Genomic DNA, 144179 nt, shown 5'->3' with positions numbered 1-144179 from the left:
ATTTTCAACTTTTATATATAGATTGCTATCTGCTGAACCTTTTGAAAAACCTTGTTGATGAAGATATTTGTCCAACCGGTAGTACCAAGCCCTTGGGGCTTGTTTGAGACCATAGAGAGCCTTTTTCAATCGGCATACAAGATTTGGATCATTTCCAAGAATGAACCCATCTGGCTGTTCAATGTACACTTCTTCTTCCAAGTCTCCATTCAGAAAGGCTGATTTTACGTCCATTTGAAATACTTTGAAGTTCTGAAAACTTGAGAGAGCAAGGAACATTCGGATGGCCTCAAGTCTTGCAACAGGAGCAAAAGTTTCTTCAAAGTCTATTCCTTCTTGTTGTGCATACCCTTTACAAACAAGTCTGGCTTTGTTTCTAATTACTTCTCCATTTTCATTCAATTTATTTTTGAAGACCCATTTTGTTCTGATAACATTCTTATCCTTTGGTCTAGGAACCAGCTCCCAAGTGTTGTTCTTTTCGATTTGCTCAAGTTCTTCATCCATTGCTTTCACCCAACATTCATATTTGCATGCCTCTTTCACATTTTGTGGTTCAGTAGAGGAGAGTAATGCCAAATAGCTTGAAGCTTCTGCAACTGTTCTTCTAGTTTGTATACCTGCTTCTTTCTGTCCCATGATCTGAGATTCTGGATGGTTCTTCTGAACATATCTGGATGGAGTCTTTTCTTCTATTCTTGTTCGTTCTTCTGCGTCTTCGTGAGGTTCTTCTTGAGATTCTTCTTGAGGTTCTTCTTCTTCATCATTCTGTCTTTGAGGGTAGCTTTCATCTTCTTCGATGTCTTCACGATGTATTTGCCTAGGAATGTATCCCTTCTCATCAACCACTACATCAATGCTGTCAACAATTCTGCCAAGTCTTTTATTGTAGCATTTGTATGCTTTGCTATGTGGAGAATAGCCAAGAAGAATGCCTTCATCTGCTCTAGGATCAAGTTTGCCAAGCTGCTCCTCAGTATTCTTGATATAGCATTTGCTCCCAAAGATTTTGAAATGCTTTACTGAAGGAGTTTTACCACTCCAGAGCTCATGAGGAGTTTGAGTGCTGTTTACCCGAACATTTGTCTTGTTGAGAATAATAACCGCAGCATGTGCAGCTTCACCCCAGAAAGTTGCGGGAGTTCCTGATTCATCAAGCATAGCACGAGCCATTTGTTGGATTGTTCTGTTCATTCTTTCAACAACTCCATTTTGCTGAGGAGTTCTAGCTGTAGAGAATTCTCTCCTTATCCCATGTTCATCACAGAAATCGAAAAATTCATTTGAAGTAAATTCCCCACCTCTGTCGGATCTGAGGCACTTAATTTTGTGACCTGATTCATTTTCAACCAAGGCTTTGAAGGATTTGAATTTTTCGAATGCTTCATCTTTGTGCTTCATAAGTCCTAACCAAACAAACCTGGAGAAATCGTCAATAAATAATATCAAGTATTCCTCTCCTCTAGGTGTTCTTTTCCTGAATGGTCCACATACATCTGTATGTACTAGCTCAAGAGGCATGCTAGCTGATCCTTCTTTCTCTGGAAAGTTAGTCCTGGTTTGTTTTCCAAACTGACATGATCTGCATATGGTGTTGTCAGGAATTTTGATATCTAGAAGATCGCGAACTGCCTGATATTTGCATGCTTTCCTTATTTGAGAGAAGCTTAGATGTCCCAACCTTCGATGCCATAACCAGTGCTCTTCATCCTTGCTTAGATAGCATTGTTGTTGTCCTTCTTCAAATATGTATAGATTATTTGGAGTTCTTTTCCCTTTGAGAACTGTTTTACCTGTATCAAGATCACGAACAAGACATCCATTTGATCTGAATATAACCTCGGTTCTTTGATCACACATATGGCTGACACTTAGTAGATTATGCTTCAATCCATCAACAAACAAAACATTTCCAGCCTTAACATCTTCTTTTAAAGGAGCAATACCTTTTCCTTTTATAGTTGCAGGAGTATCATTTCCAAAAGAGACTTTCTTTCCCTTTTCTAAAATAGAATAAGACTCAAGTTTTTCTTTATCACCTGTCATATGCTTCGAACATCCACTGTCAATGTACCATAGATTTTCCTGTCCTTCTGCATAAAATGCTATCCCACATCTTTCTGTTTGAGGTTCCTTTATTCTCCATGTTTTGGTTCCTGAGGCTTGTTCCTTTTTCCGTTCTTGTTCCTTTCTTTCCTGAAACCTGCTTCTGCATTCAAAGTCTTCATGACCAAAATTATTGCAAATAGAACATTCAACTTCATTTTCAAGAGCCGAAAAGCTGTTATAGGTCTTTTTTGTAATCCCTGTCATACTTCTTTGTTTTTGAGCTTCCCTAGTCATGATTGTTTTATACGCAACACATTGAGCTGCTTTGTGACCAAAGTTATGACAAGAAAAGCATTGTCCATTGAAGAAGCTTCTGCGGTTATTGAATCTACCAGCCAACTGATTGTAATTTCTATTTTCATCTATTTTTGAACCAAACTGGGAAGATTTTACCTGTGGCTGGTTGTGGCTTTTGTTCACCCTTAAGCTGGATTGCCCCTGATAGTTTCTGTTTGAAGTTTGTCCCTGCTTTACCTGATGATCTTCATTGTGCTTTTGCTCATTTCTTCTTGCTGCATCAAGATAACTTTTTGAAGTGGATGCTTGAGAAGTTTCTCCATTATAGCCCAGACCTGTCTTATTTAGTGGAGACCGCTGCACACTGATAATCTCATCCAAAGTTTCAGATCCTTTGACAAACTTGAGATTAATAGCTTTTGTTTTCTCAATTTCTTTTCTAAGACCAACAATTTCACCTTCTAATTTTTCAAGATGTTTTTCCTTTTCATCAATTTGAAATTGTAGAGTATCAATGATCATGTTCTTTTCTTCTATACATCTCTTGAGTCTAGTAATTTCATCATAAAGGTTATCCACATCTACAGCATCCTCATAATCATCATCTTCAAATGCCATTAACAACCTATATTTATTACCTTGTTCATCTTCATCACTGTTTGATAAGCCATCACTATCTTCATGGGTGTAGTAGCTTTTCTTATTTGCACTTTGTTTCTTGTTCCATCTAGCTGGTTCCTTTCCTTTATCCTTATAAGGACATTTTGCAGCATAATGGCCTACTCTTCCACAAGCAAAGCATTTGAAAGGTAGCTTACCTCTGAACCTTCCAGAACCCCTTTGAAGATTTCTGACAAAATTTGATTCTTCTTCCTCTTCTTCTGGAACATGGCTTGCTTCATAGTGATCTTCTTTGCCTGATGCCTTAAAAGCAGCCTCCCTTCTGTCTGATGGACCTCCCTTTCTCATTTCATAAGCAGTTAGAATTCCATGTAGCTGAGACATAGTGAGAACACGGAGATTTTCCTTTTCTTCTATTGCAGATACTTTAGATTCAAACTTGGGGGATAATGATCTTAGAATCTTTTGAACTACTATAGACTCTTTTATTTCTTCACCCAAATTTTTCATACAATTAACAATCTCATCTACCCGAAGAAAATAATTAGCCACACTTTCATCATTATACATCTTGAGAGTCTCATATTGAATCCTGAGAGTTTGAAGTTTAGCTTGTTTTACCTGTTCATCTCCTTCATAGCTCGTGATCATTTTGTCCCATATTTCTTTTGCTGATTTGAAGTGCATTACCTTCATGAATTCTGTTTGGGATATACTTCCTAATAGAGTACTGACTGCTTTTGCATTTGTTTCATACTTCTTTTTCTCAGCTGGATCTGTAGGAGTAGCTGAAGGAAAAGCATAGCCTATTTCTACAATGTCCCAAACTTCTGTACCAAGAGATTGAAGATATGCAGTAACTCTTACCTTCCAATAATTGAAGTTTGTCCCATCAAAAACCGGTGGCCTGATTGATGCTTCTCTCTCGTAGTTGCTCATGATGAACGATCTACCTTCAAGCGATCAAGCTTTTCTGAAGGACCTGCTCTGATACCAATTGTTGGAAATAATACTGAGAGGGGGGGTGAATCAGTATTATCTAGCAATTTAACAAATCTTCCTTATTTGATCTTTTGAATTATTCTTGCAAATCAGTACCATAAAATAATGAGCATGAACAAAGAAAATAGACAGTCACACCAAAGAACACAAGATGTAAGGTGGAAACCCAATGTGGGAGAAAACCACCTGCTGCAATATGTCTCTATCTTCTTTCAATTTAGAAATTCTTTTACAATGATTTTGTACTGGTGCAGTCCTTTACCAGTACGCAGGCTGCAACCTGCAGAGAGCTACAACTCTCTCTCGTTTTCCAGTCTCTCCTGGAAGGGAGCTACAACCCCCTACTTCTTTTCATACAAGGACCACTTTTCATAAATTTTCAAACTGGATCCATAAGCATTAATTGATCATCAAGTGTAAGAGAATCACCCAATCAACTGTAGTAACCAGATCAACAATAATAGGACCAAAACCCAGAACACAACAATGAGAAACAAGGATTTTAAGAGAAGGAAGCACCCTGCTCAACTGCCAGCCTGAGTCCGGACTCACCCTGTTCAACTGCTGACCTGAGTCCCTGGACGCACCCTGCTCAACTGCTAGCCTGCGTCCCGGACGCACCCTGCTCAACTGCTAGCCTGCGTCCCGGACGCATCCTGCTCAACTGCTAGCCTGCGTCCCTCGCACTGAGTCTATTGAACTGCCTGCGTCCCGGCGCACCAGAACCCTTCCTGCACCTGCGTCCGGTGCTCCTGAAACGCTTCGCTCCTGCGTCCCGGACGCACCTGAACCCTTACTGCACCTGCGTCCCTCTGGGCAAAGATGATTTCAAGACTTTAGAAGTAACCCAGACAATCAGATCTACAGATCCGAGCAAGGGCCGAAGAGATCTCGGTCCATCAGATTCGCCTTGTTTAGATCTAGACCAGATCTTACCCTCATAAGATGTTCAACCAAAAACATGATTAATCCAAATGAACTCCTTTGCTTTATATAGGCAAGCTCCTCCCCAAAACATGGAACAATACCACGAGCCGACACCATAGAAACACAAAACCGTCGGCTAGAAACCACACAAGAAACCCCCACGTGCTTTTCTCTGTCTTGAAATGTGTGCACTGGGTGGACGCACCCCCTGAACGGCTGGCCTGCGTCCCTGGACGCGGGTTCTGCATGGTATACCTGCGGGGACGCACTTTCTGAACAGATTGCCTGCGTCCTTCTTAAAAATAGAGAGTTGATCATCAAGAATAGTGATCTATCACCTGAATGGGTTGCCATCAAGGACAACACCTGAATCATAATGCCAACACCACGATGACCTGATTAAAGACTGGTTCAGTAGAGAGAACTTGTACGAAGTTCCACATGTCACTATTTTGAACTTCGGCCCTGAAAATGATACCCAAAAACAAAATTTTGTTCTCTTTTTGTCACTTACTACGAAATTTGAATCCAATGCTCATAGAGAGAGTTATGATGATTTTCCCAAGGTCACCTGTTTGAGATGGATTTCGAGAGCCTGCAAAAACCCTAACTTCCTTGGATAATCTCCGAAAATATAGCGAACCAAGAACTGAAATTCGTACATGAGGTTCACCAATATTTTTTCTCAAATTTGTTTTAATTTCATCTTTTGAAGCTTCGAAAAAAAATAGCGAAAATGCCACGATGATCGGTTTGAAGCAGCGAAACCCTAGAAGTCAAAGCTATGATACCAAATGTTATCCAACCAACTCACAAAATAGAAGAAGATATAGATCAATGACTTCAAAATAAGCCTCTTCGAGGGGGAAACCTCCTTTAAATTGCACAAATGAACAATTCTTGGATGATACAAATGACAAGACCTCCTTTCTATATATAGGAGTCTAAGGGGTCACAATATAATCAAAGCCTGCCTAACAATAATATTGTAAGGGCACAATAATAACAATACGGGGACATCAATACAATAATGGGGTTGCACTAATAAAAATAAAGGGCTACGCTAGTAGTATAGGGACCTAACAGAATTTCGATACCATTGATGTGTGTTTTCACAATGGGACTTCCTGGATCAAGATATTTCTGAATTGTTTTTTTTCCAATCATGATATCTGCAATTTTTCCAATTAACTAGATTATTTTGACTTCTTTCCTCTTTCTTCCTAGTCTTTTAATACTTAACTTCCTAATTGTCTTTACAAATATTGGTATTTCATTTATAGCTTTTAGGAAAGGAATTTTTATGCAAACATTCTTCAGTTCATCTAGTATATCATAATCAGGCAATGTAATCTATTTTTCTACCCCTTTATCAATTTTCAATCTTTCAGAAAAAGGTGGTGTTTGAACACAAACTGAAGGTTGTTCTATGATGGGAGTTGAGTTTATTGGGATATCATCACGTGTTGTTTTTTTTTTTAATTTTCCACTTGATGAAGAAATTTCTCTTCCTCAGAGATATTTTTTTTTTCGTATTCCTGAATAACAATTGATGGTGACTTATTTTCCAATACTCTACTAGATCTAAGTTGAATATTGTTTAGATCTAACAATGTTATCATGTAGGTTTAGAAATTTTTTCCTTCTAAACAGGTTGTAGTTTTTTATTATTATTCGGATTTAAAAGTGGGTGAGTAGACAATTGATTTGGTCTTTGTGGAAATGGTAATGAAAGTTGTGGATTTCTATTCTGAGGTTGAGTTGGTTGAATGGGCATAGGAAAATATTGTGGTGGAAAAACAAGGTAGGTTTGTTGATATTGAGGATATTGAGTATACTTACCACAAGGATTTTTCCATCCTTGTGCCCAAGGTCACGGCCAAGATTTCCAAGGCATGGGTGTAGTCCAATTGCTTTGTGATGGTTGTGCAAATGTTTGAGTGTTAAAACCTTGGGTCATATTTGGTTGTGAATCTTGACATGGTCTCTTAGCAATAAAACAGAGGGGTTCTACTTGACTTGTTATTACTTCCTCTTGATAGACAGCTTTAAGACCTAGTATTGAAGGACATTCCTTTTTATCATGATTTTTGCACATATAACACAGGGTTCTACACTCTTTATGTTAAGAGGGAATTCTCTCAAAGCATGCTTCTTTCTACATTTTGGACAAAAGATAGATAATGCAACATTTTCACCCTTTTTTTAATTTAAAGGTATTTATTTGTTCACTAAGATTCCCAAAAATATATATTTTTTTAAGTTGTCAAGCAAATTGCCTAATTCAGCCCTACTTACTATCCCGACTACAGATTTATTAATCCTTGACATGACAGGGTCTCTTGAATTTTTCTCATTTCTTGCTTTACCTCTTGAAATGTGTGCATAATTCACAAATATCTCCAAATGATAACTGAGAAATATCTCCCTTATCCATTAAATTGAGAATATAAATCCACTCATATCTAATGGATTTTAGTAAGAGAGATTTCAAAGTTTCTTCATCTAGATTATGAATTTTATCCCTTTTAACACTATAAGCAAACCTTTCAATAAAATCTTCAATCTTTTCATCTTCTTTTTGCATCATTTTAAAGACTTCGTCTTTAAGATTATGGGGCATACATTAATCCTTATATTTCTCTAAGAATGTAGTTTTCATTTGTTCCCATGTTATTATAGAATGTACTCCTAAGCCCATGAACAATTTTAATGTTGCATCCTTAAGAGTTGCTGGAAACAATTTCAATTTTTGAGTGTCAAGAAAGTAATCATAGGATCTACACAATACTTCAAATTCAAAGAGAAATGTTTCAAGATCCTCACTCCTTAATCCATGAAAATTTGGAAAGATGGAGGGTGAGATATTTTTATTTGTAGTTGTTGTATCTTTATCGAGGATAGGAAATCCAAAAGGTTATGGATCTCCTATAGCTCCTCCTCTCCCTCTTCCTCCACCTCTTCCACCTCCAATCCTAGGTTGTTCACCATTCACAGTATGTACTTCTCCTTCCCCTTCTCCGGCCATTATAGATTCTTCAAAACTAATGTAAGGTTCCAAAATTGGATTTTCTAGTTCCTCTTCTACTTATTTCAGTGCTTCTATAAATGGAAGGTTAAACTAAATTTCTTCCTTTTCTTCTCCACTAAGGATTTCTAGTTCATGTCCTAGAAGTTTCTCTCGAATTGAAGATAGACAAATTACTCCATCTGTTGGGGATATGTGATCCTCTTCTTCTATTATGGCTTCAGTTGATGAAGTTGGTGAATATCTAGGTTGAATTTCAAACCTCGGTACCTCAAGAAGTTTGTGCTTGCCTACAATAGATGGAATATGAGTTTGGGTGGATGGTGTGGCACTACAAGGTCATGGTGGGGTGATTTATGATGTCGGAATCAAAATTCTCTCTCTCTCTCTCTCTCTCTCTCTCTCTCTCTCTCTATATATATCTATATATATATATATATATATATATATATAAAGGAAAAGAAAAAGACTGCTATATACACTTCCCCGACAACGGCACAAAAATGTTTGGTAATTTAATTGATGTTAAATTACTTACATAAAATTATCAACTAGGGCTAGTAAAATGATGAAATGTATGTGCAATGTATGTGCTAGAAATATTTATCACTTATTGAATGCCTAAGTCAATTTGAGTTATAAAGATGCACATATTTCTCTATGGCTATATAAGTAAACAAATTTCTTATATCAAATGAAATCAATTCTGCACTCTTTGATTAAATAACAATTTTATCCTACTTGAAAGAAACTTCAAACTTTCTTCATAAGATCACACTCATACTTTGTTATGCAACCATCTCACAAAATAGAAGAAAAGATAGATCAACAACTTCAAAATCATCCTCTTCGAGGGGGAAACCTCCTTTACATTACACAAATGAACAATTCTTGGATGATAAAAAAGACAAGACATCCTTTCTATATATAGGAGTCTAAGGGGTCACTGTATAATCAGAGCCAACGTAACAATAATAATGTAAGGGCACAACAATAATAATAGTGGGCTTCTATGGGGCACAATAATAACAATATGGGGACAATGAAAATATTAATAAGGGAATATATTAGTATTATAGGGACCTTTTTTTTCCAAATAAAAAATCGAACTTTTTATTACCAGGATAAAAAGTTACATAGTATATGCTAAAGCATTCATTTTGCTCTATAATTTGTGAATCATAGAGCTCACTGGATGAATATTCAGTCCAGCTAAAAACAAGTAGAGAAAGTCACTGAGCATATGCACGGCCTCCTCATATGAGGAAAATTTCGGGCTAGTGCCTGTCAGAGATGAGAGCAACGTCAAGAAAAGAAGGGGCAAAAAATAAAAGCAAAATTTCAAGTGAAAACGACCACAACGAGAACAGAGGAGCCAAACTTGGAGGATCAAGACTTCCTCCCCTTTTTCTTCTCCACCTTTCGCCATTCTCCTTGGGCTGGGGTTATGGGAACAATTTGAAGTGGATTTTCTTCGCCAGGTCGAGGATTTTCTTTGTCTGAATCTGAGGTATCTGATGAATGCTGCCTTTTGGTTCCACTAATTTCCATTGTATTTGGATTTTTTCCAGATTGTGATTCCATGGTCTCTTGTATAGAAGTATTTTGTGTTTCTGTTGGGATACTTTCGTTTGGACCAGGTTCTTCCTCTTCATCCTCTTCCTCCTCTTCCGAATCTGAATGGTTGAATTTCCATCCTTTTTGTTGATTGTCGGTTCTCTTCTTTCTGCAGCTGTTTTTTTTATATTCCAGACAAGCATTTTGGAGATGTCCAATTTGCCGACATATTTTGCATCTAAAAGTTGTATTTTCATAGTCTAAAGACTGCATCCAGCTGCGGTCTTTGTGTTTCAGTTTTATGCTTCCCGGTAATCCTTTACTGAGATCTACTTCCACGCATATGCATGCAAAAGTAAAAATTATTTCTTCTATTCTTTGTGTATCCATTTTGATATATCTGCCTATGGCATTTCCTATGCTTGCCAATACCTTTTGATCCCAAAAATGGATAGGAATATTGTGAAGACGAACCCATACTGGCATCTTAGACACAACAAAAGTGTTTTCGTCAAAATCTGGGAACCATGGAGTGATGAAAAGACCCAAAGATCCCCAGAACCAAGGTCCTTCCTGGATCACAAGATCTCTGACTTCTGGGGATTGAAATTTGACTATAAAAAATCCTTTTGAGCAAAGATGGATGTCACAGTCCAGAGACCATTTCGTGAGAATCCAACGAAACAAATCAAATGGTTTGGGCCAAAATCCGTTAAAACGGCAGATGATGGCTTGCTTTTCATAGTTGTTACATACCTTCTCTGCTTCTGTTGTTTCGATTGTTAGTTCTGGAGTGTGTTGTAGTTGCTCCACTATGTATGGGCTCGGTTTTGATCCAGCCTGTTTTGGATCTGTTGGAGAAACTTTCCCTCCTTGCAAAATATGCCTGTAAGATGTTATGTCACCTCTGTGCTGCGGAAGTGGATCTAGGATGTGGGTTGATTTAGATCTGCTGCCTCCTACTGTTGATTTGCCAGATGTTGTGCCTCCTTGTAGTCTCAGATTGAGGATGATTGTAGATCCTGGCTTAATATTGTAATCCTTTATGGATCGGAAGTCCTGAAGAGATCTGCCCCCTATTAATAGGTGTTGCTTGCCAGCCGGGTAGCCGATCTGATTTGCAATGTTGTATTTCAGATCTCTTACACTATCTGTAGCTGAAACCCATATCAGTGTTGAGTTCCCCTTGGGCGTTCTAATAAAAATTTGGAAGTGGTCATTTAATTCCAAATCTGCCCCGTTTGCCAGATCCGACTCGATCAGATCTGCATCAGGTCTGTGGAGCCAGACCTGGTCATGACGCCAGATTCCTTTCCACTAGAGTGTCGGCATTGGGAAGATGTCGTGCTTTCCGACTGCCCCTTTGGATCCCGCTAAGAACTGATTCCTGATCATCGAAGGCCTGATGCAGCCGATCTCTGCCTTGATCATATGAGCTAGGCTATGGAACGGCCATTCCTTGAGGATCCAAGCCGTGTCAGACCAGTGAGAAGAAAAATCCATGGCAAGAAATGTAGATCTGATTCCAGATCCAGACTCTAACGCTGCCCGTGGCTCGAGATCTGTTCTCCCAACAGCATAGAGACTTTGATCTCGTCCTGGGTATCTCCCTTCCTCCGCTTGCAGGTGTTCAGCATCAGTGATCGCCTCGGAGAAGTCGCCAGTGCTGTTCTGCAATCTCCTTGCAAGACAGTTCTTGGGTGCCTGCGCCCTCATCTTTCCCACGATGCAGCCATCTAATTCCCTGTGAGGCGATTCAAGCCAGGGACTACTGGGTTTTCCAAGAGAGTCATCAATGAAGGGTTTCCTTATTGTGGCCTGCTGCATTCTTGGTTCGCAAGGGATCAAAACTGCCAAGAGTCACAGAGCCAAATCCCCTCCAGCTCCCATGATTAGGAATTTATTCAAGTGATAAACATGTATTTATTAGTTTTTATCCAAGAACATAACTATATCAATGATCTCTTTCTTATCCCTTAAGCTATTTTAGGCATAAGATTAGGCAAGCCATTGAAATGATGAATCATCCCCTTAATCTCATAGAGATAATGGTTCAAAATAAACCTTTTTGTGCTGTAACTCAATCTACTTATGTAGTTAAGTAGATGTTGCTTTTAGTATTATAGGGACCTATCATGCCCCTCTCCTTCAAGAAATTGTTGTCCTCAATGCTTGAGTAGTTATGGATGCTTCTGTATAAAATTATCATCCTCCCATGTGGAATATTCAGCGGGTATGTTCTTCCACTTGATGAGATACTCTGAAATTGATCGATTTCGTAGTTGTCGAGTTCTTGTTTTTTTGACTACTTCTAGTTCCAATATGATTTTTCCTTCCTCGTCAAGTTCTGGCAATATTGTTTGAACTGGGAGCTTGTCACCTATAACCTTCTTTAAGCATGAAACATGGAAAACTGGGTGCACTAGTGAAGTTGTAGGAAGCTCTAATTTGTATGCCATAATACCAATTTTTTGCAACACCTTGTATGTACCATAATACTTTGGTGATAATTTATTATCCCTCTTAGCTTTCTTGAGGGACATTTGTTTGTATGGTTGTAGCCATAGAAATACCTAGTCACTTACATCAAAACTTCTTTCGCTATGATCTTAATATGCCTGTTGTTTTATTCTATTATGCGCCAAAGTGAGGTTATCCTTTAAGAGTTGGAGAACTTGTTGTTGATGCGATGTGATCTTCCACTGCTTGAACCTTAGAATTTTCTCTTAAATATGATGTGATGGATGGTGGATGACATCCATAAAGTGCCATAAATGGGGTCATTTTTGCTGCAATATGCAAGGAAGTGTTATACCACCATTCAGCCAGAGGCAATCATTTGACCCATTGTGTCTATTTATCAAATACAGAGCAACGAAGATATCCTTCCAAACATTTGTTTACTATCTCAGTTTTCCCATTAGACTGAGGATGATAAGATGAGCTATGATCTAACTAAGTACCCAGACAAGAAAATAATTCTATCCAAAAAATTCCAGTAAAAATGGGATCTTTGTCGCTTACAATAATCTTTGGGTTTCCATGTAGCTATTGAATTGTTTCCATAAATGCAGTAGAAACTATATTGACTTTAAATGGATGAGATAATGAACAAAAGTGTGCATACTTGGTAAGTCTATCAATTACCACCATGATGACACTCTTTCCTTCGGACTTGGGTAAACCTATGATAAAATCCATTGAAACCTCCTCCCAACGTTGACTTGGAATGGATAAAGGTTGTAATAGACCTAGGGTCTTACTTGTTTCAACTTTATTTTGTTGGCAAACCAAAAATTCCACCACAAACTTTTGAATGTCAGATTTAAGGCCATCCAAAAAAATTCCTTCTTAACCTTGTGGTAAGTTTTTAAAAATCCGAAGTGCCCTCCTAAGGGAAAGGTGTGCAATTCCATAAGAATATTTTGTCTGAGTTGGGAATTCTTACAAAGGTATAAGCGATCTTTGTACCATATCATTTTTCTAGCTAAATGTATCAGATGTTTTGGGATCTTGTTGTAACTTTTGAATGAGTGCCCACACTTCTTCGTCATTCTTGCATTCACCCCTTGTTTCATTTATCCAATCTGGTTGGATAATATAAATGGCGCAAAGCAATTCTTCCACATCCTCATCCTTTCTTGAGAGTGCATCTGCAACATTTTGCTTCCCTTTTTTGTAGACGGTTTCAAAGTCATAACCCAACATCTTTGTAACCCATTTTTGTTGCTCTTATGAAGATAATATTTGTTCTAAAAAGTATTTAATACTATCATGATTCATTTTTACCTTGAATTGTCTTCCCATTAGGTAATGTCACCATTTCTTAAGTGCATGTAGTATTGCCAACATTTCCTTCACATAAATAGCTTTGTGTAAATACTTTCCTTTGATTCAACGACTTTCGAAAGAAATGGGTCTTTCTTCTTGCATTAAAACAGCACCAGTTCCATTTCCTGATGCATCACATTCCACAATAAAGGTTTTTGTGAAGTCTGGTGTAGCTAAGACCGATGCTTGGAACATTGTCTCTTTAAGATGTTCAAAGGCCTTTGTTGCTTCTGGAGTCCAAGAAATGCATCTTTCTTCAATAATGTTGTTAGAGGTGCTACTATTCTCCCATTATTCTTAACAAACCTGCAATAATACCCTTTTAACCAAAGATATCATCGCACATTCTTTATGTATGTGGGGATTTTCCACTCCTTAATGGCTTTAATTTTTCTAGGGTCTACCTTAACACCTTCATGAGATAAAATATGACCCAAATATTCCACCTCTTGTACTCCAAAGAAACATTTCGAGGTTTTGAATATAATTGTTTCTCCTCCAATAGTTTGAGCACCCTGTCAACATGTTGAACATGATCCTTCCAAGACTTGTTGTAGATTAGTATATCATCAAAAAATACAAACAAAATTTTTTGAAGGGTTTGAAAATGGAATTCATCAAACCTTGAAAAGTAGAAGGCGCATTAGTAAGGCCAAAAGGCATGACCAAACATTCATAATGACCCTCATGAGTACTAAATGTTGTTTTCGGAATGTCTTCAGTCTTCATTCTGATTTGATGATATCCTAAATGAAGATCCAACTTGGTGAAGTAAATTGATCCATGCAATTCATCTGATAATTCATAAATGATGGGAATGGGAAATTTATCTTTAATAGTGAGGTTTTTGAGCTCCCCATAATCCAGACACATGTGCCATGATCCATCCTTCTTGTGCACCAATACTACTGGAGCAAAGAAAGAACTTTGACTAGGTTGACTTATACCAGCCTCTAGCATTTCTGCAACCATATGTTCAATTTCACTCTTTTAGGCATAGGTGTATCTGTAAGGCCTGATGTTGGAGGAGAACTCCCTATAATTAAATTAATAGCATGATTATGACCACGAATAGGTGGGAGGACTTTGGGAGTCTCAAATACCTTAGAATGATTGTCCAAGGCTTTTTGGAGATCTAGAGAAATAGATGATTTTGATGTGGGAACCTCTAGCGAACATAATTGTGCAATTACGCAATGTTGTTCTTTCTTTAGCAGCTTTGTCATGTTGTTAGATCTTATTATCTTTCCCAGTTTCCCTGTGATAACCCTTAATTCAACTTCATTTACTTCCGAAAAATATATATATATATATATATATATATATATATATATATATATATATATATATATATATATATATTAAAAATAATAATAATAATAATAATAATAATTAATTAATTATAAATAAATAAATAAAATAATAATTAAGAATAATAATAATAATAATTAAAATTAAAAAAATAAATAAAATAAATAAATAAAAAATAAAAATAAAAATAAATAAATAAATCTTGAAAATTAAAAGATATTGTACCCAAAGATTGTAGCCATTGGACTCCTAGTACAACATCAGCACCACCCATTGGAATGGAAAGCATCGGACTATTCAACACATATTCTCCCATGTATAACTTGATATTATGGCACTTTCCAGAGAAATTTATGGTTCCTCCATTTACAACCATCACTTGACACTTTGGTGTTGGATATAGGAAGAAATTCAATTCCTTGGCTATATCGCAATGAATAAAATTATGGGTACTGCTCATATCAATCAACACTATTACCTTTTTCTTCTTGATATGTCATATCTTGAGAGTTTAAGGAGTGGTAATTCCGGCCAATGCATTAAAAGATATGGTCAGATTCATTTCTTCTTTCTCTAGGGTTTGTTCCTAGTGTATATCCTCTTCTTTTGACGTTTCTTGTTCATTTTCTTCCTCCTCTTCACAATATATGTAAAATAACTTCTTCTCAGCACACTTATGACCTTTAGTGTATTTGCTATCACAATTGTTACAAATCCCTTTTACTCTTTTTTCTTCCAATTGTTGTGGTGTCAACCTTGTAGGTTGTGGAAGCCTAGGGGCAACAACACTTCCATCTTTATCGTTGTGAGTGGTAGGATTCCTTGTTGCCATAATTTTGCTTTCAATCAGGTTCCCAAAGGTGAACCTCATGTTGGATTTTATCCTTTAGAGTCCCTATGAACACATCAAACCTATGCTCCTCTAGAATATCTTTTACCCTTATATTCAGTTTTTGGAAGTCCTCAATGTGCTCCACCATTGAACCCTTTTGTTTGATATTTGTCAATTGGTTAAGAAAGGTGTTGCTTTTTGTATCCTCATAATGTGTTATCATTTATTCCATAAAAATTGCCCAAGTGACAATTTGTTTACAAGATCAAAGCCATCGATACCATACAAACTTATTGGGTTCCAAATATAAAGTTGCAATGCGTACCTTTTGTGTGTTTTGCACATTATGAAGATCTAAATATTACTCCATTTGTAGTCTCCATGTTACAGGATCCTTCCCATCAAACTTCCTCATATTGATCTTTGGAACATGGTGGGTCTTCAATCCAACGTTAGAGTCTATGAAATCATGATTAACATTTCTTTTGTTCTCATCATGAGTTTCCTTTACTACCCTTTCACCATTAGTAAGCATTTCTTGTAGCAAATTTGTCAAATCTATCTTCAAATCTTCCATGTTGCCTTTAATTTTTGCTTATATACCATCCATCTTAGCTTCCACACCATCCATATTAGCTTCCACACCATTCATCTTAGATTCCATGCCTTTATTTAAACCATCCATCTTAGCTTCTGTTACTTTTTGTGAGAGTGAAAATTGTTACACTTGGTCTAATAATTTTGATATATCATGTTGCATTTCTTCCTCTTCTTCATGAGTCATGGTAGATATTTCAGGTTGCTTACTAGGTGTTTCCATTTTCTTTCTTCGGGGCATCAATTAATGATAATTATGCCTCACTATTCCCTTTGAATCACTTCAAACTAATTTTTCAAACCAAACTTATGCAGATTTAAAAAACAACTACACACTTTTTTTGGCTTTGTAGGAGCTCGATATTGAATTTATTGTATCTCTTTAATTTCGGATCTCTAAGGTCTGAAGTTTTGTCCTACGGTAGACCTTTGAGTCCTCTTTCTAACCCCACTAGTGTGATCAATATTGATTTCTTTAAGAAATAATAATACCAAATATCCCATGATGGCCTTATTATAGACTGTTTCAGTAGAGCGGATTTGTACGACCTTCCACGTGTCAACGTTTCGACCTTCAGATCTGAAAACGATACACAGAAAACTATAGTCCATCCTCTTCTATAACTTCTTACGAAATTTCAATCTAATGCTCAGAGAGAAATTTATGACGATTTTCCCAAGGTCACGTGATTGGGATGTTATTCGAAAGCCTACAAAACCCTACTTTATTGGATCATATAATCGAAAATATAGTGAAAAAAGATCTGAAATTCAGAACAGAGGTTCATAATAATTTCGGCTCAAATGGGTTTTAATTTCAGCTTCTTAAACTTCTTAGAAAAAATTTATAGCTTAAATTCCACGATGACCTGTTTGGAGCAATGAAACCCTAGAATCCAAAGCTCTAATACCAAATTTTATGCTACCAGCTCACAAAATATAAGAAAATATAGATCAATGACTTCAAAATCAACCTCTTAGAGGGGGAAACCTCCTTTACATTACACAAATGAACAATTCTTGGATGATAAAAATGACAAGACCTCCTTTCTATATATAGGAGTCTAAGAGGTCACAATATTATAAGAGCCGACATAACAATAATAATGTAAGGGCACAACAATAACAATAGTGGGCTTATATGGGGCACAATAATAACAATATGGGGACAATGACAATACTAATAAGGGAATATACTAGTATTAAAGGGAGCTAACACACTTACATGAAATAAAATCACACATGTTTTAATGAAAATCAAACACACTTGCTTAAATGAAAATCATTCTTGAAAATTACATTCATTCAAATGGAAAGCATACTTGCTTGAATAAGAATCACAACCCACACTTGTTTAAATGAGAATCACACCCGTACTTAAATAAAACCACTCTTTAAATCGTAGTCATAAATGAATCTATCTCTATGAAAACTGTGATTAAAAACTACTACAATATAAAGCTTAAATTCCTACTGTTATTTTGAATTATGCTCTATCCATATGCATCTGAAATCTCTCCTTTTCTAATCAATAAAATGATTAGTAAAACAATTTCAAATCTGTATCTAAAAATCAAAACTTGAATACTTGAATGAATTGACAAAATCTAAAGGAAATCTGTGCAGAAATACTAACTATAAATAAACAAAATCCTTACTGTCTCGAGGGGGCCCTCCTACGAGAAGCAGGAAACACTATAAATATTTCAAGAAAAGACTATTAATGCATTGGAATGCACAACAAGCGATGGAGTTGAAACAGAGTTTTTATATCAAAGCATAGAACTTCACAAATATAATTCTTGTCTCGTTCAGCGATGCCGAGAGATATATTTATAAAACCCTTACGCAATAAATGTTTTCAGAGCTTTATGCCCATGTTAATCAACATCAGCTATAATTACCCTAAGAGATAAGATATCATGATCTTATTCATGATTTTCTAACAACGTAGCAAATCATGAAATGGAAAATCTGCATCTCTTTCACTTGATCTGCCTTATGCATTGTTTGATGTATCCTTTGATCGGACTGATAAGGTGCCTTTTTCATCGATCCAGATTCTATAAATAGGAATGAATTGTTGTTGTCATTATTTTCCAACTACACATGTGCCATGTTTCTTAGATGGAGCTCCGCAACATATAAAAGCTTGGATCTCGTTGTAGAAACTTTTATCAGTTGCAGAATCACTGTAATTCGGTAGCTTAGGTAGATATTAAGTTAAATGATAAATAATAAATGACACTTATGAAATATATGATGCTTATATACATATTATGCTTCAACCTTGTAAATTGATACCCAGATTGTAACATATGAAGGTCAAAAAGGAAAGATTAAGGGGTTTCAAAAAAGAAGCATTTATGGGGTTCAACAAGCTCCCACAACAAGGGAAAGGGAGCTTCCAGGGACTTTTTTCCCCAATTTTCTATTTGTGACTCCAATATTTGTGCGAAGTTTTCAAACCTAGAGCCCAGGTCATTGCCCAGAACTCAATGACAGGTTCAGAAATGAAATTTCACAGCGGAACATACTAGACTAGAACCCTACTAGCCATGATAGGCATTTCGTCAAACATGTCACAAACATGAAAGCTACAGGTCTTAACACTAGAACTGAGCATAAGGGTCTCATACTTATCTGAGATTCAATATGAGGCATTGTTCTCTTATCACATTAGCTGCAATATCATCTATTAGGCCATAGATACATTGTTCATTCATTTACAAGTAAAAACATGATGAGAGCCATACATCAATACTATCATAATACATATTCATAACCAGCATAATAACAACATAAATACCAAGGAAACAATAGCCATATAATCCACATATGAACCAATATAATACTCCTGAAATAACAAGGATAAATAACCTCATATTAATTTATGCAACGACCAACCAGATTTGGGACTTCCACGAACCACCTGACCATAGATTAGCTAAACCAAATCTTTCTTTCAGTCTTAGGGTCCTATAATTTTTTATAGGATCATTTGATTATAACTGATCATTATTATGTTTGAGATGTTGTAAATAATATTTCTTGCAAATTATTTCCAAAGCGACACTAAGTACTAAGAGTGAGGGAGATTTTTTCATATAAATGTTTGGATCAGAGGTATTTTCATTAGAAAGAGCTCAGAAGTAGCTTTCCAACAGTATATCAAGAATTCAAATCCAATTATTGTATCAAAGGCAAGAGCAAGTTGAAGTCTACACGAGAAAACAAAGAAGAAGGCATAAGTGAGAAATCATTTATTTTGAAGTATTAAAATAAATTCTAAAAATAAATGAATAATAAAATTCCAAAAAACATGAAAATTTTGTTTGTTCATTCCAAAATCCAAAAGTCAAAGCCTATGGCCCACCCTGCACTCATGTGATGTATGCATATTATTTGAAGTATTAAAATAAATTCAAAAAATAAATGAATAATCAAAATTTTGGAAAAACATGAAAAAATTGTTTATTCACTCCAAAGTCCAAAAGTCAAAGCCTATGGCCCACCCCGCACTCATGCCATGTGTGCATATTATAAATCCACGGTTATGAATATGTTTCCAATCCCCCAGCCCCTCCGACATTTAACCAAAGGGGGGTCCGAAAAGAGGTTTTCACTTTTACTGTACTTCACAGCCCCTCCGACATTTAACCAAAGGGGGTCCGAAAAGAGGTTTTCACTTTTACTGTACTTCACAGTTGTCAACCTCACGTGATTTAGGACCCCCTTCCCCTAAACCTCTTAGTGCCCACCCCCCTCTGAACTCCATTAACTATTTTGGTTTGACTTTTTAAATATGGCAGGAATCAAATTTCATGTGATTACAAAATCAATGTTTTGTGGATGGGAAGCTAAGTTAAAGACATCAAGCGAGAGGGATAGAAGGTTAAGTGGGTAAAATGAAATGACAGACAAAGGAGTAAAATAATTTTACACCAATGTTTTGTGGATGGGAGGCTAAGTTAAATAATTTTACACCAATGTTTTGTGGATGGGAGGCTAAGTTAAAGAGATCACGCAGAGGGATGAAAGGCTAAGTGGGTAAAATGAAATGATAGGCAAAGGAGTAAAATAGGGATGGAATGCTAAGTGGGTAAAATGAAATGACAAGCAAAGGAGTAAAATAATTTTACAGCTGCATGAAAATAAATTCATGAGAGATAATAAGAGGAAAATTGTAATGCGAAGGTGATAAAAATAGGGAGCTTCATGTAAACGAGTTTTACACATAAGAGGACTACGTAAAATTGAAAAGTCAAAAATAAAAATGTTTTACCAACCATGGATTTACAAAAAACAACACATGGTTTTGTAAATTCATCCAAATATTTACAAGAGTAAAAGGAAAATTACTAGGGAAGGTAAAAGGAGAAACATGACATGGTTTTTGAAAACAACACATGGGTTTCAAAATACATGGGAAGAGAAAATGACCCAAGGATTTTTGAAACAGTATATGGATTTGAAATCATTCTAAAAAATACTTGAATTCTAAATTCTGAATTTCATTTAAATATTTGGAAATATTAATTTAAATATATTATTTAAACCCAAATATTTTGTGACAAAACAAAGTCTTTAAAAGATAGTGGATAAGACTATGCTCATTACAGCAACAAGATAAACAAGGACATCACTGCATATTTAGCACAACAGTTTCAGAACAAAATGCAGCAGAAAGAGGGACATCACAAGCATGTGTTAGCAAGACAAACATCATTGCTCATTCAAAGGCCAAGTGACCACCAGAATACCCAGAAAAAACATATTTCTAGAAATCAACAAACCAATTCCATATTTGAATGCACAATACTTGCAGACAATCCTAGCTAGAAAATTAGAGATATTATCTTATCTTTAGTTTATTATATGGGATTTTTCCAAAAAAAGCCACATTCAACAACAATTCACTTTAAAGTGTAAACAAAAGATCAGAAATAATATAGACTTCCTATTACGTAGTTATATTTTGGGAAATATCTACATGTTTTTGGTATATATTGTTTGTAATAATTTTTATTTAGATTTTTCCAAAGATTATTGGAGAATATTTTGTAAAATAATTCCTTTTTTGGGATTTGATATTAGTTTAGCATAATATCTCACGATATATTTTGTAAATTAGTTATAAATACTTCAATTGTTGAAATATTAGATGTTGGTTTTTATAGAAAGAAACATTATTGTATATCTTTTTATGAAGCATCAATAGATTTTCCAAAGTAATATAGAAGCTCTTTCACAGGATTCATGTGTCAAGTTGTTGGTGAAGTACATCTATCTGTTTTATGTGTTTATATCTCTCTGTTTATAGCACATGATTGTTTTCTAAATCTAAATTATTCAATAGATAAATAAAGGGCAGAATTTGTTTAAATCTACACTCTGCACTTGGCTACGAATAATTTCTATGTTTTCTTCTGATCTTTGAATATAGAATTCAGGTAACAATGCTCTATATTTTAAAGTGAACCTTATTTTGTTCTTCTTCTCCTTTTCACATACCTTAAATAATCCATTCGATTTGGATACCTTGCCCTGTGAGATCTATTTGTAGATACTATAGTCAATATGTATTTATGAGACAGACTCCATAGCGCCCAATGGAAATCTAGTTATCAAATAACCATTCAAATACAAATCAAACCCCAAACTTCATAACTAGCCTAATATTCAATCAAACAAAGTTAAATCTTACATAGAGAGCCCTCTCTGAAGCTGGCAGGGCTAGATCCCAGCTTCCAAAGTTGGTTTGTGGTTACCTTGGTGATTTTCTTCTACAACCTCAGAAAATTACTGAGTGCTAACACAACCAATCACCCTCGTGCCATATTCCAAGCATGAATGTGAGACTTAAAACCAAACTCAACCAGGTCTTCCAAACTCTATACCACCTCACCCTCATCAATAAAACTAGTCTTTACCGAAATCCATCCCGGATCACTAAGCCATAAAACAAGCATGGATGCCACCGAATTTCTCCACCTACACCGTCAAGAATTTCCCTGACTCCTAGTCTCTAGGATTCACTGCAATCCACACCAAATCACTAGGCCCTAACTGAGACTCCACCTTCTAGGCTTTACCGTATATCCCAGCATTCACTGGCAAAGATTCCTAGGCCTAATAAAGGGAAACCACCTCTAGGATTTACCATATATCCCACCATTAACCATTCGAGGATTCCTAGGCCTACTGAGGCACACAATAATTGGCTTTACTACAACCCACAATCCGGTTGAGGGGTCACTAGGCAAGTGGATTTACCGCATTCCACAGTCTAGTTTAGGGATCACTACACCATGTGTTCTTTCTTTCAGAGATCCACCTCACTCATCTTTGAATCCATCTAGTAATCCAGGTCAACCAAAACATCAGAACCCCGTCACACCATGGTTATCCAGAAATGGAAAGGCTAGGCTGAAAACATTGTAACACAAAACCCATGCCATGACAGCAAATAACCACATGCAATACCATGCATGTCAAATATATCAAGGAAACCACACATGCAAATCGATACTTGCAAAGAATATTGTTGCAATTGCTTGATCCCTCTATTACTTGTTTTCTCCTTCCTTCCTCTTGCCTTCTTTGTCTTTCTTGATCCAATTCCAAAGTGCTCCAAGAAAACTCTATGTGTCCAAGAGTGACAGAGAGAGAGAGATTAATGAGAGAGCTCAAAAACTGAATTGATAAAAGGTTACACTAACCAAAGATACCAACTAATCCTCATAATCTTTTTTATTAATGAGGCCTCTAATTTCTTCATTTTTGCATTATTTTCCTTCATTTTCCTCCTCACGTGCAACATGTTGTTGTGAATATAAATCCCTTCTGCGGACAAAAGTGATCTATCTAGCCCTATGAGAGGATCTAGCAACAAACCAGACAAGCTAGTGTAGGTTTTCCTAGTTTATGTTGATAAATGCAAAGTAAGAGAGAAACTTACATCACTCTAATGTTAAGTGCTCAACCTTTGATGATGATATCGATACCTTAGCTTCCAATCTCTCTCCTCGCTATTCCTTGCATCTAAATACCTGCAAGAGAGATCAAAATACAACACAAGATACAAGAGCATACATATTATAATCCAAACATAAACTACATGATAGATCAAGAAGCATCATGCTAAATGAATAAATATTTAGACATTTATGGAAAGTAAACACCAGATGTATTTATTAATGAATCAAAAATGGAAGCATACAACCATTGCCTTGATTTTGGATACCACCTTTGTAGTCAATTTCCAAGTCCAAGCCAAGACTTCAAACACTCCTTCTCCTTAGTTAAATGGGTAGCATTTGGGCATAATTTGAGCATAGGAATGCAGGTGAGAAATGACAAACCATTTGGGGATGGAAGGGACTTGATTTATAGGAAGGAAAAGGGAGTTAGGGATCCAAAAATGAGGGAGGGAGGTCCACATCTCAAGGGGGAAGATACGTAGAGGTAGGATCAAGGACTCAAAAAGGGAGATCTCAACCATATCTCTATCCAACAACTCATTGTTCTCAAATATTATAGCAGATGAGGCTTCTCCTCCATTTTGGGAAAAACTACCAGAAGAGGTTCAACGCAGGTCTTCCTATCAAAACCCATGCTGACAGCACTAGGTCAACAAATTGTAACCTATCATCGGCACAGGCTAGCAGTAGTGCAAAGAGCATTATCCTCAAAACTAGGGTTTCAGTCAAACTTCTCCAAAATTGACTCAAGGCAGTTTTTCTTTTATTCTTCAAGCATGTTTCTGTATGTGTTTCATAGTGAGTACAATTCAAAGTTTTCATCATTTTGGCACTTCAGGATATGGGATGAGAAGTGTGACAAAATATTGTGTAACAAATGCCCCCTAAAGCATGAAGGTAGAACAGGGTGTGATAGGTGAAATTCTCTACAAGTCAAGGAAAGGACCCAGAAAAACATCGTCAAGAGACCTGCAAATCAATCATGATACAACATATATATCTGACATCTTTGATATAAATATGCCTAATGATACATCTCTGAATAGGCATCTAACAATACATGAATCCACGGCATGGATGCAGCCATCTGAATAGAAGGGATCATGTGTATGGACCCATGGCATGGACACAACCATATGAATAGAAACGATCATATATATGGTCCCACAATATGGTCGCAGTCATCTGTATAGAGGTAAACATGTGTACAATCATGTGTACAATCATGTATAACTCATAACTTCACGCAACCTGGATTTATCAGATGAAACCCAGGGTCTTCATCTATGTGTTGATCCGATAAATATACGAATTCTATCACGTGAATAGATGTGTCGAAGTCGAACATGATAGAAAACCACTTGATTACTGATCAATGATGTAAACCATTAACAAGCATGAGAGAAACCACAAATAATGACAATAGATCTCAAGTTGCAATAACACAATCCATGAGTGTGAATAATGAAGTTGAATTCAAACATCCATAGAATCATTTGATCGAAGGCCAATGATGTGAACCTATCATCGAATGTAAATAAATTTCCATTGAGGCATGTAAGCTCCAAGGTACTCGAAGGGAGTTTCTAGATCATCTTCCTAGATAATGAGCTGAAGTCGACAGGAAGTGATTCGTCGAAGGAGGGCCATAATGTATCCCACATCATTGACACGAAACAAAATATCTAGTAGAGTAGGTAAGTTTGATTCAAGGCTGTGGTAGAAAGGTCAGACAATGTACAAGCGGTAAAAAACTGCAAATGGGACTTCTCTTGAACATATCGGCGAGACAACTCTAGAGTTTGGCAGCATTTGACTCAACATAGGATTAGAGGTCATGATGATAATGCAGTATAATCATATGAGAGGAAAAATGGATTCCCAAAACCCAGGAAGGCAAGTAATGAAGTGAGGATAACCCAAATTTGACCCGAGCAATAGATAAGTGTCATGTTCAAGAGAAACATGTTGCCTTTACATAAAATACAAAAGGTGTTCACTTTCATTTTTCCCCACTATTTCTAGTGAGTACCCCATTATTTTTTATCACAAGATTTAAGAGGATAGCATATGCTTGTCGTATAAGTTCATCCTTCTGACAAAACCATCCTAGTAAGTTTAACGAGTCCTAGGAAGGAGAAACTCAGTCTCGTCATGGTGACAAGTCCTGTGTCATCCTTATGAGTCTAGCGGAGGGGTAACTCAACATATTTTTCATGTTTAGAGGGTTTGAAAAAGAAGCAAAAAGGAAACTCCAAAGGTCCCTTTTCGTAAATCGTATCTTGGATCCGAAAAGGTAGAAAATAATATCCAAAAGAACCTCTTAGTCATGTTCGACTAAGGTATTCCTTTTTCATACAATAGTCTATCTTAGTCCGAAAAGGGTTAAACTTATATTGAGTAGACGTCATTTCATTTGCTTTAACAAGTTTGAAACGGCAAGTACTCAACAATCTTTTCATATTTCTAGGGTCAAGAAAGAGCTTAAAGATGAGGTCCGGAGGGGTTCATTTTTCATTTTTTGACAAGTCTGAAAAATGATCAAACAAAACTCATTGAATCAGTCAAAATTAATCATTGCCACCAAGTATCCATGACCTGTCGATGCACAAGTGAAACGCACATTACCCCTTTCAAGAAATAATATTAAAATATAAGTAAAATGTGCCCTAATATCTTTAAAAACTTGTAAAAACTCAAAAAGTAAAAACATTTTTACCATTTCACATTTTATAAATCAAAGAGCACTTTTTACCCTATTTTACCCCAATCTTCAAGCTAGGAGTGTGACCAATCCAGGACATCGTTTTTCGAACCGTTTGTTGTTGGTAAGAGATCTATCCTTTCTCTTCATTTCAATTATGTTTTTAATTGTTTTGATCCATAGGTTAGGCAGTAAGGAGGGCTTGGAAAAAAAATATGTCGAGGGCGATCAGCGCGGGTTTTACCCATCGGAAACACGCGGCTCACCTTATGGACAACTGTGCCAGTGCACTGGAAACGTGAAAAATATGGAAACAGTCGTGTTGGCATAGATTTGTAAATTCTTTTGGAAAATCCTCCATGTTGATGATTTTTTCCCAATTTTGTTTCCATAGATGCTCATGAAAACTTGTTTTATGGATGTTCCACAGGTTAATCAACGAAAAACGATGATCGAATGGAAAGAGAGAGGACATGAAGAGAAGATTATCAGGCAACCCAAGACCCAAATTGCATAGCTACCCTTTAAGCATGCAGGTTACTAAAATTCTTTCGGACTCCTAGGATTAGAACCCTAATCGATTTACTGCAGCATTTAGTCGATTAGTGGGATGTTGATCGCCAATTTTCATCATTGAGGACTAGGGACTTGAGATTGATATCTCAGACATATATTTCATTACAGACTTGCCTAGGAGGGGACAACGGATTCATTTGTTTGGTCCTTGTACTGTATGGGAGAGTACGGATATGTTAATCACGATACATTTCCCAGGCTCCTGGAAAACCAAGAGTGGGAAGATAGACATAAAGACCATCACCAATATCCCTCTAAGAAAAATTCACCATACCATGGCCTGAGTAGCTGGGGCTCAGGATTTGCATGAAGCAACAAAATCCCATTTCAGTATATCATTGATTGCTTAAGTCCCACAGTTTTCAATTGGTGTGAAGGATTGTTGGTCAACATGAAGGACCAACTTACAAAATGAAAGACAGGGAAGGTGAAACAATTTGGCTATGGATCTAGCTTGGTGGCATTATTCTTGGAACGTGCACCATTATTCAGATATCAATGGATATAAGTAGAGGCTCCAACACCCAGGGATCCATGATTATTGAGATGGCGTGAGCTGATGCCTCGACATGGAGGTGGTCAGCAAATGTCATTTTCTCCAGCATTTTTTGGATGGTTGTGACATCATCTAATCATGGTAAATTATTGGGCATATGTTGGCATGAATTTCTAAGGAGACCCTGATCTTCCACTTCCACATGGTACACGGTGGATTGATGCAGGTAAAAAACTATATGTTTTAGTTTTTCAAGTTTTTTATGTTTTTGTTTCATGTGTACTAAGATTTGATACTTGTGATTTTTTGCAGATGTTGGACCAGAGAGACCCCTAGGGGTTTCTCCCATAGCCAGGTGGCTAGCACAATAGATAGAGGATGATCCCTATGAGGAGGGATTTGACCCGATTGTAGAGGTGGAACGCAACCTGGAAGCCTTGACAAGAGGCATTCCAGAATACACGTCTATTGATGAGGTGCCACTGCGATATCAGAGGCATACTGTAGGGGTGTCCGCCAAACTGCGTCGGTTGTTGAACCAAGTCATCAAAGTTATTTCGTGCTATCATGAGCACCATGTTGGTGGATAGCCATCTCTAGTTTTTATGTTCCGCACTTATGTAGGCTCAAGAAGCCATGTGTCTTAGAACATAGATTTTGATATTTTGATGTAATAGACTTTTTGCAAACACTATATCTATATATATATATATATATATATATATATATATATATATATATATATATATATATATATATATATATATATATATATATATATATTTCATGTTTATTGTTCCTACTATGTGATGGTTTTTGTTTTACATATGTTGTAGGTGTCTATCTAATATGTAATGATCCAATATATCTATTAATGTGCTCAAACATCTCAGAATCTTTTTATAAGTAATATAATCAAAGTCTCATTACAATAGATGAAGTTGTGAACACATTCTCAAAATATGGGGGTTTCTGACTGAATATTGTTTGTTAAGTTGTAGTACAATCAGTTGTGAATCGAGATTACCAACTAACTCTCTAATGCCAAGAGCAATGGCTTCTGAAATTTTTTTGATAACTGCACTATATTCGGTAATGTTATTAGTGGTATGACATAAACATATGCCTTGTAAATTCACTAACTCACCATTAGGGTCATATATTTCCCATGTGGTGGAAAATAGATTATGTGTACTACGACAAGCACCATTACTGAAACCGACATAAAGGTTCGATGAATTCTACAAACCAAGTAGGACATGTGGTAAGCAGAGGAAAACATTTTTTGCAAAAGAAACAAACACACCAAAACCCACTGCACATTAATGAATCACACTATTGTACAAAGTATTTACACGAAATTATGCATAAACACTTTTTGAGGTAAAGCCTGTTTTAGGGCTTAGCCAAATGATTTCCTTCATAATCAACCAACTCATAGGCACCTTTCTGTAATACTTATTTAACAATGTAAGGACCATGCCACATTGGTTCGAATTTCCTAGCTCCCAATTTATCATTGGCTTGATCGTATAACAGGACCAAGTCACCTTCAGCAAAAACACGGGGACTAACAGTTTTGTCGTATTGTGATTTAACTCATTTATTTTGAGCTTCAATAACTAACACAACAATACGGAGAGTTTCATCAAGCCATTCAAGGAAAAGCAATTGTTCCTCTTCCGGTGAAGTGCCAGGGAGTAATTCGACAGCTAGTTTTAATGAAGGAATCTCACATTCAATCGAAAGGTTTGCCTATAGACCATACACCAACTAAAAGGGTGTGAATCTAGTTGTTGTCTTAGCTATAGTTCGATATGCCCACATAGCTAAAAATAGCAAAAGGTTCCAATTTTGTTTATGCATCCCAACAATTCGTTGAAACATTGTAACCAAGACTTTGTTGACTGCCTCAACTTGGCCGTTGGCCTGTGGATAGTAAGGAGTTGAGTTGTCATGACGCAGACCCAACTAAGCAATAAGCAGTGTCATCATATAATGTCAAAAATGAGAGCCATGGTCAATGATGATGGCTTGAGGGATACAAAATAGAACTATGACATGATTAAAAAGGAATTGAGCTACAGTTTTACCGTCAACGACATATGTAGGCATTGCCTCGGCCCATTTAGTGAAACAATCGACAACAATGATGATATAACCATGAATCCCAGTTGAGCGAGGTTACATGTCATGAATTCAATACCCCATTTTTCAAAGGTTCTGACGGTAACAACTGGGTGCAAAGGAGCGGGTGGGGCACATTGTTTGCGGTTATAAATCTAGCAGGCATGACATTTTTGGAATGCTAAAATGCAATCTTTGAAGATCGAAGGCCATAAATAATAGTGCAAAGGATTTTTTGAGTAGTAGCATATCCTAACATGTAACCACCATAGACCTTAGAGTGATAGGCATTTAAGACTCTCTCAACCTCCTCAAGCATTAAACATTGAAGAAGGATGGAATCGACACCAACACCGTACAAAGTATCCCCAATAATTTGATAAGGTTGGGACTAATGTCGAATGTGATGACATTCAGAGTTGGATAACTCCAGTCAAAAAGTCTGGGTCTGGAGATAAATAATGATATCTCCATACCATGGGTCGACAGTGCTGATGGGGAAGATATTTTCGTCAGGAATCAACTCATCAGATGCAGTAGATGTGGTTGCAGAGGGAAGGTCACAAATCAACTCGGTGAAAACCAGTGATTTCTTCGATTTAACTTTAGGAAAATCCAAATTGAATCCTTATAGGATAAAATCCATTTAGAATACTTGCCCCCCAGCAAATGACGAGTCAGAATGTATGTCATGGGGTTATAATCAGAAACCACAATGGTCTTACGCAAGAGAATATAGTGGCAAAAGTGTTGAACAACGTGAACAGTTGCCAAAAGTCAATTTCTCGGCATGGGCATATCGAATTTCAATGTAAATAATATTTTGACTCAAGTAAGCATGTGTTCGTCTCCATCATCATCGTCTTCAACAAGTACCATATCAATAGTACTATCAGCGACAGCCAAGTACAAGAAATAATCTTTGTGATAATTTGGGGGATGCAGTAAAGGAGCACTAATAAGGGAATTATTCAATGCATCAAAGGATTATTGAGCAACTTCATCCCAAATGAATGGGATCCCTTTCTTTAACAAGTGAGTAAATCCCTTGGCAAGTTCAGCGTAATTGGGGACAAAATGATGAAGGAAATTCACTTTCCCTTGTAAACTCTACAACTGATGTAAGGAAGATGGAGAGGGGAAATTGATAATGGCCTCCACCTTAAGGGGATCAATCCAAATGCCTTCTTTGGATACGAGAAACCCTAAGAGATGACCATATTTGAAGTAAAATACACACTTATGCGGATTAGAAAATTGCAGTGTCGCTAGCAAAGAAAGATCACTCGAAGGTGATCAGGATGGTTTTGACACTTAGCAGAATGTGTTTGTAAGTCATCAAGATATGGTTGAATGATATGCTTAATATCATGAAAAGCATAAGAGATCACTCATTGGAAGGTAGCACTAGCATTCTTCACACCAAAAGAGAGTATTTTGTAGGCAAAGGTTCCCCAAGGACAAATAAAAGCAGTTTTTTTTTTATCAACGGAAGAATGTTAATATGGTTGTATCTAGAAAAACCGTCCATAAAGGAAAAAATCTCACTCCTAGCACATTCGTCAATGATCTGATCTATAAAGGGAGTTGGATAATTATCTTTAGGACATGTCTGATTGATATCATGATAGTCAACACAAATGTGGATAGTCCCTTGTTTCTTAGTTACGGGAACAATATTCAAGACCCAATCTATTAATGGAATAGGATAAAGGAAACCAGATTTAAGAAGTTTTTCAACTTCTCCCTTTATGGCAACGTCCTTTCTAGGGTACAGGGGGTGAAGACGCTAACGAACAGGCTTCGCATTCAGATAAGTGGGTATCTTGTGCATTACTATGCTTAGATCTATGTCAGGCATCTCTTCGTATGACCAAGAAAACCCATCAGGGAATTCTTTGAACAGGGTGGTATACATCATGATCTCATCCAAAAAACAAGAAACCCCAATATGGATATTTTCGACAATCCCTAGTTTGACAGAGATGTTGATGGGCATTGTAGCTGAAATGTTTCCCATGTTTCCTTCAGACAACACTTCGTGAACCAAAATAGGTGTCTGAAGTGGATGAGTCAGTACATCAGAAACAAGGGTTTCTAGACAAGAAGAAATCTCACCAAGTCTTGGGAGAAACGAGGAACGATGATGGCCATCATTCCATGGAGTTTCTTGGAGAGACATAACTTTTGCGATACTCAGTTGGAAATGTCTCATTCAAAGGAATTGGAGAATCCCAAGAACCGAGCCAAGGAGATTTTGAATATGTTTATAGACTCATACGAAAATGATCATGAATTTCAGAAGTAGTTGTAGAAGGAAAACGGAAGCCTGATGTGCTTCTACGAGACTAAGCGGCATAACATCGCCAAAATTGTTGATCTGATCAGGACGGGGAATGACCCAAGGATCATGATGAGTCAAGACCATGTTAATTGAAGTGACATTCGGAGGTGGAAGGGAAAAAGTTCCCATAAGGGAAGAGTCTTTGAAAAGACCCACCTCAACACTCTCATAAGGGATATTGGTATTCCCAACATATGGCACATTTCCATTTGAGGAGTTGGAAGAGAAAAAGGCGAGTTGATCGACAGTGACTATTTTCCCTTGATGAGGAAAATGGAGCACACAAAATAGGGTAGAAACCACGCAAAACATTGCATGGGTCCAGCTACTACCAAGTAAAATATTGTAATTCATATTGACATTGACAACTTCTACTTCCAGGTTAATAGTTTTTCCTTCCAATTGAATTGGCAAGTCATTGAGAATACCATATGGATAAAAACCTCTACCATCAAGCTTCCAATGTATTAGGGGATTGGTTGAGAGGTGGAGAGCCAATAGCTTTCCAACATGAAAGGGACATGATGCAAGTAGAATAACCCTAATCACTAATAGTTCGATGAACAATCTTTCTTTGATAACAACTTGTATCATAAAGGCAAGTTGATGCGAGAGACGAGAAACGTGGTTTTCGAGATCAAAAGTAATCAGGTTTGAATCTGTAGGATCAATCCCTCCTATGGCGAATAGTAATGTTTTCCTTTTCGATGGAAAATTCTGAAGGACCTCCAAAGCAAACATCATCGAAGGTTATTGATCTAAATCTTCCACAATACTATAATGTTGATCAACTCACGCATTCAGATTATACGATGACTTTCGAAGAACACCTTTGGGAGGTGGTCAGATAATGGAATCATTACTAGTTCGTTTAATATGAAGAGGACCAAAATTGGGTGGAGTGGAAGTAGAATTCGTATTAGTGACATAATTTTCCACAACCAGTTTGGTAGGAGTCTACTAATCTTTTGATCGAGTAGCAACAAAGATAGTTGTCGTGCCACTCATAAAAACTTGAGAGCCTCCAAATGTAGAGTATTGAGGTTTGATCTACCAATTGAGTCTGTTGTGATGGAAAGGGTTCTTTCAACATGCCCGATGTCCATGGGGTGCCTTTTAGAAGACGACGAACCTCAACACAATGGGCACAATCTGTGGTGTAATGATCTTCGTCACATATAAGACATGGATATTTCGGCTTGTGTTTGGATGTATCATTAGTAGACGGTTTAGGAGAATCCTGTTTAAGGGTATCAGATTTAGGATTACCTTTACCCTTCTTTTTCCCTTTCGAGGCTTTGTCTGCTATGGTATATTGGACAACATTCACCTCGGAATTTTTACCAGGACTTTTGGAAGTATTCAAAGGAGGAGGAGGTGCAGTAGCTAGGTGGAATTTATGCTTCGTAGAAGTAGAAGAAGCATTACTAGAAGGTTTAGCTACTAACCCAATAATACCATCAACGGGTGGTGTTTCCGCAGGTTGAGAAGATGTCATAGTAGTTGAAGGTGGTAAGGCATTGGGTAAGAGATCGTAAAGTGTGCCAGATTGTGAATACACCAAATCCAGATACTGAGCACAGGCGATGGTTTGTTCTTCAGCCACACAGCCACCCATAGTTATGTCTTTGGCGATTTTATTAATGAATGACTCAGCAAATCGTTCGGTTAAAAGTTCATCAATGATATCAAACTTAATAATACGACGTTGACGTCTCCATTCATGGATGTGAACGGAGACGTGAGTAGCAGTTTTCTGTTTCAAAGACATTAGGAAATGGGTCCCAATTTCATATCAAATTGGTAGTTGAAAGTGAGTGAGAAAATCCATAGCCAACGTATTGATATATTGAAAGGGCCCTTGAGGTAACTCAATATACCATTTGGCGGAAACACTCGTTAGAGTGCACTAGAGAAGACGAAGTCGAATGGAATCATTGACCCAAGAATTGGATGAACACCATAAATGATAGGTCATGACATGAGCTTGGGGGTCTTCTCCTGACTTCCCTTCGAATTTTGGACAATCGCCAGGAATTTTGGTAGGAATCAGAGGCCAATATAGTGAATGGAGTATTGGGTCGTTTGTAACCCTCAACACATCCAGTAACTCCAATGTAGCTAAAAATAGAAATTTAGGATTAAAAGGAATGAAAGGCCTTTAATAAGGTTCAAATTGAGGATTCCAACCTTGTTGGTATTGATTTTCCCCCATAGTGGCAGATTTTGATACTGCCCCCACTAGGAGGAACTTTGACCATACAAAGGTTGAGTCTGTCCCCACTGAGGTGGGTTCTGACAAGGATAGGTTTGATATTGACCTGACACAGGCCGTCGAGAACCATAAGGAGGATAGACAACATGTGATGAGTACTGAGCATAGGGTTGTTGATGCAACGGTTGGCCTTGCTTATGCAACGGCTGGCCTTGTTGCTACAACGATTGTTGATAAGACCCTTGTTCCACATAAGGTCCTTGTTGTTGTTAGGTTCCTTGTATATATTGATAGGTTCCTTGCTTATATTAATAGGTTCCTTGTTGTTGATATGTGCCTTGTTGAAAAATATTACCAACTCCTAAAGGATAAGTTCAAGAAGCAGATTGAAACTAAGTGATGATTGAGAGGTGGGTTTTGAAGTTGTTGCAAACCATAAGGAGGGTATGGCTATTGGTAATGTATTTGAGGTGAAACGGGATGCTGATAAGGAATTTGACCATATCTAAATGGAATGGACAATCCACTAGGATAAGGAATACTACCAATAGTTTGACTTTCTCCCATAATGTGAGTTTGAGATCTAGCATTCACATAAGTTCCACTGGAGATGGGAGGTACATATGGAGGAGGTGGTCCCCCCATGTGGTGGGATACGAAGTGGTATAGATTTCCCACTCAATGGAGGAGGTGTAACCACTGTAGAGATTGAAAGGGGAGCTGAAGAACTTATAGGGACATTAACTACCCCAATTGTGACTATAGGTTGAACAGGAACCAAAGAAACCAAAGGTTGAACAGGAATTTGGGAAGCTACACTTGAAACAAACGGGCTATTGGTAGGTGTAACACTAGATGACCATATCAGATGGTGATAAAGTGAAGATGTGCTAGGAGTACCCCAAACCAAATTAACAAGAGAGGTATATAAAATAAATTTTCGAAAGAAATCACATTGAAGACCAAAATATTCAATGTGATTTCTTCCGAAAAATTATTTTATATTAAGATATGGATCGCAAAAGCTTGAAATCGAATAAGAGAGGTATAGTTCGGAGGAAGTAAGGGTTCACTTCTTTCAGGCAGTGGAGTCGTCCCACTCCCCATATAAGGAGAGGACACATATGGAAAGCCTTCAAGTGGAAAGGGATATTTAGAACCATCACCAATACCAGGAGTATTGGTGGCTGAAACTTCCAGAGGAGGATCTCGAGGAGATGTTGGCATAAATGGAATCTCACCTCTTGATTCCATGGGTAGAAACAATTGACGAGCAGGAACCCGTGACGTACCAAGAGAACGTTCCAAATGCACGTTAAGATTATCAAACTGACTATATGGGTGTTGAGGAGATATCACCGAAGGATCATAAAGTAGATTCGGGGGAAACAATAGGAAATGTTGAGGAACCTTAATACTTTATGGCTCAGATTCTTTAGATGACTCTCGAGGTGGAGGGCAAGAAGAAATGGGTTGAATGCTTGGGAAAATTCTAAGTTCAAAACCTTGATCTTCAAGTGACTCTAGAATCTCAGGATGGACTCCTTGTGATGACCCTTCAATATCAGATTGTGAAGGGGGTATGTGAGGTGAACTTGGTGGTTTTGCCACAATGACCTTTTCTAAAAAAAAGGAGAGGAGGTGATTTATCTGAGCTTTAATTAAAATTTACCATTAATAAGGCATAATGAGGCCAAGGAGAACTACATGGATAGGACATGTTATCATGTGCAGTAAATTTTAGAACTTTAAAACGAAAAATAAATCAAAAAGGGTAATCTAGGCAAATGGTTTACCAAGTATCCCTGAACTGAAATATACACCTTAGCGAAACCAAGGACTTAACATACGGAGGCAAATATCCCCGAATATTGTGTTCGGTGTATCACGTTTACAAGACGGCTAACTCGGTTACCTGCGGCTAAAGGATAGAAACCTAGTGGGGTCTCCCAATATATACGCGATGGTACGGGGAGCACAAGTTTGTGTTAGGGTTTCTTAATGTGTAAACATTCGATGAGAGAATTCCCATATACTTTCCATACGTGGAGAGCCTCTGATATACCCAAAAGTACTGAAGAACGATCCTATATACTTCTATACGTGGAATGGGATATCACCCCCAGGATACAAAGTTGGCAGATAATGATAGTTGCTAGTTTTATAGACGTTGGAACACGTCTGTAGCCTAGACCTCTAAATGTTTGTGTTAATTTCCAAATGCTCCTTAGGTTAATTGAGTAAATTTTAATGTTTATCTTGAATTATGTTTCAATTTTGGGCTCTAAACGATGTCACCTGAACGCCTAAGATGCAGTTATATGAGAAAAGAAAAACTTTCCATTTCTATGAAAGCTAGACTAAACAAGGGAATAAGTTTGAATTGATAATGCATCAAACAAAAAACCTTCTAGTAACTTTCACTTTCACTTTCCAAATGAAATGCCAAAAAGTAAAAATTAATTTTCACGTTTCGTTATCCTAAATGAAACTTTTCAAGATTAAAATGATTTTCACTTTTACTAAGATGCACTTATATGAATAATATTTTTCTTTTGATTTTAAATGATTTAATGCAACTAATGCATCAACCAAAGCAACATGAAATCTGATTCAAAAGTACCTACATGAAAATATTTTTCACTTTTCCTTTTGAACAAATGATGATGCACTTCTTTCAGCTTGAGAATCAAACAATGTAATATATGCTTGATTATAAACCAAAAATAACTTTCCAATTCAAATAACCTAGTGCAACTTGAAAAGCCGATTTTTGAAAAACAAATGCAAAATGGTGATTTTCAGTGATTTCCACATAAAACAAAACTCAATCAACCAGCAAAACCAATATTCCAATGACACAAATAAGCAACAAGCAATGACTAATTGACCTAAAACCTAAAGACTCAATCAGACCTCACTTCAAATCCAATGAGACAAATTTTACAAATTAATCAAGATAATTAGTCAAAACACTAACAAATCCCAGCATACATGATAGGGAAAGACCTCAAATATAAAGACACATTAGACCCTATTACAGAAACCCTAAATTTCTCAAATCTCTAGGATCAACGCAACTGTTATAATCAAACCTATGCTAACAAGGGATTTAGCGCGACTGTTATTAAGAAAAACGTGATGGCAGTGCGACTATTCCAAGAAAAAACGCGTTGGACAAGAAAGATTGGGAAAAATAAAAAATAAATTCAACAAGCAACCCAAACTTAACACTCTAAAGTAGTACTCACTCAAAGTGCAGACTTATACAAAATCCAAATGACTAATAATTCGACGGTTGGCCAAACTGCTCAAAAGACCAAATCGAAGAAGGAGGTTGAAAAGGCTATAGCTCCCTAGTGGAGTCGCCATTTTTTTGTGAAGATAAATCCCTCCTACGAACATAAGCGATCTCTCTAGTCCTATGAGAGGATATAACAATAAACCAAACAAACTAGTGCAGGCTTTCCTAGTTTATGTTGAGAAATGCAAAGTGAGAGAGAAACCTACCTCACTCTAATGTTAAGCGCTCAACCTTTGATGATATCTCTATCCCTTAGCTTCCAAGCTCGCTCCTCATTGTTCCTTGTGTCTAAATACCTACAAGAGAGATCAAAAGACAACATGAGATACAATAGCATACATATTATAATCCAAACATAAACTACATGACAAATCAAGGAGCATCATGCTAAATGACTAAATATTTAGACATTTATGGAAAGTAAAGACGAGATGTATTTATTACTGAATCAAAAAGGGAAGCATACAACCGCTTCCTTGATGTTGGAGACCTCCTTTTTAGTGTATTTCCAAGTCCAAGCCAAAAATATTCAAGCACTCCTTCTCCTTAGTTAGATGGGCATCATTTGGGCATAGTTTCATCATAGGAATGCAGGTGAGCAAAGATCAACCATTTGGGGATGGAAGGGACTTGATTTATAGGAAGGGATAAGGAGTTAGGGATCCACAAAAGAGGGAGGAAGGTCCACATATCAAGGGGAATATCCCTAAATTTAGGATCAAGGACTCAAAATGGGAGAGCTCGACCATATCTCTATCCAACAATGTTCAACTCGTTGTTCTCGAAGATTCTAGCAGAGGAAGCTTCTCCTCCATTCTAGGAAAACCTGCCAGAAGAGTATCAACATGATTTTTCCTATCAAAACCCGCGTTGGCAGTGCTAGGTCAACAAACTGCAACCTGCCATCAACACTGGCCAGTAGTAGTGCAAAGATCATTGATCCTGAAAACTAGGGTTTCCGACAAACTTCTCCAAAATTGACTCAAGGAAATTTTTCTTCTATTCTTCAAGAATGCTTTTTATGTGTTTCATAGTGAGTACACTTCACAGTTTTCATAATTTTGGCGCTTCAAGGTATGGGACGGGAAGTGTGACAAAATATTGTGTAACACCTGTGATATTTTCTCCTAATTTCCATTATATCCTTAAATAAATGTGTCAAAAATGCCATTTTTCCTTTTCAAAGCCTTTGTTATTGTCTTTTCCAATTTCCTTCACCATAATAAACCGAATGAACACCCACTAGGATGTTTTCCCCACCATTCAGCTTGGAATATGTGTCCCATGACCTTGGTCTTATTTTTTCCTTTATTAACTTTTACATGGAATTTTGACTAGGGTTGTTACAAAACCCTCCCCTTTGGGGGAACACCGCCCTCAGTGTTTAGTGACACCTATAACCAGAAAAACCATTGCAACCGAACATACTACCCATGGAGATTTATAACACAGCTCATTATGATATTTACAATAACCACATATACACATATGCACATTTTCTAAACCATCAAATAAAAGGATATGATGAATGCATCAGCAACGAGGGACTCCAAAGGCTTACACCTCCACACTAAAAAGCAATTCCAAGATTCACTTCCATCCTAGAAAGTCCAGAATCCACTACCAAAGTCAAAGTTGCATCCAATGTCCAATGCTACAATCTTGATCCACTTATCCTCTTAGCGAACAGTTACCGGCTCATTGTTCCAGGGTGCACTCCCAATGTATATTTGATTCCATTTGGAAATGCTAGTGACCAAAACAAATCCATCCCCGGCCTTCCCTTCTCTTCTACATAGTCCCTTGAGCAATCTAGTCACCCCTTTCATGCAGTCACTCACCTTCCAAGTTCCTCGGCATCCCCTATCCTGGGTGATCTATACCTTGGCAAGGCTTCCTCACATCATAAGGTCAAACAACCAAGGCATATACTTGCCTCAAAACAATCATATCGGTCATAACATGCCCATGGAAATCAATGGACACTATTGGGTACTAGTGTCCCACAATGGCCTTATTACTAATTCTTGCAGTCGGTTTCAACCACCCAACCTAGAAATTTCCCATGCTTTCCTGTACCAAGCACATAATTATCGTTAGATTTAAAATAATTTGAAATAAACTCACATCATACCTCATTGGTAGCTTGTCAATAAGGTACACTTACAATCATGTTTACTTCATGTCACAACAAGTCAAACTAGCATATTTGATCAAATCATTATTTATAAACATATCACATCAAGTTAGCTCAAGACAAAACCATCATAAATCAAAATCATGAATCGCATTCAATCATCATAAACCAGAATCATAGATCACATATAACCATCATAAATCAGAATCATAGATCACATGTAATCATCATAGACCAGAATCATAAATCACATGCATAATAAAACTGAAATAAAATATTGATACTTATCCTTTAATCAATCCTTATCTTCTACCTTTGCCCTTATTCCGTACGCACATTGGATCGGTTGCCACACTCGACAAACACCCAGTGCCTTCTACTCAACCATGTGCATATACACATAGTGTGCATCACACACATACAACCACACATGACATACAAGACCATGCAATAGATGCACCTACACATGGAATACCACACATACACCTACACCCAATGTACAACACAACACAATACATACTCTTACATCCAGTGTACACCACAACAATATACATACACCTACACCAGGTGTACAACACAACACAAATATGTACACAGAGTACCACACAATGAATACATATGTCACGATATCATGACTACACAATGCACATACGTAGTACCTTATGTACACAACCCAACATGTACGACATGCACAAAATACCACATGTACACCAGTACCACATGTACAGCATGTACACAGTACCACCTATACATAATACCACATGCACAACATTTACACAGCATCACATGTACATGGCACCACCTGAACATTGTGTACACAGCACCACATGTACATCGCACCACCTATACAATGTGTACACAACGCCATATGTACATCGCACCACATGTACCATGTGTACATAATACCACATGTACATGTCACCACATGTACACATCACCACATGCACGACATGTAAATGACACCACATGTACACAACACAACAAACACGACATGTACCAACACCACCTGCACATAGCACCACATGTACAACATGTACACAACACCAGATGCACTCAACGCCACATGTACAATCATGCACACAAAACGATTTGTACATAGCACCACATGTACAACATGCACACCACCATATGTACATATCACTACATATACAACATGCACATAGCACCATATGCACACAACATCACATATACATCATGTGCACAATACCATATGTACACAACATTGTATATCCAACATGTACATAGAATGATATATACCTAACACTGCATATCCAATATGCACACAAAACCATAGGTACAATCATTGAATATACAATATGCACAACATATACACAACAGTAGGACTGCACATCAAAAACCACATTGTCTCTACCAACCAACCTTGCTTCCAGTGTCTCTTCGCCATCCATGCTCATCCCAGCATGCTACAGATCTTGTTGCTTTCATTTAATTGGTGTATCCCTCAAAGTTACCTGTCATAACATAAACGTAGGCATAATACAAGCATACAATATCAATTCATATCCACATGATACTGACCTCGTAAATTTTTTGAGGCTGCTCTTCCCACTTGATTCCCCATAAGACCAAGAACCTCTTTCATTCCCTTCACCTGCATAAGCAACCATTCCTTCATAGAATGATCCTTGACAACCTTGTCAGACGCTAACATAGTTACATACATATATATAAATATTAGCATAAAACAATCATGATCATGTTTGACATGACATACATACATGCATAAATGTATACATATATAGACATCATCACGATCATGATCACAACATAATTACCAGATACCATAAGGTCAAGGTTAAGAAAACTCCCTTTATCTGTTCACAGCATGGACAACATTGAGAACAATGATTCTCAACATAGCCAAGGAATCTAATGCCTAAAATCCATTTACTTTACCTTTCTTGATTACTTTTCTCATGAATGTCCCGTTATCATCCATTTACACCGATGGACCTAACCAATCCCACTGGATGTCATATTCTTGCCTTCAACTTCCTTTATACATGCACTGATATTCATCCGGACCTTACATCACTTGTTGGGTTTCATTCATCTCTTCTCGAGCATAATTAAATTTCCTCTTTCCCAACCAATTCTAAAGACTCTCAAAACATAAAAGTAAATACTAAGAAGCAAGCAAGATAAAACCAAGAAAACCAATAACAATACGACACCACAAACAAAGTGGTATGGCCATACACCAGACGTAAACAGAGCCGCAATCAAGCACAACAAATCACAAAATACCAAAACCACAAGACTAGCAACAAACACCATGACTCAATCCCCATGGTTCCCAAATCCTCCAAGGGAAAGCCCAAGCTGATCCTTCTTCACGACTTCATGGTAGTCTCTTTTTCCATGCAACTCCCTGCATCACACTACCATAAACATATAATTGTCAGTGTATAAACAAATATAACAATATACCAGTTAACGTACCTTGTTATGTCAAGCATGTTGCCTTGTAGTTGAACACGTGTGCCATGTCTCATGGGAATCCAATTCCCTTGAAATATCTAGCTATAACTAGACACCAGTTGTTATACCTGTAAAATACATGTCCATGAACATAGCACATGTCCACATAATTTCAAAAAAAAAAATTAAGAAGACTTCTTGTATGCAAAGCACTCGTTCAGTTGGAATTGCGGTTTCCAAACATGGCCAAAGGAATTCTAACCCAATTCCTTTCTTTTACCTTTACCTTACTGCAATTGATTCTTACTATGTGTTGTCACATCACCCCATGGATAGTTATATAAACAAATCAATTATTACCTCGTCATGCTAATACCAAGCATATTTCCTACAAGTGTTCACACATTTCGATCACAAGTTCCAAAGATCAAGGCAACATATCTATTACTTGGAAATAGACCTTCACCAATTATAACAACCATGTAATAGCCAAAATCAACTCACATTCATTAGTCATAATACATAATGTTACATTCAAGTACATATTATTTGTCTCAACACATGTGTTAGTATGACAATCTTAAATAAGATCATTTCTTCATGCAATCTTACAGACACATACTTATATCATGCAATTAATCAAACCTCCAAACAAACTATAAATGTACCATGTTAGAGAAATCAACCAGAAGACATAATCAAATAGTTAAGCACCAAGTATACGACATAAGAAAACTCATACCTTAATGTATCTCAGTGGAGGCTATCTTGTCTACACAATCAAGCTAGATTAGCACGATATAACTTCACAACATATCAACTCAACCATAAATAATTTCATGATATCCATAATAGTAACTAGCTAACATGTTCACATCATAAACTCATAAATAATTATCATTCATGCATAGCAATCACAATATGCAAAGTCAGTCTAGATTAGCATGGCATAATATCACAATGTATTAAATCATACAAGAATTTCTTGACCACGATCATCTGCATAGGTCAGTTCAAAATAGTACAAAACATAATAACATCAAGACCTCGGCTGTAATGACCATAATCATCAGGCATACGACCGCAATGCATATAACAACATGTTACTATCCTTCATGACTAACTGATGCATGTACATATGACTATAGAATCAACTAGCTTCTATCATGTATGTAACCATAACATCAATAGAATGAAAGGCATACACATAAACATAATGCATATAACAACCCTTAACTTACATACATGCCTGCCTAACATACAAACTTGTATGACAATCTGATATTACCCCAAAGTCTAGTGTTGCAACCTCGCTCTAATAGCCTACATTTCCTACTTTATCTCAACTCATTAGCATAATAACATACCAATAACATCATGATGGCCTAATTACATACAATGACCTCATAATGCATGCCTAACCTACCATACATACATAACCATAACCATGACAATGCATTCATAATAACATATAGGCATTGACATGCATAACAAATGCATATACATCTACTAATACCAATCGGTAACACCCTCATCCCACATCTACCCAAGCAATCGGCCGACCAAGGTAAATATGCAACAAGAGGCCACTATAACGGGATTCAACCTCTTAAGTCACCTTAAGTAAATTGAATTGATGGAAACACACCACATAGACCTTCCACATCAACAACAGAACTCCCAGGATTCATCCCAACCACTCAGGTAACCAGCCCCTGAGACCAACTAAATTTTTAGTATATCAAACCCTTGGAAGCTCCCTTGATATGGATAAGGGTGCATCTGGGAGGCTCCAGATTCTCCCACAGCAAGGGAAAGGGAGCTTCCGGGGACTTTTTTCCCCAGTTTTGTGTATGTGACTCTGGGATTTGTGCCACTTTTTTAGTCCCAGAGCCCAGGCCACTGTCCAGAACTCAATGACAGGTTCAAAAATGAAATTTCATGGTGGAACAAAGATACATATGTAAAAACATCAACAAGGACTAGACTGGACCCCTACTAAACATGACAGGCATTTTGTCAAACATGTCACAAACATGAAGGCTACAGGTCTTAACAACATAATTAAGCATAGGGGTATCATAGTTATCTGAGATTCACTATGAGGCATTGTTTCCTTATCACATCAGTTGCATTATCATCTATTAGGCCATACATACATTGTTCATTCATTTCCAAGTAAAAACATGATGAGATCCATATATCACCACTGCCATAATACATATTAATAACCAACATAATAACAACAGAAATACCAAGGAAACAATATTCATATAATCCACATATGAACTGGTATAATACTCTTGAAATAACAAGGAGAAATAACCTCATATTAATGAATGCAACGACCAACCAAGTTTGGGACTTAGATGAACCACCCGACCATAGATTGGTTGAACCAAATCTTTCTTTCATCCAATCACCCACGTGCCATATTCCAAGCATGAATGTGGGACTTAAAACCAAACTCAACCAAGGCTTCCTGAGGCTACACCACCTCACCCTCATCAATAGAACCAGGATTTACCACAATCCATCCTGGATCACTAGGCCATAAAACAAGCATGGATGCCACCATATTTCTCCACCTACATCGTCAGGAATTTCCCTATTTCCTAGTCTCTAGGATTTACGGCACTCCACACCAGATCACTAGGCCCTAACTAAGACTCCACCCTCTAATATTCACTATATATCCTGCCATTCACTGACAATGATTCCTAGGCCTAATCAAGGGAAACAAAATCTAGGATTTACCCTATATCCCGTCATTAACTGGTCAAGGATTCCTAGGCCCACCAAGGCACACAATACCTGGCTTTACCGCAACCCACAGTCTGGTTTATGAGTCACTAGGTCGGTAGCTTTACCACAATCCACATTCTGGTTCAGGGTTCACTAGGCCATGTGTTCTTTCTTTCAGAGATCCACCTCACTTAGCTTCGAATCCATCTAGAAATCCAGCTCAACCAAAACATGAGAACCCCATCACACCATGGCTATCCAAAAATGGCAAGGCTAGGTTGAAAACATTGTCACACCTGGAAAAACCCATGCCATGACAGCAAAGAACCACATGCATGCAAAATATAGCAAGGAAATCATACATACAAATCGATACCTGCAAAGAATCCTACTATAGCTGCTTGATCCTGGTCTTCCTTGCTTTCTCCTTCCTTCCTCTTTCCTTCTTTGCCTTTCTTGATCCAATGCCAAAGTGCTCTAAGAAAACTCTAAGTGTCCGAGAGAGAGAGAGAGAGAGAGCTCCAAAACTAAACTGACAAAATATTACACTGACCAAAGATACCAATTGATCCTCAGAAGCCTTTTTATTAATGAGGCCTCTAATTTCTTCTTTTTTCCATTTTTTTCCTTCATTTTCCTCCTCACATGCAACTAGTGACCTTTCACCTTCCTTTTCTCCTAATTTCCATTATTTTCATAAATAAATGTGCCAAAATGCCATTTTTCCTTGTCAAAGCCTTTTCCATTCCCTTTGCCAATTTCCTTAGCCACAATAAACTGAATGAACACCCACTAGGATGTTTTTCCCACCATTCAGCTTGGAATACGTGTCCCATGACCTTGGTCTTATTTTTTCCTTTATTAACTTTTACATGGAATTTTGACTAGGGTTGTTATAAAGAATAAAAAAAATTGACATAGTCATGTGTAGGTTGGGAGGTGTTATTAAAAAGTTGATATATATATGGTGAAATAAATAAATGTATATTAGTTAAAATAAAGTTCAAAGATAATTCATTTGCATTTGCATTTCCATGTACCATAACATTGTCCTATGCATAACTAACATAGATAGGTTCCTTGTTAGTTACATAGGCATGTTCATTGTGGTTATTAATATGTAAATCATTATATTTGTACAATGGTTGTGGATTTAAACCTATAAATGAATAATGATCATCATACGCATCATATAAGGGAGGTTTTGAGTAATCAACATGAACCTCAAATGAATAGACATTAGAACTAATGAAAACACCATACCATACCTTTTATTCTTCATGTTTGTATCATATTGATTCTCCTCCAAAGTTTCCTTCTTTACAATCATCATTGTTAGCATGATCAAGAACATGTAATAAATCGAGTATGTTAGGAAAAATAAGAGACGCATATTGTAACACCCTCCTCCCATATCTACCCAAGTAACTGACCAACCGAGGTAAACATGTTGTGAGAGGTCATTATGATAGGATTCAACCTCATTGGTGACCGTAAGGAAATGAAATTGACATAAACACATCAACCATACCTTCCACATCAGCAACAACACTTCCATGAGGCATCGCAACCACTCAGGCATCTTGCCCCTAGGACCCATTGAGTTTTAAGACTCTTAAACCTCTGGACGCTCACATGCTATGGGCATGCCAACGTCCAGGGACCTCTGTATGCTCCCACAAGTTTGCATACCTACGTCCAGTGACTTTTCCCAACATGCTTGTCCCAGCATCCATGGAATTTAAGGCACTTTTCTAGCCCAGAATTCTGGTCACTACCCAAAACTTGTTATAAGTTCTAGAATCCATCAAACACATGATGACAATACTAATAAACCAAAAATAAATTCAGGACTAGGCTTGACCATCCCCAACTGGGACTAACATTTTATCAAACACTTGGCATCAATGTAATCTACAGGTCTAGGATACAAGACAGAGCATCAATGACTGAAAACTCTTATGAAACATGATAAGAAGGATCACCACCTTCTCCCTTGAACTATTTTGACATCAATTAGGTCTTGCATCCATTGTTTTAGCAATTACAAGTAAATACATGAAATAACCATGACATGAACCAATCAATTAACCATGCTTATAACCTGCATAAAACCATGGAAATAATAGTGAGATAACAACCATTAAATCCACATATAAACATGTACAAAAGAAAGGGAACTTAGTTTTTATTAAACGTAGGAAAATTCGATGAGGTTCGGGACTTCCACGTATCATTTGACCGTAGACATGGCTGAACCAAGTATTTATTTCGTCAAGTCACCCCCATTCCACATTCCAAGCATGAATGTGGGATCTCATGGATAAACCAATCCAAAAACAGCCAAGGGAATCCATAGGTTAAACCACCTCCACCATCACCAAACTGTGATCATATCAAAACCAGTGCTCCAATCACAAAACCGAACTGAACATGGAATGCCATCCAGAATCCATCACTATCCTTGAGGAATTTTTCGTCTCCTTGTCTCTCAAGCTTTACCTTAATCCAATATCGTATCACTAGGCCCTAAACCGAGACACCTCCCTCAGGATTTACCGTGCATCCCACCAAAATCAGTTAAGGGATTCCAAGGCCTTCAGGAATGAACCTTGAGACCACCTCTACCCCGGATTCTGAAATCCATCTGGCAATTCCAAAACTCAAAACCGAGATAAACATCCCAACACACCATTGCATTCAGAAAAAGGAAAGGTTGGGCTGAAAACCACCGTCATAACCCAGCAAAACCATGCCTCTGACAGTAAGAGAACCATACACCAATATGCAAAGCCTTGCATGTCAAAACTAGTTAGGAAATCACACATGCAATATGTTACCTGCAAGTATTCCTACTGAAGTTGCTTGATCCTTGCTTTCTTTCCTTTCCTTTTTCTTGCTTTTCCTTCCTTGCTCCAAAGCTAGAGTGCTTCAAGAAAACTCTAAGTGACCAAGAGTGAGAGAGAGAGAGAGAGATAATAATGAGATAACTCCAAACTAAAATAACAAAAGGTTACCAACTTATCCTTAGAAGCCTTTTTATCCATGAGGCATCTATTTTCTTCATTTTCCATTATTTTCCTTCAATTTCGTCCTCACATGTAACCTGTGACCTTTCGGCTTATTTTTCTCCTAATTTCCTTTATTTACATAAATAAATGTGCCAAAATGCCTTTTTTTCCTTTTAATTCCTTTTCCTTTACCAATTCCCTCTAGCCATAAACACATCCAGTGATGCCCACTAGGATATATTTTCCCAACATTCAGCTATGAATAAGTATCCCTTAACCGTGGTCTTATTGTGCCTTGATTAACTTTTATTACATGATATTTTCACTATGGTTGTTACAAAACCCTCCCCCTTGGGGAACACTGTCCGCGGTGTTAAACCACCCTAAGACCTAGCAAAACTTTTAAAAATCAAACATACTGCCCGTGGAGCTTTATAACTTAGCTGATTGCAGTATTTACAATGAAATACTTGCTCAAAAGCAAAACATCATGACAACATGAAAAGATAACAACCATATCGCTTATTGGAGCTTTATAACTTAGCTCATGGTGGTATTTACATCCATATATATACATATACCAAAACATCAGAAAACATATGCCAAACATATAACAAACATCAAACAAAACTAGCAAACAATGAAGGATACATGGCCTGCATCTGATCCGTCATCTCCCATATAACTTCTTCAGGCCCAAAGTGCTTCCACTGCACTTCAACTTGCTCTATGGCTCTGTTCCTAAGCATGAGATGCTTCTGCTACAGTATGAACTGAGGCTCTAGATGGAACTCTCCTTCTTTCTCCACCTACAATACAAACCAATCAATAACATGATCAACATCCTTTATATACCTCTTAAGCAATGAAATATGGAAAACGTCATGGACTTTCACTATTGGAGGTAGTGAAAGTCAATAGGCCATTGGTCCAATCCTCTCAAGGATATCAAAAGGACCGTAATATCATGGTGCCAACTTGGAACATGATCCAATCCTCAAAGAGCTCTTCTTGGGCTTGATGCGCAAATACATATGCTCCCCAACCTGAAACTCCTTAAATACCCTATGTTGGTCTGCATAACTATTCTGTCTATCTTGTGTTGCCTTTAGATTCTTGTTTATAACATGCATTTCATGTTCCATGTCTGCCAACAAATCTGATCCAATAAGTACCCTATTCAATGGATCATTCTACTTGATGGGAGTATTACAACTTTGTCCATACAATGCCTCGAAAGGACTCATCCTCAGTGACTCCTGATAACCATTATTGTATGTGAACTCAACCAATGGAAGATACTCCTCCCATATCCTCTGCTCGTGCATCACGCACATCCTCAGCATATCCTCCAAGATCAGGTTGACCCTCTCTATTTTTCCATCTGTCTATGGATGATAAGTTGTATTGAAGGCCAACTCTGTACCCAAACTTGCAAATAGGATGCAAGAGCATCTCCTGTTTAACTTTTAGGTAATTATTTAATTAAATAATTTAGGATTTTCTAGAATTAGTGATTCACTCTATAATTAATTAGGAGATAGAGAAGTTAGGATAGAGTCCTAAAGTTGAGAGGATAGCTCTCAACTTCCTCCAAATATCTAGGAGGAAGTTTCTCTAGAAGATATTTGAGATACTTCTCTCCTCTAAATAAATAGCCATGGAATTGTTTGTAATGCTGAAGCTTTTGGAGTGTGATTTTATTTAATGAAGAAATCTTTAGTTGGGTTCAGTTTATGACCGTTGCACCATTTTTGGTATCAGAGTAGGCTATTAAAATAGATATGAGAATAGTTGTTTGAGTCAGTGATTGTTGGCACATGCTTACAGTTGCCATTTGAATATGGTGCATATGTTACTGGAGAATAGAGAAAAGGAAAATAAGAATGTTTTTTATGCTACAGAGAAGCTCGACTCCACTAAATAATAAGTTTTTGATGTTGAAGCTTATAAGATGTTGAAGCATCTTGGCTTTGCATGACATGTGGTTCATTCCAATGAACGCAAAGAGTAGGCACGGTGTTGGCAAGTCTGCAAGCACGCAATCATTGAATGCGGCATTAGAATGCAGTAATCGTTGAATTAAATCACAGTGAAACGTATGCTCATTTTGGCAAGTCACGGTGTTCCAAACATGGAGTTGTCAAATCTGTAAGCACAGTGAGAATCAATTTTGCAAGAAGAGAAATACTACCTTTGCAAGCACGGTAAACTATTTAATTTTTCACATTGAAGTCTATTATGTGTTGAATTCTATATGGTGCAGCTAGTGTAATAAGTGGGTTAAATATATTAGTGCGGTTGGTGCAAAAGTTGGTCCAATATATAGTGTGGTTAATATATATATGGTGTGAATATATATATCTGGTCATATATGGTGCAGTTGGTTGAATATAGTATGATTTTATTTTCAATGAGTCATAAAATGCTATAGTGGAAGGGACATTTTCCATATTAATAAAACATATAGATTGTTATATTGGCATTTTAAAGGGTTATTTTAAATAAAGGGTTTTTGTAAAAAGAAGAGTTTATTTTGATTTATACTTTATTTCAATTAATATGGCCCATAGAGTTAGAGGAGTTAGAGGAGCTGAAATTGATCGAGGAAGACCAGTTGCAAATCAAGTTTTGCTTGATGAACTAAGACATATTAGAACCAGATTGGATGCATTGGTGACAACAATCAAAGAGATGTCGACATCGGTGATACCAGTGAAGAGGAAGAAAGCTCAGAAGAAGAAGTTTAAGAAGAAACTCCATAAGAGAATATAGTCAAGATCATCGCGGGAATAAGTACCAAGCCAAGATTGGATGTGCCTGTGTATGAAGGAAATTTAAATCCTGAAGAGTTGATTGACTCGATCGGTGCCATGGATAAACATTTCAATTATGAAAATATAGCTGACGAGAAGAAAGTTAACTTTGTGGTGACCGTTAGTGTCAGCCTTTGAAGCCTTCCTCCAGTGATCAAACATGCTCTTACAAAGTGATTTTAAGGTGTTAAGGTCAAATTTTGTCATTTCAGTGAGTCTTCAAGCAAAATTTGGTCACTAGGTATTAGGTCTAGGGTTTGCTTTTACTCCTATCAAAGTTGTCCAAATGTCGGTCCATGTCACCATTCAGCTAAGTGTACCATCATTCAAAGGGTTTTCATCATCATGCCAGCTTCCAAAGGGTCAATTTACACCTTGTCCATGCTTCAGTTGCGCCTGGGTAAGGTTCATTTCCCTCTCCTAGGGTTTCAAAGGTAATTCCTCTTGGATGGTCAAATCATCAGCAAAACTTGTATCCTGATGTTCATACACCTTCCCCTATCCTTAATGTACCTTATTCAACACTTCCCATCACTGATATCCCTCAAATACCTCATTTTCGCACAAACCCTAGTTTCTTGCTACAAACTGGCAATTTTCTAGGCTAGACCTGTGTTTTGCCCATTTGGACCCCTTCCCCTCACTAAATATTTGAAATTCCACTTTCCTTTGCTTCCTAACATCCCTCCCTACTTCCTAAAATATCCTCAAGAACTTAGAAGCCCCTTATCCCATTCTTTTCACTTCATTTCAACAAATCCCTTGTTCCACACATTGGGGTAGGTTTTACTCAAATGATGTTTCTGAGCAAGAAAAGATGAATTTTTGAAAACTGAGAGAATTTTTTGTCCACAATAGGCCAAGGAAGAAAAACCTCCTTTACTTTTTACACAGGTGTCATGGTTTTAGAGAAATGTCAAAAATACAGTTGCCTCAGGAGAATTGATGCACCTCTGAAGTGACCTTGGGAAAATCAAGTTTTCTCCTAGCTTGGTTGGCCAAATGACTTGCTTGATGAGTCAAATGATAAATAGATACAAATATATTTCCAATGAGCTATCATGAGCTCAATTTGGAGTTGAGGAATATCTTCAAAAGTTGACTGCAACAGCACTCTGCCTTGAGGCAGCCTCATTTTGCACATTTTGACCAGTCTTGGGAGATTTGATTTTTGACAAGGCAAAGGAACTCCAAATTGAAAAATTCTAGTTTTTTTTGGAAATTAGACTCAATAATATTTCCAACGAGCTATCCTGCGCCCAATTTGGACACCGGGAAGGCCTCCAAAAGTCTCCTGCAAAAAGCGTGACGCATTGGGTTTGGAGTGCGGCACATTGAAAGGGCGCGGCGCATTGGGCAGTGCTCTGCAGTGTAAATTTTGAATGGGCGCGACGCATAGAGAAGGAATGGCACGTTGGGTTTGTGGCGTGGAGAATAGAGCTGTAAGCCCGATTTCACCCATAAACTCTCTCAAATTTCCAAATTTGCTCAATCCTATGGTGTGCAAGTAAGTCAAGCTTTCTTCCCTTGCTAGTGAATGAGTTTTTCTTAAAATTTATGGTGGTTTAGTGAGACAAAACTCAAACCCTACCTCCTTGCAATTTTTGCTCAAAAACAATGGTCTAGGGTTTGCACTTGTGTTTTTTGCTGCCAACTCCACAAAATTTCTCACTCCCTCACTCTTTCATTCTCTCATTACATTTTATCAAACCATTCCCCCAATCCCCATATCCCTAAGTCTACTAATTCTAAAACCCTAATTGTTATCCCAAACCCTAGTTAAAGATCCCCAAACCCTAATTGTTGTCCCAAGAACCTAAGTACTATTCCCTAAACCCCCTATTTCCCAAAAAACTTGTCAACAACATTCCCAAAACCCCTCATACACTTTCCCCTTCACAGTCCCTCATACATTCTCATCCTTGGCAGCAAAAATCTAAAGACACCATAAATCTCTTCATACTCATCAAGAAAACTCAAACATTGGCAAAAGTGGAGTCTAATCCTTCCTATGACTGAGATGAGGAAACACTCAGTGATTCTCCTAGAGAAATGCATGCACCAAGGAGACCTCACAAGGGTGGTAAACATATACGAGAGGAGCCCACTTCACTTGCCGAGTTGCAGCAGCAGCAAAACGAGTACTATCTCCACCCAGGGTGGAAAGGGTCTCGTTTTCACCATCAGTAGAGTAGGTACAAGACAAGGGTAAGAAGCCCTTGCATGATGAGGGACCGTCAGGAGGTCAAGAGGCAAATTTCATCCTCATTCAGGATGATGACACAAGTTTGGGCTCACAAAGCTCAAAGAAGTCATTCAGGAGCAGAAAGATGACATTCATCATTTGTCTCTCGATCTAGAAAGAGCCAAGTGGATAATTAACTATTTGGAGTAGAGGAACAAACAACTGTAAGATCAACAAATCATCATGGAGCTCCAAAACATGAAGGCAAAACGGCAAGCTACCAAGAAGAGGAAAACCCAATTCACAACACTTGAGAAAGAAATCAATGTTGATCACGAGTCTTGGTTGGAGAGGACTAATATTCACTTGGAGAGGATGCTCGAGAAAGCCATCAATGAGAAAAATATGTTGAAAAACATGGCATATCACTATTTGTCAAGGTATATGGTGTGCCAAGCTAGAATCAGGAGCTTGAAGGCCAAGTTGAAGAAGAGATCGAGGAGGAAAAAAGCGCAAGATAAACTTCAGATCTTGGCTGAGGCTTCCTTGGCCCAACACAGCACTTGATGGAGAACACTCAGCCCAAATTTCAAAAAAATTGGGACACTTTTTGCATTTTTGAAATTTTTGGGCTAAAACACAGAATTTTCTGCCCAATGTGCCGCGCCACCTGGCGCTCGTTTTTGATGGAGGCCTCCAAATGACAAAAAATCAGCATCTTTGGATTTGGCTTGGAAAAATATGCATGCCTACCAATGGCCAAGAAATTTTGACAGGTTTTGAGCCCCCAAAAATGTCAAAAACACCCAAAAAATGACCTTACTACCCCTATTTTGACACACATGAAGCAGTGTTGGGAGAACTCGATTTTGGAGGGGGAAATGGAGGTCAAATTCAAAATTCCATTGTTCTTGAAAGTAGACAGGCAGACATTTCCAACAAGCACACTTGGAGCAAATTTGGACACCGGGAAGGCCTCCAAAAGTGGCTGCAAACAGGCGCTACGCATAGAGAAATCAGCGCAGCTCATAGGGGAAATTTTGCTCAGTTTGACCAAGTATACTCTATTTTTCGCCTAGTTCCTTGACAGTTTGACTTTCCTCTTTATTAATGTCAAATTTATGATGTAATTTAATGTAAATTGATGGATCTTGACGTAATTATGTCAAATTTTCACCCATGGAGGTAGATTCATCCATGAAAAGGTAGTTTGCAACTGAAAGAATCAGTTCCCTAGTTTCTAGAGGCAAGTTGTTCCACTGCCTAATTTGTAGTTCTCAGTTTAGAATTAGTTGGACGGCTCCTAAACTCATGAGCTCAACCCCTAGAGGCTAGGATGAGTTGTTGTTTGCCTATATCTTATGTTTTTTCAGTCATTAGCATGGTTGGACTTTTGGGAAAGCTTGGACCTTATAGTATACTCATTTCAGCAGTTTTGGCTAAGGAATAAACCAGTGGTTTTGCAGCACTCTATGGGATTCATGTGGCATGTTGCTTTGATATTGTGTTTCCTTCTATAAATGTAAGTTTATATGTGTTTCATGTATGCCATTATCTCTCTTGCTTCTTCTTAACTAAAACAAACAAGGATAAAGGTAGAATCCATTGAAATTGTAGTGCTCTACCTAGGGTTTGCTTAGTTATTAATGTTTTCAGCTGTTTGAGAGGATCCTTAAGGTTTTCTTGCCCTCTTCAACTACTCACATTTCTAAATCTCTCCATTTCATTCAATTTGAAGTATCAAATCACTTGCCTACCTTGCCCCATTGAGACCTCTGCAAAACTGAGCCTCATTCCCAAGACCAAAAAACTGCCTTTCCATTTGAGCCAACAAAACATCATCAAATTCAATCAAGCCCTGTTGCACAAATACCTAGCCTAAAATCAGTCTTAATTCAAGTCATCTCAAGCCTCATTGATCATTTTTGTTGAGATTGACAGGAGAGAGCCCTCTCCCGACCTGATAGGGCTAGCTACCAGGTTAAGCTTGGTTTGATGTTACCCTAGATCCTACCTTTCTCAGCCTGAGGTAGATTTAGGCCCTAACAGTTACCAAAATGAAGGGACATGCTACACTATGGTTGGATAATGTGCAAGCTGAAAGGAGAAATAGAAACAAAGGGAAGATTACAAATTGGGATCGAATGGTGGTCAAGCTCAAAGGTAAATTTCTTCCTCGAGATTATCAGCTTAATATTTTTCGTCGAATGCAAAATCTTAAGCATAAATTTATGTCTGTAAAAGAATATACAGAGGAGTTTTATAGATTGAGTATAAGATCTGGGCATATGGAAGCAGATGAAGAAAAACTAGCTAGGTACATTAATGGCCTAAGATTTGAAATACAAGATGAATTAGATGTTTTGTCTCTAAAAAATGCTAAAGAATCTTATGAGAGAGTCGTTAAAATTGAAGAAAAATTGGCAAGGAAATAAAGTCAAAGAGGAAGAGGACGAAGCACAATAAGAGGCAGAGGACAATCAAGCAGAGGATATTCAAGTGGAATATTTCCCATTCAAAGAGGAGAAGGCAACAGTTCACAATAGGTAGAATCATCAAGAGGAGACTTCAGAGGACGAAGACCATATCAAGGAGGCAGAGGTCGATATTTTGTGGTAAGATGTTATATATGTAACAAAGTTGGTCATAAGGCTAATGAATGTCCAGAAAGATTTTCTAATCAAGGAAGCACACATATAACACAAACTAATATAGAAAGTGTACAATCCTCTACACATGAAAATGCACCTGAAACTGGTGAATCTTTGATGATGAAAAGAAATTTATTAAATTATGTTGAAGAAGTAAAGGAACCCACATAAAAATAAAAATAAAAAATAAAAATAAAAATAAAAAATAAAATAATAATAATAATAATTTGTTCAAAACTGTTTGTAAATTAGTAGGAAAATGTTGTAAAATCATTATTGATAGTGGTAGTACTGATAATTTAGTATCCATGAAGATGGTATAAAATTTGAATTTAAGAAAAACTTAAAATGATTATTGATAGTGGTAGCACTGATAATTTAGTATCCATGAAGATGGTATAAAAGTTAAATTTAAGAAAAACTAAACATCCTACTCCCTACAAAGGTTCATGGTTGCAAAAGGGACATCAGATATTAGTTAACGAACAATGTGAAGTGGAGTTTCAAATAGGATGTTATAAGGATAAATTTCTTTGTGATGTTATGCTTATGGATGTATGTCATGTATTTCTTGGAAGGCCATGGAAATATGACAAGAAATAAATGCACGATGGAAGGAGCAATACCTACACTTTTGAAAAGGATGGTGAAAAGCATGTACTTTTGCCTTTGAAGAATGAAAAATCACTGGAAGAAGGCCAATCCAAAGTAATGTTACTTAGCAGGAAATAATTTCTTCAAGAAATCAAGCATGAGGAGATAAATTTTTCTTTGATCAGTAAGCCAAAGGTAGTCCTCACAAGTACAAATTTGAATGACCTTCCAGAAGAAATTAAAAACATGTTGAATGAATATATTGATATTGTATTGGATGACTTGCATGATGAATTGCCTCCCATTAGAGGTATTAGCCCTCATATTGATCTCATTCCAGGTGCTAGCCTTCCGAACAAAGCAACCTACAGAATGACTCCAAAAGAGAATGAAAAGATTAAAAATCAAGTGCAGGAATTGCTGGATAAAGGTCTCATTCGAGAAAGCTTAAGTATGTGTGTTGTTCCAACAGTGCTAACTCCAAAGAAGGATGGTGGATGGAGAATGTGCACAGATTCTCGAGTAATCAACAAAATCAAAATCAAGTATAGGTTTCCATTACCCCATATTGATGATCTTACATATTGTCTAAGTGGTGTTGCATATTTTTCTAAAATAGATTTAGAAATTGGATATCATCAAATCAAAATTAGAGAAGGTGATGAATGGAAAACAACATTTAAAACTAATAATGGTTGGTAATGCCCTTCGGACTTACTAATGCTCCTAGTACTTTTATGAGGTTAATGAATGAAGTTTTAAAATAATTCATTGAGAAATTTTTTATAGTTTACCTTGATGATATCTTAATCTACAGTCAATCAAAAGAAGAGCACCTAAGACATCTTAAGATGGTTTTAATGAAGCTACAACAAGAGAAATTGTTAATCAATCTAAAGAAGTGTAGTTTCATGAAGACAAAACTATTGTACTTAGGCTTTGTGATTTCAAGGGAAGGCCTAAAGATGGACCATGAGAGGCCATAATCAATTGGCCAACTCCAAGAAGCATTTCAGAGATAAGAAGTTTTCATGGATTGACAAGCTTCTACAAAAAATTCATTAAAAATTTCAGTGGCATATGTGCTCCAATTGTATAAACTATTAAGGAGAAAAATTAACCATTCCATTGGACAAAAGTAGCTAATAAAAGTTTCCAATTATTAAAGAAGAAGATCACAGAACAACCTATTTTATCACTACCATATTTTAATAAGTTGTTTCAAGCTGAGACTGATGCCAGTGGAACTACAATAGGAGTTGTCTTAAGTCAAGAAGGAAAACAAATTACCTACTTCGGTTAAAATCTTAATGAGGCCAAGCGAAAATAGTATTCTTATGATAAATAATTTTATGCCATCATACAAACTTTAAAAAAATGGAGACATTATCTTATGCCAAAAGAGTTCATCCTCTACACAGATAATCAAGATTTATGATATGTCAACAATCAAACAAAATTGAGTCAAATACATGTTAAATGGATTGAATTCTTACAAAATTTCACATTTTTCATCAAGCATAAAAGTGGTCATTCCAACAAAGTAGCAAATGCATTAAGCAGAATCAATTTAATTTTGCAAAAAATTCAAGTAAATGTTTTGGGATTTGATGAATTGAAAGATATGTGCAAAGATGATCCAGATTTCAAAGAAGCTTATGCAGCTTGTGAAAATCTTGTAAGTAGAGATAGAACTCCATGGTTAGATTATATGATCCAGGAGGGAATTCTATTCAAAGGAAAACAATTATGCATTCCATGATGTTCGATGAGAGAAAATTTGTTGAAAGAAAAACATGGTGGTGGTTTAGCAGGTCATTTTGGGCAAGATAAAACTCTAGCAATAGACATAAGATAAATTGTGGAAAGATGCAGGATATGTCAATATGCGAAGTTGGAACACTGGATTATATCAACCTTTACCAATACCAAATCGACCATGGGACTTAATTGGCATGGATTTTGTATTAGGCCTGCCCAAAACACAAAAATGAAATGACTCAATATTTGTTGTGGTTGATAGATTCTCAAATATGGCACATTTTATAGTTTGTAAAAAGAAAAATGATGCAACTAACATAGAAAACTTATTCTTCAAAGAGATAGTTAGATTGCATGGATTGCCTGCAAGTATTGTTTCTAACAGAGACACTGGGTTTGTGGGTCAGTTTTGGAGCTCTATGGAAAAAGTTGGGAACCAATCTCAATTTTATCTTAGCATTTCATCCCCAGACTGATGGTCAGACCGAAGTGGTAAATAGAAGCCTTGGAAATATCTTGAGGAGTTTGGTAAATGAACATCCCAAACAATGGGATCAGGTACTTTCTCAGGTTGAATTTGCATATAACGATTCACCCAACAGAAGCACTGGATTGAGTCCATTTCAAATTGTCTATGGAATGCATCCGAGATGAATTTATGAGTTGAGGAACCTGGGAAAACAACAATTCAGAAGTGCATATGGTGAAGACTTTGTAGCCAATATGCAGGAAATACAGGACAGAGTCAAACATCAACTACAAGAAAGTAGCAACAAGTATAAACAAAAAGCAGATTCCAAAAGAAGACAGCTGGAGTTTAATGTTGGAGATCTGGTTATGGCACACCCTAGGAAAGAAATATTTCCTAAAGGGGAATATAATAAATTAAAATTGAAAAAGATTGGACCATGCAAACTTTTGAGGAAATTTTCATCGAATGCTTATGAAATAGAACTACCCAAAGACTTTGGTATTTCACCAATATTTAATGTTTCATATCCATTCCCCTTTAAGGAACCAATGGATGATTCTACAGATGCCCCTGTTCATGACAAAGTTCAGTGGGAGAAGCAGTTGCCTTCAATACCAGCCAAGCAGATTGAATCAATCATCGATCAAAGAGTAGCTAAAAGGACCAGAGACAAAGCATATTTTCAATACTTAGTTAAAAGGAGAAATCAACCAATTGAAGACACTACTAGGATGACAGTAGTAGAGATTTCAAAATATGTTACTAGCATTGAAGAGCTTCAAAAGAAAAACATATGATTGTATCTTTTTCTTCCCCAGTAGTATGATGCAGGAGCATCTAATGTGTAACTTTTATGTAATTATTTAATTAAAGAATTTAGGATTTTCTAGAATTAGTGAGTCATTCTAGAATTAATTAGGAGATACCGAAGTTAGGATAGAATCCTAAAGTTGAGAGGATAGCTCTCAACTTCCTCCAAATATATAGGAGGAATTTTCTCTAGAAGAGATTCGAGAGACGTCTCTCCTCTAAATAAATAGTCATGTAATTGTTTGTAATGCTCAAGATTTTGGAGTGTGATTTTATTTAATGAAGAAATATTTTATTGATTTCAATATATGAGCTCTGCACCAAAATATCTACTTCCAAAACTTGGAAGTGAACTTTGCATCCCTGTCTGACACAATATTCTTTGTAACACTGTGTAATCTCACTATCTCTCTGATGAAAACATGTGCTACCTCACTGGCTTAATATGTGGTCTTCACCGGAATGAAGTGAGCTACCTTACTCAACCTGTCGACCACGACCATAATAGAATCATGTTGCCTCACTAACCTCAGAAGACCTGTAATGAAATCTATGAAAATGACCTCCCATTTCCATTCCGAAATCGCAATAGTTTGTAGTAGACCACCTAGATGCTTACATTTTGCCTTTACCTGCTGACAATCTAAACATCTAGCCATGAACTCTCCCACTTCCTTCTTCAGATTCGGCCAATAGTAGAATTTCTTCACCATCGTAAATGTCTTCTGATATCCCGGGTGACCTGAGTATGGCTTGACATGAAATTCCCTCAAGATAAGCTTCTTGATCTCGCTGCAATTTGACATATAGATCCTATCCATGAATCTCACCAAACCATTTGTCATGAGATGATAGTCTACATCCTAATCACTTGTACCTATACATGTACCTGTACCTAAACTTATACATGTACATGTGTTTGTACCTGTACTCTATTGTAACATGTGCATGATCTCCATGAATTTTTCAACACATTTCCCTACCTGCAAGATCCTATCATGTAACTATGTCCCATAAGAGCTCATAGTTTCTATGTGATTTACCTATACCTTCCTTCTAAGAGCATCTGCAACCTAGTTCTCTTTTCCTTTGATGCATCTGATCTCGAAGTCGAACTCACTAAGGGTAGCCAACAATCTAGCTTGCCTGGAATTTAGATTCAACTGGTCAAACAAATATCTCAACCCACTATGATCGCTCATCAATACAAACCCCCTGCCAAGAAGGTAGTGCCTCCACATATTCAATGCATATATGATCGTTGCTAGCGCAAGATCATGTGTCATGCTCATTCAATTTTCGTGACTCATATCACACTACCTATCCTTCTTGCATAAGAACTCCACCAAGTCCTCTCTTGCAAGCATATGTACACAATGAAAACTCTTTGTCTGGATCTGCAATCTTTAACATTGGTGCATGTGTCAACAATTGCTTGAGCTACTCAAAACTAGTTGTACATTCTTTTGTCCATTCGAACTTCTTACCTTTCCTTTGCAATGATGTGATATGATATTTAATGTGTGAGAAGTTCCTCATGAACATCCTGTAGTAACCTGCTAATCCCATAAATGAACTCACCTCATCCACATTCTTAGGAGCTTCCCACTCCGTGATGGCCCTTATATTTTATGGATCTACTACTATGCCTTCCTTGGAAACGACATGTCCCGAGTAATGCACCTCTGTCTAAAAGATGTTGCACTTGCTAAGCTTAGCATACAACTGATGCTCTCTTAGCAATATTAACATTGCTGCTAATGCTCGGCATGTTCTTCCTCATTTTTAAAATATACCAATATTTCATCAATGAATACAATAGAAAACTTGTCCAGATAAGGATGCAACACACTATTCATCAAACACATAAATGTAGTTGGAGCATTAGTCAAATCGAATGGAACTACAAAAAACTCATAATGTCCATACTTGGTCCTAAACACATTCTTGAAGATATCCTCTTCCTTGATGCATATCTAATGGTATCCTGATATCAAGTCGATCTTAGAGAACAATGTTGCTCCCTTTAATTGATCAAGCAAAGCATCAATCCTCGGCAATGGGTACCTTTTCTTGATCGTTAACTTATTCAGCTGCCTATAATCAATGCACAATCTAAGAGTACCATATTTCTTCTTTATAAACAACACTAGTGCACCCCAAGGTGATACACTTGACCTAATGTATACCTTTTCAAGCATCTCATTTAACTGCAATGTCAACTCTACTAGCTCTGGAGTGCTCATACTGTAAGGTGCCTTTGATGCTGATGTTGCCCCTGGCACCAACTCAATAGAGAAATCCACTTCCCTATGAAGAGGTAACTATAGAATCTCTGCTGGAAACACATCCTGATACTGCAACAATATAGGGTACCTTTTGAATATTTCTGCATCCTCAACATCTTTGCCCTTATCACTAGATATATGCGCTACAGATATCAAACAAAACATTTTCTGCAACTACGCTTAGCTTGCATAGCAGTAACCATCCTCACTAATGTATGCTTCTTCTTTCCCTACAAAATTCTCTTTTCCACACTATCATCCACACACTCAATGGCCTTGTCTAAGCAATCCACTTTGGTCCTGTGAAGGTACAGCCAATCCATACCCAAAATCATACTATATGATCCTAATGGTAGTACATTCAAGTGTGTTATTGTAGGCATACCATTTAACTCAAATGCACAAACTCTCTTACCCAATGGTGAAGTCTATTCTTTGTACCTATAGCCAATTGTCCCAACCAAGATTCTGTGTTCACTTCTTTTCTCAAACCACACTTATCCACCAAGTCAGGATTAATATAACTATATTTAGATTGAGGATCAATCAAAATAGAAACAAATTGATCACAAAGCTTACTATCCATCTCAATGATGGATGCCTGATGATCCACCTGCATGTTGTCCACAGTTGCAGATATGAGGAAAGTTACGACCAACATCACCAATTGTATGCACCTCCTGAGCACTATAGATCTAGGTTCTACCACCCTAATACTACGGACAATCCCTCTTACGATGATCCTCACCACATATCCAACACTGCAATGGTGCTCTACCATCTCCTCTAGTTCACTTATCTCCATGTCCCTTATCAGTTGAATTCTTCTAAGCGACTACATTTTCTTTCTCACTCACATATTGAGGTATTCCTCGCTTTGGTGGCCATTTTCCTTTAGCTTTCTCATTTCCTTTCAAGTCACACTTAGGCTCAACTTTTTGCTTCAACTGCTCATAACAATGTTTCAACTTTCGAATGGTCTCCTCCAATGATCTAGGCTCATCGAACTCAATCCAGTCTTGGTATGCTACTAGCAGTACACTAATGAATCTTTGAACCTTAGCCTTCTCCTCCTTGAGGCAAGGCACATATCTCAACAGCTCCAAAGACCTGCTAGTATACTCATCATTTGTCATGGAACCCATTCGCAACTCATAAAACTCCTTAGCTTTGTCATCATAGTATCTCCCCGATAGATACTTGTTCTTAAAGACCTCTCAAACTCATGCCAAGTCAAATCATCCTCATGTATACCTTTAACATTCTTCACATCTTCCCGCCAAATATTTGCTTTAACTTTGAGTCTCAAAGTGGCTATCTTTTCTTTTATGTTTTCTGAATAATCATGCAATCTAAAGAACTTCCCAATACGAAGCAACCATGCCTCTACATCTTGTGATTTATTCATCTCTCCATGAAAGGTAGGTGACTTTTATTTCATAAAATCATTCAAAAAGTATCCCCTATCACTCCTCTTGTAAGGATGATAACGATGACGTCGATGCTTGTTAGAACCAGAACTAGAATAGTACCTGTGTCTATCATATATCCTATCTGGAGTATCCAACAACCTTCCATCTCTGATCATTTTGTCTCTATCCAACCTATGATCACCATAAGACCTACTAACATATGCCCCATTAATCCTTTCCTCCTACTCATGGTTGATCTGAAGTGGTCCCTGTCGTTGCAATTCTGACAAACTCTGAAGTAGTATTGCATTAAACTCTGCTTGTTTCTCTTATGTCTGCATGATTTTGTCATTGCATTCCTTACAACTCCTTATGTCTTCCTTCAAGCTTCTCATTGTATCTGCCAAATCAGAAGAGTGCCCAACACCACATTTCTCATCTGATTCATAGCGATAATCTTTGTAGTCTATCATATTACTAATCATTTTGATCTCTTTCTTGCAAGGCATACTATGTCAGCTAAACCAAATCACAATAAATCAACGTACCTTAGTATACTTCGGGGAGGATACCTTGTCTGAAAGATCAAAAAATCAGTGTGATACATGTATGTTATAATCATGGCATCATATGAAATATAACACATATGCATGTAACCATATGTCCATCATTCTAGCTAGGGTCTAGTCATTAATGCATGACCATATCAATTACACATGTCATGAACTCATGCATGACAACAACATCCATATCATTGTATATTGGTCCTATGCAAACATAAATAACATGTACCCAATCATACACCCATGAAAACATACTCCACGCAACAACATCCTCATTCCCATGGCGACATCACTACGACCATTACCAACACCATGCATATGCAACAAGCATTCAAGGATGACTGACACACGTGCAACTGACATGAATGGGTGACCAACACATAGCCCATCTAGTCCAAGGGGTGAACCATGCTCTGGTACCAATCTGTAACCACCCTCCTCCCAAATCTACCCAAGTAACCAACCAACCAGGGTAATAATGTGACGAGAGGCCACTACGATGGGATTCAACCTCCTTGGTGACCTTAAGGAAATGGAATCGACGGAAACATGTGAACCATACCTTCCACATCAGCAACAACACTCCCGGGATGCATCCCAGCCACTCAGGCATCCTACCCATGGATCCCACTACTTTTTTAGACTCTTAAACCTTTGGATGCTCCCATGTTATGGGCATGCCAGCGTCCACGGAATTTAAGGCACTTTTCTAGCCCAAAATTCTAGCCACTGCCCATAACTTTTTTTAACCTCCAGAATCCATCAAACACATGATGACAAGACTAATAAACCAAAAATAAACTTCAAGATTAAGCCTGACCATCCCCAACTGGGACTGACATTCTATCAAATATTTGGCATCAATGCAATTTATAGGTCTAGGATACAAGAAAGAGCATGATTGACTGAAAACTCTTATGAAACATGACAAGAAGGATCATCACCTTCTCCCTTGAACTGTTATGACATCAATTAGGTCATGTATCCATCATTTTAGCAATTATAATTAAATACATGAAATAACCATGACATGAACGAGTCAATTAACAATGCTTATAACCAACATAAAACCATGGAAATAATAGTGAGATAACAGCCATTAAATCCACATATAAACAAGTACAAAAGCAAGGGAACTTAGATTTTATTAAACGTAGGAAAATTCGCCCAGGCATTTGGTACTGATCACAAATTCTATATTCTACTTCTTATTTGAAAATTTGACCAAAAACTAACATAAGAATCACGATGATTTACAATCAAATTCCTTATCTAACAATCAAGCATCTAATTGAAAGTCTCAACTGTATTGTATCTACTAAGTTGTTAATTACACTAAGTCCCCTGTTCAAACCAAATATTCAAATGGAAACTTCCAATTCATGAACAATTCGAATGCTCCATTTCATATCTTAGAGACTATAAGTCAAAATGCTTTAACTTCAAATCTAAATATTGTGCATTCAAATGCTTTAACCTAAGGAACTGGAAATTCAATGCTTCAAATTTAAATCATAAATCTAAGGGACTATGAAGATCTTGGAAATTCAAATATTCTAACTTCAGATCAAAAATCTAAGAGACTAGAAATATAAATCTAAGATATTGGAAATTCAAATGTTCTAGCTTCATATCATAATCACACACAGGATACTAAGTAATATTTTTAAATACTAAAAACAAGCAATAGTGATGCAAGTATTTTATACGAACATATATTCCTACTCTAACTCAAATCAGTTATAAACTTGGTTGAGATCAATGGTGGGACACTACCATGATCTTAGACACGTTAGACTACAACAATAAACTTAACAAATTAATAACACATCAAACTTAAGAAATGGAAGCCGAAATCACTATATTAACAGTCTTCAATAGTACATCTGTAATGCAGTTCCAAACTTGAAATAAAAACAAAGTTTTGAAAATGTTCCACAATTATTGTTCTCTCTTCTCATTTCTTTCCTCTCTTGCTAACCCTGGTAGTATTGCTAATTGCCCCTTTTAAGTATTTAATAGCCTAAAGATAACTCTAACTGAATGAACAAGAAAATAGTACAAGATATGATTTGGAGTCAATTAAGACAAGTCAAATCTCGAAGATCACTAATCTAGTCTAACATATCCATGGAGATTTATATTAGTATTATTATTGGGAGGGAACGTTATATTTGTTGTTGAAATAAATAGGGAAGGATAACATTGCTACTTAGAAAATATCATTGAGTTGACTTGTACTGAATTTTTAGAAAGTGGTATTGAATCAAGTACAGAACTAAGTATTGAATAGCTTCAAGGTGCAAAACAAATCTAATTGTTTCTCTGCCAGTGTAATCTACCAATGCCATCGAGTTCTTATTTTCGTTCTTAGGAATCCTAGTAAAGTGACATCCAATTTTAGCAAAATAATATAAAATCACTTAATATCTATCTAGATCAACCAAAGAGATATGAAAATCATATTAATTTGTGACTTTAACTCCACTCATTGACTTGGACCATCTGGCAAGGATAAGGGCAAATTTTAAGGTGTCAAAAGGGTCAAAATGGAGTAGGGTATCACAAAAGATAACAAAATAAGGTGTCAAAAAGAGACAAAAGTAGGCCCCAACATCTCCCCCATGCCAAAGAGGATGCATGTCCTCATGCAGTTGTCTTCTACAAAATTTATTCGGACATCAAAATGGGGCTAACCTTGTTCTCAGATTCCTGTTGCACTAACCAAAATTTCTAGGCCACAATCATTCACTGTCCTTTTTTTTTAAGTCTTCGAATTCTATCATAGGTGGTGTATATTTGGGTAAGTTTCAATTGCCTTACCTTCCAGTGGAGAAACTTCTTATTTTTCACTATCAACTTGTCATTTTCTGATGTCAAAGTCAAATTTTGAGCTTTATACAATTCATTCTCACTTCTAGCATGATTGCACATGACCTTCTTTTTATGGGCCTTCTCCTTTAGCTTGATATTTTTTCTTTGTAGCTTATCAACCTGATATTGTAACTCTATCTTAGCAGAATTAGGCACATTTATAGGAGGTAAACTATTTTCTCTTAACTCATTCTCTTCGTGAACTAATTTCTCTTGAATTTGACATATCATTGTTTCAGCTACCTCTTTATCTATAGTTGGCCCATGTTTAGATAAAGCATTGGGGGGAGAGTTATCTTGAAAGTCATCAAATTTATCCACAATCCCTTCCTCCTCTAGTGATGATGGGATAGACATTGATTTCAGGGGTTGAATTATCTGTGGAGGGCATTGTTAATGTGCCATGCTACACATAAATATTTTGCCCTGCTACAAAGTTGGAATCTTTGCAGAATTATGAATTCTGGTAGGTTGTGGAGGAGAAGACGGGGTTATTGGTGGCACAATATCCTTTTTCTCTTGAAATAGATTCCTTCATCTCTTATTAGCACATACAATTGACTATTTCACTGCTTATTTTTTTCTTGTAGAGACACTTGGCTCTACAAATTGTATCCATGTCTTCTTCCCAACACATTCATGTAGTTGCTCTCATATTGGTTCCTTCTCTGCCTGGATATCCATGTCTAAACTTTGTTTGTGTGTCCCTTTCTTTTTCTTTTCTCAAGATACCAATGTTTCTTCTCTTGAATAGGGCTACAGCTTCTCAAGGAGAATTCATCTAGGGATTTCATTGCACTCCCTTCAGCCTAATTATATTTTGGTTTCTTTACAGGCTCCTCAACATGTTTAGTAATTGGTTTAACATGGGCCTTAGACCCGTCACCCAACTTCTTCGATTTCAGACTAATTGTTCTTTGTTTCAATTTTATTTGATTTTCTTCTCCAGGAAAACTTCTATTCAAAAATTCCACCCAGGTATCTTGTTGTTTCCCCAATTCATAAACAATAACCATCTTAATGAGGTCGTAATGGAATAGTCTAGTTTTTTCTCTTTTGGAGGTTGATTGAACATTCCTAGCAACTTTTGCAGACTTTTGCAAAGGAAGAAAGGGAAATTTATGTGACGACCATCTGTGAAATGTAGAAGAAGCCTTACATGGCAAGGAATGTAGCTACATACCTTCATTCACAAGTCATAAATCTTTGCAATTTTATGAGAAGTGGCCACCATTTTTTTTAATACAACCCCTTGAGACTCCTTTGGTCCAATTAACATGTTTATATGCAGGATTAAGAAACTTCGAGCACTCTTCCCAATCGACCTGGAACCCCTCGAAATAATTTTCGCCACTCAAAGGTAACCTCGTTACCTTAGCTATTAATGCATCTGTTATTTCAATCTCAAGGTCTCCAATTTTCACTGTCTTCCCATTGAAGTTCCGTGCAAATTCCATGGTGGCCCTGTCATTATTCCCTTGAAATTTTTGTAGGAAATATATCCACCCTTTTTCTTCAAAATTAGCTTTGCATGCAGCATACTCAACACTAGTACCGAACTGATTAAAGGTAGGCTCATGCCTATTCGCCCCCATGTTGGTGATAGAATTGATTCAAGGCTAATCAAGAAATTAAGAAGTCACTAGGTTGAGGCCAAAGAGGCTATGAAATTGGGAGTAGAAGCCTTCTCATTCTGGTCTTTTATAAATTCATAGTAGATAAATGTGATCAAATAGAAAGGGGTGGCCATGTTTTTAAATTATGATGAGAACAAGGTCGATCAAAAATTATGGACGAAAACACTAATTCATGTATAATGACAAGAAATCGATAATCATGATTTGTTGATGGATATGAAAATTCAAATTTCATTCCAGTGGCATGAGGAAAGGAGTATATTTAATCATAATTACACATAATTTAAACGAATGGAGGTTAAGACCACTAGTTCGAATCTATCATCCACATTCTTTGCATCAACCTAAATAATTGAAAGTGCATTCACACATTTGCTTTGATTGTGTCATAATAGTTATAGATTCAAAAGAAATGAGTGATAAAATACTCTTAGCATTATCAAAATTTAAGTTTGATGCTCTCCAATTGTTGAATCTGATGTGGACAAACCATTACTTCTAAATTGTTGAATTTGATGCTCACAAATTGATGCTTTTGAATTTGATGCTGACCCGATCATAATCAGTGGAACATAGAGTACCAAATTGGTTTAGTAATCAGTTTTTGTAGGCAATGTTTAAGTAATGAAATGAGTATTGAAATACTAAAATTTTATAGGGATTGTAAATGAATTTAGTAGTAACATAGGTACCGAACCACTGAAACGGTGTTGGAACAACAACTATGGAGCACAAATTATTAAAATAAAGAATTTTAAATTCAAATTAGCTTGGAACTAATCTAGAAAATAAACTATAGGAAGAAGGTCTAAATTAAGAAGCTGGCCAACATTAATATTTGTTTCTTCAAACCATTGTTGGAACCACTATTCCATAGATTTTGAACTAGACCTAGAATAGTCACTGCCTGGTGGCATTTCAATTTTAGAGAGTCTGAAACATGCTAAAGAAGACTCCACAAGATTCCTTTCTGTAATTATTCTACCAAGCCCGGAAAAGAACAACTCTCTCCTTGGTAGATCCTTAACTACCACTGACCCATCCAATTTTAACAATCCTAGGTCAATCTCTTCTCAGAGTCTTCATATTTTAGAGAGTCTAAAGATGATCAAAGTAGACTCTAGGGGGGCTTCCTTTCCATAAGCATTCTACCAAGCCTGGAAAATAATGACTCTATGCTTGGCAGATCCTTAGCTGCCACTATCCCATCCAATTTTATCGAGCCTGGGTCAGTCTTTGCTTGGAATCTTCATTTTTAGAGAGTCTAAAGATGCTTAAAGTAGACTCTAGGGGTGTCATTCTCCGTAAATAATCTATCAAGTTTGGGTAAAGGAATAAACTTACACTTGAAATATTTCCTCTTTACTCTATGTGGGCCTATGGAGGAAAGGATAATTAAGTCCATTTTTATTTATACTATGTATATATATGCATATATATTATACTACTAATAATAAAAATTAGTTTGAAGAACCAACAGGAGTTGGATCCTCCTTATTAATCAACTCCATCTCTAACTTTTGCAGGACAATTTGTAAAAATTCATGTTTGGAGAGTGGTCGGTGATAAACCTTCAATTTGTGTCCATTTACTACAAAATAAGTTTGATTATCATAAATAGTCTTGATCTTGACTGAGCCATTGTCAAAAACCTCTTCCACTTCATAGGGTCCTAGCCATCTAGTTGAAAATTTCCCTTTGAAGTGTTTGAACTTACTGTCATACAATAATTCCCAGTCTCCCAGTTGGAAAGTCTTCTTTTTTATGTACTTATCATGCCAACGATCCCTTTGATCATGTACCAACATAGTCTTCTAGAGAGCATCATGCTTGATCTCATCAAGTTCATTTAGCCACAACACTCTTTGTTTCTGAGCTTCATTCAAATCCATCCCTAATTGAATAGCAGTCCTAAAGGTCTTTACCTAAAATTCGATGGGTAGCAATACTTGCTTCCCATAAACCAGTTCATAAGGGGTATATCCAGTCACATTTATCCAAGTTATTTTGAAGGACCACAGTGCTTCTAGTAACCTGTCAGTCTAGACTCCATGATGCAACTGATTTTTTTTAGTAAGAATAGACTCCAAGACTTTATTCGTATATTCTATATAGCCATTAGCTCGGGGATGGTATGGTGTAGACTTGCGATGCTTGATTTGGTATTGTTCAGTGATAGCTTTCACTGTCTTGGAAGTAAATCGTGTTCCTTGAACGGTGACAATCTCTCTAGTTATGCCAAAACGGGTAAATATGTCTTCAAAGAGAAAATCCATAATAGACTTTTCACTACAAGAATATAAGGCTTTAGCCTCTACCCATTTTGTCACATAATTGGTGTAGAGTAGAATATACCTCTTCTTTCTAAACATAGGAGAAATAGGTCTTGCAAAATCCAACGCCCATTTTTCAAAAGGTGCAATTTATAACTAGGTTTGAAGAGACGTCTCGTCACTTGAAATTGGTCTTCCCATTCTCTCACAAGCATCACAGTTGGCAACAAACTTTTTATCATATTTAAAAAGGGTGGGCCAATAATAGACTACATGCAGCACTTTGTAAGTTGTCTTTTTATCAAAAAAATTCCCACAGCATGGCTCGTTGTGACAAGCTTTCAAAACATCATACATCTCATCTTCCCACACACATATCCTCATAATTAGATCTGGTCCAGTGCGGTACAGATCTCCTTTAATCCATGAATAATTAGCACTCAACTGAACAATCTTGTGTTTCTCCCTGGAAGATAAGTTTTGTGGCAACTTTCTTGACACCAAGTAATTAGCCACATTAGTGAACCAAGAAGTATGAGTGGAAATGGCAAATAGATTCTCATCAGGAAAGTCATCTGAGACTGGAGTAGCATCTTGTGAAATGTGCATTCTAAACAAAAAGTATGGAACTGAATTGTCTCATTTGGGCCTGTCAATCACAGTAATGTTAAATTCCTAAAGTAAAAGTAACCATCTTGTAACTCTACCATGTGTAATAGGTTTATTCATAAGAAATCTAATAGCAGAGTGATCTTGTGCATAAAGGTTTCATATCCATTAATATAACGCTTGAACTTGTTAATGGCATAAATTGAAGCTAACAACTCCTTTTCAATAACAATGTAATTCAATATTGCAGGTGAGAGATTTTTTCTAGCGAAATAAATAGCATAACGAGTTTGATTCTCTCTCTGACCCAACACAGCTCCAAGGGTTGTATTTGATGCATCGGTACAAATATGAAACGGAAGGGACCAATTAGGTCCCCTCAATACTAGTCCAGTTGACAGCCCATCGTTTAGTACCTAAAAAGAATTTTGATAGCCAATATCCCATGAAAAATCAACATATTTAGCAAACAACTTAAGCATGGGAGTCGCAAATCTAGTAAAATTCTCAATGAATCTTCTATAGTATCATGCATGCCCTAGGAAAATTCTTACCTCTTTTTGTGAATTTGGAACTGGGATTTGTGAAATTACCTCAAATTTTGTAGGGTCAACCTTTATTTATGTTTGTGAAACATGATGGCCACATACAATCCCTTCAGTTTGCATCATTTTTCACTTTTTATTACTGAGAGCTAGATGAGTTTATTTACAACGAATCGAGACCTTTTCTAAATTTTCCAAAGCCTCTTTAACATCATTGTCATATATTGTAAAGTCATCCATATAGACCTCCACATAGTCATGTAAAAGGTCAAAAAAAATGGCTAATACATCTCTTTGAAAGTGGCTAGATCATTGCAGAAGCCAAAAGGGAGAAATTTGTAGGCACAAGTGCCCCAAGGACAAGTGAAGGTGGTTTTATCTTGGCCTTCTAGGGCTATTTGAATCTGATTATAGTCGTTGTACCCATCTAAAAAGGAAAAATACTTCTTCCCAGACAAGGTATCCAATACTTGGTCAATGAAAGGTAAGGGGAAGTAATTTCTCAAAATGGCTTTATTCAACTCCCTATAGTCAATGCAAATTCTCCATTTTCCATTTTTCTTCAGAACAACTACTAAGGGAGATATCCATTTTCTATTAGAGATGGGATATATAAAATTGGCACTTAACAATTTTTAGAGTTCATCTTTAACAATTTCCTTGAGGGTTGGATTCATTCTTCTTTGTGGTTACCTTACTGGTCTTATTTGCTCATTGTTATAAATATGATGGATTTAAGTGTCAATATGAATTCATTTCACGTTTGAATAGTCCCAAGAAAATGCTCCAATTTGTTTTTGGATCATTTTTACTACAAGCTCTTATTGTTCTTCACTTAAATTGATACCTATGTACAGTGTTCTACCAAGGATAATTTCAACAGTGTGAGTGCCCAATTCTTTGTTTTCACCTATGGTTGCAATAGTAAAATATGAAATACAACAGGATAGTAGGTTTCCTGAAATTCAGAGCTAAAATCATGATTATAGCAATGAAAAGAAACTGGGTATTCAATACATCTTATGTCTGATAAAAATTATCGAAGGACATGTTCTTCTGTTTTCTTTTGAAATCCCTTGATTGTTCTAAGGTTAATAAGACATCACACATTCTTCCTCTCCATAAGGGTTATCTAACCAAGAGGGAACTTCATTGGCCAAATGAGTAGGTGGAAAAATGGTCATCTTTTGGGTTTGGGATCCATTAGAAATTTTCATTTCTCCAATTTTCTAGCCAATAAACGCATCAGAAGTAGATAGCCATGGTTTGCCCAAAACTATTGGATGTCCAGGTTTAGTGGTTTTGGGAGAGATCACTATAAAATCTACCAGATATTCCCAGGAAGCCACAATTACAATCACATCTTCTAGGATTCCAATAGGCTTAACAATAGACTTGTTTGCCATTTCTAACACAATAGGTGTGGGTTTCACTATGTTTAGTTGTAGTAAGGTCATATTATCAATGGTCATTGCACTAGTGGATGCTCCTATATCCACTATAGTGTTAGGCAGAAAAGTTCCATTGATTCCTATAGTTACTACTAGATTCCCTGGATCATCATATTTCGTTGGAAACACTGATATCATTTTAGAAAATTGGTTGACTACCTTAACGGTTTGGTTGTTATTTTTCTTCCTTCTAGGTTTCTTGATACAAATATCCCTAATAATTTTAGTGTAGATAGGTATATCCTTAATATCTTGTAGTAAAGGGATCCATATACAAATGTTTCTTAGTTCACATTACAAATCATATTCCATATGTACTTCAGTTTTCTTTACAAGAAGTCTTCCCAGAAAAGGAGGTTCTTTACGTTCCAATTGTTCCTTTGGTTCTCTCATTTCATCATTATTTTTGGTCTCCATTTGTTTATTTTCATAAATATTATTTCCGGGTTCTAATTGGGGATCCTCCTCTTGAAATATTGTTACAGATTTATTTTTATTTAACACTTTCCGATATCTTAGTTGAATTTCATTTATAGGAAAATAAGTGATGACATAGGTGGGAAAAGTCTATAGTTATATGTTTTGCAGAGGATGAGGAGGTTTGTTATTAGGATTAGATACAGGTTGTGCAGGTTGTTGAAAATAGCAACAAGAAATGCTAAAAATAGAAGTGCTAAAAATAGCACTGTTATAAATAGCATTTTGGGATACGTTCCAATTTTAGTTAGTCCCTGAAATAAAATTGAGAATTAAAATTCGAATTTGATCTTAGCAGCTATTTGTAAAATAATTAATTATTCATCTTGAGTTAATTAGTTGTAGGAAATAAAACATGAAGTCTATGTGAAGACATGCAACAGTTTCTCCATTGATTGAGGAAGTTATCCCTTGATTGAGAAGATCACGATGAGTTGTACTTTGAGTTGTAATTAGTTAGCTCAGTTATCTGAGTTAAGTCCAGTTAGATTAGTTCCAACAGTTTGTGGAACTGATTGTGAGTTCAGTTAGTTAATGCATGCAGGCATGTAACTGCTGCACTTCAGATAACTAAATATTCTCTCATAAATAACTCATGCATGTCAGTTCAGTCAGAGACCCAGTTGAGATCAGATGATGGGACAACGTACTATCAGTTGCGGGAATATTCCATTGAGGATATCTCTTGCATGCAAAAGGAATTCATTCCTTGGAGATTGTGTAGTTACTTTTGAGTTTGGTGAGTTGTGCGAGAGGTAAATTCACACAGGTGGCAGCATTGGACCCCAGGAGAAACTGCACAAGGAAATAGGAGACTTGGAGGGCTGAGGGAAGGCATATGTTGTGTCTATTCAGTCTATGAGTAGCATTGTAGGATTGTACTGAGAGCTGGATAGCTTGTGAGCTAAAGCTTTGTGTAATCCGGACATATTTCCACTTGTATGATATTACAGAGATCGGGGTTTTTAGCTGAGGCTTTCCCCAGAGTATTATTCTGTGTTCATGTGTGATTGCTTTCTCATTCTCTGTTATATGTGTTCTATTTGATCTTGCTCAAAATCGATTAAGCTTCTGCAAGTTTGTTGTAGAAGTAGATCTAGTATTTTGCTTTAGTATATTGCATAATCTGTTGATCTACAGTGGGAAATTTTACATGGTATCAGAGCAAAGGTGATCAAAGGAGATAATAGTATACAAAGAACAGAGAAGTTTGAAGGTTGAAGTTCCTGATTATATAATTTGAATTCTTATCACAACTCAAATTTCACCAATGGCGTTCAACAGTTCAAGACTCGAGTATGCCCTTGGTGGCAGCTCAAATTATATAACCTGGAAGGATCGCATGGAAGCAGTATTAGAGGACAACGGTTTGAAGGACTGCATTGATCAAGAAGTCCCCAAGCCAATAGCAACTAATGCTACAGAATTGGCGGAATGGAAGAAATGTGTGGCTAGAGCAAGGAGAATCCTTCTGGAAGGAATTCGAGACCACATGGTCTCGAGTCTCCATGGGAAGGAGACACCATTTTCAATGTGGAAAACATTGAAAGATCTATATCAGAACAACAACGATCAGAGGAAGCTGGCGCTAAAAGACAAGCTTTGAAAATCAAGTGTGAAAAGGGCGACACGATCTCTACGTATATGAACAAGCTCACCACCTGCAGGGATGAGCTTGGAAGTGTAGGGATCATGATAGCTGATGATGACATGGTGAGTCTTGCTCTCCTTGGTCTTCCTAAGAGTTGGCATAGCTACCAAGACTCGGTAAATGGAAGAGAGAAATTGCCAGATTGGGAACGACTTTGGTCGGATTTGATGCAGGAGGAGATAAGAAGAAGCGCCAGAGATGGATCTTCATCAAAGCAAGATGATGAAAAAAAACTAGCCTTAGCGAGTAAGGCGAGGAAGGGAAAGGGAAGTCGTCCCATTCCAAATCTAGTTCTTCCCATGGTGGGAAGAATATTGACAAATCGAAAGTGAGATGCTTTCATTGTCATGAGGTGGGCCATTATGCTATGAATTGTCCACAGAAGAAATCCAAGAAGGGATCCTCAAAGGGATCAGATGGTGAGGCACTGGCCTTGTAGTTCGAATTAGATTTCTCCCTCATCGCATGCATGGTTTCATCCATGGTGGGGCGTGTTTGGTTCTTGGATAGTGGAGCTTCATTCCACATGACCGACGACAAGAATCTTTTCAGTACCTTAGAGGAGAAGGATCTCCAGATGCAGATCGAGATGGGCAATGATGGAAAGTACCATGTTTTAGGTGAAGGTACGGTTGTGTTTCAGAGGGAGCATGGAGCTCCTCTCACCTTGACTAATGTAAATTATGTACCAGGTCTGAAGAAGAATCTTGTGTCCATCGCTATGCTAGAAGACAAAGGCTATGATGTAGTATTTAGTAAAGGAAAGGTATTCCTGAGGCATATTGGCACTGGACAGACCAAGAGGATTGGGATTCGATTAAAGAATATCTACAAGCTGGAGGTAGACGATTGTGCTGCATTGAATTCCAAAGCTGAGTTGGTGCAAAGCCAAGATGTTGGCGAGTTATGGCATAGAAGATTGGGCCACTTGCACCATAGGGCCTCGAAGATCATGCAACAGATTTCTACCAGACTTCCCAAGGGAAAATTGGAGCAGACGGATACATGCAAAGGTTGTACCTTGGGTAAGTATGTGAAAGCTGCCTTTCAAGATCGAGACAGCAGAGCTAGAGCAATCCTGGAGCGAGTTCACACAGATGTGTGTGGACCTTTCTCTACAGCCTCCACCGCTAAACAAAGGTACTATGTTATTTTTATTGATGATTTTTCTCGTAGATGTTGGATCTACTTTATGTAGAAGAATTATCAGACCTTCTCAAGCTTTTATGAGTTTAAAGCCTTGGCAGCGAAAGAATCTGGAAAGAAAATAAGGGCCTTGCGTAGCGACAATGGTGGAGAGTATGTCTCCCAACAGTTTAAGGACTTCTGTGCAGCAGAAGGAATTAAACGGGAGTTGACGGCACCCCATAACCCACAGCAGAATGGGGTGGCCGAAAGGAAGAACAAATCGATTGTGGGAGCAGCTCGAGCGATGTTGCATGACCAAAGCCTACCACTTCATTTGTGGGCTGAGGCATGCAATACAACAGTATACTTGTAGAACAAAAGCCCACACTGTATATTGGGAATGAAGACACCAATGGAAGCCTTTTCCAGGAAGAGACCAGATGTGAGTCACTTCAGGATCTTTGGATCATCGGTTTATTGCCATGTGACCAAAGATGCTCGAAAGAAGCTAGATCCAACAGCTGAGTTGGGGATACTTGTGGGGTACACTGATACACCCCACAACTATTGGGTGTTCCTACCTACCAGTTAGAGGACAGTGGTACACAGAGATCTAAAGTTCGACGAGCAGAAAGCCATGCAAGTATCACTTGAGAGGGAGCTCAAGTTGCATGCAGAGGAGGAACTTTCAGTTCCTAAGGAGGAAGAGCCTTAGACTGATGTGGAGCAGCCACATGCAGAGGATCCAGGAGTGGAGACATCCACTCATGCTGAGTCTTCTAGAGATGGGTGGAAACGCTCAAGGGAAGCTGACAGGTTGATGTTGGATGTGAGAGAGAATGTGGGACATCCATCTTCTCAGTGCAGACATAGGAGGTCACCCGAGAGGTACACTGGTTACATGGCCCTGGTTGGGGAGTGTGTAGAGTCTGAACCTTCTTCATTCGAGGAGGCAGTGCAACAACCAATCTGGGTTGATGCTATGGTGGAGGATTACGACTCCATCGTTTGGAACTGTGTTTGGGATGTTGTCCCAAGACCTCAGGACAAGTCAGTGGTGCGTTCCCGATGGCTTTACGAGTTAAAGCAGACAGCTAATGGCAGTGTTGAGAAACATAAGGCAAGGTTTGTTGCCCGTGGTTTCTCACAGGTCGAGGGGGTTGACTACGATGAGACCTTTGCTCCTGTAGCAAGGTACTCATCTATCAGATTGATGTTGGTACTATCAGCTGAGATGGGTTGGAAGATCCATCAGATGGATGTGAAGACTACATTCCTCAATGGGAAGATTGAGGAAAAGGTGTACATTGTGCTGTCGGAAGGTTTTGAGACCTTCGATCATGAGTCGCGTGTGTGTCAACTCAAGAGGGCTTTGTACGGGCCGAAGTAAGCACCTCGTGCTTGGTACACCAAGATCGACAGCTATTTCAACGGGTTGGGCTTCACCAAGAGTGAAGCAGATGCGAACCTTTACCACATCATGGTAGAAGGTAAGCCATTGATCATTATTCTTTATGTTGATGGTCTGATCTTGACAGGTGATTATCAATTGATCAAGTCTTGCAAGGAGGACCTTGCAAGAGAGTTCTAAATGAAAGACATGGGTCTTATGCACTACTTTCTAAGCATGGAAGTGTGGCAGAAGGATGGGGAAGTGTTTGTGTCTCAAGGCCCAATGAGATACTCAAGCAGTTCCACATGGAGAAGTGCAAGCCCATGCAGACTCCTCTAACTGGTAACTAGAGGAAGGAGGATGCTACTTCAAGTGAGGTAGTAGTTGTTACTGTTTATCAGCAGCTTGTGGGTTCATTGATGTATCTAGTGAACACACGACCATATTTATGCTTTGCGGTGAACCAGCTGAGTGAAGCTATGGTTTAGCCTACCAAGCTATTTTGGAAGGCAGCGAAGCCTGTGCTGAGATATCTCAGAGGCACATCTCAGTATGGATTGTGGTACAGACAGACAGAGGATGTGAAGCTTCAAGGCTTCACAGATGCAGATTGGGCAAGGATTCCATCAGACCGGAAGAGCACTTCAGGAGGAATCTTCAACCTTGGTTTAGCTGTAGTTTCTTGGTACAGTAGGAAACAGAGGTCAAATGCACTTAGCTCAGTAGAGGCTGAATAGATGGCTACCAGTCAGGCAGCATGTGAGGCCATTTGGATGCAGAAGATTCTAGTTAGATTGTTTGGTCAGAGGATGGATCCAACTATGATCTACTATGATAATCAAAGTTGTATCAAACTCTCTGAGAATCCAGTATTTCATGATAGGTCCAAGCACATTAATATCTGGTATCACCATCTTCAAGACTGTGTGGTGAAGAGGATCATGTTGTTGTTGTATGTTTCGACCGAGGAACAGGATGAAGATATTTTGACTAAGGCATTGCAAAATGAAAGTTTGAGTTCCACAGAGACAGGATTGGGGTGACTGATAATCCCTTTCTTGTTGAGAGGGAGTGTTGAAAATAACAACAAGAAATGCTAAAAATAGCACTGCTATAAATAGAATTACGGAATACATTCCAATTTTAGTTAGTCCCTTAATTAAAATTGAGAATTCAAATTCAAATTTGATCTTAGCAATTGTTTGTAAAATAATTAATCAATTCATCTTGAGTTTATTAGTTGTGGGAAATCAAACGTGAAGTCTATGTGAAGACATGCAATAGTTTCTCCATTGATTGAGGAAGTTATCCCTTGATTAAGGAGATCAGAATGAGTTGTAATTTGAGTTATAATTAGTTAGCTCAGTTATCTGAGTTAAGTCTAGTTAGATTAGTTCCAATAGTTTGTGGAACTGATTGTAAGTTTAATTAGTTAATGCATGCATGCATGTCACTATTGCACTTCAGATAACTTAATATTCTCTCATAAATAACTCATGCATGTCAGTTCAATTAGAGACCCAGTTGAGATCAGATGATGGGTTAGTGTACTATCAGTTGCAGGGATATTCCATTGAGGATATCTCTTGCATGCAAAAGGAATTCATTCCTTGGAGATTGTGCAGTTAATTTTGAGTTTGGTGAGTTGTGTGAGAGGTAATTCACACAAGTGACAGCGTTGGACCCCAGGAGAAACTGCGCAAGGAAATAGGAGGCTTGGAGGGCTGAGGGAAGGCATATGTTGTGTCTATTCAGTCTATGAGCAGCATTGTAGGATTATATTGAGAGATGGATAGCTTGTGAGCGAAAGCTTTGTGTAATTCAGACATATTTCCACTTGTATGATATTACAGAAATCAGGGTTTTTAGCTGAGGTTTTCCCCAGAGTATTTGTTAGGCCCCTATACTACTAGTGTAACCCCTTATTGTTATTAGTACAACCCACTTATTTATTGATGTACTCATGTAGTGCCCATATTGTTACTCTTGAGCCCCATAGAAGCCCACTATTGTTATTATTGTGCCCTTACATTATTATTGTTATGTCGGCTCTGATTATGTTATGACCCCTTAGACTCCTATATATAGAAAGGAGGTATTTTCATTTGTATCATGGAAGAATTGTTCATTTATGTAATGTAAAGGAGGTTGCCCCCTCGAAGAGGCTAAATTCTAAGGCGTGGATTTATCTTTTCTATCTTTTCTTGAGCTGGTTTCATAACATTTGGTATCAGAGCTTTGGATTCTAGGGTTTCGCTGCTCCAAACAGGTCATCGTGGAATTTTCGCTATAACTTTTTTTTTTGTGATGTTTCAGAACTCGCAAAAAAAACCAATTTGAGAAGAAATCGCGTTGAACCTTGGGTCCGAATTTCAGAGCTTTTCACGCGATATTTGCGGAGATATGATCTGAGGAAGTTGGTCTTTTTGCATACTCTTGAATTACATTCAAAACAGGTGACCTGAGGAAAATCGTCATAACTTTCTCTCTGGGGATTGGATTGAAATTTCGTAAGAAGGTACAGAAAGAGGACAGACTTTAGTTTCTTGTATGCATGTTTCAGATCCAAAGTTCGAAACAATGACTCGTGGCACGTCGTACAAATTCACTCTTCTGGAAAGGTCTATAATCAAGTCATCTTGGGAGATTGTGCATAACTCTTTTTTGGAGAATCCAATTTGGATCAGACTAGTGGCATTGGAAAGAGGACATAGAGGGCTACTACAAGTAGCAATTTCAGAACTTAAATATCTGAAAGTATAGAGTTATAGTCGTTTCAAGATCGAGGTCCTAAAATCAAGAAAAAGCAAGATGAGGAAGTTTGATGGCAAGGATCCGGTAAATTGGATACTTCAGATGGAGCAATATTTTGATCTACATGGTGTACCACTGTTACAAAAGGTATGTATTTTTGTTCTCGTAAACAACTTGTTACGTGGTCAATTCTCACAGAGGAAATGATAGCACATTATGAGGATACAAAGAGCAACACCTTCTTTAGAGCAACACCACAACAGTTGGAAAGAGTAAAAGGGCTTTGTGACATATTAGAAAGTAAAATTACGGCAACAAGGAAGTCTACCCCTCACAACTATAAAGTTGGAATTGTTGTTTCTCATAGCCTTCCACAACCTACAAGGGTTACACCACAACAATTAGAAGAAAAAAGAGAAAAAGGGCTTTGTTACAATTGTGATAGCAAATGCACTAAAGGTCATAAGTGTGCTGAGAAGAAATTATTTTACATAGAGTATGAAGAGGAGGAAGAAAAGGATCAAGAAACATCAAAAGAAGAGGATATATTCCAGGACTCAACCCCAGAGAAAGAAGAAATGAATCAGACCATATCTTGTAAACTATTAGCAAGAATGACCACTCCTCAAACTCTCAAGATAGAAGGACATATCAAGAAGAAAAAGGTGAAAGAAGTGAAAGATCACATCAAGAAAGAAGAAATGAATCCAACCATATCTTGTAATTCATTGGTCGGAATTACCACTCCTCAAACTATCAAGATAGAAGGACATATCAAGAAGAAAAATGTTCAAGAAGTGAAAGATCACATCGAGCGTCAAGAAATGAATCTGACCATATCTTGTAAAGGATTGGAAGAAATTACCACTCCTCAAACTCTAAAGATAGAAGGACATATCAAGAAGAAAAAGGTTCAAGCAGTGAAATATCACATCGAGCATCAACAAGAAGTTCTCCAACTTTTAAAGGATAACGCCACTTTGGTGCAAAATCAAATGAAACAACAGGTAGATCAACATCATAGTGAAAAATGTTTTGATGTAGGTGATTGGGTATTTTTACTGCTACATCTAAAGAAAGCTATTTATGAGAAGGAAATGTTGGCAATACTACATGCACTTAACAAATGGCGACCTTACCGAATGGGAAGACTCTTCAAGGATGAGGATGTGGAAGCATTGTTTTGTGCTATTTCTATTATCAAACCAGATTGGATAAATGAAGCAAGGGATCAATGGAAGGAGGACAAAGAAGTATGGCCACTTATTCAAAAGTTGCAAAAGATTCCAATGCAAACAAAATTGCCAGAAATTGAAGAGGAAGGAAAAATCACATTGGAACCTGGAGTAGTCACAGAAACAAGAACCCAATAGCTACGAAATCGATCAATTTCAGGCCCCTATACTACTAGTGTAACCCCTTATTGTTATTAGTACAACCCACTTATTATATTGATGTACTCATGTAGTGCCCATATTGTTACTCTTGTGCCCCATAGAAGGCCACTATTGTTATTATTGTGCCCTTACATTATTATTGTTATGTCGGCTCTAATTATGTTATGACCCCTTAGACTCCTATATATAGAAAGGAGGTATTTTCATTTGTATCATGGAAGAAGTGTTCATTTATGTAATGTAAAGGAGGTTGCCCCCTCGAAGAGGCTGAATTCTAAGGCGTGGATTTATCTTTTCTTGAGCTGGTTTCATAACAGTATTCTTCTGTGTTCATGTGTGATTGCTTTCTCATTCTCGGTTATATGTGTTCTATTTGATCTTGCTCAAAATCGATTAAGCTTCCACAAGTTTGTTGTAGAAGTGGATCTAATATTTTTCTTTAATATATTTCATAATATGTTGATCTACAATGGGAAATTCTACACAGGTAGTTGTGTCAGCATTGGAGGATTCGAATTAAATTGTTGTTGCATATGTTGTGAAGGTTGACTAGTACCTTGAGGTAACGGGAGTGGTCGTTGTTGTGGTGGTAATGGAAATGCGGATTGTTGTAGTGTGGGATAAGGTGGATTATACCCTTTTTAATATTGATGGACATTAGGTGTGTATGGTGCATAAGGTGGCCATTATGCTTGATAATGGGGATATGAGGGTGCTGGAAATTGGTGCTGATAGACATTCCCATAAGGATTTCCTCTCATCCTTGACTCCCTGGCGAATTTTGACGTGATTGATTTAACCAAGGGGAAAAGTATGTCTAAGGGTTCTAGGTTTGGTATTGGCGATAAGGTTGCATACTATGATCTTGATAATAGTTGAGATTGGGTGCCCTCCATGGTGGTCTTCTAGGAGGTTGGGAAGATTCACTTGTTTCAGCCCCTCCTTTATACATAGCCTGTAACCCTGGTAAGGAAGGGAATTTTTCAGTTGGGTGTTTATGTGTACAAATTTCACAAACCTCCAGGACATTTAAAGGGCACTCTCTTTTAGCGTGCTCCTTTTTGCACTTAGGACAGAAGATGTCCAAATCAACCTTTTCTTCCTCCTAATTTTTCCTGATATTTAGATTATCCAATTTATCACTAATGGTGTTTCAGATGTCTGTTTTAAAGTTTTCTGAAATATTCCCCAATTTTGTTAGATTAACTCCTCCTTGAACAGGTTTAGTAATCCTTGTTACAGAGCCTTGTATTATCTAAAATCCTTTTTCCTACTATTATAGGCCATTTTGTCACATCTGATCAGTGAGCCTCCTAATGGGATCAATCAATATCTTATTCCCCCTTGTCACCATCTTGCATAAAGCCCTAAACATGTTCCCTTCATCCCCCAAAATTCCAGCCCTAATTTGCTTCATCTGAGCCCAATTTGAAGACCAACGCTCCCTGTAAGCCTACTGGGTGCGTTCACTAGTAGGTTGCTCCACTAGGGCCTGTGATGGTCACCAGTGGGTTCCTCCCTTTTGTACCTATGTTGGTTCTATAAATCTAGGAGAATGATCAAGAATCCAGAAGCTTCCCCTTCTAGGAGTTTCTACAAGTTGTTTCAACTGCTTACCTTAGATAAAACATTCGAATCCTATTCTTCCCTACTTTGGAGATTTCACCACTTATCCTTTGATCCTATCCATCCATCAAAGGTGGATCTCAAACTCTAGATTGGTAATTGGATAACAACTCCCAACTTACCCTACTTCTCTATATATTCATAGCCTTCTATGTGGTTGGGGGTTGGCATTTGGAGAGTGATTATGCCCTTATGTTTTTATGGTGAGTGGTTATTATCTCATGCATTTAGGGTGATTGGAGGTGCATATTGTGACAAGGAAGGGACAAGTCAACAACTTGGATGAGCTCTTCTACAAGATCAATTGCTACTTATGGTTGTAATCTCCCTCCATTTTTATTAATGCAAAGAATTCATTTTTTCCTATATGTGATGTTGTTGATTCACTTATTTCAATACCATGTTTATCTATTGAATGAAGTACTTAGATGATATTGCATAGATCTCTTAGTTTATTGGCTTGTGTTATCTTACTGTGAAGGTTCTAATTTTGGCATTCAGAGCTGGAATTGGATCTTCGAAGCTAAAGAACGAGAGAAGTGTGTGAAGGATTCCAGGTAGGTCTCACTCTATCATCTATTTACTTTAAGGAAAATAATTGTGTTCCTTGTCTCTCTGTTGTTCTATGTTGGGCACCGACCTAGGGGAGATACTTTTATCCGCAATCGTAAATCTTGTATAACAAATTGGTGACCATACTGGGGTCCACAGGCTCACATTGGCCTTTTTCATCAGCCTATGGAGATCATGTTGGTGACAAACCTTCAACTAGCGATAATAAGGTCCATGGGAAAAAGGGTAAAGTCAAATTTTCCTATAAGTTATGTGAAGGGAATAATCCTATTCACCTTTGTCTTTATATGGATTGTTATCACAAAATCAAACACTGATGGCTGCTAATCAGCAAGACTCTGTGTAACTATTTCAAACCAGACTTTTGACTAAGGCTTAGCCTCCTTAGCCTGAGAGGGCTCTCTCAAAGGGTTATTGATTTCAATTAGTGATGAGATGGCTAACTCTTTCAAAGTAAATTTAACACATATGTTGGCTGGACAGACATTACAAAGGCTTCCATTGGGCTCATGGAGTTAATCATCACTTCAGCAAACTATAAAACTACTCATTCATAGAAGTCAGGGCATGTAATGTTTAAACACTCAAAATACCTCTCATAGAAACCTCAACTTACAAATACACACAGGAAGTCAGAGCAACAATGTGAATTCTGAGTGATTGTGTATTTATACAGCTGTAAAACATAAAAGATAAAACAAAACCACATATATCTTGAGCATTTGAAACACTGTGTGAATCCTGAGAAGAAAAAGCAGTCATTTGTATTACTGAAATAAGTTTTTACACAAGCCAAAATAAACTCTGTTTTCTCCAAAACATCCAACCCTCATTACATCAAAGTTTTCTCTATATATAGAAACATATCCTTAACTACTTTGAGCTTCCTCCTCCAGCATGAGGGGAGCTCGATGACTGCTACTAATTACCCTTATCTGCTATTTAACTGACTCATTAAATACAACAAGTGCTAAACTGGAATTTTAAAGAGTCCTAATTAAACTAAAGCTCTAATTATATCCTCCTCGTAGAATGATTCTTTCATGCTCCTTGACACCTGTCTCCTTTTAGTTTGGTCGAGATAGCTGAGAGGAGGATTCAATGTTCCATGCTAGCTTTGGATGCTGGATGCGTTGATGGTTCAATAATGTTAGGAGACAAACCCCTGTTTTTCCGGTCTCTGTCTTCCATCACCTATTCGAAAATGTAGCAGCATGTTTCCAACTCTTTAACACCCCAAAAATGAAGAGCACCATCATGATACCAGATGCGCTGGAGGCTTAGTTGATGAACAGGTGTGCAAGCCAAAACAATACTCCTCGTATGCACCTCCGTCCAAACCCTAATAACTGAACATAAAGTGCCTTTATGATGAAAACTTTAACTTGAGACAAAAACACTTCACTTTACAAAAGAGGCACACCTGTCATCATTTGAATGGCTTATGTTAACTTCATGTGGTCTTCTTAATGTTCCTTAGGTGTTTCCTTTGGCAAATATCTAATCCTCCCATCAAACTGTTTGTTTTCGTTCAAAAACAGCACCTACAGCAGTTTCGTAGCGCGCTACGAAACCGCTGTTTTTTTTGTTTATACAGCTTGTATTTGCTCTGAGTTTTTCACTGCTTATACCTCCAATGGCTAAAACTCCTTTATATATGGCAAGGGTCTAGATGCCTTTAAAATAATGAAACTAAGCCAAAATTTTACAAAACTTAGAAAAATACCTCTCTTTGAGCAGCAACTTTATTTATCAGCTAATTGATCTAGCTGAGCCTTTAATTCTTCCACCTTCTTCCACTGACCTAGCTGTGATTCCAATTCTTTAATCCTCCTCTTCATGGCTTTGTTCTCGGCCTTTAAACACATGTTTATTTTTCTGATGCATTGGGCCTGTTTGAGAGCTGGAACCGTCCATGTGTAGACATCAACTACTGAATCCACCTGGCTTACTAGGTTTTTACTCCCCTTTAATACAGCTTTCCGATAGTTTGCATATCTGACTGCAACCTCCCTAGTGGCTTTCTTCACCTTATCAATTTCAATCTTTTCTGCCTCCAGCTGGTCCTTTATGGCTATAACATTACCTCCTTGGGAAATAATGACTATTCTATTGGAGTGCTTTTGCTTGCTTTTCTCTGCCACCTCTGCTCTAGACAATTTTTCAACTTCCTCCGTTCTGGGTAGTTTAGAGGCTTCCCTTACTTGTCTTCTTGTAACAGGTCTTCTTTGCTTGAGGACAAATTCATCACCGGGCTCTTCAAACCTCAGTCTCTTTGAAGCTTTAGATTTCTTAGTGCTTTCCGGTGATGATTGAGTTAAATCTATGTGCATTGGTTCAATATGCACTAGCTCCACCTGCTCAAATTCAATGGCCTCAAGCAAATCACTCAAGCTGGCTTTAGATGTAGGGCTTTCCTCAACAGCCAATGCTTTTCCCTTATCTTTACTTACTTGACTCCTTGTCCTAGCTCTAGACACTGTTTTAGATTCACTTGGTCCAGGTACAACTTTCTTATGCTTAGTTTTCTCTTTTGATGATGGTTGAGGCTGCTCTTTAATAATCAGTGGCTTCACTGATTTCTTCAACTGTGACTTGGCCTTCTTTTTATCCTTTGCTTCCTTTCGAAGCTGGGCTATTGTGGGCTCTTCATCAACTGATTTTTCTCTTTCTCTAACCAGCTGTGGAGTAAGCCCTGTTTTACTCTGGAAACCAGCCATGAAGATAAAAGAGTTCCAATCTCTACCAATTTTCTGAAGACCATCTAGCACTAACAGTTTTACCAAACCATGGTGAAATAATGATGTTTCACAGTCATCCTTTCTTAATTGCACTTTATCACACATTTTGCTGAGACTACGAAACAGGTAAAATGGAATATCTATGGATGCTTTACCAGTAAAATGCAACAACAACTTAAAGTGATAGGAGTAAACCTTGTTATATCTACCCTCACAGGTTAAATACTTTTGAATACAAGTGAGAAGAAGGGCATAGTGCTCCTTAACATAATTTCTAGGTACAGCCTTTGTTAGATCCTCATTCACATGTGCCTCTTTCAAGAATTCTTTGCAGGGGTTCATATCAAATTTGAAGTTCTTGAACCACTCTTGTCCCCCCCTTGGAATCTCAGTTACAGCAGCAATGGCCTCAGGGGACACTTGAACCTCTAGCATAGCAACTTTAGAATTCAAACCGGTGAAATTTAAGGCAAAATCCTTTGTTACCTGAGCATGGCCACCCTGCAGCTTCTCACAGAAATTCCAACAGCCGGCATCCTTGAAGGCTTTCTTCACGCCTTCATCTCTTAGTGCGAGGTCCAAACCTTCAGGCTCTGTTCTTTGACATTTCCCAGACCTATGCCCCTTCCTCTCCATTTGCCTTTGAAATTTCCGCACAGTCAATTACCAACAGCTTCAACTAAACTAATGTTTCAGTTCTTTTTCACTCAGGCTCGCTTGCAATTCAGGCTCACTTGATAAACTCGGGCTCGCTTGCAATTCAAATATCTCATTACCCAGGCTGGCCGTTTACGCAGCATTTAAGATCATCATGCAAAATCTATGCACGGCAAAACCAATTTGAATAATATTAATGTGCATGCCTACAAACCTATTCGTGGAGTGATGGTTTATGAGTATTTGGGAGGTACGCCAACTGACATGAACGGACGGGAACGATGACTCAACAACTGACATGACCCTCTGAAAAATATCTGCTGCAAAACGCAGGAATCCGCAATTTCGCAGCGCGGCTAGTTTTGAATTGTCAAAATGTGCTGCAAAACGGCTTGATGGTGACACGCTGCGGAATGGCTAAACCATGATTATGCGGCGAAATTGACCAATAAGAAACTGCGCTGCAAAATTATGGAAATACGCTGCAAAACTGACCAATAGGAGGCTGCGCTGCGAAATTATGGAAAGGATTGGTGATATGAATGAGACAAGACATGACTTATGAAAACATGATGGCGGAGGATGACCCATAAGATTATAACACATTTTACATCAAACCCCTTTAAAATTCCAACCCTAAGTAAGAAACATAGAATAACAACATTTTGACACCACCTTTTGACATTAAACTTGGACAAAAGACTATATATACAAATGTTTAAAATTCTAAGTGATAACATGGATGAAGCCTCAAATGTGTTGGAAAAACTTATAGCCTCTCAGCCACGACTTACAGCTAGTTACCGAAAGCTTTCTCCCAATCCTCCACTAGTTGATGAAGTGATAGATCAGAATCCATCTCCAGTCAATCCCACTCTCTCTGAACGTGAATCACATGAGTTCATTCTCATCCAACCATTGGTTGACAAAATGGTTGATATGATTCTGTCTTTAGTCGATCGTATTTTTCCCATGGAGAGTAAGGATCATACCTCTCAGTTTCATATTGTTTATTATGATTCTACCAAACAAGGGGGAATTTCTCTTGTCCCTACGAAACCCCCTCCAAGGAAACGGGTCATTGCCTTTGATTAGAGTTGACTGACAGAACCTCGTCTCCCTTCTTACATGCCTTTTTAAGATCATGGTAAAGGATTATAATAAGGACATACATCATAATGTTATAGATGAGGGAGCTTTTGTTAGTATTATATCCTCCTCTGCTTCGTAAGCTTTGGGTTCCCCACAGCTTGTGTCTGTCACTCCAAATATGTTAGATTTTAATAGAAGAACCAATCAACCCTCAGGGATACTTCCTTAGTTTCTTGTTACCTTGGTAGGAAAAACTATGTGTATTGATGTTATGGTTTTCATAGATCCTTTGGACTTCAATTTTATCCTGGGTTGAGACTATGTTTATGCTATGAATGTTGTTGTATCCACAATCTTTCAAGTGATGTGATTCCCGCATAATGGACAAATTGTCGCTATCGATCAACTTTCATTTGTTGGTCTTGAATTGACTGCCAATAATCCTACTTCCCTAAGTGTTGTGAATGTGTAAGTGGTATCTTCCCCGCCATAAGTTAATTATGTGGCAACCTATCCCATTCACGTACCTACTATTGAAGATAATCCTTTCACTATCTTCTCAACTTATTTCAACCTTGATCCGGTAGGTGATATGGTGAATCATTTACTGGGGGCATTTGAGTCTGATATTTCCATTGGATCCTTTGATCCATTCCAGAGTGTTATTATTCCATCTGATGAGAACCTCTTGGAATCCATGGCCTCTTGGCAGTCATGATCAAGGTCCTGGATCATAGTTCTTTTTCTTGTGTCAAACTCCTTAAAAAAATGAAACAAGGTCATTGGAGCAGAGTTCCTTTTCTTGTGTCAAGCTCCTTAAAAAATTAAACAATCTTCCCGAAGCATAGTTCCTTTTCTTGTGTCAATCTCATTAAAAATTGAAACAATCTCATATGAGGATAGTTCTTTTACTATGTCAACCTCGTTAAAAAATGAAATAGGTTTCTATGAGCATAATTATTTTCCTGTGTCAAGCTCGTTAGAAAATGAAACAAATCCCCTTTCAATTAGAGTCGTTGATTAGATCTCGTAAATTCCCAATTGAGTCTTTCACTTGATCTCGCAAATGAATCTTCATTCCATCCAAATGTTAGTACCCAGTAGTCTACTTAGGGGCATGAAATGAAGCTTGGGGGCATGTACCTCAAATTGAGTCATTATGATGGGGGCATGCAAACTTATTCTAAGCATAGTTTTCTCTATTTCAAGCTTGCGTAAAAATGAAACTAATTTTCAAGCATAGTTTCCCATGTTTCAAGATTTCATAATAATGAAACCAATTCCAAGCATAATTTTCCATGTTTGCAACTTGTGTAAAAAATGAAACCATTACCATTCCCATTTTATGCCTCGTGATTTGCATTTTATCAGTCTTTTTTTATGAACCTTGGTTTTTTCCATTCCATCATCACCATCTGCTTGGCCGATCATACGCTTTCACTTGGTTGTTTTTCCATTTCTTGAGGAACCATTGCGATGAGTGGTATTATTAACCAGCCTCTTGACCTTTGCAATTTTTGCGCAGTTCCATCATGACCTAAACCACTCGTTCCTCTAAGAGGAGTCCTCTTTCATCTCTTTTCAGAGTCTCAAATTATGAAAAGATTGTCGAGCACTTGTCTTTTCGAACTCATAAAATTAAATGAAAAGATGTCTTCTTAGTATAAGTAGAACCCTTTTTCGGACTGAGATAGACTAGCTACGAAAAAGGAATACCTTAGTCGAACATGGCTAGGAGGTTCTCTTGAGTATTGTTTTCTACCTTTTTGGACCTAAGGGACTACCTACGAAAAGGGACATTTGGAGTTTTTTTTCGCCTCTTTTTCAAACTCTCTAAACATGAAAAAGATGTCGAGTTTTACCTTCACTAGACTGGTTAAAACATCAAATAATGATGGACTTGTCAAACAAGACGAGGTCGCACCACTCCTTCTAAGGGTTCGTTAAATATACTCAGAGGGATTCATCTGAAGGATGAATTTACAATGTTATCCTCCTTAAGGTTGTTAAAAAATAAAGAGGTACTGACTAGTATGGTTGGGGAAATTGGGAAAACAAGGGGTTTCTTTTTCCTAATGGTAGCGAGTCGCTCTTGAACACGATAGTCTTCCACTTCATCTGCATGGTTGTTGGTTTGGGTAATCTTCTTTTCTTTTAGTTATCATACCATTTTCAGAGCCTCCATTTTGGTTTTTGGGAAATGCTTCCAACTCCATTCAATGTCATCGGTGTGTTCAAGAGAATTCATTCAGTTGATCTTTGCTACAATACTTTTAAGCCTTTATTTCATGTTTGGCTTTCTTGATCTAGTTCCATGAGCATCATTCTGATCAGTCTGTCCCAATCATGATACCCATTTCGTGTTGCTGATGGGGGATACACCAAGGCCCTCCTACGATGGATCGCCTCCTATCAACATCAGCACAAAATCTGGGAAGTTGACTTAGAAACGCACCTTTGGTATCTTGGTGCTTTTATACATCAATGGAAAGTTTCCTTAGTCTCAGGGACAGGTTTACATTAATGGACCTCGACCGAAAGATTATGTGCGGTGTTTGACGTCAACTCCTTTATTCACACCATACGGATTGTACTATAGTACATTGAGAGCCATTAACATCATCGATGGTTTCTCTCACATATGTTAAAATCTTACATCATTAGCCAATAATTGGATGGTTTCTACCATGTTCGACTCCAACCAATTTATTCACATGGTTAGACTTGTACATTGGTCGGTCGTGTCAACGAGATAGAAGACCCTAGATCTAGCTTCATCCATCCAGGTTGTGATTTCAGGAATTATACAAAGATCACAAAATATGATGGTCGTGATCATATGGACAGTCATCCAGACATGGGTCCACTAGTTGCATCTGTGGACATGTCTTTTGATCATTATACATTTTATGTTAGTTTATGTGCTTAGTATGGGTATGCCTCTCTCAACAAACAAAGATGCCATGTTGTAAATGTATTGTAACAGATGAAGCTCGTCAATTTTCCTTTATTCTGACTTGTCACAAGGTAAATCACTTTAGTCATCAGTCATCATCTCTAACTTTACGCTTTAGGGGGCATTCTATTATAGGCCATTTTTTCACATCCAATAAGTGATCCTCCTAATGGGATCAATCAACATCCTATTTCCCCTTATCACCATCTTGCACAAAGCCCTAAGCACGTTCCCTTCATCCCCCAGAATTTCAACCCTAAATTGCTTCATTTGAGCCAGTTTGAGGACCAACGCTCTCTGCAAGCCTACTCGGGTGCATTCGCCAACATTTTGTTCTTTGATTTCCTGCGTTGGTCACCAGCAGGTTCCTCCCCTTTTCACTCGCATTGGTTCTAGAAATCCGAGAGAATGATCTGGATTCTAGAAGCTTCCCCTTCTAGGAGTTTCCAGAAGTTGTTTCAACTACTTACCTTGGATAGAACATTTGGATATTGTCCTTCCCTACTTTGGAGTTTTCACCACTTATCCTTTGATACTATCCCTCCATCAAAGGTGGATCTCAAACCCTAGATTGGTAATTGGATAAGAACTCTCAACTTACCCTATTTCTCTATATATTCCTAACTTTCTATGTGGTTGGGGGTTGGATTTTGGAGAGTGATTATGCCCTTACACTGATATGGTGAGTGGTTATTATCTCATGCATTTAGGGTGACTAAAGGTGCATATTGTGACAAGGAAAGGACAAGTCAACAACTTGGAGGAGCTCTTCTATAAGATCAACTGCTACTTATGGTTGTAATCTCCTTCCATTTATATTAATGCAAAGAATTCATTGTTTTCCTATATGTGATGTTGTTGTTCACTTATTTCACTACCATGTTGATCTATTTAATGAAGTATTTAGATGATATTGCATAGATCTCTTAGTTTCTTGGCTTGTGTTATATGACTGTGTAGGTTCTAATTTTGATATTCGGAGTTGGAATTGGAGCTTCCAAGCTAAATAAGGAGCGAAGTGTGCGAAGGATTCCAGGTAGGCCTCACTCTGTCATATGTTTACTTTAAGTAAAAGATTTGTGTTCCTTGTCTCTCTATTATTCTAGGCTAGCCACAGACCTAGGGGAGATACTTTTTTCCATAATCGTAAATCTCGTATAACACCTACTTTAGCTTAACTCCTAGAATATGTTCTACAAAGTTCAGCTATCTCAGCAAAAGGTTTCTTGTAAATGTCTCTTGAGCTTAAGAAGTTTAATGTTTCTATGAAATATTCCCTTAACCCCTTTAAGAAGACATTCCTAATGGTTCGCTCATCCATATTACCTATTCGAGACTTATGAAAATTGTAGAGGAATCTCTCAAGATACTCTTCTAGGCTTTCATCTTCCATTTGTTGCATCCTAAAAATGTCATTGATGTCTCTTATTTTACAGTAATCTTGGTACTTTTTAAGAAAATCATACTTCATTTCATCCCACGAAAAGATGATATGTTCCCCCAGGCTCATGAACCACCTAAGGGTTGAATCTTTCAAAGTGGCAGGGAATAGCTTGAGTTTGTGTGCATCATCATGATAATTGTAACTCCTACAAAGAATATCAAACTCAAACAAAAAAAAAAAGGGTCCTTTGAAGACATACCATGAAAAAGTGGAAGAGATGCCAAAGGTATGTTCTTCATAGTAATATTTCTTGAGACATCTAAGATGGGGAACCCAAATTTCGTCTTCATTTCCTATTCATGTTCATTTTCATCAGCTCCACCTCTAGCTCCTTCTCTTCTACCACCATTGCCATTAATCCTATCATTGTTTTTGTTCTCTTCGCCTGCCATTCCTCCAAAGTATTTGAAAATAGTGGAATTTGGTGTAGTGTCCCAGCTAGAAGAAGATTCAGCTAAATTAGATCTTATGTGAACAGGTCCTAAGTCTCTCTAAGGTGCTTCCACTGCATAATATACTTATGAAATCACCACCTCCTACAGTATTGGTACTTTTTCTGTCTCCACATTTGTTTCCAATACAGGTTGTTCTTGATGTTATATACCTCCAAGTTGTATAGTTTCTCTTGTACAGGATGCCTCCCTATTTGAGGCTACTCCCGCAACTGAACTTTCTCCTTTCTCCATGTTTCCTGCATAACAATTAGCAAGGTTAATTGGGGGGGCCAATATAGGACCAAACAAATCTGAAGGAAATTTTTCACTCTAAATAAATATTCCTTTACTATCTCTAGGTCTACCCTTAGCTCTATGCATAAGAAAAAGAACTAAATAAATTGATCGGGGTGAACTAGAATTTGGAGAAACCCCAACATAGTGGATGTGTGGCTATTCACTCACGTCTTACTGTACTTTCTTTGCCCTATTATTGCCTTGCAAATTTACTATCAAAAACATAAATCCACCAAACTCCTATCAAAACAAAATTGTTACCTAGACCTTTTGCAACTTCCCAGCAATTGCGCCAAAAATGTTAGGATTTTTATTTTTTGAATTAATTTCCTCTCATTATAGTATCAACCAGAGATCGTAAGATTTGAGTTACAATAAAATTTGATCTAGGTACATTATTCTAAGAAAACTTAAAGGTCTTTAACTACTAATCTAAGAACTTGGAACCTTTGGTTTCAAAATTCAAAACTTAATATAATCACAAATTATATCTTGTACTTTTTATTTGAAATTTTGACTAAAAACTAACATAAGAATCATGATGATTTAGAATCAAATTCCTTATCTAAAAATCAGGCATCTAATTGAAATTCTCAATTCTGCTCTAGCTACTAAGTGTTTAATTAGACTAAGTCTCTGTTCAAACCAAATATTCAAATGGAAACTTTTAATTCATGAACAATTTGAATGCACCATTTCAGATCTCAGAGACTATAATTAAAAATTCTTTAACTTCAAATCTAAAGATTGTGCATTCAAATCCTTTAACCTAAGGAACTGGAAATTCAATGCTTCAACTTTAAATCATAAATCTAATGGATTGTGAACATAGATCTTGGAAATTCAAATAATCTAACTTCATATCATAAATATAAGAGACTAGAAATACAAATATAAGAGACTAGAAATATGAATCTAAGAGACTGAAAATACAAATATTCAAGCTTCATATCATAATCACACATAGGATACTAAGTAATACTTTTAAATACTAAAAACAAACAATAGTGATGCAAGTAAAGTATTCTATACTAGCATACATTCCTACTCTAACTCGAATCAATTACAAACTTGTTTGAGATCAGTGGTGGGCCCCTACCACGATCTTAGACAAGTTAGACTACAACAATAAGCTTAAAAAATTAATAACACATCAAACCTAAGAAATAGAAGCCGAAATCACCATATTAACAATCTTCAATAATACATCTGTAACGCAGTTTCAAACTTGAAATAAAAACATAGTTTTAAAAATGTTCCGCAATTAGTGTTCTCTCTTCTCATTTCTCTCCTCTCTTGATAACCCTGATAGTACTACTAATTGTCACTTTTAAGGAGTTCATAACCTAAATATAACTCTAATTGAATGAACAAGAAAATAGTACAACATATGATCTGGACTCAATTAAGACAAGTCAGATATCGAAGATCACTATCCAGTCTAACATATCCATGGAGATCTATCATAGTACTATTCTTCGGAGAGAACGTTATAGTTGTTGTCGAAATTAGTAAGGGAGGATAGCACTCTTGCTTAGAAAACAACATTCAATTAACTAGTATCGAATTTCTGGAAAGCGGTACTGAATCAAGTACAGAACTAAGTATCGAACAACTGCCAGGTACGAAACAAATATGAATGTTGATCTTCCAGTGTAATTTGGCAATGTCATCGAGTCCTTATCATCATGCTTATGAATCCTAGTAAAGTTATAGCCAAATTTAGCAAAAGAAAGAAAATAGGCCTAATTTGTGACTTTACCTCCACTCGTTGACTTGGACCATTTGACAAGGATAAGGGCATCTTTTAAGGTGTCAAATGGGTCAAAGTGGAGCAGGGTATCACAAAAGATAACAAAATAAGGTGTCAAAAAGAGACAAAATAAGGCCCCAACAGCTCTCTTGGTTAACAAATTTGGTCGGAGTGAAGTTGGGAGAGCAATGGGCTTCAACCAAAGAGATACGAAAATAGGCCTAATTTGTGAATTTACCTCCACTCATTGACTTGGACCATTTTACAAGGATAAGGGAATCTTTTAAGGTGTCAAAAGGGTCAAAATGGAGTAGGGCATCACAAAAGATAACAAAATAAGATGTCAAAAAGAGGCGAAAGTAAGCCCCAACAACTCTCCTAGTTAACAAATCTCGTCAGAGTGAATCTAGGAGAGCAATGGACTTCATGTATATATGTTCTATCATTTTAATGAATTAATGAAAAGTTTTTATATATATATATATATATATATATATATATACAACCTTCTATATAAAAATTTAAAACCATAATTAGTACCGTGTTGAGCTGTTGGAGTAGGAAAACTAAGGACAACTTAGACCCATTAAAATCTTGGTCATTGGAGGGAACATGATGGACGATGGTCGGGTGGAGACATAGCTGGTGGTTAGCCCACTTTGTTTGACCCAACGAGGTGTACGAATGAGTCAAAGTTTTAATATGCTTGTATCCATGAACTTTGAGCGAAGATCATTGATCATTTGAAAAAAAATTATGTCGATGGGAATTAGCTTTAATGTTTTCAATTAACATTCCTTACCCGGGTCCTCACAAGGGGTTAATCTTAATGTTTCATTAAAGTCCAATGTAGGCTGTAATGAAAAAGGTGCATGTTAATAAAGTGGGTTGGGGATTATTTTGATTATTTTGTACTTTATTTTTATTTATTTTGTTTTATATTTTAATTAATTCAGGTTTATTTAATTTATTTTATATTTTATTTATATTACATTTAATTTATATTTATTAATTCATTTTGTTTTATTATGTTTGATTTAGCGAGGGGTTTGTCGTTATTGTGAAGCTTCACAGAAAAAGGGCCTAATACATCAAGCAGATGAAGAAGCAATCTCTCCCATAGGCTATCTTTAGCCTCGTGGACGTTAAAATAATTTCTTTCTTTTTTTTTTAATTATTATATTTAATTTTTTTATTTTTATAATTATTTTAATAATTAAAAATTAATATTTTTATTTTGTATTCCTAAATTATTATAATAATAATTATACATTATAATTACAATATTTTTGTAACCATTTATTTATGATAAAAATATTTAATTTCTTATTTTGCATAATAAACATTACAAATTATAATGATTATTATAATCCTAATGTTGGGTGAACTTAAATGTTTTTGTTGCGAAGATTTGATCATGCGATTTTGATCTAGGAATGCAAAAAGAAGTCATATAATGAAGGAAACTAAAGACAGAACCCACTGAGATAGCCTAGATTTGATGAGGGTCAAATTTAGTACCAACATGCCAATATGATCGAATTTGAGTGACATATGGCACAACCCAAAGAGTGCCATGTGGGCATAATGACATCATGCCTGCATCAGCGTTTGGTTGCACATGCATAGTTAAGGTCTTGGTCATATGGTTCGGGCATATGGAAAAGAAAAGTTTAGCCCCCAAGTCCCCAAGGATCTATTGGTAATGTTATGGTCATATGGGTCAAATAACCTTCATTGGCCCAATGAATTGTTTGCGTAAAACTTATATATACCATATCTTCATGACATTCAAGGTAATGTTTGTGCTCTTGCATGGCAACATATATATGAGTTTGGCTTCATGATTTGAATGTTGGTTGTAGTTCTATGGTGATCGAGCTTGAAGCCAGTAGTTTGATAATGTTTTGATTTGCGGTGGTCACAAGTTTGAGTTTGGTTGGTAGTGTGTTATTGTAGACTAATAATTGATAACGCATATATATATATATATATATATATATATATATATATATATATATATATATATATATATGCTAGTTGTTAGGGTCCTATAATAATAGGATTCATAATTTTGAATTGACTATGATTAGTCTTGTAATATTATACATACTTTTGTTTTCTGCAAAATGTTTTCCCATATTAAAAATAAAAAATGTAAAGAGGGTGAAGTCCTAAAAGAAAAATCAAAGGACTAATAAGAGAAAAAGATCAAAAAATAGTATAAAGTATAAACCCCACCAAAAAGAGATTAAAAATAGATTCAAAAAGTGATGCAAATTCAAATGCCACTACTTTTTACTTTACTTTGCAAAATAAGATTGTGTGTAGCTTGTCAAAAATGCCACAATCCATGATGGTCAAATAGTTTAATCTTGATTCATTCATGCTTTAAATTTCATGTTGATAGATAGAGAATAAAGATCTAGCCAAACTGTTTAATCTTGGCAGATCAGTAGTTAAGTAGAGAATAATAACGAGCTCAACAGTTTAATCTGAGCCATTGGAAAGTCATAAGGTTAGAATTAGATAGTTTGCTTCAAAAGAAAAAGAAAGCAAGCTCAAATGCACCCAGTAAATGAAGAAAAAATGTTAGGGTAAATGATGGGTAGGCAGAAGCAGTTTTCACAAGGCATGGAAAGCATCAATTGGTTTATTTCATATTACTAACTTCCTTCCAAACTCATTTGCCCCTTGTAAATATGTCCCTTCCCCTTCATTTTACCTTTTCCCTTATTTAATCTCATTTTCCCTTGTGAAATAACCATTTTTCCCTTTATTTTAAACCCTCCCTGATACCCTTTTAACTCATATCCCTAGTATATTTTTTCTCCGCATACCATTTCATTAACCCCCATTTTCATTTGATAAACTATAGTTTATTTTATTAAACCCCCGTTGTAATGTCTCCCGGGGTCCCACACTTTATTAACCCTCATCGCATATATTAAATCCCATATTTACTTTTTAATTAACTATGTTATGTTTTAATTAAAATCGATCCCACACCCCAACTCATCCCTCACAACTCCACCACCCGCTAACCCTCGGATCACCCACCTCCAGATCCAACGGCCCGCATTCCATATCGTATGCTCCAACGTCCAACTTTTAACGTCACAAAAGTGCACGAGATAAGTTGTTTTCCCCGGCTGCTTTTTTGCTACATGGCAGCCCCACGTTATATCACATCCTCCAAAATAATACCACCATACCACTTTTGAGCGTGCGATAAACCACCTTACCGCCTCCTCACGCCAAATGAAGCCGCCCTGCTATTTAAATTTAACCCCACGCCCAAAGATTAACCATTGTTGGTTAAAAACAAAAGAAGTCGCCCTTTCCAATATTTTCACTATTATTCTATTAAGGATTGCATAAAAGAACCTCTGCCAACCTATTCTAAAGCGCCAGAATATTTGTTGAACTATTTTAAGCCATTTACAACCAGAATTAAAAATTTTACTACCAGAAGATGTTGTCGACTCCGATTGAAGCAGTATAAAGACCATTGAAGCCTCAGAGAGCCTTCGTTGCCCCCAGAGAACCCTTCTGCATACCGAAGCTTAATTTTCCAGCTATTCCTGAAGTGTCAAAGGCCTATACTTAAGATTTGCACAGAATTTCTAATAGGATTAATCAAATTGAACCAATTTAAAAGCCTTTCCGACCTAAAGAAAGCCATTGTTGCATCCAAAACCCTTTTTGCAGACTATATTCATCTTTTCACACTATTCCAGAGGTCTTAAGATAGATAGTGATAACTTGAATAAAATAAACAAATGTATGGCTTCCCAAAACACTCTGGATGCAAAACCCCTACAAACTCCTCACCTATATATTGACCACCTCTCATTAGCCAATAGAGATTTCCAAATCAAAGACACATCCTCCCCTAACAATCTGTTAAAACTCCATTGTTGGAGCAAAGCTAAATTCCTTAACCAGAATGATGATATTCAGCTATGGGAGTCAAATTTACCCAAATACTTCTTTCCACAGGTATACCAGTTCCCTAAAATCATCCACTTATGCCAACTCTACTATTACCCAAGTCAAAGAGCCATAGTCTCTCCTAACCAGCAAATTTTGTCCATAATCACTGCAGGATCAATAAATGAAATGTTGCAGATCCAACATAAGCCTAATGAAGCCCCGCTTTCTATTGAAAACCTAATTGATCTGTACTTGAAGCTGGACCTTCCCAAGAGATCCCAAATTTTTTAGACTTTCCTCCTAGAAAAAGCTCAAGTTCCTACAAACAACCCTCCATATTCTGCCACCATTTTCTCTGAGAGAGCCAGACAGATTGTAACCATGTTGTCCTGTATTCTAGGATATACTACTGATGAACATGTAGATGAACATATACTTGGTTTACTTTCTATTTTTTGCCCAAGCAACCCTCCTGCTACAGTTTTCAATTTTGCCCAATTCTTAGCAGACGCAATCCATGATCAATTGATCAGATTACCAGATGAAAGAATATTCAAATACTCTTCAGTATTGTTCCATATGTTTCTATATTTCCAATTAGAAAGGTTTACAGTTAACATCCAAAAACTGGACACTAAGGGCAATCCTAGATATGTTATCTTTTGGACACCCTTAATCCGAAAATATTCCACTGATTTCAGCTACAAGGATTTCATTGATTCATTTATTCACCTAGTTGTTAACATGCTAAGCAGTAGCAATCAACCCAGGGTCAGTGATGAAATAAAGAAAGTTTTACAATTGTCAAAACACAGTAGAACAGGAGACTGGTATTTATACCAGAACTACACTGAAATTAGGGTGTATGGATGTCAACTCACTCCATATAAGCTGCCCAAATATCTCCCCATGAGGATATTTGCACTAGAATATATCAAGCATATCATAAATTCAGATGATGTTAATTTTGTATCAGCCAAGAAGAAAACACAGTTTAAAATCAAGAACCAGCTTGGTCCTTTTATCTGCAATAATAGGGATGCTGGAGAGGAAGCAGAAAGATGTTTACAAGAAATGAAGTTCAGTGATAGTTTCAAATGGCAGTATGATCCTTTGGGTGTCATAAACAAACTGAGACTCAAGTTTAAATTGAGCCATTTTATGCATGAGTCCAAGCCAGAGATTGAAAGATATGCCAACCAGTCTGAGTGGTTGGAAAACACCTTACTGGATATGGAGGAGCAGATGGATACTAGTTCCATTCTACATACTCCAGCCCTACAAGACATAAATGCAAAAAGGACTAGAGAAGAAGGTTCTTGCTCAAACAAAGATACAACGGATAACAAATTTGGAAGCATGTATATAAAAAGAACAAAGCTAAATCCAGTAAATGAGCAAGAAGAAGTAATTGATACAATTGAGATCATTGATACAGACACTGTAATTAAAGAAAATTCACTTCCATCAGTTTCAAAGGAAACTCATCAGCCTTCAACTTCTAGTGCTCAGATCATCCAGAAGCAGCATAGTGTTGAAGTCTCTTCTTCAAGTGAACCAATGGACAGAGAAATAGACATCAAAGAAAGATACAAAGATATTAAGGCCAAAAATGAAGAAATAAAAGCTGAAATATATTCACAGTACTTGAAGCAGACTCCTGGTGGCCATAACAGATTACTTTCTACATTTGATTATAAGACAAGAAAAATGCAGATGACCTTTTTGCAGCCCACAGTACAGCATCCTAAGTCATCAGTAGATTACAAAAATATAGATTATGAGATTCTTGCCAAAGATGTTCATCCTATAGACCAAATAGAATTTCATAAGCAAGCTGGAGAAATGCTATACTCAACTATGACCAACAAAGCTATGAGTGTACAAAAACTACAAAATTCTCTAGAGAACATCAAAGCACAGTTAAAACTAGAGAAGGCATCCTCACAAGCTAAAGATAACAGAATTAAATCCCTTGAAGATTTGGTTATTGAAGTGGGATATGATCCAAAGAATGTCAAAGGTGCAGAAGAACTCATTAAGAAAAAGAATGTAGACATTGCTGCATTGAAGAAGCAGCTAAAATTGCCTCCTACTGAACATCCATAGACCAAGGAAGTTCTAGAGAATCAAAATCAAAAAGATGAGATGATGAACTTCATTCTTCAGTTAACTTCTCAATTAACAGAAATAGAAAATGAGATGGATAAGTTAGTGCAGGAGAAAAAGGCCAGCATGGAATCAATCCCTGTCACTGCTATTCCCACAATTACTATAGCAGTTCCTTCTACTTTAGCAGCTTCAGCGACCACAACAGCTCTAGCAGCTACAACACTTCCCACTACATCAGCAACTACATCAGTGACAGAATCATCTACAGCTGCAGCTCATCCTAATGATGAAGCAGGTAAATTAATCAAAGTTATGCAGAATATGTCCATCCAGACAAATGAAATAAATAAACTTAAACATCAAATAAAAATTCTAGAAGATGAAAAGAAGTTGGCACAAACCATGCATAAAATGCAACACAGAAGTCAAACAGATTGACTGAGAGAATACATAAGTTAGAGAAAGAATTGACATTGAAAGAACCACTTGCCCAAGCAAAGCAACAACTGTGGGCCAATATCATTAACTCTATTAATGATATTTGTCCATCCATCCAAGTCATCTTTGAGCAGAAGGATTTAATCAAGGAAGCAACTGAAGCTATTCAAAAAGTTAAGGAAGAACTTGGTAAGAAGCCAGAGGAGGCCAATGAAATCATTAAGTTTCTTAATTCCAAGAACAAACATGAATTGGAAGAGATTTGCGGAGGCCAATGAAATCATTAAGTATCATAATTCCAAGAACAAACAGGAATTGGAAGAGATTGGCATAAGTGACAAGACTTAAACAACTCTAGAAGTGAAAAAGGTGATTTCTAAGAGGAACTTGATGGTACAACTTAAGCATAAATGCCAAACAATGGAGCTAGTAATAGCCAGGTTCATGGTCAAATTTGATGTTTTGAGGCAGAAAGGTCTGCCTAATCCATTGGTCATTAATGACAAGTTAATGAGGCATGAAGACTATGATAAGAAAATTAGAGAAGTGGTAAAGGAACAAGCAAAAAATTTAGCCATGAAACGAATTCCAACATGAAAAGTGCTCTATCATATTTTTGAGAATCTCTTTTACCTCCAGCATGAGGTAAAATATCTCTTTATCAACAAACCTACATTTGCAAAATACATAGAGGCCGGTGAAATCTTCAAACGAATGGTAAAGATTAAATTACTAGATGTTGAGTCTTGGGAAAAGTTGAATGATTTACTGTGAAAATAGAGCAGTTAAGGTAAAATAGTAAAGAGTAACAGATCAGTTAAGTTAAAGAGTATCAGATGAAAGACAGTTTAAAAGTCAAAGGTAGAGTAAAGGGACAACCAACATAAAGAAAAACAACAAAAGAGATAAAGCAACAAAATATCAGTGAAAGCAAACAACAAAGCCAAATAAACAAGGACAACTTGCATTAGTTAGATAGTTGTCTCTATCTTCTTGCATGAAGATATTTCATTTTCCTTGAATAATTCCTAAATTAGTTTTAGGATATTTTGTAATAGTTTTTGTATAAATACTTCACAATTCAAAGTATTGAAGGGTGGATTGCTGAACCTTTCTATGGTTGTATTGATCTAAAACCTAAGGGTTTATTGTAACATTTTCAAGTCAGCAGACTGGACTGAGTAATAAAAGCATTGCATTACAGGATTCATGTGTTGGGCCACTTCAGTGAAGTATCTTTCATTTGTTAAATTGTTATTTTCTTAAGTATTTCACATACTTACATGTTTTCCAAATTTGGATGTAATAACTGGAATATTATTACAGAATTTGTTTAAGTACACTCTGTCTTGAACAGTTATTCATTTTGATGTTTTCTTCTGATATCTAGAGTAGGGAATTCTTCATTGCTCCCTAGTTTCAATTGACCTCTTTCATTTCCCTCATTATCCGATTTGAGGAATCCTTAACTGCTCCTTGATCCCAATTAAAAACCACTTCACCATCCAGCCTAAAAGCCCTGAAATTACTCAGCTACCTTGCGTTGTGGACACTATCTTCAGAACTTGATTCAGTTCTATTTTCTTGACATTTTGACTCTATAGCCCAATGGTAAAAAGACATTCATCTATCCATCTAAATTAGTGATTCCACCGCCAAATCAAATCAAAACTCAATCAAGCTTAAATAACTAGCCTAAAATCAATTAACTCAACAAAGTTAAATCATTAAGAGAGAGCCCTCTCTGAGCGTTAGGAAGGCTAGATCCTGATCTCAAAAGTAGGTTAGTGGTTACCTCTATTATTTCTTTAAACACAACATAACAACCCTAGGGAAATTTTGGAGTGATAACACTAGCAACAACACCCTTGACATTAAATACCTAAGTATCCTATTTTTATAAACATATGTACAAATAACATCCAAGACAACAAATGTACATAATCACTCTTGTATGGGCATATAGCCCTTGTGTGGCATGAGTCTCAAATGTACATGTATCTCACTATCATATGGACACATATCCACTTGTTTGTCCGGAGTGTATGTGAGAGAAAGAGAAATATCTTACTTGACTTCTTAGATTTGGTGTTCCTTTGTAAATAAAAGGACCAAACACATTTATAAATCAAATTAATATCAGTTAATATGATACTTTATCTTTTTGTATACATATAGCTATATTTTTTTTTTAAGAAACGGGTAGCAATTTTTATAAATAAAACTGGAAACAAGTCACATCCCTTACAACCAAGATAAGCTATGTCTCAGAGTTCTGCAGATATATATTTATAGAGACCCTAGTGCTACCATTTTTATTTCTATATACTTTCCTTACATCATTTAAACTATATATTTTCCAGAAAACACCACAAAGCTTTACTATCCAACAAAACTTGTAAATTAAAACCACAGACTACCTGTGGCTTCCAGATTCTATTTCCTCCTAAGCTACATCAAAAAGTTGGCCCAGTTCTACATTCCTCACAATATCATGCTCTAATACTTGATTCATTGCTTTTGCGCCTTCCTCCACCATTGGGGTAGGTGCATCACATAACCCAAAGACCTCTTTCAACACCCCGATGGTGGCCATTTCAAATTTCACTTCAATATTATCCACTTTGTATTTCAGGTTGATAATTATAGTGTTCAGGTGTTCCATAGCTTTCTGCATTAGCTTCGTATCTTTCCCTAATCCAGACAGGTGGGACAACACAACCGTCATTTGATCCTGGATCTCCTTAACTATTTGCTTGCTTGAATTATCAATTATATCCGCCATATTCCCACTGCTCCTGAGCTCCTCTGCTCCATTACCACTGCCATTGTTGCTAGCTAAAGCCATCTTTCTCGCAATCCTTCCTTACACGAAGATGATTCTATGCTTGAGATACATCACCCAACTCCTATAAATAACCGCTTGATCCTTTTCGAGTGTAACTCACTTCTTATCAAAATTTAATGCCTTCCCTGTCTGCAACTCAACCAAGACACCATCTGCCATCCTTATCATCATCGAATTTCCTTTGAAATGATACACGATGGTAGTGAGGATGTTTTCACCTGCTTTTACCATTTAATAACCAACGAGAGCGTATCCACTTGTCCTGCAACATGGTTTCCATTCTCCAACGCGCCCATCTATTCTTAAATGTCCAACTACCATCGATGACTCCCGAGGAGCTCCTGCTCATCCCCAAGGTATTATCATATTTATTAATTTGTTGATCCTTGTTTATTCCAATGCTCCACCTGTAATCCATTAAGGTACGTGACATGTGATGCTAGATTGATCAATGTTTAATACTCCTTATTCTAATACCACCCCCATGTTGGCTTCACGATTTGCCTGATGGTTGTTTTCCCTTTTAACATGAAAAAAATATATATATTCCTCTAATTTACTGAGTAGATTTATTATCCTTGTAACCAAAGGAGAGGGATCAAAGTCTATAAGATGCTCGTTTCGAGAGAGCCTTATGCATTTTTGAATTACCACCATTGAGTCACCGCCAATAATAAATTTCCTAATGCCTTTGGAGATACTAATCTTCAAGCCTTGCCAAAGTGAGAGAGTTTCAACTTTATTGTTCTAGGCTTTCCCCAGTCCCCAAGCATACTCTGTTTCAGTTTTTTCTTCGAGGTTATAAAGCACCCCTCCTGCTTTTGCCTCCCCATTTACATATAGCTATATTAATCATACATGTTTGTTGATTTTCATTTGATGTATATTTTAAATTTACAGAAAGTAAGAAATACATGTATGATGGCCGGGGATAAAAATTATTGGGTAGGGTTGCCAACATGACTTGACATGTAAGAAGTATAAATGTGGTTCATACCATAGATGACGGGAGGTGGTATTGTTCACAATCCTCACATGGAATAATGTTGTCATTCTACATAGGTTATAACTATATGAGTTCCCCAATGTTATTTTACATGGCTCTCTTTATTATTTGCCACTTACCAACATCAATTGTATGCTTGCTATTAACCTCCTTACATGTTGAACTGAGATGGGAGTTTTGCCCAATGATATATATCCTATGAGGAAATATACTCTTAGGTGCACTTAATATATTCAATATTGAACATTGCAGTGTGCTTAATATATCTAGAGTCAAGATAGAACCATGCTAGTTTTTTTATTTACCTAAGCTAATGTGCAGTCTGCTCAATATGCCTAGAGTCAAGACGGAACCATGTTTTATTTATTTATTTATTTGGGCCAATGTGTTTGTGCATGTATTTCTTCCAAGTAAAACCTCACCTCTCCTCTTCCCTTAAATATCTAGATGGATGGTGGCTTAACTACCAACCACATTAATCGCTTTTCTCTCAATAGAGATGCATCATGAACTTCATTTTGAAATAATGAGTTCATATTGATTCAACAAAACCATTAAACTTTAAAATTGGAGGACATGGAGATGAGATTTGATCCATTTCCACTTACTACAATCACTTTTGGTGTGACCACATGTTTAACCACTGCCTTAAGGTGACTCCATGGCCTTAGGAAAAAACCTCATTGGAATAGAACCTTGTCTGGTGGTGAAAGATTCCTCACTCTTCACTTCACCATTGGATCTAACCCCTTTCACTTATATACAATTTTATTTGGAAGGAAAGGGAAATTGAATTTGAAGTGATATAAACTAATTCCAAGATGATATAAGATATGCATATCTAATTGTATTGTTTCCATCATTTCTCTTAAACAGGTCACACAAAGGAGGGAGGGGAAATTTGAGTAAGCAAGTATACACACCTCATAACCAATCAATCATTATTTTAATAAGGGTCGCCAACTCTTTAGATACCGCTATTGACATAAGGATAATGGTATATTGGGGTTGCTATGCCATTACATAATAGATCTCACAAGTAGCATGGGATAATAGGGAATGATATTTTATAGTTATGATATAGATTGGATCATTATATTGTTTGTCATCCATCTCAATGAATTCGGTGATCTAGGTGGATATTTGTGGCAACTCGCCTATTCCACCATACCTCCAGTTAGTTTCATTAGTTTCCTTGTTTATAGCAACATTTACTATTTTTAGCAGTTTTTCGCGTCCTGAACTTCTAAAGTAGTTTTGACCCCCTAAATAACATTTTTTTGAGGTTCGCAGTAGGCCCATAAATATTGGATACGGGCCTTGCAACTGCTGGCTACGGGCCCTACAGTCATCAACTACAGGCCTTGCAATTGTTGGCTATAGGCCTTGCAACTATTGGCTACAGGCCTTGCAACCGTCAACTACGGGTCTTGTGACAAATCTTGTAGTACTCGAAGAGGTCTTTCCAGTGAGGTATCATATGTGCCAAACAAAGATAATATGACTAAGTTATGACCCTATGAATTTGGTTGCCCAACTAACCCTAACGGGTCCCACAAACTCTTGGCATTCCATCTCCTGGGGTTATGGTTTTGGTTGTTTAGGATTTTCCCTTGTTGTTCAATAATAAAAAGGCCCTTAAGCCTCATTGTATAACTTTTCAGAGGCATGTAGCTACCACATCTCTTCTCAAACGTAAGATGCCATCTCCCGATCTAGTATATTTCCATTTCTGTATGTAAGCATATTTCAGTTCTTTGATATTAATGAAATGAAGTTTTATTTCTACTGCATCTTTGTGTTTATGTGTATATCTATATTTTGTGTTCTTAGATAAGTTTGGATCAGTGGTATTAGAATGGTCTACTCTTTCTTTGTTTTTCTTTGCATGTCCCCAATGAGGTCAAGGTATAAGGATTTAGGGCTCGAACTGGTTGAACCTTTGCAAGACTAGCCTCGCAAACCCCGACGACCTCCCATGGCAAAAGAAAATAAAGACGAGGGAGTAGGAGATCCTTTCAAAATATTGCTCGAGGAAGCCCTCGACTGAAAAAGGAACGTGATGACGAATAACTTTGCCCAAATCCTTCGACGACTACCCACAAACGATGAATCTTCATCCAAAAACCACTTTGGAGGCGCCACTCTTTTTAAGGTACAAGTTAACTTTGACATTCCCATATTTGAAGGCCAAATAGGTGTAGATGCCATAGATAGATGTATAATCTGTTGGAAGGGTATTTTTCAGTTCATGACTTTTCCAATCAGGAAAAGATTACTTTTGCACTCCTCAAAGTTGCTCCACTTGTCAAGGATTGGTGGGAAACCTACCATGAACAAAAGGACGAGAGGGTATCCTCGTCGTTTTCATCTGCACCCACTTGGAATTATTTCCAAGATGCCATCAAGGAACAATATTACCCTATCGGAAGCTATGAAGATAAATACATAAAGTGGACCACGTCGTGGCAGGGAAGGGACCAAGATGTGTTGAAGTTCACAAATGTTTTCCATACCCTTCGCACGAAGCTGGGTATCAAGGATTCTGAGTGGCATTTAGTACTCAAGTACCACGACTGTCTACACAAGTACATCCAGGATGAGATGGAGTTCCTGGACATCTCCTCGCTTGACGTTGTTTATCGATACATTGTAAAGATTGAGCAAAAATTTAAACAGAAGAAGCAAGATTTTGGATATGCGAATCTGAAGTGAGGGAAAGGCGCCCCCAAACCACAAAACAAATGACAAAGCCAAGGCGGGGAGACCCAGGACAACCTACCGAAGCCGCAAGCAAAGAACAACACCATGAAGACAAAGAAGGACACAGGGAAATGGTGTGAGTTCCATAAGATCCCCACTTACAACACAAGCGAGTGTCAAGCCAAGAAATCATTGGTGGTTGCACTGAAGGCTTCTGAATCAGATGCATGTTTCGACTATGAGTCAAAAACTGACAAGGGGAACAACAAAGGGAAGCAAACTATTGGTGCAGAGCCTAGTGCCACCATTTCCACCGCTAAGATCCAAAAGGATGAGCCCGAAGACCCATAGGAGGGGGTCAGGTCTTCCACTCACAGATGTGGGTGAAGGGTTCTCCATTGCAGTTCATTGTCGACAGCGGGAGCCAAAAGAACCTCATTTCAGTAGAGGTCGTGAAGCAGTTGGGCCTACCGACCACAACACACCCGCAACCGTACACCATTGGGCGGCTTCACCAAGGGCGAGTTCTTCGTTTCAACCAACAATGTCGCCTTCCCTACAACATCAAGCCCTTCACAAATGAGGTACTATGTGATGTTGCTCCTTTTGAATTTGTGATGTATTATTAGGCCAACCATACTTGTGGAAACGACATGTTTTGTACGAGTCTAGGCCTCACATTGTTATTATTACTTTAGGGAATAAGTTGTACAGGATATAAGAGGTAGCACTGCCTACCTCCATTTCTTTGATCACTACAAAGCAATGCAGTAAGATCATTTCCCAGACTAAGAAATTTGTTTTCCTTATGATTTTCCCTCAGGGCAAGAAGGAGATTGTGGCCATGGCCTCCAGATAGAGCTCCTCCACATGATAACAACATATGGACAAAGTTGTGGAGGAGTACAGGGACATCTTCACCTCACCCACAAGGGTACCTCTACACTGTTAAGTCAAACACTCCATTGATCTGATCCTAGGCGTGCCGCTACCCAATGGACCAATCTATCGATGCTCTGCTCTAGAGATCAATGAAATCAAGAGGTAGATTCAGGAGTTATTACAAAAATGACACATCAGGCCAAGTTCACCACCCTATGGGAGTCCAATCGTGTTGGTTCAAAAGGACAAAACTTGGAGACTATGTATTGACTATTGGGAGCTGGACAAGATCACTGTCTGGAATAGGTATCCAATCCCACAGATTGATGACCTTCTAGACCAGCTCAAGGGGGCCAAATATTTCAACAAGATTGACTTGAAGTTTGGTTATCACCAGGTACCAATCAAACCCTCTGATGTGTGGAACACTGCCTTCAAATCCAAGGAGGGCCTTTTTGAATGGATGGTCATGCCTTTTGGGTTGACGAATGCCCCCGCAACCTTCATGAGGTTGATGGATGACATCTTGTGACCCTTCACCAACTCATTCATGGTGGTGTATTTGGATGACATTCTGATCTTCAGCCAGAGTTGGGAAGAGCACCTCCACCATATTTGACAGGTCCTCCAAACCCTGCGACAACACAAGTTATGTGCTAATTTGGAGAAATGCACTTTTGGTATGACCCAGGTTCAATATCTGGGGTACATCATTGATGAGTGGGGTGTGCATGTGGACCCAACCAAGATACAAGTCATTCAGGATTAGCCAACCCCAACCACTCTAACAAAGCTCTGCAACTTTCTGGGTCTTGCCAACTTCTACTATAGGTTCATGTTGGGTTCTCTCATATCACTTGGCCTTTGAGTCAAGACACCAAGGGATGAGCGAAAGCAAAGTTCTTTTGGCCTGAATCCCAATAGAAGGCATTTTCCGAGTTGAAGCACCTCCTCTTCTTTGCACCAGTGCTCACATTACAAGACTTGCAACAACCATTTGAGATCGAGAGAAATGCCTTCAACTATGCTATTGGTGCAGTTTTTACTTAGTAGGAGCATTCAGTGACATATCACAGCGAGGTACTTTCAAACACAGTATGAAATCATCCCACCTATGACAAAGAGATGTATTCCGTTGTGCAAACCTATCGATAATGGAAGCATTACATTATGGGGAAGGAAACGACCATCCACACAGACCACCAACCCCTTTAGTTCATACAGATACAAGGGACGTTGCAGAATGATCGCCATCATAAATGGTCCACATACTTCCAACAATTCCATTTGAACATTAAGTATAAGAAAGTCAACACCAATAATGTTGCAAACTACCTCAACCGATTGTTGGTCGTGGTGTTGACCACTGTGCTCGACTCTTGTGGGCACGAGACTACGAGGTGGCCACATCTTTACAAGAGCAATCCAAAATTCGGCAACACATACCAGATTCTCCTGGAAGGCAAGCGAGTTCCAAATTTTCACCTCTAAGATGCAATGTTATGCCACCTAGGACACCTCTGTGTTCCTTCAAGTGACTGTGCCAAGATGTAGTATACCTACGGGGGATATTATGGGGTACAGAGGGAGGTACCCAAGGGAATAATGTAATAATGGGATGGGCCATAGTAATAAACAAAGTGGTTAACCCGTATCATGTAAGGGACCACAAGTAGTTAACACTGATGTGATAATCCCATTGTATTAGATATATGATATTGAGAGAACCATGGTAATGACCCATGGTATTGTATGTGTGAATCCTATATAGAGGCTAGAGACCCATTGAGAGATGTTATATACCTAGGGGGGATAATATGGGGTACCAAGAGAGGTACCCAAGGTAATAATGTAATAATGGGATGGGCCATAGTAATAAATAAGGTGGTTAACCCATGTCATGTAAGAGACCAAAAGTAGTTAATAATAATGTAATGGGCCCATGGTATTAGTTGATGGTATGAGGAAACCATGGTAATGATGCATGGTATTGTATGTATGAGGCCTATATAGAGGCTAGAGACTCCACATGGAGGATATGAAGAGAAATATTCTTGTATGAACAGGCATATGGATTGTGGAGTGTTCTCCTTCCTTAAGGAGTGAATATATGGTGTTGCCCTACCTTAAGGGTTTGATTAATAAAGAATCATTTCATATTATTTCTGGGTTTATGCGTATTCTCTTATATTATCATATCAGATCTATAATATTCTTGGGTTAGATCTACAACAATTGGTATCAGAGCTACAACAGAGTCTCTAGCCTTTATATAGGCCTCATACATACAATACCATGCATCATTACCATGGTTTGCTCATACCATCAACTAATACCATGGGCCCATTACATTATTATTAACTACTTGTGGTCCCTTAAATGACATGGGTTAACCACCTTATTTATTACTATGGCCCATCCCATTATTACATTATTACCTTAGGTACCTCCCTTGGTACCCCATATTATCCCCCCTAGGTATATAACATTCCACCCCCCTAAGCATGTTTCGTCCCCGAAACATGGGAAGAACACAAATAATAAGATCTACTCAAAAGAGTAGTCCACTGATACCATGCACGTGCATCTAGCCATCCAAGAGAAAGGTGAACCCTCGATCTCACTGGTGCCTCGCTCGCTTGAGATGGAAGTTGACCGTGGCAGTTCTTCTGTGTTGATGTGTAGTAGGTGGATCGTCTCTCCGTTCTATCCATCATGTGACTACTTGGTTTCCATCTTGATGGTTGTCTTCCGGGGTGATGTGGGTGATGATATGTTGAAGTTTTAACCCACGATGGATTTTGCTTGACTTCACCCTGCTTTGGTGCCTGTTGTGGTGTCTTCTTTTTCAATATGACTTCAACCACTGAGCCCTCCTCTGATGTATCATCACCTGTAACCTTTTCTTCTGCAGCCTCTGTTTGTGTTTGATTGTCGATCATCAAAGGCTCATCATCTGATATGTCAGTCCCTTGAACATCTTCTGCTTCAGCCTCCATGTGCTCTACCTGTTTATGGATGGAAATATCCTGTAATGTAATTTTCTTCTTTTTATACCATAGCTTCAGGAATTTCTTCTGCACATTAATATTGATAGTACCCACGGATTCCATCCAAGGATATCCCAAAACAACATCCATATTATCCATCTCTGAAGCATAAAAATCACCATGCAACACATATTTATCCATATAAATCTTCAAATCCTTGTACACTTGAACATCCTCATTATCAACTTGTGCAGTTTCAATGAGTTTTTCTGGAACTTGCAATCTTTTTGCCAAATTAACACTTATAAGATTTTGCTTGCAACTAGGATTTATAGTCACAACGATTTTCTCCTTCTGAATCAATCCATGAACCTGCAATAAGAAAGCATCAGTAGAAAATAACCCCTTACGTGGCTCATTCTCCTTTTTTCTAGCACGAGACCATTTGTCTAAAAGGACTTTTTCAAATTCTGCCTCTGAGAGTTCGGTCAACTGTTTGTTAAGTGAGAAATTCCATTTTTGAGCCTCGCCTCTCATATTAAACAACATTTGAAACTTCCAAAATTTCCCATATGTGGACTTGTATCTTTGTATGCATTCCTCAATAGTAGGACCATCATATTTTCCTGTAAAATATAGAACCTTGCTAGAAGCCATGAAGAGAGTTTTGAAAAAAGTCACTTAGTTGGCGAAAATTTTGAAATGGCCACAGATCCGTCAATATTGCTCAGAATTTCTATTATAACCTGTTTTTAGAAATGGAACAATCATTCTGCATCTGCCCATGTGATAGAAATCCTGATTCAGACACTGGAATTTCAGATCTGTGCTGCTACTCTCCCGCCGTCACCCAAAATTCTGCAAAAAGAGCTGATTTTAAATCAGCGATATCTTCCTCATCCGGACTCTGATTCGACTGATTTTTTTTTTGAAATCAGGTTTTTTTTCTCAAAGATTCCAGATCTACAATTAGATTTTGCAGATCTGGTGCCAAGACATCTAGATCTACGCCGCAAAATCGTTGCCCTGAAAATTGTCTGCAACCCCACTGATTTTTAGATCAGTGATATCTCCTTCATCCGGACTCCAATTCAACTGATTTTTTTTTGAATTCGACTATTTTTGCACAAAGAATCCAGATCTGTAATTATATTTTACAGATCTTGCACCAAAATGTACAGATCTAACTTGCAAAGTCGCCGCCCCCGAAACCCTGCAAATTCGCCACCCAAAAAATCCCTGCAAAAATGAAAAAAAAAAAATCTCCACGGTTTGCCCAAGAAAGTGCTCTAATACCACTTGTTGTAGATCTAACCCAGAAATAATATGATAACATAAATAAACCTAAGAATAATAAGATTGAAATAGATAGAAATGATTCTCTTTATTGATATCAAAACCCTTAAGGTAGGGCAACACCATACATTCACTCCTTAAGGAAGGAGAACACTCCACAAGCCATATGCCTGTTCATACAATAATACTTCTCTTCATATCCTCCATGTGGAGTCTCTATCCTCTATATAGGTGTCATACATACAATACCATGCATCATTACCATGGTTTCCTCATACCATCAACTAATACCATGGGCCCATTACATTATTATTAACTACTTGTGGTCCCTTACATGACATGGGTTAACCACCTTATTTATTATTATGGTCCATCCCATTATTACATTATTACCTTGGGTACCTCCCTTGGTACCCCATATTATCCCCCCTAGGTATATAACATTGTTGTAGCTCTGATACCAATTGTTGTAGCTCTGATACCAGTTGTTGTAGATCTAACCTAGAAATAATATGATAACAGAAATAAACCCAAGAATAATAAGATTGAAATAGATAGAAATGATTCTCTTTATTGATATCAAAACCCGTAAGGTATGGCAACACCATACATTCACTCTTTAAGGAAGGAGAACACTCCACAAGCCATATGCCTGTTCATACAAGAATACTTCTCTTCATATCCTCCATGTGGAGTCTCTAGCCTCTATATAGGCCTCATACATACAACACCATGCATCATTACCATGGTTTCCTCATACCATCAACTAATACCGTGGGCCCATTACATTATTATTAACTACTTGTGGTCCCTTACATGACATGGGTTAACCACCTTATTTATTACTATGGCCCATCCCATTATTACATTATTACCTTGGGTACCTCCCTTGGTACCCCATATTATCCCCCCTAGGTATATAACAAGAGATGTCAAGGAATATTGTATAGACAAACATATGTCTTGTGGAGTGTTCTCCTTCCTTAAGGAGTGATTTTATGGTGTTACCCTACCTTAAGGGTTCTGATCAATAATGAAGAAGAATTTCATCTATTTCTCTCTTATTATTTCTGGGTATATTTGTATTCTCATATATTTCTAGGTCAGATCTATTACAAGTGGTATTATAGCACTTTCTTGGGAAAAGCGGATATATATATATATATATATATATATATATATATATATATATTTATTTATTTTTTTCGCAAGATTTTTTTGGGCGGCGAGTTTTCATATCAGATCAAAAAAATTTGGTGCAAAATTTGAAGAAAATAAAAGTAGATCGAGATTATTTGGGAAAAAATACCCAATTAAAAAAAAAATCGGTCGAATCGAAGTTCGGATGAGGGAGATATATTTGATTTCTTTTTTTTGCCAAGGCAAGAGCGGATCCTCCTTATTCAATTAAAAAAGAGAACTAGTGTACAAACAACCACCTCGACGGTGGGGCTCACCAAAAGGATAGGCCCACCTCAATCCACTGTTGCGTAATGACAAAATGAACCCAGGGACGCAGCCCACCAAAATAAACCGCCCATCCAAAACTGATCGTTAGATCCTAAGCTAAAGATCTAGCGGATGAAAAACATATCGGGAGGCCAACATGCTCACCTTTTAACCAACACATCGGACCTGATACACCCTGTAAACCATAATTTATAATCATATCAGGTCCATTTTTTGCTGAACCAGCGATCACTTTTACCGCCCGAAATCCACCATTTGCGTGCAATTCCCATGGGGTCATACAAAAAGCTCGAAATATAACCGTTGTATCGATCCCACCAACATGCACGTTCAATCCTGGCCGTTGAAAGCCTATGCTTGATCCAACGGTTCGAGATCATATCGCACAGACTAAAAGCATCGATAATTAGTGCGCGATGGGGGCGGTATTTCCTCCCCACCCAAAGCCACGTGTCGCGTGGTGAGTGGAATCGCTCTCGATTGTGAAAAATCGCTTCCAACCTTAAGAGCTTGTGATAAACTGGAAACCACCCTGAGGATGTAAAGCGATCACCGGAAAACAAACGGGGGTTAGGCGCCTGCCAAGAAGGTTTGGATTCCGACGCAAGGGCCACAGGAAGAAGAAGATCCCTCCTTCCATCCATCCCGCTGAGACTACTGGTTTGCTGTTACCTGGGTTAAGGAGATCGACATAGACGTGCATTCTAAAAAGGACCTCACATAAGTCATAACATTTCATAATGAATCCAGATCGATGTGACCGCTTCTGTATGGCTCTGCTTCAAAAATTCTATCTCTTGATCTTTCCTGATGTTGTTGACGGTCGCTGATGGCCCTGGATGAGCATCCCTCCTTCAACCTATCATCCGTAATCTCCTCCCACCAACAGCACAAGGTAGTGTGCTTGTTTCATACTCCCTCATTTGCAAGCCAGTCCACAACTTTGTTGGCTTCTCTACGAACATGCACCAACCTAAGAGTTCTCAGCCTTCGTAAATGCACTTGGATTCTTTGGTAGACTTACAGAAGCCGCCAGTGTTTTGAGATTTTCTCTGGAGTAGCGCCAGCATTTATCCTCTTCACTGAGTTGATGACTAATTCTGAGTCAGCTTCAATGATGACATTGTGAATGTTGTGCTTGAGCAATATTTCCAGGCCTGATTCCATCGCCATGAGCTCAGCCATATTGTTGGTTGCTACTCCTAGATAACTGTGGAAGATGATTTGTATGTTTCCTTCTTCATCTCTCAAGACCCCTCCATAACCAACTTCTCTCGGATTCCCTTTTGAAGCCCCATCTATGTTGAATTTTAAAAATCCATGAGAAGGGGGTTGCCAAGAAGACTTATCTGTGAAAGTCTTCTTGTTAATTCGCATAGAACCCTGAGGGGGATGAACCTTGAGCTCTAACTTCTCCAAAATTCTGACCTCTCTTTGACCGATGGGTTTGCCAGTGCCTGCACCTCCCAAGATATGAACAATCTCTTTAAGTTGTTTAAGGATTAGCTTGAGGATGCTGCTCATCGGACTTGTTTTCTCCTTGAAAATCCTGTTGTTGTGCTCCTTCCAGACATACCAGATAATGAATCCTGGGTCAGCATGCGAGCGGAGTTAACGATCTCACTGTCCGAAAAGTTTTTCCGCCAATTCTTCAATGTAGTAGTGATATCATTAACATTTTTGTCTGTCTGCTCAAAGACTTCTCCAACCCAATTCCACAGTATTTGGTGAAAGTACATCTATTTAGTAGATGATTTGTAGTTTCTTCTTGTTGTCTGCATAAATGACATCTTGAGGGGCCAACAAAGCCTCTTTTTCTTAGGTTATCCCATGTCAGAATCTTTCCCTGTTGAATCGGCCACTTGAACAGTTTTACTTTCATCCAATGAGGATTTTCCCAGATTTCTTTCCAAGTCTTATCAGTGTTTGGAAGGTTTAGCCCTGCATCTATTCTTTTGGCTTCCTTAAGGTTGAAGAGACCTATCTTGTTCTTTCCCCATCTTAGTTTATCGTTCAAGTTTGAGTTCAAGATTTGTCTCTTGTCTAAAAGACCTTGAAGTGCTGGAGCTTGAGTATGAAACATACCCATTCCACTGTAATCTGGAAGTTTCCAAGTTCTCCATTTCTTATCATTCCTTGCTTTGTCCCAATAGTCACTTACCCACCTTAGTCCTTTGTTGATAGTATCGGTGTGAATGTCTGCTAATTCTTCTCTTCGGAGATTGTCCTCCTGTTGCCAATTGTCCTCCTAGAACCAAGCCAAGTTCCCATTTCTGATCTCCCGGAAACTATGGTTTTGGATGAGGGCCCTGTTATCCCATGCCCTATTCCAAATTGCAGAACCTTTTACTTGTCCTGTCATTCTGATTAGATTTTCTTCCTGCCATTTGCTAGCATATTTGTGCTTCCAGATTTTTGCCCAAGGGGCTTGTATTTCTTTCAACCATCTCCACCAGATTTTGGTGCCAAGAACTCTGTTTAGAATTCCTGGGTCATGAAGACCCAAGCCACCATGTGACTTAGGTTTGCAAACTCTGTCCCATGCCACAAGGGCCCATTTCTTCTTTCCTAAACCTTTTCCCCATAGAAAGTCTCTCTGAATGTTTCTTATATTGGTCATTACACCGGCTGGTGCTGGAATGGTAGATAACGTATAGATAGGGATACTTTGGAGGACAACCTTAGTCAGAACTAGTCTCCCTGCTAGATTTAGTGCTCTGTTTGTCCATTTGCTGATCTTATCTTTTAGCTTATTAAGAGAAGGCTCCCAAATATACTTGTGAAGCGGTTTGTCAGTGAGAGGAACTCCCAGGTACTTCACAAGCAGTGACTCTCTTTGAAAGCCCAAAATTCTGGAAAGATTTCTTTGAATTGAAATATCTGTATTGAAAAAGAAGATCTTTGATTTAGTGAGACTTACCTCAGTGCCTGCTGCCCTAGCAAACTCACTCAGAATCTGTTTGAATGATTTGGCTTCCTTAACAGTGGGTGTGCCTTGAAGCATAGTGTCATCCACAAATTGTTGATGTGTCACCGTGTCCCCACCATGAGTGAGTCTTAGACCCTGAATTCTCCCTTCCTCCTTAGCAACTCTTATAGCTCTTCCTAACCCTTCCATCATTAGAATGAAGAGGAAAGGAGAAAGAGGATCTCCTTGCCTGAGACGTCTAGAAGGCTTAAAGGTTTTGGAAGGAGTGCCATTGAGAAGAATTGAACAGCTAGCTATGGTAACTAGTGCCATAACCCATTTAATCCAATTGTGGTCAAAGCCATAGGCTTTTAAAATTGCTCTCATGTATGACCAGCTAAGTTTGTCATAGGCCTTTGCTATGTCCAACTGCATTACCATTCCTGCCTGTTTGTTGGTAATGAGTGAATGAACCGTTTCATGTACTTGAATGAGATTATCTAGAATTTGTCTTCCTTCCACATAGCCCGTTTGTTCCTTTGTCACTAGGGTTGGGAGGAGAGGTTTGAGACGGTTGGCAATGACTTTGGATATAATTTTGTATATCACATTGCATAATACTATAGGTCGAAATTTGTTTGGACAGGTGGCCTTCTCCTGTTTGGGGATTAAGGCTATGAAAGATTCATTGAGAGCCTTTAAGACTTTCTTAAATCTTCGAGAGTCTTCCACTACCTCCAGGGTGTCTTGTTTCACAATCCTCCAACAAGCTTTGAAAAAGTCCACATTAAATCCATCCGGGCCTGGTGCTTTCCCATTTTGCATCTCTTTCGTGGCTTCCTCAATTTCTTCCTCTGTTACTGGTCTATTGAGAATGAAATTATCTTCTCTGGTAACCAATTTAGGGATATACTAAGTGAATTTTTCCGTAAACTGGTATTTATATTCTGCAGTTTACTCAGCAATTTTCTGAAAATGTTGGAGTAGAACCTTTTCCATCTCTTCATGAGTGTTCCCCTCTATACCATGTTGATCTGTAAGTTTCATAATTTTATTGTTGTTTCGGTGAGCTATGGTGGATCTGTGAAAGAATTTCGTGTTTCTCTCCCCTTCTTTAATCCATTTTACTCTGGATTTTTGTCTCCATAGTATTTCCTCTTGAAGGCATCTGTTGTCCCACTCCTATTAGAGTGACTCTGCCATCTCTTTCCTTTCATTTGTGTAGCCTTTTGTGATAAGAATCTGGTTTATTTCCTTTAGTTTCTTTTCCACCTCTCCTTTAGCTTTGAAGATATTACCAAATTCCTTTTTGTTCCACTCTTTGAGTCTGCCTTTAATGTGTTTGAGCCTGCAGTGAAGCAGGAACATCTTTGTACCTTGAAGGTGAAGCTCTTCCTTCCACCATTGTTCAATATTTGTGAGGAAATCTGAATGTGTGAGCCAAGCATTCTCAAACTTGAAGGGGGTGTTCCTTGGTTTGCCAAAAAGGGAAGCTTCCAATTGGATAGGCCAGTGATTTGAACCTCCAAAAGGTAGTATGAGTGCATTAATGCTGCTTCCCCTGAGAAGAAGTTCCTCTGAAACCATAAATTTGTCCAACTTTGAGGCCACTAGGGTGGGGCCGCCTCTTTTGTTATTCCAAGTGAAGATTCCATTGCTTGTTTCCATATCCACCAATTTCATATTGGTGATGAAGTCCTGGAAGGCAATTGAGTCTCTCCCAAGTATTCTAGTTCCTCCTTTCTTCTCCATGAGTGATTTTGTTATGTTAAAATCACCTCCAAGAATCCATGGTAGAGCTGGGTATCTCTTTTTCACATCTTCCAGTGTTATGAGGAGTCGAAGTTTGTCCTCCATTGATTGTGGACCATAGACATTGGTGATCATGTAACATTGCCTGTCACCCACCGGTTGGAAAATCAGAGAAAGGTGATGTCTGGATGCCTCTGCATCAATCACACCAAATTTCTGTGGATCCCAGAAAGTGAGAATACCACCACCAGATTTATTTGCCTTAACCTCAATGTATTCATATCTATTTACCCATTTGCTATGTTTTTCGTGGATCCTTTCCACTGAGCAATTTGTCTCCTGAATGAATACTATGTCAGGTTTTTCCTCTCTAATCCTTTTACCGAGATTCCTCTGTTTTCTTCTACTCCCTGGTCCTCTAATGTTCCAGGTTGTGATTTTCATTTAGGTGGGGTTATAAAGGAGTAACTAGAAAGGTCTTTCATCCTTCCTGAATCAATCATGAGCTTGCCACTCTCTAGTAGTAATTCTTTCTATCTTTTTCTTCCCCTCCTCTTGCCTGGATTCTTTGTTAGTTTTCTGGTTATTAATCCTATTGAGGAAGTCCCTTTGTTTTCCTGGTTGTCATGTCCTCTTTTGAGTCCTGCAGCTATTTGATGTACCTTGTTAAGGAATATCTGTTGGACTTTGTCCACATCCTCCCGAGGGATGGAGTTTCTTCCCAAATTGCCTCCCTGTTCTAGAAACTTTTCCAGCTCTAGGTTCTCCCTTTCCAGGATCTCCTGTAAATCTTGATCCTCTGTACCATTTTCACTTTGAGTTATTTCCTGGTCTTTTTCTACTTCCATGGTACTCAAAAGGTCTGCCGTGTGTTCATTCTATTCCTGAGTGTACTCCATGCTGTTCTCTTTTTATTTCTCCCTTGCTATCTAATTCTTTGTACTCTCTTTATCCCCACCCGCAGCTTCTTTTTCTCCTAAGATCTCAAAATTGTTGTAACTTTTTGTTTTATCCTTCACACTAGGGTTCTTTTGTGTCTTCATTCTTCCTCCTTTTCCTTTTCCTCCTACTTTGGTGAAACCTGTCTGGTCTTCTCCTTTGTTAGTATTTAGGTTTTCCTCCCTTCGATTGAGAGGACAGTCTCTGGATAGATGCCCATGCTCATGACATTTGTGACATCTGAATGGGATGTATTCATATTCAACTGCTTGAACCCATTCCTCAACATAGACTTCTAGAATGACCTCTTCTGGAAGGGCTCCTGATAGGTCCATCTCCACACATATACGAGCATAGGATGTATATTTTCCCCTTAGAGTTGCCTCTGAAATTTTTAAGAAATGACCTAATTTATTGCCTATAGCTTTTAAAGACCCTGGCATCCAGTAATCTAAAGGTAAGGAGTATAGTCAAATCCATATCGGTGCCAAAGTGAAAGTTTCTCGTTCTGGCACAAAGTTCATTGTCCATGGCCTCATATAGAGTCCAGCAGCTGCAAAGAAGTATGGCCCTCCTTCAAAGATTTTGTTCCTGTCTTCCATGTTCATAAACACCACAATGAAAAAACCTTTGGATCCAAGGTGAATATTTAACTCCCCCTTTGGTTTCCAGTTGTATTTTATCCAGGTGTACAACGCTTTCTATGATGGCCAGATTCCCATAAATTAACATATGATGGCATAGTTAGCCATGTGATCCCTGTGCGCTTGCAGAGCTGGACCGTTCAGAATAACCCAAGGTTTAGTTATGGTCTTGGGTTTACAAGGCCCCATCTTAGCTCTATTATCTGACCCTTGACCTCTGTCTTCCTCTTTCTCCTCCCGACAGTCTTCTTCCTGGGTCCCTTGATCTCCATTGGTTTTGCTGCCTTTCGCCTTCTGAGTTTCTGTGTCTTTTGTCTTGATCTCCAAGGGTTGTGGAGGTTTGTTCTTTTTTTCGCCTCTTCCTTTGTTTGCTACCATATAACTGTAGGAGGGAGTGGATCTCCCTCCTCCCTGTGTCTCCATGGATGCTTGGTACTCTCTGCCGCGTGATTCATTAAACCCTAGAACCAGAGCTGCTGCCTCCTCGTCTCGGTGCGTTCGCCGAGGTATCGCTGATTTCAAAATCAGCTGTGTTGCAGATTTTTTTTGACGAAAATTCGTCAACAGCAGATCTCCAGTTAATTTTTGTCATTTTTATGGGGAATTTTTAGAAACTAATTGCAGATCTAAGATCCTCTTGAAAACTTACCCAATTAAAAAAAAAAATAAAAAATCGGTTGAATCAGAGTCCGAATGAGAGAGATATCGCTGATTTAAAATCAACTATTTTTTTAGAAATTTTTGGTGACGACAGGATAGTTGCAGCGCAAATCTGAACTCCAGAGTGCCTAGATCGAGATTTTTATCACATGGGTAGACACATGAAGTTTGTTCCATTTCCGAAAACAAGTCATAATAAAGATTCTGAGCAATATTGACCAAATTGTGGCCATTGTAAATTTTTGCCAAGTAAGTGATTTTTTTTCAAAACCCTCTTCATGGCTTCTAGCAAGATTTTTTTTACAAGAAACGGTAATGATCCTATTATTGAAGAATTCATAAAAAGACAAAAGTGGTTATGGCCAAAACATTGGAAAGGTTTCGTAGTAGCTAATTTTAAAGATGAGGCGGCTACATGGTGGGAATCACTTAACGGAATGAGGTGGTTAAACCTGCCCGATGAAGAATTTGAAAAACACCTTTAAGATAAATGGTCTCATGCTGGAAAACAATATAATGAGAAACATGTGGGGTTATTTTCTACTGGAATCTCCTTGATACAAGTTCATGGATGTATTCAGAAGGAGAAGATCACTGTGTCTATAAATCTTAGTTGCACGCAAAATCTTATAAATATTAATTTGGCAAAAAAATTACAAGTTCCAGCAAAACACATGGAAAACACACAAGTGGATAATGTAGATGTTCAAGTTTATTAAGATTTGAAGATTTATATGGATAAGTATGTATTGCATTCTAATTTTTATGCTTCAGATATGGCTAATGTGGATATTGTTTTGGGATACCCTTGGATGGAATCTGTTGGTACTATCAATATTAATGTGCTTAAAAAATTCTTGAAGCTCTGGTATAAAAAGAAGAAAATTACATTACAAGATATTTCCATCAATAAACAGGTAGAGTCCAAGGAGGCTGAAGTAGAAAATGTTACAGGTACTGATACATTATATTAGAAATCAGTGGTTGAAGTAATAATGGAATATAAGCAACAACAGTAGGCACCATAACGTGTACCAGATACCAATCAGGCTCCATTAGGTGGTGAATTAAATAAAGATACACCGTTGGTTAAAACTTCACCATATCACCACCCACATCACCCCACAAGAAAACAACGAACATGATGGAAACAAATTAGCCACAAGAACAACAACCCCCGCATGATAGATAGAGAGGGGCGACGATCCACCCACAACACATCAACATAGAAGAGCTGCCAGGGTCAACTTCCATCTCAAGCCAGCTAGACACCAACTAGATCGAGGGTTCACCTTTCTCTTGGATGGCTAGATGCATGTGCATGGTACTAGTGGACTACTCTTTTGAGTAGATCTTATTATTTGTGTTCTTCTATGTTTTGGGGACGAAACATGTTTAAGGGGGGTGGAATGTAGTATACCTAGGGGGGATATTATGGGGTACAGAGGGAGGTAATAATGGGATGGGCCATAGTAATAAATAAAGTGGTTAACCCGTATCATGTAAGGGACCACAAGTAGTTAGCATTAATGTGATACACCCATTGTATTAGATATATGGTATTGAGAGAACCATGGTAATGACCCTCGGTATTGTATGTGTGAATCCTATATAGAGGCTAGAGACTCCACATTGAGAGATGTCAAGGATTATTGTATTGGCAAGCATATGGCTTGTGGAGTGTTCTCCTTCCTTAATGAGTGATTGTATGGTGTTATCTTACCTTAAGGGTTTTGATATTAATAAAGATTTGAAGTTCATCTATTTCTATCTTGTTATCTATTTCTATATATTTTCAGGTTAGATATATTACATAAGATGATTTGGGAGGCGCACTACAAATGGGTCGCTGGACATTTCGGGGTTGAGAAAATACTAGCAGTGTTGTAGAAGTATTTTTATTGGCCGAACCTTTGACATGATTTTGGGAAGTACATCAGATCCTGCATTGCCTGCACCATTGCCAAACCGACCATCAAGAAGTAAGGCCTATATACTTCTCTGCCTACTCCTAGTCAACTTTGGGAATCCATCTCCATGGATTAATTGTTGGGCCTTCCTTCTAATAAGCATGACAACGACTGCATTTTCATGGTCGTCGATAGATTCTCTCAGATGGCCATTATGGTAGTCTGCAAGAAGAGTATCACTACAGAAGCCATTGCTAAGCTATTCTTTGAATAAGTGTGGGTACACTTTGGGATCCCATAGTCCATTATCTCAGATTGGGACAATAGGTTCCTAAGTACATTTTGGTTAAGTCTCTGGTCGATGTTGGATACCAAGCTCACTAAGTCCATGACTTTCCACCCCCAAACTGATGGCCAAACAGAGGTCGTCAACAAGATGATCATACACATTCTGCACATGTACAACTCGAAGCATCCACACACATGGGATGAAAACCTCCCCTATGTCCAACACAACTAAAACAAAACTCTCCATAGCTCAACTGGCCACAACCCCTTCAGGTGGGATTAGGATTCCAACCATTATGTCCCATTGATTTGGCCATACCATTTGCAGCTACTCGGGTAGATTCGGTTCATGTCCAATCCGAAGCTGACAGGGCTAACAACTTCATTGAGCACATTGAGCACATCCTCCAGCATGTCCATGACATATTGGACAAAGCCAATGCTAAGTACAAGCAGTGGGATGATTAACATCGGTGCCACACAAGTTCCAGGTAGGTGACAAAGTTCGGCTACATCTACAGAAGGAACGCCTCACAAGGCCCCACCGCAAGCTTCGACTGCTCCGATATGAGCCATACACCATCACCAAGGTTGTAGGGGACAATGTCTTCGAGCTCAACATTCCATCGTTCCTTGGCCTACACCCAGTATTCAATGTGGATTGCCTTCGGCCATGCTTTCCACCATTGTTGGACACATTTGACATTGCAGAATGACTCACACCAACAGAGTTAAACCCAGACTGCATGGAACAAGCCACAACTAATCAGATCATGGAAACATAGATCAAGAACACTTGCCAATAGAGGATCCAGCTATATTGAGTTGTCAAAGCGGGTCAACTCCTTCACCAGGGCAAGTGGTTCACCACGGACCAAGTTCAATAGAAATTTCCTCACCTCATGGAGGATTTACGTGCAATGGGGACCATTGCTTCCGAAGAATGGAGGACTGATCCAGGTGGATATTGGCGGCCACCCGCCTATTCCACCTAGACCTCTAGTCGATTTCATCAATTTCCTTGTGTATAGCAACAATTATTATTTTTAGGAGTTTTTCGGGTCTTGAACTTTCAGAGCAGTTTGACCCCCTAAACAACGTTTTTTGAGGTCCGCAATAGGCCCATAGCCAATAGCAAATATTGTAGTACTCGGAGAGAACTTTCCAGTGAGGTATTGTACATGCCAAATGAAGATAATATGACCAAGTTACGACCCCGAGAAGTTGGTTGCTCAACTAACCCCAACGGGGCCCACAAACTCTTTGCATTCCATCTCCCAGGGTTAGGGTTTTTCCTTGTTGTTCAATAATAAAACGTCCCATGAGCCTCATTTTAACATAGTTCATAGGCATGTAACTGCCACATCTATTCCCAAAAATAAGTTACCATCGCCCGAGCTAGTTTATTTCTAATTCTGTATGTAAGAATATTTTAGTTGTTTGATATTAATGAAATGAAGTTTGATTTCTGTTGCATCTCTGTGTTTATGTGTATATCTCTATTTTGTTGCATTCCTGCATAAGTCTGAATCATTCAAATTGGAAAAAGTGGAGGAATCAACTCACCAGATTTTTTTACCAGTTTGGCAAAACAAGGTTTGAGACCTTCTGGTAGCGTTTTGAGGCATCAAATGACATTTTTTAGGGCAAAAGTTTGCTGCTTTAGCATAACACATTATCATGCTATTTTACACACAACGACGCAAGAAATGCGTCAATCAGAGTCAGTATGCAAAAGTTATGCCTCTTAGAAGTTGACTTTCCTGTTTTCACCGCCATAGTTCGAGAGGATGCTACATCAGCCCCAATTATTCATGGAAAAAGAGCTAGCCACATGGTTATGATGTAAAATACTCTAGAAGAGTCCATATTGCAACTTTGGTTAAGAGCTGAGGTAGTCAAATCTAACCACTAGTAAACTATCGAGTTGTGTTATAACCAGACCACTAGGAGGAAAAGGGATTTCATTCTTTCGAGTGCAATTGTTCCATAGCTGAGCAAAAATAGCCAAGGGGGATAGGAGGTAGAGCACACAGAGAGGATCTATGCATTGTAAGAGGCCACGAGACACATTCCATACTTCTTTGTACTTGCAAACATATTTCCTGATAGAGAAAGAGAGTAGAGTGACCTTACCTTCCAGCTAGGTTTTTCTCCCGGAAGGGTTTCCTAGAGAAAATCTTGTTTCTAATGTGTGTGTCACCTTTTATTTTACCATTCTCTATTTACTGTATAATTTTCATTCGCATGCATGCACTATTAATAATAAATCTATAGATCCAAAAATTTAATAACACTGTAATAGTGTAGAATTTTTATATTTTAAATATAATTTATCAGATATGTTGTGATGAACTATCCAATGGAAGATCTATGACAATTTACAGATCAAGTTATAACAACTATTCCAAGATGCCAGAAGATATGCATATCCCATTGTCAGTATCTTTGTTATTAGTAAAACACACACCCACACACAAAAAAACAAGCATTATCATTTCACAACCAATCAACCAGTTTTTTGATAAATAATTATTTTGTCCCAGTGTGACAAGTGTTGGACATTGGATAAACCAACGCTCTCCGTGTGTTTCGTGACATGAATTGACCGCCTCTCGTGGATCCTTATCTCTGGCAATGCGATCGTTGAATAACACCTACGAGTTTTGGTCTAATGACAATTGTGATTCCCAACAAGTGGTATCAGAGCGTAGGTCGCGAGTTCGATACACACCCGACTCGCGTTGGGGGGGGGAGATCAACACTCCCCGTGTGTTTCATGACATAGACTAACCGCCTCTCGTGGATCCTTATCTCTGGCGATGCGATCATTGACTAACACCTGCGGGTTTTGGTCTAACGACAATCGTGATTCCCAACAACAAGCACACACCTTCCCAATATGAAAATACATCTAATGAAATAAAGTGCATATCTATTCCACTAAATTTGTCAAAGGGTTTATCACAGATGGTTGTGAAGAAACTGTATACACCCCCGACAAATTTAACACCCATAAGTACATGATGAGCTTTGTTGTAATGACTTCAATCCTTTTTGTTGAGTCTAAGCAGTTTCTCGAAGACAGAAACATGTATATTCCTCATATGTAATACAAAGATAATTTTCATAACAAAAAATCTATTCCACTAAATTTGGTTAGAATTTTTACCTACTTGCAAAAAGCAAACACTATCATAACTACAGACTTGTAACATAGTCAATGACTAATATACTTGTTACGCCAGTATATGTCGTCTATTTCGTAATAAGGCTTCCATAATTTCTCTCTCTCTCTCTCTCTCTCTCTCTCTCTCTATATATATATATATATGTTATTGGATAATCTAGATTTAATAATGTGAGAATATTCTTGTCGTATACACAATCTAATGTATAAAATCAAGGATTTCCAAACCATTTTTCCAAATCAAAATTTATACGGAATGTTTGTAGCCTCCATTGTTATCTCGACATTACAAATTTTCAACATTACATAAATTAAATGACACATAATTATTGTTATCTCGACATTACAAATTTTCAACATTACATAAATTAAATGACACATAATTATTATGATAACCACTTATACCAATTAAAATTTGTTAAAATTTACTAAATCATATTTGCATCCAATCAAGATCACTTGAACAAAAAACTCCCCAACCAAGCTCTACATGAGTTCCATTTTCTCTCATAATCTAGATTTAATAATGTGAAAATATTCTTGTCGTATATACAATATACAATTTAACTGATAAAATCAAGAATTTCCAAACCGTTTTTCTAATTCAAAATTTATACAGTGTATTGATAACCTCCATTGTTATCTAAATATTACAAAGGTTCAACGTTACATAAATTAAATGACACATAATTATTTTAATGACCACTTATACCATTAAGATTTATTAAAATTTACATAATCATATTTACGTCAAATCAAGGTCAATTGAACAAAGAACTCCCAACGAAGCTCTACACCAGTTCCATTCTGCCGTGCATACATTGCAAAAACACATTACGCTCGGTTATAGTGAATTTAGTCCCCAGATTCCCGCTATTCAGGAGGAAGCTGGAGGAAGCAGGAGGAGGCCTTGGACTCCGTTATGGCAGCGAAAGAAATGAAATAGTTACATCATGTATTTACAACCTGACCCCGAAACTGATCAAGCATTGGATTTAATTGTTTATTGGTTTTGCGTTGAGTTGGATTCAAAAGCCGCGTGCGTGTGGGGAATCCCTGCTCAACAGCTGCACTTGAAAATCAGTTTCGACGCTCTCGGAAGCTTCCGTTCGCCTGCCAAACCCCGGTAAGTCCATTCTTCATGCTCTGTACTGTGAATGCTTTTTTTCTTTCTCCTAATTTGAAAAACCCATATCTTTCAAGCATATGACAACGTCAGGAGGAAGTTTATAATGTCCATTGTCGCAAAAAGAAATATCCAGAAGAAATTTCATTAAATGGTTACCTGGATGAAGACCGCGTCGGAAATGCCCGAGAAACCCTTTACAGTGATTATGCATACAGGGGTTGCAAAAATATAGTTTAAAATGCTTATGAATTGTGATTCGGCTTATCTAATTTGCTCCAATTCTTTGTGTTTTCCGTCCACTTGACAGTGGTTATTGGGTTAGTTCAAATTGGCAATTCAATGAGGATTAAATTTTGATTAAATTCCTTTTTTAATTTTGATTTTAAGAAAAGGAGGCTTACAGATCATGTATATCTCAAACTATTGTAAAAAGTAAACATAAACATAAGTAGATCTAGAGGGAATTTAAAAACCTGTACAGGAGCATCTTAACCGTAAGACTGAACTGGAATAACTTTGGAACCGGCTAAGAGTAGTTTCACACACACACTGATAAAGGCTTCTGTCTATCCAGGTTGAAATGGAACTTTTACTAAAATGCTCAGTTTTGGGCGGTTTTTTCAAGTATCTTTTGATGTACTTTGGGGACTTCTGGTTTACTTCTTTAAATCTCAACTTAGGGCTGTTTCTTATTATCTGACATGTTAGAATCTGGGTTACCAGAAACATGACCAGGAGACCCATTTCATTCTTGTTCCGTTACCCTGCCCATCTGGACATCAGATTAATACATTACTAATCAATTTTATATGCATAATATACTCTGGGAGTGGGGTTCGCGTTTCCTATTCCCCTAAAACCCTCTAGCCTCGTTTCTTGTTCTGTTACTGTTTCCCATTTTTGTTTATGGTAACACAACACTGACATAGTCAAGATAAATTAGACTTTGCAGAATGTTTTGAAATAAAGTAGAAGAATATTTCTTAAACGCAGATTGGAAGGTACTTTAGGAGACAACTAAACTCCGAGTCTGCATGTTTTTGCCAACTTTTAGTTGACTACAGAACCCTAACTCTCTGCTAGAGTATTATGAGCTTAACTGGAAACTTGAGGAAACTCACAGCAGAAACTGAAAATCGGAAAACTAATATGTAATGTGAAAATAACAAGGCATATAAAGCATCAATTTTGACAGAAGTTACTACAGTACTTTATAGTAATAAGCATGGCCACATAAACAACAACCGAATACTAGTAATATTTACTAGAACTGTAGTAGTAAATTTATTAATGGTAGGTTAGAGAACGGCAGCAAACTTACCGGAAAATTACTGGAAATAATAGAGTTCAACAACAGTAACAGCAGTAGGACAGAAGACTTTCATCAGGAGGTTTGGATGCCAATTGAGGACCAACAATTTCTAAGCAAGGTATGGTTGCAAAGCTTAGCCAACAGCCTGTAAGCCAGGTATGGTTGCCAAGCTTAATCTTGAAACAAGATCCACGAGATCACTCAAAACCCTAAGATGCCCTAGTCTAAGGTGTGAAGGCCTATTTTAGGGTTATTTTCCACTTTGCAGCATGTTGCCTTTTGCGCATGGGAAAGGAACTTAACATATCAACTTCATAGCTTAAAAGGTTATATCATAAAGTCTCTTTATTCAACAGACCTCTCAGCCTTAATGGCCTCTAAAACACATATTGGTCCTTTCAAAACAAAACAGGCTTTATTAATTTATATATTAACTAAGTTCTGGTGTTTCTTCTTAGCTGGTACAACACAGAAAGCTTTGGGTGTCCTGACAGATGTTGGATATGTGTTGTACTCTTTGCATGCAGAATTTTTGTGTATCTTGACACATTTTTGCAGGGTTTGGGATTGGGAGCCCCCAAGATTTTTATCTGGGTCCTAAATTGGCTTTGGATGGTTTTTGGTTCTTTATATTTTAATACTGCTTAGTGGCTTTGGGTTGAATGATGCTGTGGAATACCTAGATTTGTATTTTAAAGTTTGAACTACTTTATTAATACAATGAGAAAGAGGTGCAGTCTCGATTTTCTTGTTTTTCCCAGTGAAGGTTTTCCAAGGTAAATCCCCTGTGTATTGCGTATGTGTGCAATTATTTATCTTAAGAATCTATGAGCATTGCTTCCTTTGCACATGTTTATCAGTCACTATTTTCCACATTTGGTGTTAGAGGGAGGTTAGTGGCTACAGAGGGATGCCTTTGCTACTAGGGTTTTGGTCATTCTCTGAAGTGCAAAGAAATCTCAGCTTTGTGATAATAAATCCTATCTTGAGTGGGATCTCTATTCTTGTGTGTGAAAAAAATTGGGGAGCACTTTAATGACAGAGATATAAAAATATAATGGTCATCACTTTGAGTTATGGATGCTAAAGATTGAAGAATCTTAGATCTTTTGGATAGAGATCAATAGGATTGTTGTGTCAGGAAAACAACCTGTGGGTATGGCTAAAGCAGACTGGGAGAATATTGATAGGTGGGCAAAGAATATGCGCTGGTTTTGCTGAAGATGAATAGATAGGCAAAGAGTGATCTGAGTTTGCCTTTTAGATTTGATGTTGTTGCATGTCTTAGTAAAAGCCAATGCCAAGGAGGTTTGGGATAATTTAGGGACTTAGTATCAGTTAGAGTCCCTAGTAAACCAACTATTTCTTTGAAAGAAGTACCTTTTAAGGGTGACTGAGGACGACTGCATGACAAAGCGTGTCAATGCCTTTAACACCATGGTAACTTAGTCAACCTCTATTGATATTAGGATGTTTGAAGAATATGACCTAATGCCTCATTCCTAATCATATGTGTTAAATTTGCAAATTCTTCAATCTGGTCCCCTATTGTTTTCTAGGGAGGATGTTAGGATATTTAGACAGTTAGGAGTTAGTTAAGATCAACTTGGTCTAGTGTGTCTTTAGGTAACACGTGTTTCTTTAGCGTGCATTTGTAATTATCCAATCTGACGGTCATGATTTTGTTTGAGACATAAAGTGATTTGGTGGTTCATCTTCTCCTTAATGTTAACGACTATTACATTCAATTGGTGCGCGGTCTTTATTTAAAGAGTGTGGAGGGTCATTTGCTGATGATCAATTGTGAGAGATACATATGTGAACATTTTTTCTTTCTTTTTGTATTAATATATTGCTTCAAATGGTTGTGTTGGTTGGGGCCATGTATTGTTTCCTCTTCGAGGGTTTTAACGATGTAATACACTGGTGTATTGATCGTTGAGCTGTTTGTCTAATCAAATTCCTTAAGGTTTTTGGCTTGTGTGGATATATCTTGTTTATCAAACATGGTATTCTCCTATGAAGCCCCGTCGTTGTTGGTTGAGATCCCAAACTTATGTTGTTGCATGCATCAAAGTTCTTTTGGATTTGGTTATTTTTGACCATTTATGGACCAAGTGAATTTCTCTCGTGTGTTTGGAGTGCTGTTTTTAGGAAATCCTTTTTGCTTCATTAGAAAAGGTTTTTGTTTGACCAAGATTATGCCATTTATGTTAGATTTGGAGGTATACTATTTCATTTTTTAAAAATCTCTTTCATTCGTATCTTAATATTTCATTTAGGTTTTTTTGTTTTTATTTCTAGTTTGTTCCCTTTCTGATCTGCAATCTTCGACATTCTAAACAGAGCAAAACTTATTTTCTTTTCTATGTGCTCTTTTTCCTATGCTTTATGTGATTTTGGCAAATTAGAAACTGATAGAAAAGTTTCTTTCTTCAAGTAGACTAATCGAGATCTAACAAACTTGACAACTTTTGGTCGTCATTTCTTCCATTAGTGTTTATTGCTCATAGCAATGACTTGAACAAACTTCAGCATGAGTGATTTGGTCATTTAAACTATTGCTCATTGCAACAACTATGTGATTAGAATTTGGTGACTGGTATTCCTTATGTTTTTCATAAAGATGGTGTTTGTTCTAGCTATGTTCTCGGCAAACATCATTGGGACAATGTCAAGGAATGTGCCTCATAGCACACTTTGGCTCCATTGCAATTTGTTCAAAGGGTTTTTTGTGGTTCATTTCCTTTTGCTTTTTTCTCCGGGTTCAAGTGCTTAACTTTCATTGATGACTTTTCCAGATGCACTTGGGTTTATTTCTTAAAACCTAAGAGTGAAGTTTGACATGTTTTTGGCTTTGTTAGAAAAGTGTACCAAGGACAAGTGTTTCCTTGGGTTTGGTGTCTTGCCTAGGAAAAAGTGTCCAACATAACCCCTTGACATAACTTTATGAGATGTAAAGTTAAAGTGACTGTTGACCACACTGTTGAAAATAACACTGAGAGGGGGGGGGTGAATCAGTATTATCACATTAATAAAACTTTTTCATTTCCATAATCAGATTCATATATGCTACTTCCACAACTTCTTATGATTAAGTTAATTGATCTTCAATGAGTCATTAGAACATTATCAACCATATTATCAGTCAACAGATGCAGTAACATAAAGTAGATCATCACACATAAGGCACACACATGAACACAATGATATAAGGTGGAAACCCAATGCGGGAGAAAACCACCTGCTGCAAGTCATCTCAATCTTCTTCTTAATAAGAAAATCCTTTTACAATATTTGTACTGGTGCAGTCTTATACCAGTACGGGAGCTACAACCCCCTTTGCTCTTGTACTAGCCGATCCATTTACTAGTACGCAGGCTACTACCTGTTACAATGCTCCAAAGATTTCCTTTAGCTCTTGTACTAGCTTAGATACTAGTACGTAGGCGCCGGCCTACAATCTTCTCTCCTCCAAGTACCACGTTTCATCAATTTTCATACTGGATACACTAAAGCACAACCCATAATCTGAAAGGCCACATTTCATCCAATTTTCATACTGGACCCAACAACAACATTGAAGCTCATAATCAAACAACCTTCTGAAATACCCAATCACTAGATCAATACATATACAATGAGAGTCATCAATCAGATCTAGTCCATCAGATCATTAAGAACCTGATCCATCAATTCTGAAGCTAATCATAATCATTCACTCAATCACTGCTGTTATTAGAACATAATACCAGAAACCAGACATCACTTCAAAACCCAGAACACAGCAATGATAAACATGAACAGCTAAATTGATTTCAAGAGAAGTACGCAGCTTCACCCATGTAATGCCTGCGTACAATACGCACTGTTCTGAACTGTGCACCTGCGTACCCACGCACTGTGCCAAATAGACTTCCTGCGTACCCACGCACTGTGCCAAATAGACTTCCTGCGTACCTCCGCAACTGCAGCGCTTCTGCGCCTGCGTATCGACGCACCCACAGTGCTTCTGAGCCTGCGTTCCGTCGCACTTTTCTTTCACTGTACCTGCGTACCTTCGGCCATAAATGATTTCAAGACTTCAAGAATAACCCAGACAGTCAGATCTATAGATCTGATCATGCGCCGAAGAGATCTCAGTCCATCAGTAGATTCGCCTTCTTTAGATCTAGACCAGATCTAGCCCTCATAAGATATTCAACCAAAAAGATGCTCAAGCCAAATGATCTCCTTTGCTTTATATAGGCAAGCTCGTCCTAAAATCATGGAACAATACCACGAGCCGACACCATAATAACCCAATACCGTCGGCTAAATACCAAGAGTAAAACATAAAAAAACCCCACATGTGAATTTCTTTGCCTTGAAATGTGTGCACTGGGGGTACGCACCTCCTGAACGGCTGGCCTGCGTATCTGGACGCGGTCCCTGCACGGTGTACCTGCAGGTACGCACTTTCTGTAAGGTGTACCTGCGTACCCCTTATTTTCTTCAATATTTGATAGCTGATCATCAACCTCTGCTGCTGACTTGAAGTACAGTGATCTATCACCTGAATGGGTTGCCATCAAGGACAACACTTTAGCCATAATGCCAACAATCTCCCCCTTTGGACTTGATAGCAAAGCTTATTAAGAACTTGCCAATTGATTCCTTTGAGCTGTCCTGCATCTATGTATTATGTCACATCTGATATCTCTTCTGTAGATTCATCTGAATGTATATAAGTGAGATGATCTTCTATGAGAGGGTTGCCATCAAGTACAACACATGCATCATAATGCCAACAATCTCCCCCTTTGGACTTGATGGCAACAACACCAAATCACTCTCCCCCTTTGACATCAAGGGCAAAGGGGTATGCTCCCCCTAAGAACATGCTCCCCTTGACTATAAGCCAGATCTGCTGAAGTCTCTGAATGAGCTCCCCCTTTGTATATGTCATGGTGCTCCAATTTGATAATGGTCAAGCTGAGATGTCTGCTCTGCTATATAGTGCTGTTCATGCTCAAGCTCCCCCTGACTGTAAGCAAAGTCTGCAAAAAGATGTTCTACAAGAAGAACATGACCTTCCTATCACCAAAAGACTCAATACATACATCCATCACCCATCACAATAAGGATCATCCATCCAATCAAGTGGGAATACATTAGAAATATGAAAACCAAATACATTACATCTTCATCCCATGCATAGTGGGGGGACATAGGCCGTTACATGACCTGAAGAGATGACTACAATAGATAGACCATTACAACATGAGTCTTGCTATGACCTTTACATCAAACATCTAAAGATCATGACAAACATCATCAACAACACTGTATAATCTGCTCCATAGTATCTGTCAACATCAAGGACTTCTGCATCAACTCATAACCATCCAGATCTACATGAATCAAGAGCCATCAAATGAAAGCATCTGCATCAATCAACATATGTATGAATAATCATCCCTGTATCCAGCCAACAATCCTCATCCATTTGTGCCAAGACAGAAATCATGCATTATGCACATGTCAATAGCAGCGTATGAGTGACTCATCATCATCATGTCTCCAACAATGCAACTTTGAATAATCATCCACGAAATCAGCCAACCTCATCCATATATGTGCCAAGAACATTAAAGACTCCATGCAAGCATCATTAGAGAATCAACCATAAATCTGATCATGTGACCAACTCATAACCATAGCAAGATGAATCATAAGCATTGTCACCAAGGACCATAATGCCAACAATGCATTCAGGACATATGCTCCCCCTGAGCCAGTGCCATCTGTCAAATCTGATCATGCATATCAATAAGAAGAATCAGCCAATAAATGCCTTAAGACAGGTACGCACTTCATCTTCTGCTCCCCTGCGTACACCCGCAGATATCCTTCTGCTGCACTGCGTATATACGCAGACAGTCTTCTATTACAGAGCGTACCCACGCACCTGTTCCATCAGTTGCGCCGCGTACTGCACGCACCTTTTATTTTATCGCGCCGCGTACTTTTCTGTAAGTCCGCAGGGTATCCTTTATCACGCCGCGTACTGCACACACTCTTTGCTTCTATCGCGCCGCATACTCCTCTGTAAGTCCGCACCTCTTTTTCTGTTTCTCCGTGTTCGTCCGCATGTCCTCTTCTGATAAGCCGCGTACCTCCGCATAGGGACTGTGCCTTTACTTGCGTACATCCGCACCCAGTCTTACGCTCTGCTGCGTACGCCCGCACTTTCACAGTTGATGATCTGCGTACTTCTAATTAGGGCCAAATTAACAGTCCTCCTTTGTGCCACTGACAGTCAGATTCCCAGATCTGATAGATTCATTTCCAACTTCACTTGCCTACTGCCTTCAAACAAGCATATACGCGATTGTGCAGTATCCAACTCGCGTATATATGCGACTTGCTTTTATGAAGTTTGCATATGAGATTCAGGAACCTGAAGTTTTGTACTTTCAGCTTCCTCTGATTCTGGTATGTCTGTACATTGTGCTGTGCCATCCTTTTCTGACTGTACTTCCTTTTTCCTCCATATCTTCAAGCGTGATGATGACATTTTCTCCTTTTGATATGGTGCCCACACTTTGTTCCTGCATTCCTTAGCTATATGTCCAGGCTTGTTACATGCATAACATCTTGCATGTTTCATATTCCTCCTGTAACAATCAGCAGCTTTGTGACCAAACGTATTGCAAGCAAAGCAATATCCATAAAAATACCTTGATTGAGATGACTTGTCTGCATAATGGTCTTGAACTCTTCTTCTTCTACATCTAGCTGCAACATGTCCAAGATTATGACATACATAACATTCAACATTATTCATAGGAGGAGTAAAGGATTTTCTTTGAGGAATCTCTTTCCTTGGTTGATGATGAAATTGATCTTTCATTTCTTCATTGATCACTTTAGATTTCTCTTTAGAATTCCTTGCCTCACCTTGTGAACTAGATTCACCTTCAACAGATTCATGGAAACCAAGACCAGTCTTTATAGCAGGGGACCTTTGACTACTGAGAATATCATCCAATACTTTAGAGCTATCTTGAAATCGTAAAAGCTTATCCTTTTCTTCTAGTTTACCTTTCAAGATATTTACCTCAACCTGAAGCTGTTCTTCTTTTTCAAAACTTCTTCAGCTTTCCTTCCTTCTTCCATTTGTTCCCTTAGTTTGAGAATCTCCTTTTCTTGTTCTTCATTCAGATCCTGCTGCATTTGACGAACTCGGAAGGCACATTCTAGTTGAGATTTTAAGCTGGTGACTTCGTTTTTTTGTTTTTCAATAGCTTGGAGTAGATCTGTATTCTGCTTCTTTGATTCTTCAAGATCTCCTTTTAGTGAGAGGATTGTAGCTTCAAGATTTTCATAATAACTGGATCGATCTCTGAGCTCCTTGATTGTTGTGTTCTTTTCAATGACTTCATTTCTTAGAGATGTTGCTTCATCCTGCAACTTTTGATACCTTTCCTTGCATAACTTGAGGGCACCACTCTTTACGTCAAAACGTTTTTCTTGTTCAATAATTTTGTTTGTCAGCCTGTTAAATTCTGCCTCTATTTGACATCTTTCTTGCTCACCCATAAGAGCAAGTTCAGTAGTCTCACTATCACTTTCATCTCTTTCACAAGGAAATATAGCTGGAACATCAGAGGATAACACATTCATACCTGATAATGATTCTGAATCTGAAGAGCTTCTTATGCCTAATCCCCAATCGATTCTTCCACTGTCATAGTTCTTCTGAGATGACTTCTTTTTCTTATGAGCTTTCTTCTTAAGCTTCTTTCCCATTGTTCCACGGATCTCCTTCAAGCGATCAAGCTTCTATCAAAGGACCTGCTCTGATACCAATTGTTGGAAATAATACTGAGAGGGGGGGGGGGTGAATCAGTATTATCACATTAATAAAACTTTTTCATTTCCATAATCAGATTCATATATGCTACTTCCACAACTTCTTATGATTAAGTTAATTGATCTTCAATGAGTCATTAGAACATTATCAACCATATTATCAGTCAACAGATGCAGTAACATAAAGTAGATCATCACACATAAGGCACACACATGAACACAATGATATAAGGTGGAAACCCAATGCGGGAGAAAACCACCTGCTGCAAGTCATCTCAATCTTCTTCTTAATAAGAAAATCCTTTTACAATATTTGTACTGGTGCAGTCTTATACCAGTACAGGAGCTACAACCCCCTTTGCTCTTGTACTAGCCGATCCATTTACTAGTACGCAGGCTACTACCTGCTACAATGCTCCAAAGATTTCCTTTAGCTCTTGTACTAGCTTAGATACTAGTACGTAGGCGCCGGCCTACAATCTTCTCTCCTCCAAGTACCACGTTTCATCAATTTTCATACTGGATACACTGAAGCACAACCCATAATCTGAAAGGCCACATTTCATCCAATTTTCATACTGGACCCAACAACAACATTGAAGCTCATAATCAAACAACCTTCTGAAACACCCAATCACTAGATCAATACATATACAATGAGAGTCATCAATCAGATCTAGTCCATCAGATCATTAAGAACCTGATCCATCAATTCTGAAGCTAATCATAATCATTCACTCAATCACTGCTGTTATTAGAACATAATACCAGAAACCAGACATCACTTCAAAACCCAGAACACAGCAATGATAAACATGAACAGCTAAATTGATTTCAAGAGAAGTACGCAGCTTCACCCATGTAATGCCTGCGTACAGTACGCACTGTTCTGAACTGTGCACCTGCGTACCCACGCACTGTGCCAAATAGACTTCCTGCGTACCTCCGCAACTGCAGCGCTTCTGCGCCTGCGTACCGACGCACCCACAGCGCTTCTGAGCCTGCGTCCCGGCGCACTTTTCTTTCACTGTACCTGCGTACCTTCGACCATAAATGATTTCAAGACTTCAAGAATAACCCAGACAGTCAGATCTATAGATCTAATCATGCGCCGAAGAGATCTCAGTCCATCAGTAGATTCGCCTTCTTTAGATCTAGACCAGATCTAGCCCTCATAAGATATTCAACCAAAAACATGCTCAAGCCAAATGATCTCCTTTGCTTTATATAGGCAAGCTCCTCCTAAAATCATGGAACAATACCACGAGCCGACACCATAATAACCCAATACCGTCGGCTAAATACCAAGAGTAAAACATAAGAAAACCCCACATGTGAATTTCTTTGCCTTGAAATGTGTGCACTGGGGGTACGCACCTCCTGAACGGCTGGCCTGCGTATCTGGACGCGGTCCCTGCACGGTGTACCTGCGGGTACGCACTTTCTGTAAGGTGTACCTACGTACCCCTTATTTTCTTCAATATTTGATAGCTGATCATCAACCTCTGCTGCTGACTTGAAGTACAGTGATCTATCACCTGAATGGGTTGCCATCAAGGACAACACTTTAGCCATAATGCCAACAATCTCCCCCTTTGGACTTGATGGCAAAGCTTACTAAGAACTTGCCATTTGATTCCTTTGAGCTGTCCTGCATCTATGTATTATGTCACATCTGATATCTCTTCTGTAGATTCATCTGAATGTATATAAGTGAGATGATCTTCTATGAGAGGGTTGCCATCAAGTACAACACATGCATCATAATGCCAACACACACTTTGTCAACAGTGCAAGAAGCATGGTACAAGTCAGTGGACAATTTTTTTCGAAGATCAATGTCATTGTTCAACATCAATTTTGTCATTGTAAACCCAAATTTTGCAAGTTTATTGTAAATGATGCTAGTATGACTGTTTAATTATGTAACAATACCTAGGTAAGCCTTCAATTTTGGCAAAAGATTTCATCCTATGAAGTTTTTTAACCTCACCGAATTATGTGTGTTTCTAAACAAGAATAATCGACAGTTTTTCTTTTATCTTAAACCTCAAAGTTAGGGTGGATTTTGTTGACAAGGTCTTAGGTGAGTCCTAGTGTTATATCGAGTTTTTAAGCACATTTGACTAAATTATTTTATTACAAACACACTTGGTCTATAATATATTATATTGTGTCTTAGAATTGGGTAGATTTTTTTTTTGTAAACACAGTCGGTTACTTTTTATATATTGCAAAAAAAGGGAAAGGAAGCTAGTTCCTTGTACAATCCGAGGAGGGTTGGATCAAAGTAGTGCACAACAGGGAGCGCAGTCCCCACAGCTACTTTAACAACCCTGTTTCTTAAAAACTTCAAAAAATACAAAAACCCGCACTTAACATTGAAACAACGGACTTAACCAAAAAACCCGCACTTAACTTTGGAAAAGGCGGGCAATAAAACAAACACACAAGACTATAGTTCCACTTTTCCACAAACTTGGCGCAAATATCAAAATTGGCCTTTAATAGACTCAATCTCCACCGTAGGTTTCCTCCGTCAAATTTGACGGACACCACCTAACGCCGATCATTCAAACTGCACGTCTCTCCACTGTCGTCGATCCCCACGCAATAGATCCAACGACGGGCATTGATTTCGGGTGGGCAAACCGCGTGGAGAATACCCGCCCGATAAAGCGGTATTCTTGCCCCACCTGCTTGCTACGTGTCCAACGGTGAGTTGGGGGGTTCCCTCCAGAAACCACTTATCACTTAATCTCCTCCCGATAAACCGCTGCTGCATATTCCCGCCTTTTCGCTTTGACTAAGTCTCGCGCAAGTTAGCCCCCGATGACACTTGATCTGCCTCCATCGAGTTCCTCTCTCGATAACTCTGATGGCATTCCTTATTCGTTGATCTCCGGATCCAACAGTTCTTATGCGGGGGTTCTTAATCTGTCTCCTCACGCTTTCTTTGTGGCAAATCTTCAAATTTTTGTGGTGTCTTGTCCTAATGTATTGGTATCGGATGAGGGGAGACTTGTTGCTGTTGAATGCTTTGCTGTCTCAGGTCGCCTGGGAGCTTGCGCAGGCGACCTTGGAGATTTGACTGTTGCTTGCAATACTGTTACTGTCCAGGCGTTCGTGGGTGACACGACTAAAGCCGACCTCGCCCAAGAGAGGAGGACAATTGGCATCTTGTTTCATCATATAATGTAGCATGTTGGGATTTTGAGAGTCGAGTGCTCTAAGCAATGCTGATTACAGTTGAGAACCTCTGCTGACTTATATTCTTTGCTTTCTTCATGTAATCTCCAACTTGAGTTGATATTTTGATTCTTCTTTTTTATTTTTTCCCCCTGTAAAATTTCTTGTGAGATTTTTCGGATCTATATCCTCTTTCTCGATCCTCATACTGGTTGTGGGATCATGGTATACTTTCTTCATTACCTTCATTATTCTCTTTGGAAATCCTAATTGGTCTGTCAATTGCTTTGTTGGCATGACTATCAGTGTCCTTATTTTGATTTCTCAGGACATGCTTTATGGTTATTTTTCCCAGGGTTTCAAAGCTTTTTCTGATCCTTTGATAGATTTTGTTGATGGCTATGCTTTTGAAGTCCCTTTTGGCATCCAATGCTGCTATTATGATAGCCGAGTCCCCTATTATTATAGGGTCCTTGATTGCATTTTTGTTTAAAAGCCTTGTGCCTAGGAGAAGGCTGTATGCTTCAGCCCTGTTGTTTGTCATTTCTCCAAGGCTCCATTCATAGGTTATTATTTTTTTCCCATTTGGATCTAGAATGACTCCTCTTGCCCCTGCTTTACCTGGGTTATTTTTTGCAGCTCCATCAAAAAAGAGAATGTGTCTCTTCTGTTCTTTTATCCATTTTGCAAATTCTTTATCATCCAGTCTTAATTTCCAATTCTTGTTTGTGTGAAATTCTTTATTTTTTGTTGTAACTGCTGCTTTTGCTTTGTTTTCTAGCATTGCTTTGCTGTACCAGTCTTTCTCTTCTTGTTGTAAGTCATTCTGGTCCATTTTTGAGATTCCATTTGTACTTATTATCTCTGCAACTTGGCTCCAAGTTTTTGCTAGGATCTTGCCTAGATTTGGCTTTTGATATTTGAAAATGCATTTGTTTCGGGCTAACCAAATTTGCCAACACAGGATTGAAGGGAGGCATTTCCATATCCTGTTTATTGTTGCCTTTTTTTCTTTGTATATGGGTAGCTTTTATCCCAATTTTTATGAAGAGTTGTCAACTGAGTTGTTGGATTTATGTTTATTTCCAAAGGACTTATTGCCTATTTCCAGCACTCTCTCGCCACCATACAGTTAATGAAGAGGTGTTGGATTGATTCTTCCTCCTTTTGACACATGACACATTTTGAGGGCCCTTGTATTCCTTTTTTTTTAAATTTTCAGAGGTAAGAATTTTACCTTTGAGAAGTGTCCATGTGAAGACTTTAATTTTGGGCAGACTCTCTGAATTCCAAGCTGCCTTCCAAAGGCTCCAGTCATTTTGATTGTGGAGTTTTTGGAGGAGGTTGTACCCCGATTTCACTGTGTAATCCCCTCCATTTGGATCCCAAACAAAGTCATCTTGCTCTTCTATGTTGATGGGGGCGGCCCCTGCCAGATGGGCTTTTAAAATTTCCCACTTACTTTTTAGTCTTGGTGGTGTTGCCAGCTTTTTCCATCTTACCCAGTTATTCTGATCCCAATCTGAGATAGAATAAAGAGTGTTAAAACTTTGCTCTTCCATCCATCTCTGAAGTCCCCTTAAGTTTTGTTGCTGATTTAAGGGATTTTTCCCCATTATTCTATCCTCCCAAATAGAAATTGTTTTGCCATTCCCTGGATTTTTGGATATTTGATCTCTAATGAGAGGGATTATCCTTTTTACCAATTTCCAGATTTGGGTGCATGGCCTGTCTGGAATAGTTTCAGTGAGCAGCTTTGTTCTATGACAGTTTAAGTATTTCATTATTAGTACTTTTGACCACCAGTGGCCATTCCCATTTATCATTCTCTAGATAATTTTTGTCCCTAGAGCAATGTTCATTAGTCCTGGCAAGCGTATTGCTATACCTCCTTTTTCATAGGAAAGAGTAACTTGCTCCCATTGAAAAATGTTGAACTTTTTATTATCTTGCTTTCCTCCTTGCCAGAGAAAGCTTCTAATTATCAGTTCCATTTGCTTGTGGGCACTTGCCAGAGCCATAATGATTTCATACTGATATATAGGTAAGGCCGAGAGAAGTTCTTTAATCAGTGTCACTCTTCCTGCCAGGTTGAGCCATATCACTCCCCAATTCTGAAATTTTCCCTTCATTTTCTCTACTTGCTTATTCCAGACTTCTGATTTACCACTTCCTTTGCTAAGGGCAGCCCAAGATAAGTGAAGTGGCTCCAATTTATTTGTAAAGGTATTTCCAGGATTTGAGAGATACGCTGCATTGTTTTTGATGGGGTGTTCTAGCAGTATATTCGGCATTTGGAGTTGTTTAAGATTTTTCCTGAAGCTAGAAGAAATTCATCCAAGACTTTTTTGAATCGTTTTGCTATAATGCAAGATGCCCTGCCTATGAGAAGGGTATCATCTGCAAAGAGAGAATGGTTTATATCTTTGACTCCTCTCGATATTTGGATCCCTGTTATTTTTTTCTCTTTTCTCTGATTTTCCAACATAGCACTCAGCGATTCAGCCATGATGATGTACAAGAATGGAGAAAGCGGACAACCTTGCCTCAACCCTCGAGTGCTTTGGAAAAATTTACTGGGCCGACCATTGATTAAAGGGGCTATCCAAGGATTTGAAATACATGCCTAGATAATCTCTATGAAATTTGTTGAGAAGCCAAACCTTTTGAGAGCTGCTGCAAGAAAGTTATGATTAACTCTATCAAAAGCATTAGCCATATCTAACTTAACAATCATTCCTCTCTCTTTTCTTTGGATACTGCTGTGGATAGCCTCCTGTACAATTATCACATTGTCTGTGATTTGCCTCTTGGGGACAAATCCTCCTTGGTTTTCTGAGATTATTTCCGGAAGTAATTTCTTCATTCTGTTTGCTAGAATTTTGGTAAGAATCTTATAAGACGAGTTGCATAGGGAGATTGGCCTATATCTGTTAAAAGTTTGTAGGATTGGGTTCTTTGGGAATGAGGGGTAGGAAGGAGGATTTTGTATTTCCTCCAATCATTTTTTTTGGAAAGCATTTTTGAGCATTCTCATTAGGTCTTTTTTGATAATTTCCCAATGTTGTTTGTAAAAGGCTATTGTAAACCCATCTGGACCTGGTGCCTTACCAGGGTGGAGATTCTACACAGCGTCTCTGACTTCTTCCTCAGTAATTTCTTTATCTAATTCCCTGTTTTGTTGGTCGCTTATTTTTTTTATATGCTGCAACATTTCTTCATTAGCTGCTTGCTGGTCACTTGTTGAGAGGAGTTCTTTGAAGTATTTATGTGCTGCTTCTACTCCTTTTATTTCCTGACCATTTACTTGAATCCATTCTATCTGATTTTTTGACCTCCTTATTGTCATTGTATTGTGGAAGAAGGCTGTATTTTTGTCTCCGGATTTTAGCCAAAGACATCTTGATTTCAGTCTGCTTTCCTCTTCTTGTTGCCTATTTTGTTTATATATTTCCATATATATTTCATTTTCTTGTATTTAGTCTTGCTTACTTTCTTCCTTGTTCTCTTTTTCCTTGCAAAGGTTATCCATCTTTTTTTGCAATTCGACCTTCCTAGCTTTGTCTCGAAGATCATTTTCTCTTGCCCAATTTTTTAAGTGCATCCTTAGGTTCTTTAGCTTAGTTTCCCAAACATACTGGGGAGATCTTGTGACACTTTTTTTCCAGCTATCCTTTATTTGTTTGCCAAAGCCTTCCTTGCTGTCCCAAATTGGATTATATTTTAAGGGAAGGGGTCCTTGATTTTCCAGCTTTCGCAATGTTAGCACCACCGGCTTGTGATATGAAGCTGAGTTGTGAACAATTTTACTTTTCACAAGAGTGTAAGCAGCTGCTATGCTTTCATGAATAAGAATTCTGTCCAACCTTTCTTTTATGTTTTTTTTTTTCCAATTCTTTTGTTGTTCCAAGTGTATTTGCCATTGCTTGGCGGAATGTCTATTAATTTGTAATCTTCTATTATTCCTTCAAGAGATTCTCTTGACGGATCATTGTGGAAGGTTCCGCCAAATTTTTCTTCTGTGTTCCTTATCAGATTTAAATCCCCTCCCAGGATTAAGTGCACACTTTGTCTCTCTGCTATTTCTTCTTTAACGGATTTCCAGCATTGTTCTCTCTCTATAGTGATTTGGAGAATGCACATTTATAATGCTATTTTGTTCTTTTGTATTGAGATTCCTTAACTCTGTTCAAATCCAGTGTCTACTGGTTTTGGGTGTCATTAAGTCCCATTTTCTTTTGTCCCAATTGGTGCTGATTCCTCCTGATGC

This window comes from Pinus tabuliformis, chromosome 9 (genome assembly GCF_031772625.1).
Source record: "Pinus tabuliformis cultivar Carrire ecotype Pingquan chromosome 9, CPIR1, whole genome shotgun sequence".
Classification (NCBI taxonomy): Eukaryota; Viridiplantae; Streptophyta; class Pinopsida; order Pinales; family Pinaceae; genus Pinus; species Pinus tabuliformis.
The sequence above is the reverse complement of the archived record's forward strand: the minus strand, read 5'-3'. Positions refer to the sequence as shown.